The 106,645-nt window shown below is 44.6% G+C and overlaps 6 protein-coding genes across 13 annotated transcripts; 2 read left to right on the top strand and 4 right to left on the bottom strand.

Moving 5' to 3' along the window:
* The first annotated feature begins 4,898 nt into the window (after nucleotides 1-4,898).
* Nucleotides 4,899-6,288, top strand: LOC109867795 (C-C motif chemokine 4 homolog). The gene is made up of 3 exons (XM_020457087.1): nucleotides 4,899-5,287; nucleotides 5,510-5,630; nucleotides 5,821-6,288. The coding sequence occupies exons 1-3, from the start codon at nucleotides 5,224-5,226 to the stop codon at nucleotides 5,900-5,902; spliced, it is 267 nt and encodes an 88-aa protein (XP_020312676.1). The 5' UTR covers nucleotides 4,899-5,223; the 3' UTR covers nucleotides 5,903-6,288.
* Nucleotide 6,289: 1 nt separating this feature from the next.
* LOC109867794 (septin-7) lies at nucleotides 6,290-36,989 on the bottom strand. 7 transcript variants are annotated; one of them, XM_020457085.2, is made up of 14 exons: nucleotides 36,417-36,718; nucleotides 25,359-25,458; nucleotides 18,116-18,222; nucleotides 16,586-16,686; nucleotides 16,279-16,413; nucleotides 13,559-13,676; nucleotides 13,382-13,474; nucleotides 13,119-13,215; nucleotides 12,566-12,577; nucleotides 10,517-10,568; nucleotides 10,269-10,397; nucleotides 9,899-10,034; nucleotides 8,283-8,428; nucleotides 6,290-8,148 (listed from the first exon to the last, which is right to left on the bottom strand). In XM_020457085.2, the coding sequence occupies exons 1-14, from the start codon at nucleotides 36,453-36,455 to the stop codon at nucleotides 8,109-8,111; spliced, it is 1,305 nt and encodes a 434-aa protein (XP_020312674.1). In that variant the 5' UTR covers nucleotides 36,456-36,718; the 3' UTR covers nucleotides 6,290-8,108. The 7 variants fall into 7 exon arrangements, with proteins under 7 accessions (XP_020312674.1, XP_020312675.1, XP_020312672.1 ...); XM_020457086.2 differs by having other exon boundaries at nucleotides 25,359-25,455; XM_020457083.2 differs by lacking the exon at nucleotides 36,417-36,718 and adding an exon at nucleotides 25,726-25,872.
* A 669-nt stretch (nucleotides 36,990-37,658) lies between these two features.
* On the bottom strand, nucleotides 37,659-39,591 carry LOC109867251 (C-C motif chemokine 4). Its single transcript, XM_020456307.2, has 3 exons — nucleotides 39,418-39,591; nucleotides 39,010-39,130; nucleotides 37,659-38,263 (listed from the first exon to the last, which is right to left on the bottom strand). The coding sequence occupies exons 1-3, from the start codon at nucleotides 39,485-39,487 to the stop codon at nucleotides 38,149-38,151; spliced, it is 306 nt and encodes a 101-aa protein (XP_020311896.1). The 5' UTR covers nucleotides 39,488-39,591; the 3' UTR covers nucleotides 37,659-38,148.
* A 3,993-nt stretch (nucleotides 39,592-43,584) lies between these two features.
* On the bottom strand, nucleotides 43,585-78,315 carry smpd3 (sphingomyelin phosphodiesterase 3). 2 transcript variants are annotated; one of them, XM_020457101.2, is made up of 8 exons: nucleotides 78,132-78,315; nucleotides 61,004-62,709; nucleotides 53,420-53,495; nucleotides 48,762-48,920; nucleotides 48,510-48,599; nucleotides 47,557-47,620; nucleotides 46,228-46,387; nucleotides 43,585-45,713 (listed from the first exon to the last, which is right to left on the bottom strand). In XM_020457101.2, the coding sequence occupies exons 2-8, from the start codon at nucleotides 62,372-62,374 to the stop codon at nucleotides 45,612-45,614; spliced, it is 2,022 nt and encodes a 673-aa protein (XP_020312690.1). In that variant the 5' UTR covers nucleotides 62,375-62,709; nucleotides 78,132-78,315; the 3' UTR covers nucleotides 43,585-45,611. The 2 variants fall into 2 exon arrangements, with proteins under 2 accessions (XP_020312690.1, XP_020312689.1); XM_020457100.2 differs by lacking the exon at nucleotides 78,132-78,315 and adding an exon at nucleotides 66,449-66,681.
* Nucleotides 78,316-78,622: 307 nt separating this feature from the next.
* Nucleotides 78,623-94,710, top strand: si:dkeyp-50b9.1 (uncharacterized). The gene is made up of 14 exons (XM_020456153.1): nucleotides 78,623-78,683; nucleotides 78,789-78,954; nucleotides 80,196-80,331; nucleotides 87,465-87,657; nucleotides 90,704-90,868; nucleotides 92,246-92,333; nucleotides 92,889-93,013; nucleotides 93,095-93,156; nucleotides 93,242-93,308; nucleotides 93,526-93,610; nucleotides 93,846-93,921; nucleotides 94,057-94,128; nucleotides 94,307-94,438; nucleotides 94,529-94,710. The coding sequence occupies exons 2-13, from the start codon at nucleotides 78,811-78,813 to the stop codon at nucleotides 94,396-94,398; spliced, it is 1,305 nt and encodes a 434-aa protein (XP_020311742.1). The 5' UTR covers nucleotides 78,623-78,683; nucleotides 78,789-78,810; the 3' UTR covers nucleotides 94,399-94,438; nucleotides 94,529-94,710.
* si:ch211-194m7.8 (olfactomedin-4) lies at nucleotides 93,809-97,283 on the bottom strand. The gene is made up of 5 exons (XM_020456152.2): nucleotides 97,028-97,283; nucleotides 96,606-96,764; nucleotides 96,236-96,448; nucleotides 95,886-96,018; nucleotides 93,809-95,724 (listed from the first exon to the last, which is right to left on the bottom strand). The coding sequence occupies exons 1-5, from the start codon at nucleotides 97,058-97,060 to the stop codon at nucleotides 94,886-94,888; spliced, it is 1,377 nt and encodes a 458-aa protein (XP_020311741.1). The 5' UTR covers nucleotides 97,061-97,283; the 3' UTR covers nucleotides 93,809-94,885.
* Nucleotides 97,284-106,645: the final 9,362 nt, after the last annotated feature.

Here is a 106,645-nt window from a genome sequence, read left to right as displayed (position 1 = left end):
ATTGTTAATATTGTAAATTATGATTGTAGCTGGAAACTGCTGATTTTTTATGAAATATCTACATATGCGTACAGAGGCCCATTATCAGCAACCATCACTCCTGTGTTCCAATGGCACGTTGTGTTAGTTAATCCAAGTTTGTCATTTTAAAAGGCGAACTGATCATTAGAAAACCCTTTTGCAATTATGTTAGCACAGCTGAAAACTGTTGCTGTGATAAAAGAAGCAATAAAACTGGCCATCTTTAGACTCATTGAGTATCTGGAGCATCAGCATTCATGGGTTCGATTACAGGCTCTAAATAGCCAGAAACAAGGAACTTTCTTTTCAAACTCATCAGTCTATTCTTGTTCTGAGAAATGAAGGCTATTCCATGCGAGAAATTGCAAAGAAACTGAAGATCTCGTACAACGCTGTTTACTACTCCCTTCACAGAATAGCACAAACTGGCCCTAACCAGAATAGAAAGAGGAATGGGAGGCCCCGGTGCACAACTGAGCAAGAGGACAAATACATAAGAGTGTCTGGTTTGAGGAACAGACACCTCACACGTCCTCAACTGGCAGCTTCATTAAATAGTACCCGCAAAACACCAGTCTCAACGTAAACAGTGAAGAGTCAACTCCGGGATGCTGGCCTTCTAGGCGGACTTGCAAAGAAAAAGCCATATCTCAGACTGGCCAATAACAAAAAAAGATTAAGATGGGCAAAAGAACACAGACACTGGACAGAGGAACTCTGCCTAGAAGGCCAGCATCCCAGAGTCACCTCTTCACTGTTGACGTTGAGATCTCCAGTTTCTTGGCAATTTCTCGCATGGAATAGCCTTCATTTCTCAGAACAAGAATAGACTGAAGAGTTTCAGAAGAAGGTTCTTTGTGAAAAGACCCATTGTGAAAAGTGATAACCTTCTATTTGTAATAATAACAATAATTTGATGAGTTGGACTATTAGGCATAGGCAACAGATCTTAATGAGTGCTATTTTAAAAGATTGGAGTACCCGCCAGGATCGCTCAATTACGTTAAATTAGTTGCATTGTGTAGCTTACACTACACCAGTGGCGGGTATGCATGGATGCCAAGGGAAGCCAATAATATACAGTTGAAGTCGGAAGTTTACATACACCTTAGCCAAATAGATTTAAACTCAGTTTTTCACAATTCCTGACATTTAATCCTAGTAAAAATTCCCTGTCTTAGGTCAGTTAGGATCACCACTTTATTTTAAGAATGTGAAATGTCAGAATAATATTAGAGATAATTATTTATTTTATTTCTTTCATCACATTCCCAGTGGGTCAGAAGTTTACATACACTCAATTAGTATTTGGTAGTATTGTTGAACTTGGGTCAAACGTTTCAAGTAGCCTTTAACAATCTTCCCACAATATGTTCGGTGACTTTTGGCTCATTCTTCCTGACAGAGCTGGTGTAACTGGGCCAGGTTTGTAGGCCTCCTTGCTCGCACACACTTTTTCAGTTCTGCCCACAAATTTTCTATAGGATTGAGGTCAGGGCTTTGTGATGGCCACTCCAATACCTTGACTTTGTTGTCCTTAAGCCATTTAGCCACAACTTTGGAAGTGTGCTTGGGGTCATTGTCCATTTGGAAGACCCATTTGCAACCAAGCTTTAACTTCCTCACTGATGTCTTGATATGTTGCTTCAATATATCCACATAATTTCCCCCCTCATGATGCCATCTATTTTGTGAAGTGCACCAGTCCCTCCTGCAGCAAAGCACCCCCACAACATGATGCTGCCACCCCCGTGCTTCATGGTTGGGGTGGTGTTCTTCTGCTTGCAAGCATCCCCCTTTTTCCTCCAAACATAACGATGGTCATTATGGCCAAACAGTTATATTTTTGTTTCATCAGACCAGAGGACATTTCTCCAAAAAGTACGATCTTTGCTTCCCTTGACAAAAAAGTATTTTTAAAATCAATCAGCGTTGAGCTAAACTCAGCGAACTCAACTGTGAATGGTCCTGAAAGTGTAAAGGGAAGCCAGCTTGGATTTGGCATCACTCCTATCAAATCCCATTGAGAGCATATACCATTGACAGAAAAACTTGAATTGTTGCATCTTGTTGTTGTCCTCCGGTAGCTAGCTAGCCAGCTAGCTAAAATAGTTCCTTTCCTAAATTAGCCATGGATGGAGATAGGGCTTGTGGTTTTACTTAATTCTCCATACTGGCCAATGTTTATGACGACGATTCTGTTCCAATCATTAATTCATACATTGTGCCCCTGGCCTGAGAAGATGGTAGTTCAACATGTAGCTAGATGTAGAAGGCTAATGTTAAGTAGCTAACGTTGCCCATGAATGGAAGTTTGGCGAGCAAGCATTGTAGACTAGGACAACAAAATATAAATGCTTTTACTGTATGAAAACCATGGACAGCCACATCATGTATCTTACATTGATTGGACTAAATTGTTTTTGGTATCTTTAAGTTGTCGCTGTGTTAGACTAAGCAGAGGTGATTTGATGATGTTGAAGTGGAAATGGTGCTGGAATAGTGGAGGCAGCTCCTGTTTTCTTTGTGACTTATAGTGGACTGGGCAGTAGCCTAGCGGTTTAGAGGTTGGGCTAGTAACTGAAGATTGCTGATTCTAATCTCTGAGCTGACTAGGTGAAATTTGTCGATGTGCCCTTGAGCAAGGCACTTAACCCCAATTGTTGCTGTGGGTAAGACTGTCTGCTAAATGACTCAAATGTAAATGTAACACCGTGGTTCTAAATCAACAGTTGTCTTGTGGTCTGAAACTGTTGGAAACATGAACTTGCTTGACTATGCTGTAGGTCATGTTACTGTACATGCAATATACTTTACTGGACAGAGGTTGCTATCTGGTTTTGTGATAAAACAAAGGCTTGGTTGAATTTATTCTGCCACTGTGTCTTTTTATTGTCTCAGCCTTTAAGCAAATACAGTATATCATGGTAGCAAGGCATATGAATTAAGGGAGGGGGGGGGGGGGCTTGGCTGCCCCAGTGATTTTTTACCCACGCACCACTACTGCACACTGCACTACACTGTATCATAAATACACTTTCATTTAATTAGCTTTAACACATGGCTACAATATACCCTATTAAAGAATAATATAAAATAGAGAGGTGAACTATCAATTCATATAGTGTATTTTCATAGATGAAACCATCATTTACCTACCTCTAGGCTGCTATAGCCTACATATTTATTTGGTCTGTCATTAAATGTTTTTTCATGGTAATTTAATATAATTAATCAGAATACATCTTCCAGAAATAGTTTTACCAGCTCCGTGTATTCTCAAATTAAAAAAGGTGGGGGAGTGCTCCTGAAGCATTACCTACACCACTGATACTCAGTTTTCTCCTATCACAGCCGTAACTGTTTTAAAATCCCCATTGGCCTCATGCTGAAATCCCTAAGCGGTTTCCTTCCTCTCTGGCAACTGAGTTAGGAAGGACACCAGTATCTTTGTAGTGACTGGCTGTATTGATACACCATCCAAAGTGTAATTCATAACTTCACCATGCTCAAAGGGATATTCAATAGCGTTTTTTTTACCCATCTACCAATAGGTGCCTTTTTTTGTGAGGAATTGGAAAACCTCCCTGGTCTTTGTGGTTGAATCTGTGTTTGAAATTCACTGCTCAACTGAGGGCCCTTACAGCTAATTGTATGTGTTGACTTATTGTTACAAGACATTTCAGCTTTTAATTTGTATTAATTTGTAAAAATTTCAAAAAACACAATTCCACTTTGACATTATGGGGTATTGTATGTAGGCCAGTGACAAGAAAACGACATTTAATTTATTTTAAATGCTGTAACACAACAAAATGTGGAAAAAGTCAAGGGGTGTGAATACTTTGTTTACATTAATTCAGTTAAAGGGGAAATCTGTAGTTACTACATCCATTTTTGGACTTATGTATGTGAGTTTATTTTTATTTTATTTTTATTTTTACAGGGACAGTGCACATTAATCAACATTTCAGTAAAAGTGCCGGTTTTAGCCAACCGGCTAATTTTCAACCGCAGTCCCTGGGCAGGTTATTAAAAACAATTACAATATAGACAATAGCAACATAGAACAATCAAGACATAGCAACATAGGACAAGCAAGACATAGCATACAGACAGAGCAACATAGGACAAAAAGCAGCAAGACAAAATTCATAAAAGCAACAAAGTGTTTCCACACCTCACAAGCTACAGACAACAGACAACATGGAGAGTGGCAACACACAGCTAGGGACCATGTTCACAAATCTGATTGACCTTTAGCCATGTCTTCAAGCATTTTGTGAAAGTGTGATATGTGGTGCAGTTATGTGTGTCTGATGGCAGTGTATTCCAGACATGGGAAGCTCTCACAGAGAATGCAGATTTACTAAAGGTGCTTTTCCTTAGGGGAACTATACAGTCACCTCTCATGGCAGACCTTGTGGATCTGCTGCCACATGTAGCTTAGTTCAACTGTCTTTCACCATCAGAACTCAAAATATAAGTGTGTTTTACTCCAATGTTTTACATAGCTCTATGAATTTGAGAGTGGTTACATTTCTCCAATACTATCCATGTTATTGCTTTAACTGCTGATTGCCGCTTTAAGGCTTGCAGTAATTGTGATTGTATACCCATCTAATACAACTAAATAATGCAGGAGGACAACATACAAAGTCACACATCTGAAGATTCAGCTTCTTCCAGGACTGCTGATGTTGTTTGATGATGTCATGTTTTCAAATAGCTGATGAAATACAGTAAGAGGAAAAAATATTTTTAGCAAAATTTTGTCATACACTCTGACCCCTTCCTGCTTGATCCACTTCTTGTGAAGATTCGTCATCAGCTTTCCACTGACAGAGGGTTGCTGGAGAGAAGTTGTAAGCACTGTGGTGGCACTGCATTGAATCTTATCTTCACACCATCATGTTTACAGAGTCCCCTACCTCTCAAAAAGGAAGTGAATATAAAGACTACAGCCATTGATCAGTAGTGGTTAACTTGGCAAGCTATGGGGGCGTAGGGACATTTTGAGATTATAATGGTAGTGTGTAATGCCACCTACTCTTCGACAAAATACTAATATAACTCTGGAAGTTCCATTATGCATCTGGACAGTATTTATATGGGGAGATGTAACTCTTACGGACTCAGACTAAAGAGGAACCAAGACAACAACAGGGCAAAAGCCAGACCTTCGACATATCTTAAACCATCATGAAGACTACCTGCTTGGCTCTTGGGTTATTGCTGCTGACAGTGTTCCACTCCTATGCTACCCGTAAGTTCATTACATTTTCATAAGGATTGTGCATTAACAGAAGGATGTAACCCATGTGTGTGCTTATGTGCCCTCTTGATAGGGGCACTTAGATAAGTTATCCTTTTATGATCTTGATTATATATCTGTAAGATTGTCATGCTTATCTTGGGCTGATTGCCTCATGGCTTATAGTCAATAGTCACAAGGATGTTCTAATTGACTCATCTTATCCCCCCACAGCTCTTGGACTGCAGACATCACCAGAAAGCTGCTGTTTCCACTTCCTCAAAGTGAGTGTCCCCCACAAAAAGATTGTCTCAATCCAGAAGACTCACAGTGGCTGCCCCCTACCAGCATTTGTGTAAGTGTTTGTTCCTCTTCCAGTGATGCCAGAGTCCAACAGCACAAACGCTTAGGTTGAGGCCATTGCATTGTCTCAATTATGGAAGACTAAAGAACTAGTGACTTTCACTGACTTGCAACAGTCATTTAAGGAATAGTACCCATCTGAATAGTACCCTTTTCTTTGTACCATTATTTTTCTACTACAGGGTCAAAACTGTCAAGGGGAAATTGATTTGCTTCCAGTCGAGTGAGCGGTGGGTACAGAAAGCCTTCAACCGGCTCAAATAGCCAGCAGCTGTGGCCACATGTAGAGGCATTGAGAGTTCCAGTCATCCTTGACAACCTCCTCATCATGACTCAAGCCTCACCAGCTCCATGAAGAATACTCTATCCTCGACATACAAGTAGAGACAGAGTTTTAATGTAGCTCACTGGATGGCACCAAACGGTTGGTTATCATCTTACCCCATGTTTTACTGTATATGTTCACCTTACTATATTTCCTATAACACTTAACAGTAAGAAAGTGACATGTTTATCACTTTGAAATGCAGCAATAACTATTTTGCAATATATGGAATTGATATGAGTTAAGATGCACATGCACGTTATTGTGTTTTAATGTACTGTATGTGAGAATCCACTGCTTTAATAAAAGGAGAGGAAACATTTCACTTAAGCATAACCTTCTCATCTTTAATATTAATAATGTACAATTAGAGAGAACAGATAATAAAATGAAGAACAGAATAAAGCTGAAGAGTGTATATATATATAAAAAAAAAAAAAAAAAAAACAACTCCTAAAGTTATGGCTACCTTCAACATTATTAGATAGGGCAGTGGTTAAAGAATGATTTAGGAAAAGTTTGTCTCAGACCTTAGCTCAAATGAGCCTTTAAGACTTCTCAGACCACGGACTAACTTCTGACTATTACAACTCAGAGACCTGCAACAAGAGACTGGTCCTGAGAAAGCATACAGTTGGCATAGAGTATTATTGTGTGTGTGTGGCTTGTGAAGGCAGTGTAGGTTGGGTCAGAGGTTGTCTTCTGGGATTTGGGGCTTGTGTTCAGTTGTGAAGTATATAACAATTTACAGTCAATTCCATTATGTATGTGAACCAGAAGAAAATTACAGGGGTTTTATGTGTGTTGTATTTATCTGTGCATTTTCTGTGTCCCTTTTGCATGTCTTCAAGTGCATCTTAAGATTTCTAGAGGTTTGTCAAATCAAGACTACACTAAAATAATAATTGTTGAACCACTTAAATGATCCTACTGGATTCAAGGGATTGTTGTCCAACAATACATACATAATATATTCAAATAAAACTTGACCGACCTCAGAGAGGTAAGGGTTTAGAGGTGTCACACAATGTGTCTCAGTGTCAGAGTCTCACCATGCGTTTGGGACAAACCCATGCATTTATAGCTCTCGGTACAGTCTTCAGAACAGGGGACAAGGGATAGATAGGGCTTTAGGTTTAGGGCTTTGACAAAATCCATCACTTCACAATATAAGACATTGCCACAATCACGGTTATCATTGTTTTAGACACCCATATGATTTGTGTAACATTATCTATATAATTAGGGACATAATTATCTGCTTCAGTATCCAGAGAATGTTATGACACTGACAATGTTACTCTTTATACCGTTAAGTGTGTCTTCTATTAGTAAAATAGAAGACACAAAACACATGGTTTACAGGCACGTGCACACACACACACAGGCACCCACACACAAGTACACACACATTTAAGATAGGTCACCCCCTTTCCTGAACCTGGCTTTTTCATCTCGACTTGGCTTTTGACTGTCATAATTCAAAACAATTATTTTCCTGTTTCTTGTACACTCACACCTGACTCGAACCCTTAATAACCACCTACAAGTGTGTGTTTAACATGCACATGTCCCAGGAGTTCAGGGAATGTCCGAGCGTACGTAATTGTGTTTACACAAGTCACAATGGAGTGTGCTTGTGAATGGTCTTGAGCTGCCTCTGCTGGAAGAAACAGGTGAGCTAGCTAGAGAACAGATTGTAGTACACTAGTATAAAGGATGGCTATGCATGATGCCTGCCATGTGTAAAACTCCAAAGATCAGAGGGACATAATTTCCTCCTTGTCAGGAATAGAAATAAAAGGTTTTGGCAGACCCCCAAAAGAGGGATGTGGCTGTGTGTGTGTATGTGTGTATAGTGGTGTATGAGTGTGACATTGGGGCATGTTGTTGTATGTACTGAATGAGATGCATGTGTGAGGTCCATGTATGACCTAAATAGTACAATAGGGTCAGCTAGCCCACTTTATAATGTGCAAGTGTAAACACCCTCGTAGCCCTGAGCTAAGTGCAGTGTGAACGCGGCTTATTAGCGTGCGCGTGTGTGTGTGTGTATATATATGGTTTGAGGGTCATAGATTGTGTGAACATCAAAAAGGATGTAAAAACAAGTTTGCAATATTTAATTGGAGGAATAGGTTCAACTTAAAATATTTTTCCCTTCTTTTTGTTCTTTTCCATGGTCCTGTAAAAAAAAAAAAAATAGAGAAAAAGGGAATTATTTAATATCTCAAAATTCCATTTAATTGAGAAAAATAGACAAAACATGCTTGTCTGAGAGAATAAGAGGAAGGACGATTAAATATGTCAGCCACTCACTTAGAAGCGTCAAGTTTCTGCTGCTCCAGTATACGTTGCTGTGCCTCCCAGTTTGACTTCTCTTCCTCATGGTGACGCCGCTTCTCCTCCAGTTCCTTATACTGAACCTCCAAGTTCTTTTTCATCTGCTCGTGGCGTCGCTCCAGCTGAGATGGGAGGCAAATGTGTTACTTGTGAATAAAACAGACAGATACACACATCCAAATTGACTTGAGGCTCTACCTCGCCTGTCCTTATTAGAAGTCGACCGACTATGATTTTTCAACGCCGATACCGATTATTGGAGGACCAAAAAAAGCCGATACCGATTAATCGACCGATTTTTTACATTATTTGTAATAATGACAATTACAACAATACTGAATGAACACATATTTGAACTTAATATAATACATCAATAAAATCCATTTAGCCTCAAATGAATAATGAAACATGGTCAATTTGGTTTAAATAATGCAAAAACTAAGTGTTGGAGAAGAAAGTAAAAGTGCAATATTTGCCATGTAAGAAAGCTAACGTTTAAGTTCCTTGCTCAGAACATATGAAAGCTGGTGGTTCATTTTAACATGAGTCTTCAATATTCCCAGGTAAGAAGTTTTAGGTTGTAGTTATTATAGGAATTATAGGACTATTTCTCTCTATACCATTTTGTATTTCATTAACCTTTGACTATTGGATGTTCTGATAGGCACTTTAGTATTGCCAGTGTAACAGTATAGCTTCCGTCCCTCTCCTCGCTCCTCCTTGGGCTCGAACCAGGAACACAACAGCCACCCTCGAAGCAGCGTTACCCATGCAGAGCAAGGGGAACAACTACTAGAAGGCTCAGAGCGAGTGAGGTTTGAAACGCTATTAGCGCGTGCTAACTAGCTAGCCATTTCACTTCGGTTATACCAGCCTCATCTCGGGAGTTGATATGCTTGAAGTCATAAACAGCGCAATACTTGACGCACAACAAAGAGCTGCTGGCAAAATGCACAAAAGTGCTGTTTGAATGAATATTTACGCGCCTGCTTCTGCCTACCACCGCTCAGTCAGTTACTTAGATACTTGTATGCTCAGTCAGTTTATATGCAACGCAGGACATGCTAGATAATATCTAGTAATATCATCAACCATGTGTAGTTAACTAGTGATTATGATTGATTGATTTTTATAAGATAAGTTTAATGCTAGCTAGCAATTTACCTTGGCTGACTGCATTCGCGTAACAGGCAGTCTCCTTGTGGAGTGCAATGAGAGACAGGTCGTTATTGCCTTGGACTAGTTAACTGTAAAGTTGTAAGATTGCATCCCCCGAGCTGACAAGGTGAAAATCTGTCGTTCCGCCTGTCCCTGAACGAGGCAGTTAACCCACCGTTCCTAGGCTGTCATTGAAAATAAGAATGTGTTCTTAACTGACTTGCCTAGTTAAATAAAGATTAAAGGTGTAAAAAAATACACGCAAAAAAATTGCAAAATCGGTGTCCAAAAATACAGATTTCTGATTGTTATGAAAACTTGAAATCGGCCCTAATTAAAACGGCCATTCCGATTACTCGGGCGACTTCTAGTCCTTATGTCTCCCAATTGGTGTACACACACACACACACACACACACACACACACACACACACCTCAGCCTCAGAGTCCTTCAGTTTCTGTTTCTTCTCCTTGACCTTCATCTCAAACACCTGCTCCATCTCTGTTTCCATCTTCTTCATCTTCATGACATGTTCCCTCCGCTCCTCCTCCATCTGGGCCAGGGGGCTCCTACAGGTCAAAGGTGAGGGACCAAACATCAAGAATCACTAACAGTGACCAGTGATTAACGAAGCACATCCCAACCAATACAGTCTGGTCACCGTCACATTATGACTCAAACGTCAGGTTGATCTATGAAATAAGCTTTACAGCATATTTTAGATTCTTTCTCAGCCTGTCTGATTACTATTGAACATATCAGATCGATGGTATTTCCTCTGATGATTAAGGTCTCTCTCCTACCTGGTCATTTGGTTCTTGGTCTTGCTGGTGTCCACTCCTCCATTGCAGGTTACGGCAGCAAGCTTTTTGCTGCGATAGTTCTCATAGTGGACGTTGTTGGTCACATCCTTCAGATCTTGCATATGGGTCCTACAGGAGAGAATTGGGGAAGTTGGGTCTCAAATAATTATATCACTGTAAATACCGTGTTATAATCACTGACAATAATGGATGAATAAAAGGGTTGACATGCATCCTCTGTCTCTCACCTGATCAGCATGTTCCGTAACACAGTGAAGTCACAGTGCTCCCCGTTCTCCACTAAAACAGGAAGAGAGAGAGATAGAGAGAGATGTCAGAGACCCACAGAGATTGTTCTCTTCACATCGCCATCAATCATTATTGGGTACTGGTAGAATACACATCAGTTCCCAGAATTCCCGGTAACATTACAAAGGCTCTCGGATCAAAAGGGACAATTTCTACTCTCGGAGCCAAAAATCACTGGGTCGCTCAGCTAGTCTACATTCTTATTACAGGTAATTACCCGATGAGACTGTTAGGTAGTCAAACACACAGACAACACACAAAGTCATTGGCCAAAAGGACCCGTGCTCAGACTGTAAAGAAGAATGTGTCTGCTCAGTGAACACACAGACATGGTTAAAACTATCACTAAGGACAGAGACACATTTCACTGGACCACTGCTCAAACACACACATTCAGTAGTATACAGTACATAGAGTAGTCAACAGACAGACATGTCACAGACCAGACAGACCACTGCTCTAAGACATACATTTCAGCTGATTAAACACACACATGGTTAAAAGATCACATGGGATTCTGGAAAAGGACCGCAGAGACACTGCTGCTGCTGCTGAGGATGTGGATTTCTCCTCTTTCCTGATCAAAACATCTCCTTTACTCCATAGCTCCTCTCCCCAGGCCCCATCTTATCTGGGGCTAAGCCTAACGTGCATCACGCTGTCAGCTGTGGACCTCAGGAAGAGAAGGAGGACACCTTACCCGTGAGGTGCATGCATAGAGCCCCTGCTGTCACCTACCTGAGTGACTTCTGATGGGAGGGAGGAGAGGGCACACGGGAACCCAGGTCCTGCCCAGGTGACCCCTGTAACCCGTGTCTGTCCACCCTGACTGTCTACTGAACGAGGGGTTACATGAGGGGAGATGAGGGCTGGCAGGGCAGGCCAGCCTCAGTGATGGGATGGGAGGGGAGGGGGGTTTGGTTGAGGTGGGGTCACAGGGTCATAACAAAGCATGGTTGTAGCTCTAATGGAAAGATACACCCTCGGCCGATTGGCTGAAAACTCCTGATGTACGCTGGACTGAATGGTTGTTGCCTCCTCACTGTTGTTTTCAGTGCTCTGCCGTTAAAACAGAGCAACACTGAGAGCAAGATCACTGCTATCGCATGGGGTCAGCTGCCCATCAGGAGTTTTAAGCCCGAGTGCTTTAGCTACTAATGGTCGTTAGATTATGATACCTGCATGGAGGTTTCCATTGAATGAGCCAAGAACAGGGAAAAATGTCTTATCCCATGACAAAGAACTTATTGTAAAATGTTCTATGAATCAATATGCAACGGAGTATGTGTGATGGACCCCCTGTGGGAACTACAGGGAGTGTCAGCAAACAGCATCACAGTGCAAGGATTTAGCGCAACAGAGTATATATAGATAAGTGACTGTTCTTAGATAATGCATGCAAAATATGTATACATTCACATACTATGTATACAATAAGTTTGTGCATTTTCAACTCTTAACAGTGCTACAATTGAGTGTTGACGAGTGGCCAAATGATGACTAAAACGAATAAAGGTAGATCATGCAGTTCTGGAAAAGGTATGACTTAATATAAAAAGGTATACTTCAGGATTATGGCAATGAGGCCCTTCATCTAGCGTGTTAGTCGATACCCATAGACTCCCAGCCATTGTGCTAACGCTAGTTAGCATTGGCTCACAAAACTACCTCTAAATTCCTTCATACTGGACACAGACGCATTAAAAAATGGAATCCACAAGGTCATCTGACTCTGGGGAAGTAGATAAAGGGCCTCATTGCCCACATCCTAAAGTATCCCTCGACGATAATCAGGTACCTATTAACATGAGTTAGAGGGTGATGTTGCTCTATTCTAGGAGAAGTGTTAGCGCTGAACAGCCTATAGGTTTCTCAATTAGTAAGAGCTCCACTTTGACCATCAACCTAATGTCGCAGCAACAAAAAGTGAAAAGGGGAGGAAGGCCTGAGGGAGAGGGGTATCAAATGTGAGAGATGGTTTTGTTTACCAAAAATGCCCTCTGTCAGTCATGGAAAAGAATAGACAGAAAGAAAAAAGAGAAAAGAATGAAAAAGTGAAAGACTGATACGGTCAACCACTGATACGGTCAACGGTCAACCACAGAGCAACACTTGAAAATGAAAAACTAAATGTATTTCAGGGAACTTAAAACAAAAGAAAATCAAGTGGAGAACAACAACGATTCATTGTGGCCAATGGTGAAAAAAAGGGGTGACAAGGTCTCTCTCTCTGACGTCCCTGGGGTGGTACAGTACAGTGTTCACTGCCAGAGAGACCATGATATCCTAGTAGAAGAACCCTGTCCCCCTTTTCCAGAATCCCTGTCAGAAACACTCTCTGGGGGGAGGGGGGGATTTCCTGGGAGGCCATGCAGTTTCCCTACACTAGGTCTCCACACTTCCGTGCTTCATCCACTTGCATGGCACAATGAGTGACATTAATAAAGAACATTCTCCAGAACAACAACCCACAGACAATACCATGCCACTGTCTCATCTCAGACAGAACAGAGAACCCAGCCAGGCCCATACTGAACCTACCTTCTGCCACGCCCCAGGGGTACTGACGACCTCTGACCTTCTTGCCGTTCACTTCAATCACCACGTTGCTGCCAACCACTGCCAGAGGCATCCGCTCCTGCCGCACAGGGAGACAGAGGGAGAAGTGACAGTTAATCAGTGAGCCTGTACAGTATCGACAACCTATTAGATAACCAAACTGACAGGGACAAAACAAAATGGCAGATGGGGACTAGTGTGGACTGATACCAATGACCGTATCAGTCTCTCTCATTGGACACTACCTTGATCTTCCGGATGAGCTTGCTGTCCTCATCGTCCTCGGTGTCAGGAAACTCATAGATTCTGATCTTGTGTTCTTGGATTTCCTTCATGATCTGAGTTGAAGGTAAAAATGACATGAGTAATTGCCATACACATGTTGTGTTTGTGCAAACACGAAAATGAACACATACACACACCTGTTTCTTGAACAGCTGGCATTCTTCAGGTGTCAGAGTGTCTGCCTTGGCGATTAGAGGGATCACGTTGACCTTGTCATGGAGACGCTTCATGAACTCAATGTCCAGGGGCTTCAGCCTTCAACGCATTTTACACAGTTAAAAAATATATGTCCTGAGGCTCTGTTGTTGCACAGTCAAAACAGATACACGGTCAGTCAGACAAACACAGGCAGGCAAGGCAGGGAAGGCTGACTTATGCGTTGATGTGACACATGTCACATGTCTCTGTAGTAGTTAGTACACGTTCTGCTCAAACTGACGCAGTGCATTATGCCACCAGTGGCAAGAAAACACTGGAGGAACCAAAGAAACACTGACTGTCTTATTTACACTACATGACCCAAAGTATGTGGACACATGGTCAAACATCTCATTCCAAAATCATGAGCATTAACATAGAGTTGGTCCCCCCTTTGCTGCTATAACAGCCTCCACTCTTCTGGGAAGGCTTTTCACTAGAATATTGGAACATTGCTGCTGGGACTTGCTTCCATTCAGCCACAACAGCATTAGTGAGGTCGGGCACTGATGTTGGGTGATTATGCATGGCTCACAGTCGGCATTCCAATTCATCCCAAAGGTGTTCAATGGGCTTGAGGTCAGGGCTCTGTACAGGCCAGTCAAGTGCTTCCCCAAACTGTTGCCACAAAGTTGGAAGCACAGAATCGTCTAGAATGTCATTCTATGCTGTAGCATTAACATTTCCCTAAGGGGCCTAGTCCAAACCATGAAAAACAGCCCCAGACCATTATTCCTCCTCCACCAAACTTGACAGTTGGCACGATGCATCAGGGCAGGTAGCGTTCTCCAGGCATCCGCCAAACACAGATTCGTCCGTCGGACTGCCAGATGGTGAAGCGTGATTCATCATTCCAGAAAACACATTTCCACTGCTCCAGAGTCCAATGGCAGTGAGCTTTACACCACTCCAGCTGACGCTTGGCATTGCCCATGGTGATCTTAGGCTTGTGTGTGGTCACTCGGCCATGAAAACCCATTTCATGAAGCTCCAGACAAACAGTTATTTTGCTGACATTGCTTCCAGAGGCAGTTTGGAACTCGGTAGTGAGTGTTGCAAACGAGGGCAGATGATTTTCACACGATAAGCACTTGATCGGTCCCGTTCTGTGAGCTTGTGTGGCCTAACACTTTGCGGCTGAGCCGTTGTTGCTCTTAAGACTTTCCACTTCACAATAACATCACTTAAAGTCGACAGGGGCAGCTCAGCAGGGTAGAAATTTGACAAACTGACTTGTTGGAAAGGTGGCATCTTATGGTGGTGCCACATTGAAAGTCACTGAGCTTTTCAATATGGCCAATGTTTGTCTATGGAGATTGCATGTCTGTGTGCTCGATTTTATTATCCTGTCAGCAACGGGTGTGGCTGAAATAGCCAAATTCCCTAATTTGAAGGGGTGTCCAAATACTTTTGTATATACTGTATAGTGTATTTTCATGTCTTTTCTTTTTTCCCAGTCAGTGACCACTAATAATTATGTCATGGTGGGATCTTGAGGGATTCTCTTTGTTATTCTCTCTGTGATGTTCTCACTCTGGCTGATGAGGGAGTAGGTGGACAAAGGGGCTCTTCTTCTCTGTGGCCTGAGAGAGTGAGTTCTGTCCAGGGACTGGAGGGGAGAGCTGGAGGGGGCAAAGCAGTAAGGGTGATAGGGGGGGGGGCTGTGGATTCCAGGAATATACAGACACAGAGCAACAGACCCGCTGTTACAGGTCAGAGGACTAAAGGGGGCATATGAAGTGTGGGGACAGCAACAGGGACAGACCTGGCAGAGGAGGGTCACATTCTGCATTTGTCTCCACATTAGCAGAGGCAAGGACTGACATGATTTCTGATCTCTTAATGCATTACCTTGTGTCGGTCTAACAACTGACATTTTCATGATCTTATATAATGTCACAACCACGTCAGTGTCCATAGTCCTCCTTATATGGCTACATATAATTACAGCAACCATTTGACTGGTTAAAATATGTAGGATTGGATAGATCCTAACACAAAAAGTGGGCCTAGCTGATTTGCTACGGAGGCTATCTACGGAGGCGTTTTTCTAAGCTGAAAATAAAGCATCCTATTCCCAGGGATTCTGAGCTCAGGGGCTCCTCAGTGAGCTGCCTCCTCCTGATTGGCTGGCTCAGTGATGGTGAGAGCGCTTCCATCTCATCCTCAGTCTAGTGGGTGTTATGCAACCTTGTAGGTCACAACATTGGCAGCCTACATCTCTCTCGGTCTTGCTTCCCACTCACATATGTGAACTCACGCATGCGCCTATTCTCCACTCATACATTCCTGTTCACGTTCGGGCTCACATACATAGGCAAGCAGAGATAATCGATAAAGGCACACACACACGCAATCAAAAGCATAATGTCATGACTTCTACAACACAGAGTTAATGCACATGGAAATACATGGCTACTTAGCAGCAGTGTTCATAGAGAACACTTTATAATTACAGTACACATGCGGTATAACATTTGTTATAATTTTAAATGTGTTTCAGCTCATACGAGTCTCTTTATCAGACAAGGAAAGGTGGGTAGCATAGGCTTCATATATTTAGCCATCAAAGAGTATATACTATACATCCTATGACATCAATGTAGTACTGGTACATGATCACAAAAGGACTGTTCTCCCAAGGTCTGTCAGTACTCACCCGTGGCCAGAGGGGGCGATGAAGTACAGGCAGCAGTGAACTCTGTTGTCTGGCATCAGTCGTCGGTTCACCCTGGACTCTGCATTCAGGAAGTCCTCACACTTACTGTCAATGAAGTTAATGACAGGCTGCCAGCTGAGAGGGGGGATGAAAGAGGTGAGAAAGAGTAAAATAGGAAAATGTTGTTCACCTCTACATTTAGGCTCTCATTGACACAGAGAGAATATTGCATATAGTCACACTCCTACACAACAAACAAACTCCACCATATCTTTCATACATGCTCACATTCACTCCCAATACTCACCAGTTACTATTGTCCACTGCATCTCCAAACCCTGGCGTATCGACGATGGTGAGAGTGAGCTGGACACCCCCTTCCTTCACCAGAACCTTGGACTGCTCCACCTGCAAAACAGTAACTTTAAGACATAACTCCATAGCTCCCATTTCATCTCTCAGCTCTCCCATACACTACGGCTCATCTATAGCTTAAATCATGTTAGTCCTGGGGGGGAAAAATGGCAGCTGTGACAGTGATATGGTGCTGGTAGATTTTTCACGGTTTTAGGAGACAAATGCATAATTCGTTTCCCACTACGGTTTGTTTCAGTTGCTCTCTGTTCGGCTGGTGCATACTTTCACAAGGGTAGTTATTTTGGGGCGACCTCTTTCATTCTCTCTAAACACGCAAAAACACATTCTTTGCCTTTGCAAAACACTTTAGTTTAGATGCACATTCTTTTCTAGCAGGGCATATATCAAGCACTCAAAATACTTTCGGAAGAGAGTGTGTGCGCGCGCGCCTGCATATCTGCTTTTAAATCAATTTCTGTGAAAGAGAAACAAAATACCCCAAAAATGTGCACCCATCAATTGCGTGAAATCTGAGTAGACAGAATGTGACCATTTGACAGACATAAGAGATTGTTCTGGAATATAAATACTCCCCCCCCCCCCCCCCGTCTCTCCCCCTCAGCCCACAGCAGCCGCAGCAGACAGCCGCACACAGCACACTGGGCCCAAGTCTACCCCTCTACATTTACACTGTGGCTTTGGTCTACCCCAACAGCTCCATTTCTAAACATTGGACGCACTCTTCAATGGAGGATCAAACACATCAGCAGGAACCACGGGGACCCCAGAGACACAACCAGAAATCTTAGGCCTCAACAAATCTGAAAAACAACTTACGTCGGTCTACATTCAAAATGAAGTCACACGGTAATTTCTTAAAAACAGCTTTGCAAAAGTGTGGTTCTAATTCAGGAAATGATGACTCACAAAGGTTACTAACTCCCACCTCAGTGCTCGCCGTGTGATGGAGATAAAACCCAAATATAGCAGCCAAACACTGCCCTAGTGTGTGTGCCTTTGCATATACATCACAAAGACAGAAAGCCGATGCCAAGGATGCCTCCGAGATGGGAGTCTTGGGTTTGGTGGGAAAGTCACCACATGGGAACATTCCTAACCTCCTACTGACCCCTTCAGGTCCCAAGAGGAACCAGAGCCCCAGAGTCCAACTCTCCTCCTTTTTGTCCCCATCACAAAGAGAGGCCACATAAATCTCCCCAAACACCCTTAACTAAAAAAAACAAAAATGTGCACCCATCAATTGAGTGAACTAGCCCCCCCCCCCAGTCTCGTCATCTGTCCCTCTTCTGTTTATCAAGGACATATAAGGACAAAACCATCGGCCGCTGTGACCATCCAGTGGTTATTGGGTTTGTTTGTATTGGCCTGAGAGCTTTGTGCTCTTTGCTCGTGTTGCACTTCCACATGTGGAGGAAGTGTGTGTGTGTGTGTGTGTGGGGGGGGGGGGGGTGTAGGCTACCTGCACAGTCTTCTTGATCCGTAGGGATGGGCCAGGGTAATCCTTGGAGTACAGGTCAGTCAGGAAGAGGGAGTTGATGAGCGTGGATTTCCCCAATCCAGACTCACCTATGGGAGGAGATCTGACGTCAGTTACATCATTGTCACAGTGAGGAATTCAGCATATAGCTTTTATCTGGCTATGCAGTATGCTTGGGAGTGACTGCTCTAGTGCTCTGGGAGGGTCAAGGGCGGGTTGCCTGGCATGCTCCAGCAGGACCACCACACCAGCAGCAGAGCAACAGCAGCATTACCCCCACTGTCCCAGCAGGGGGCACCCCGACCGCCTTGCTTTCCACCATTCCCAACACTCCCACATCAACCCATACTCATGTCAAATTTCCATCAGAATCACCCAAAAGGCTCATATTGCTTTGACTTGGGGCCAATACCAGGCAATGGCTAACTTTAAACACGGGCTCCCAAGTGGCACAGCGGTCTAAGGCACTGCATGTTAGAATGCGTCACTACAGAGCCTGGTTCGTTTCCAGGCTGTAGCACAACCGGCAGTGATTGTGAGTCCCATAGGACAGCGCACAATTGGCCCAGCATCGCCCGGGCTTGGCCGTCATTGTAAATAACAATGTGTTCTTAACTGACTTGCCCAGTTAAATAAAGGTTCCATAAAAACACCTCACAAAGCAACTGTCAACAATTGATGATGCAGAGGTTGTTGATTCCATTTGCCCCAAGTCTTTAGTGTTACACTCCTGATGGAAACACACATTTCCTGATAATGACTGACAGTTGATTTGTGCGGTTGCATGTGCTCTGCTCTGCATATAATACTGCAATGCAACCAAACCAGTCATTATGATGACTCCGTTGCCAGTTGTGAAATCCTCAGATAGTGTCTCTCAACCTTCACCCCTCACACAGACCCTCTCTTTGAGGTGTAGACTCTGGGCAGTTCACATCTGGCTGACAAACAGCACAAGGTCACAGGATCCCCCCCTGCCCCCTTCAAAACACACTGTTTAAGCAGGAGATAAGACACACCAAACCCACCCGCTGTCTGCTGGGTACACCTGTCAGCACCCGGCCTATGCTGGAGGAGGTCACCCAAACCAGGAGGGGGAGAGGATAGAGGGGCAGGCAAGCACATCCTACGCTACTCTGGGGGAATAGGTAGAGGGCAACAGAGGGTCAGGGGCATGTATCTAAAGCAGAGCAGACAGAGTGCCTGCAGATTACATTACTCTGGAGCTTGATAGCAGTTATGAAGGCATTTTAATGGAAGCCAGTCATACCCATCATCCTCCTGCCCCTCTCTGTGGCCCTGAAACCTGGTACTGGGATCTCCTGTTTCGCTCTGCCTCTCATGCATGCAAAATGGATCTACAAGTCCCAGATAGAGAGAGGCCCTGTTCTGAGTCTGGCTCCTGGGACACTAATCTGCGTTTTGGGTTGAACGAGACACTGGGGAGGACAGAATTAGGATCGGAGTTCACTGGATTAGAAAAAGAAAAGAAAACACAGGACACTTTAAATAACTATCTTGCAGAAATGCAGTATGAACTCTATTGTAATCCTGGTATAAAATATAGCCGAAGAGTTTTTATCTCTGGTCCCTAGACTAGAGCCTCCTCGTCCTTTGTTAGCTTGAGGGCGACTGCTGATGTTGGCTAGAAAAACAAATGAAGGGAAATGAATAACACGTGGACGAGAAAGGACATCAATCACAACGTGTTAACAGCCCATATATCTATTATCCTTTATACAGTAGGCCCATTATTACCACAAAGAACCAGACCCATTTTAGGTGACTCAAGGTCACCGTATCTACCATCTAAAATCCAACCCCCAGCTCATCTCCTCTCCATCCCCCCTCCTGCTGTGGACCTGGATCAATTACACCCCCTGGCCCCTCTTTCTCACCAAACATACCACACCTCAGCTGCACAACAGCCAGAACACAGGGAACTAACCAAATACCATAGAGCTGCTCCAAAGAGGACGCAAGCCAAATTACAGCTAATGTCCTGCGCAGTGTACTCCACTTATAACAACCACTGACCTTGGAGTTCATGGTAACTCATCGTGGTCAAAATCACAGGACAGCAACAGTCGACATACCACATACAGTTATTTAGGATCAGTGGCAGTTCTGTGGTGCAAACTAGCCGACAGTTTCGCCAATGATCGTCTCTCTGCAGTAGTTACCCCACCCCCGGAGGGCAAGTCCAACCCAATTAGCCTTCCTCTCAGTTTTAATTAAATATTGGTCCGCATGATCTCTGAAAACGCACTCTCCATAAATAGACCCTGTCCCTGACGACCAAAAGCTGCATGGATGGCTGGCTGGGTGACCCGCCCCTTACTTCCCCTCTTTCATAATGGGAACATTATGAGGGGGACAGAGAGGGAGAGACCAAGAGGCAGGTGAAGAGAAAACAACTGACAGGGAGGGAATGGAAGTACAGTACCTGCAGTTAGAGAGCGAGACAGATTGACAGGGGTATGGGGACAGACATACAGATGGACACACAGGACACGTTTCCCAGGAGATTCCTAACATTCCAGACTTTTATCTCTCCTCCCTCTTCCTGTCAACATACTAATGCCCAACCAAAAATGACCCCTGGGGTAGCAGCTGGCCCCAGACATCCTGACAGGCCCCTTTTACACTCCCCTGCTTAGCCCAGCCAGACCAGACCCCTTGCTCCTCTCCTCATCACCCCACATAAAGGGGCTCCTGGTGCTTCTGGTCTACGCCTGTAGCTCTTTTCCACTGACAAACACAGAGCTCTCCTCCCCTAACTAACAGACATGTGGGCCTGAATCACAGAGTGTAAAATGAGACATCTGGTCCACATGTACTAATGTCTATATGAGGAGAGAGAGAGGGGGAAGGAAGGGAAGAAGGGAGGAGAAAGAGTGTGTGTGTGTGTGTGTGTGTGTGTGTGTGTGTGTGTGTGTGTGTGTGTGTGTGTGGAGAGAGGAAATGTGAGAAGGGATGTTTAAGTGGGTCAGATAAGCTCTATCAATCAGGAGATGGGATGGCTGCAGTAGGGTCAAAAGGTAATCTGATCAAGATCTGCAACACACAAACACACCTCAACTACTATACAGCGGAAGACAAAGAGGATGATATACCAGATATACTATGCTATAAGGCAGTCTATATGAGATACTCTGGTAGGCTTACAGATGGACTAGCTACTCCACTGTCTATTAAAAGATCAGGTCTGTGCAGTCAATGGGAGTCAGTTTCCCAAGATTTTTGTGAGAGAGCGGGTAATCTATAAAAGATTCACTTTGAACCCCTGAGTCTAAACAGAAACTGACACAATCAGCACGAGTGAGGTCATACAGGACATGTGCACACTGCATTATACAGCTGCAGCAGCAGCCCCCCCCCCCTCCCTCACACAGAGTCACTCACACACCCTGAAGCAGTCCAACTGATCTCACACAAACAAAGGCGCTCCTGCTGTGTCTCATGCACATGGGCCATAGTAAGTCATTGTGAAATACATTTCCTTTTCTTAGTGGCTCATCTTGTTGCAATGTGATGACATGTCCTTCACCTGGAAAATCTGTGTCTGAAAACATCCTTTCTTTTCGTGGTTCTACGCTTTTGAGGTAGTGCCATCTTTTTAGTCAGTGAACAAGAGTCAGTAGATGACAGTAAGAAGACGAACCAGAGGAAAAAAATAGGTGGAAATAAACTGCCATAGAACAGGGCAGGGATCATCAACTAGATTCAGGCGCCGGACGAGTTTTTCTTGAGTGGAAGGTTGGGGGGCCAGAACATAATTAGAAATAATTTGTAGACTACAAATTTACCGCAAAAAGCACAAACGGATATAATATTTGACTAAAACAGAATATTTTTAAACCTTGCTTATATACAATCACGTCTCTCTTTTGCGCTGGAATACTCAAGAACAGATTCCCAAATCTAAAATGACCTGGAGCTGATTTCCTGGTGTTTTTACAGTCTTTAATGTCCTCAAAAATCTTGAGGGGCCAAATACAGACACCCGTGGGCCGCCAGTTGGGAAATTCTGGAATAGGGATGGGATAGTGGGAGGGGAGTATGAATGGGTAGTAGGTAGGGCTGAAATAGGGATGGGATAGTGGGAGGGGAGTATGAATGGGTAGTAGGTAGGGCTGGAATAGGGATGGGATAGTGGGAGGGGAGTATGAATGGGTAGTAGGTAGGGCTGAAATAGGGATGGGATAGTGGGAGGGGAGTATGAATGGGTAGTAGGTAGGGCTGGAATAGGGATGGGATAGTGGGAGAGGAGTATGAATGGGTAGTAGGTAGGGCTAGAATAGGGATGGGATAGTGGGAGGGGAGTATGAATGGGTAGTAGGTAGGGCTGGAATAGGGATGGGATAGTGGGAGGGGAGTATGAATGGGTAGTAGGTAGGGCTGGAATAGGGATGGGATAGTGGGAGGGGAGTATGAATGGGTAGTAGGTAGGGCTGGAATAGGGATGGGATAGTGGGGGTGGAGTATGAATGGGTAGTGGGTAGTAGGTAGGGCTGGTATAGGGATGGGATAGTGGGAGGGGAGTATGAATGGGTAGTAGGTAGGGCTGCAAGATATGGGCAATAAATGTAATTGCAATTTTTTTTGACCAAATATTGCGATTGTACTTGCGCTTTAAACTGAGTGTACAAAACATTAGGAACATGACAAACTGAACAGGTGAAAGCTATTCTCCCCTGATTCAGAGGGGTTGGGTTAAATGCAGAAGACACATTTCAGTTGAAGGCATTCAGTTGTACAACTGACTCGGTATCCCCCCCTTTTAAATAATGATTTTTAAGCCGTGAGACAATTACGACATGGATTGTGTATGTGTGCCATTCAGAGGGTGAATGGGCAAGGCAAAAGACTGAAGTGCCTTTGAACGGGGTCTGGTAGAAGGCGCAACAGTTTCCTGTGTGTATAAAGAATGTGTCACCACCCAAAGAACATCCAGCCAACTTGAAACAACTGTGGGAAGCATTGGAGTCAACAAAGGCCAGCATCCCTGTGGAACACTTGACACCTTGCAGAGAGTCCATGCCTTGACAAATGGAGGCTGTTCTGAGGGCAAAAGGGAGGGCAAGTCAATATTAGGAAGGTGTTCTTAATGTTTTGTACACTCCGTGTCGATCAAAAAACTTGGGTGAACTGAATCATAGAAAAAGAATGATAAGAAGCAAAGCATTTGACCGAACAGAACAAGCTTATAGTGAATCTAACAGATGAGGAACTGCGCTGTTTAAGGGCTCCCGAGTGGCGCAGCGGTCGAAGGCACTGCATCTCAGTGCAAGAGGTGTCACTACAGTCCCTGGTTCAAATCCAGCTCATATCACATCGTGATTGGGAGTACCATAGGGTGGTGCTCAATTGGCTCAGCGTCATCCAAGTTCGGCCGGTATAGGCCGTCATTGTAAACAGAGACTGGGATCTACTATTGGCACCGTGAGTAAAGAGAAGCTCAAGCTCCAAGTGTTGTAAGTTCTTAAGTCTTGTGAGGTGAACTGTAACAGTAGTCTATTTAGCCTCTACTTTGTTCCTATAGCATATCATGGATTTAGACAACCTGCTTTGTAGAGCAGCCCGGCTCTCTCAGATCTTTCCCAGGTTCAGTACAGAAATTCTGCCAGCTGGCCCAAAGGCCAGGAAACAGGTTTTTTCCATTCCAGAATTTTGGAGGGAAAAAATTGTCCCAAGCCAAAGTCCTGTGGCGTCAGTCTCACAGAGTGACATTGGAACAGTGGAGACACTTCCAAGTGACCGGGCTCTAACAGACGAGCGGATTCCCAAAAAGAGCCCCAGTCTGTCAAAACAGTGAACCCAGCTGGCTTCCATTACAGGCCAATCTTCTCACGACTACAGCTACAGCTCGCTCTACTGGCCCTGAGCCTGGGTGTGCGTTCTCTAACACTCTCACAGAGAGAGGGTGCCTGTCTGTCTGTCAGAGCTGGAATGGATGAGATTGCTCCAGAAGTCTTAACTGGTAGAGTTTCACAATAGTAGTGTCTTAAAGTGTAAATGTTATAATGTGAAAGTTAAACCGTGTGAGTGTGTGTCAGTGTGAGTGTCTCATCTTTGTGTTCGAGGCACTGTTGTGTTTGTTCTCTCTGCCACACTTCACATTAGTTATGTGTAATGTTTGGCTCAGCTGGGGTATGCAGTGGTTGGAGATAAAAGGAAGGAAAGGCCCATATGTAACAAGGCTGAAATCCAATCCTGTTGACATTGAATTCTGCCACTCTCCCTCTGGCACATGCAGCCCTTTCACAGTGTTACTTTACCAAACAGGAAACCCAAACCAGAGGGAGATATTCTGTATGTGGGACATGTCATGCTGGTTGGCTGTGAGAGAAAGAAAGTGTGTGTGTGTGTGTGTGTGTGTCTCGCAAGGAAGCGCAAGAGCGCACAGCTGGCATACATAAGACAAAAACCAAAATATCCAGTCTTGATTCCCATGGAAGGCAGCCCTTACATCAGTGAAGTATGATCAATAGTGTATTTCCTCACATCAATCGCCTCATGCAGAGTAACAATTCAATAAACATGTGATTGTGGTCTGTGAATGTGTGTGTGCGCGTGTGCATGTATAACCAACCAGCTCTCACAGTCACTGAAGAATCAGAAGTTTGTCCATTAATGTCAAATTTCAAAGGATACGTTTAGGCAGGTTAAGTTATATACATCAAAAACAAGTGCTTAGCACTGGGATAGAACACACGACCCTCAGAACAGTCCACAAAGCAAAACCCAGGCCTACATGATTCTAATAGCATTCACAGTTGCCCCTAGTGGTCGGTTTTGAAGTAATCTCCTGACGTCCTGTTTACCTGGATGGATGTCTACTTTCGCAGTGGATCTTGAGCAACCTGGCTGGTATAACCAATCACTCCTCCACTCTCATCTAATCTCCTCCGCCACCAGATTCCATTCCAAGTTCATTGGAATTCTGTGGTTCAATAATTCTTAAATGCACTCAGTTGACCAATTCACAGAGCTAGAGTTAAACGTTTTCGGTGACATTTTTACTTCAATTCCATGCAGAGAAATAGGAAACACACATTGATCTATACAATGCATTCAAAACAAATATGGGACCTCAAATGACATGCTTCATGTTCCTTTTTCACAAACAGACAGACTCACAAGCAGACACACATAGACAGACAAAAATTTACCCGACCAGGGAGACCCACACATAAAAAGAGAAGCAGACAAAGTGACTCACCAACAACCATTAGTGTGAACTCAAAGCCCCTCTTCACTGACTTCCTGTACACTTGGTTGGGGAGGTTGGCGAACCCCACATACCCCTCCAGATTCCTCTGCTGGAAGAAAACACACAGAGTTACTCTGGAATCTCCTGGGGTGAGAAAAGCACTTCTGCGTACACAGACACACAGAGAGACAAAGAGCTGGTTTTAGAGGCCATGATTAGTATCTCTGGCCCAGAGTGACAAAGCACCTTTGAAAGAATGGGGTGAAACGGAAACAGGGTTATGGGTTTGAGGTGAGTAAAATTACTACAAAAAAATAGGTACAAAAGGAGAGGAAGGAGGTAAGGTACTCTAACTGATCCTCCTGTGTTTATTTACAAGTCGTATCATATCCATCATATCCATCATCTGAGAGACGTCGTCATGGAGACAGTGGATCTCACACCAGATGACAGCCAACGCGTTCCCAAGTTGTGTGTTCTCCTTCTCTTGAGTACCGTATTTCTCCATTCCTCCCTCTGCCTGCTCTAATCTCATCCTCTCTCTCTCCCAGCGCGTTGTCACTCACGCTACACAAGGCAAACACAATTGATCACTGCTCACCCCTGTTCACAGGACCTCTCATGCGTGTCCCAATGGACAACACAGGGGTAGAAAAGGGAGAGGGGCCACACTAGTCACTCCCACACAACAGCCCAGTCAGACACTACCACCCTGAAAACGTGTCCTCTCACTCCTATAGTAACAAGGAGAGTCAGGAGACACACAACAGGGCTGCTTTGGGAGCAAACGCATTGTTGTGGTATGTCGGAGGTGTGCAGGCAATTACCCTAAATGCTTCCATTTGAGAAAAGGAGTTAGTGGAGTATTAAGCCAAAAAGCTCTACGACAATCTTCGTGTGTATCCTTTTCCACATCTCAAGCTTCATTAACACCACACCGATCAGAAGCTGGTCGATTTGAGGGGATTTAAGCCTTAACCCTGATTGAAGATGTAATAACAGTTGTGTTATTGTTATAAGCTGTGATAACAAATGTGTCCTAAGACTCCTTGCCCCGAAATAGACCAAGGGGCAGATGGGAAACCTTCCTCACCATCCCCTTCCGTATTTGAACAGATTCAGTGTAACAGTAAAATCACTGTGCAAAAAAAAAAAAAATGATAACAGGTCAATGGAGAAAATCAGGGCACATCCCGTCAAAGAGAAGTGGCTTATAAAACCAGATAATCCGTAGTAGCAGGGACAAAAACACCTAGGCTATTTTGACCATCAAATAGGCCCTATAGCTAAGCCCAGATCCATCTCTGCCTACCTACAGTGGCAAAACAAAGTATGTGAATCCTTTGGAATTAACTGGATTTCAGCATACATTAGTCATCAAATTTGATCTGATCTTCATCTAAGTCACAACAGACAAACAGTGTGCTTAGACTAATAACACACAAATGATTGTATTTTTCTTGTCTATATTGAATAGATCATTTAAACATTCACAGTGCAGGTTGGGAAATGTACGTGAACCCCTAGGCTACTGACTTCTCCGAAAGCTAATTGGAGTCAGGAGCCAGCTAACCTGGAGTCCAATCAATGAGATGAGATATGTTGGTTAGAGCTGCCTTGCCCTATAAAATACTCGCCAAATTTGAGTTTGCTATTCACAAGAATCATTGCCTGACGTGAACCATTCCTCAAACAAAAGAGATATCAGAAGACCTAAGATTAAGAATCGCTGACTTGCATAAAGCTGGAAAGGGTTACAAAAGTATCTCTAAAAGCCTTGATGTTCATCAGTCCACAGGAAGACAAATTGTCTATAAATGGAAAAAGTTCAGCACTGTTGCTACTCTCCCTAGGAGTGGTCGTCCTGCAAAGATGACTGCAAGAGCACAGTGCAGAATGCTCAATGAGGTTAAGAAGAGTCCTAGAGTGTCAGCTAAAGACTTACAGAAATCTCTGGAACATGCCAACGTCTGTTTACGAGTCTACGATACATAAAACACTGAACAAGAATGGTGTTCATGGGAGGACACCACGGAAGAAGGCACTGCTGTCCCAAAAAAAACATTGCTGCATGTCTGAAGTTGGCAAAAGAGCACCTGGATGTTCCACAGCGCTACTGGCAAAATATTCTGTGGACAGATGAAACTACAGTTGAGTTGTTTGGAAGGAACACACAACACTATGTGTGGAGAAAAAAAAAGGCACAGCACACCAACATCAAATCCTCATCCCAACAATTTTGTAAAGAGGAATGGTCCAAAATTCCTACTGACCGTTGCGCAGGACTGATAACAAAATGATTTCTGCAGTTGCGTGAGGTTATTGCTGCCAAAGGAGGGTCAACCAGTTATTAAATCCAAGGGTTCACATACTTTTCCCACCCTGCACTGTGAATGTTTACACAGTGTGTTCAATAAAGACATGAAAATGTGTAATTGTTTGTGTGTTATTAGTTTAAGCAGACTGTTTGTTTATTGTTGTGACCTAGAAGAGGATCAGATCAAATTTGATGACCAATTGATGCAGAAATGCAGGTATTTCCAAAGGATTCACATGCTATACAGTGGTAAGAAAAAGTATGTTCCTCCAGGGAAAATGGAACATTCATGTAATCAGGTCTGTGCATCAGCATGTGACAGTGGTGTAATCACCCACAGCACCCTACATCTAAATGATGCGATCTGTATCGATTGTGGCAATTAGGGTTGCACATTTTGGGAAACTTTTCATGGGAATTAACGGGAATATATGGGATTTAACAGGAATATATGCAAAAGAATCCTAATACCATTTAAATGTAGATGTTTTTTGCATTGGTTATATTTACCATATCATATGGAGACAGAAACAGAAACCGTTTACCTTATCATAAGTAGACATTATTGCAAATGATTCAATCGCACAATTCCTTGCATCTTGAGTAAACGTAACTTCTGGCACCGAAAGAAATGGCCGCCTCGCTTCACGTTCCTAGGAAACTATGCAGTAATGGATCGGATCCCAGCCGGCGATCCAAAACAACGATGCCGTAAAAGGGGCAAATGAAGCGGTCTTCTGGTCAGGCTCCGGAGACGGGCACATCGCGCACCACTCCCTAGCATACTACTCGCCAATGTCCAGTCTCTTGACAACAAGGTTGATGAAATCCGAGCTTGTGTAGCATTCCAGAGAGACATCAGAGACTGTAACGTTCTTTGCTTCACAGAAACATGGCTCACTCGAGAGACGCTAACGGAGTCGGTGCAGCAGCCTGGTGTCTTCACGCATCGCGCCAACTGAAACAAGCATCTTTCTGGTAAGAAGAGGGGCGGGGGGGTATGCCTTATGATTAACGAGACGTGGTGTGATCATAACAACATACAGGAACTCAAGTCCTTCTGTTCACCTGACTTAGAATTCCTCACAATCAAATGTCGACCGCATTATCTACCAAGGGAATTCTCTTCGATTATAATCACAGCCGTATATATTCCCCCCCAAGCCGACACATCGATGGCCCTAAACAAACTTTATTTGACTCTATGTAAACTGGAAACCCATATCCTGAGGCTGCATTCATTGTAGCTGGGGTTTTTAACAAGGCTAATCTGAAAACAATAGTCCTTAAATTCTATCAGCATATCGATTGTGCTACCAGGGCTGGTAAAACCCTGGATCATTGTTATTCTAACTTCCGCGACGCATATAAGGCCCTCCCCCGCCCTCCTTTCGGAAAAGCTGACCACGACTCCATTTTGTTGCTTTCAGCTTACAGACAGAGACTAAAACAAGAAGCTCCTGCGCTCAGGTCTGTTCAATGCTGGTCCGACCAATCTGATTCCACGCTTCAAGACTGCTTCAATCACGTGGATTGGGATATGTTCCGCATTGCATTCAACAACAACATTGACGAATACGCTGATTCGGTGAGCGAGTTCATTAGAAAGTGTTTTGGCGATGTTATACCCACAGCAACGATTAAAACATTCCCAAACCAGAAACCGTGTATTGATGGCAGAATTCGCGCGACACTGAAAGCGAACCACTGCTTTTAACCAGGGCAAGGTGACCGGAAACATGACCGAATACAAACAGTGTAGCTATTCCCTATGCAAGGCAATCAAACAAGCTAAGTGTCAGTATAGAGACAAAGTAGAGTCGCAATTCAATGGCTCAGACACGAGAGGTATGTGGCAGGGTCTACAGTCAATCGCGGATTACAAAATGAAAAACAGCCTAGTCGCGGACCAGGATGTCTTGCTCCTAGACAGACTAAATAACTGTTTTGCTCGCTTTGAGGACAATACAGTGTCACGGCCCCCAAAACATGCAGGCTCTCTTTCACTGCAGCCGACATGAGTAGAACATTTAAACCTCGCAAGGTTGCAGGCCCAGACGGCATCCCCAGCCGCGTCCTCAGAGCATGCGCAGACCAGCTGGCTGGTGTGTTTACGGACATATTCAATCAAGCCTTATCCCAGTCTGCTGTTCCCACATGCTTCAAGAGGGCCACCATTGTTCCTGTTCCCAAGAAAGCTAAGGTAACTGAGCTAAACGACTACCGCCCTGTAGCACTCACTTCCGTCATCATGAAGTGCTTTGAGAGACTAGTCAAGGACCATATCACCTCCACCCTACCTGACACCCTAGACCCACTTCAATTTGCTTACCGCCCCAATAGGTCCACAGACGACGCAATCACAACCACACTGCCCTAACCCATCTGGACAAGAGGAATACCTATGTGAGAATGCTGTTCATCGTCTACAGTTCAGCATTTAACACCATTGTACCCTCCAAACTCGTCATCAAGCTCGAGACCCTGGGTCTCGACCCCGCCCTGTGCAACTGGGTACTGGACTTCCTGACAGGCCGCCCACAGGTGGTGAGGGTAGGCAACAACATCTCCACCCCATTGATCCTCAACACTGGGGCCCCACAAGGGTGCGTTCTGAGCCCTCTCCTGTACTCCCTGTTCACCCACGACTGCGTGGCCATGCACGCCTCCAACTCAATCATCAAGTTTGAGGACGACACTACAGTGGTAGGCTTGATTACCAACAACGACGAGATGGCCTACAGGGAGGAGGTGAGGGCCCTCGTAGTGTGGTGTCAGGAAAATAACCTCACACTCAACGTCAACAAAACAAAGGAGATGACTGTGGACTTCAGGAAACAGCAGAGGGAGCATCCCCCTATCGACATCGACAGGACAGTAGTGAAGAGGGTAGTAAGTTAAGTTCCTCAGCGTACACATCACAGACAAACTGAATTGGTCCACCCACACAGACAGCGTTGTGAAGAAGGCGCAGCAGTGCCTCTTCAACCTCAGGAGGCTGAAGAAATTTGGCTTGTCACCAAAAGCACTCACAAACTTCTGCAGATGCACAATCGAGAGCATCCTGTCGGGCTGTATCACCGCCTGGTACGGCAACTGCTCCGCCCACAACAGTAAGGCTCTCCAGAGGGTAGTGAGGTCTGCACAACGCATCATGGGGGGCAACCTACCTGCCCTCCAGGACACCTACACCAACCAATGTCACAGGAAGGCCATAAAGATCATCAAGGACAACAACCACCCGAGCCACTGCCTGTTCACCCCGCCTATCATCCAGAAGGCGAGGTCAGTACAGGTGCATCAAAGCAGGGACCGAAAGACTGAAAAACAGCTTCTATTTCAAGGCCATCAGACTGTTAAACAGCCACCACTAACATTGAGTGGCTGCTGCCAACACACTGACTCAACTCCAGCCACTTTAATAATGGAAATTGATGGAAAAAATGTATCACTTGCCACTCAATGCTATGTCGGGTATGTAATGTAGGGTATCTAATCATTATATTAAGTGGCATTGTGTGGCAATGCCATTTAATATAATGATTACATACCCTACATTACTCATCTCATATGTATATGTATATGTATATACTGTACTCTATATCATCTACTGCATCTTGCCTATGCCGTTCTGTACCATCACTCATTCATATATCTTTATGTGCATATTCTTTATCCCTTTACACTTGTGTGTATAAGGTAGTAGTTGTGGAATTGTTCGATTACTCGTTGGTTATTACTGCATTGTCGGAACTAGAAGCACAAGCATTTCGCTACACACGCATTAACATCTGCTAACCATGTGTATGTGACAAATACAATTTGAACTAGTAGCAGGGTAAAGGTTCAATGTGAACCCAAAGGACAAGATAGACTATACAGTTTAAGTCAGAAGTTTACATACACTTAGGTTGGAGTCATTAAAAACTTGTTTTTCAACCACTCCACAAATGTATTGTTAACAAACTATAGTTTTGGCAAGTCGGTTAGGACATCTACTTTGTGCATGACAAGTCATTTTTCCAACAATTGTTAACAGACAGATTATTTCACTGTATCACAATTCCAGTGGGTCAGAAGTTTACATACACTAAGTTGACTGTGCCTTTATACAGAAAATTGTCATGGCTTTAGAAGCTTTTGATAGGCTAATTGACATCATTTGAGTCAATTGTAGGTGTACCTGTGGATGTATTTCAAGGCCTACCTCTAAACTCAGTGCCTCTTTGCTTGACATGATGGGAAAACAAAAGAAATCAACCAAGACCTCAAAAATAATTTGTAGACCTCCACAAGTCTGGTTCATCCTTGGGACCAATTTCCAAATGCCTGAAGGTACCACGTTCATCTGTACAAACAATAGTACTTAAGTATAAATACCATGGGACCATGCAGCCTTCATTGCGCTCAGGAAGGAGACGCGTTGTCTCCTAGAGATGAATGTACTTTGGTGCCAAAAGTACAAATCAATCCCAGAACAACAGCAAAGGACCTTGTGAAGATGCTGGAGGAAACGTGTATAAAAGTATCTATATCCACAGTAAAACGGGTCCTATATCGACATAACCTGAAAGGCCGCTCAGCAAGAAAGAAGCCACTGCTCCAAAACCGCCATAAAAAAGCCAGACTACGGTTTACACCTCACATGGGGACAAAGATCTTACTTTTTGGAGAAATGTCCTCTGGTCTGATGAAACAAAAATAGAACTGTTTGGCCTTAATGACCATCGTTATGTTTGGAGGAAAAAGGGGGAGGCTTGCAAGCCGAAGAACACCACCCCAACCGTGAAGCACAGGGGTGGCAGCATCATGTTGTGGGGGGTGCTTTGCTGCAATAGGGATGGTGTATTTCACAAAATAGATGGCATCATGAGGAAAGAAAATTATGTGGATATATTGAAGCAACATCTCAAGGAAGGAAGTTAAAGTTTAGTCACAAATGGGTCTTCCAAATGGACAATGACCACAAGCATACTTCCAAAGTTGCGACAAAATGTGATGAAAGAAATAAACGCTGAAATAAATCACTCTTCTATTATTCTGAGATTTCACGTTCTGAAAATAAAAAGTGGTGATTCTAACTGACCTAAGACAGGGAATTTTTACTAGGATTAAAATGTCAGGAATTGTGAAAAACTGAGTTTAAATGTATTTGGCTAAGGTTTATGTAAACTTCCGACTTCAACTGTAATTGTTACGAATTGAACTTTAATTAAATGAGTCGACTCTTCATATGGGAAATTTCATTGAACAACAAAAGGGAATATTGAATGACCCATCGCATATCCCCAAAAAGTTTTCAACATTCATCTGTAAAATGATAGTCTAGAAACTAAAGCATTGGTTGTCTTCCTCTCAGGTGTTCATGTCTTGAACATCAGACTGAGGCCTCATCTTCACTGTCACTTTCCAACCTTATTGAGGATGGCTCGTCGTCAGGCTCAAAAAGCCTCAAATTTGCCCGGATGGCCATACATTTTTCGACCCTTGTAATTGGTCAGCTTGTTTCGTGCTTTGGAGTGTGTGTTCCCAAACAAGGACCAGTTGCACTCAGAGGAGGCTGATGTTGGTGGGATTTGGAGGATGGAGGCAACAGGGGAAAGAGCCTCAGATCCTCAAATTCCCTTCCATCAGGTGGCTGATGAGATATGTTGGCACGACTGCCATATTACATTTCCATCCCAAAGCCCTTGCTTGGAAGTATATTTTGCCAGACTGCCAAGAACCTTGCCCTCCTCCAGGCCAACGTGGCGAGACACGGTAGTGATTACACCATAGGCCTTGTTGATCTCTACATCAGACAGGATGCTCTTGCCAGCATACTTGGGGTCGACATGTAGTGCTGCGACATTTGTATGGGCTTCAGGCAGAAGTCTTCACGCTTTTTGATGTATTTCAGAACTGCAGTTTCCTCTGCTTTGATCAACAGTGAAGTGGGCAGGACAGTACGGATTTATTCTCTTACATCTGCAAGCAGTCTGAACATCAGACAGGATGGCATGGACTCCCTCAATCCGTGCAATGGCTACTGCTATAGGTTTCAGGAGTTTCAGGCTGCTTACCACTCTCTCCCAAATACATCATCCAGGAGGATGCTCTTGGTAGGGCTGTCTATATCGGCAGACTGCGATATGGCCATTTCTTGGAGAGACTCCTTCCCCTACAGGAGACTGTCAAAAAATTATGACAACACCACCCCAATGGGTGTTGCTGGGCAGCTTCAATGTGGTGCTCTTATTCTTCTCACTTTGCTTGGTGAGGTAGATTGTTGCTATAACTTGATGGCCCTTCACATACCTAACCATTTCCTTAGCTCTCTTGTAGAGTGTATCCATTGTTTTCAGTGTCATGATGTCTGTGAGGAGCAGATTCGATGCATGAGCAGCACAGCCAATGGGTGTAATGTGAGGGTAGGGCACCTCCACTTTAGACCAAGCAGCCTTCATGTTTGCAGCATTGTCTGTCACCAGTGCAAATACCTTCTGTGGTCCAAGGTCATTGATGACTGCCTTCAGCTCATCTGCAATGTAGAGACCGGTGTGTCTGTTGTCCCTTGTGTCTGTGCTCTTGTAGAATACTGGTTGAGTAGATAAATGAGTAGATAAGCAAATGAGTAGATAAATGAGTAGATAAAGCATGTCTGGTTGGAGGGGTGGCTAGGCGAAGAACATTCAAAAATCTCTTCCAATACACATTGCCTGTGTGCATCAGAGGTGAACCAGTCACATACACAGCTCGAGCAAGTATTCATCAGCATTTCTCTGACTAAGTTCCTCCATTGAGTCAAAAAATAATAATATTCCAGGAAGATCATGAGCTGTTGCTATCGATAAGGTGTATGATTCATCATTTTCACCTCGAATAGAAGTAGAGGGACTTTTGTCAGAGTTGTTTGTTGTGAGGGCTGAGGAGACTTTATGCACTTGGTCAGATGATTCTGCATCTTTGTTGCATTCTTCACATATGATTTGGCACAGTATTTGCAAATGTACACAGCTTTTCCTTCTACATTAGCTGTAGTAAAATGTCTTCACACATCAGATAGAGCCCGTGGCATTTTCCTGTAGAAAAAAACAAGTAAAAAAACTAAAACAATTCCATGTACAGATAAATAGTTAAGCAGTTAAATTAAACAACTCCTTTGTTAGATAAATGTTTTAAAATGAAACATGTATGGAAACAGGTGAATTAACACTCATCAGTTAACACGCTCAAGCAAGCTAAAACCCACATGGTAGCAAAAACTAACTAGCAGAAATGGTTAACAAGTTAGAAATGATTTAAACACATTTTGCTGTAGGCTACTATTTACTAGTTAACAAAACATAATGTATGTCATATAAAATATATTTACCCCACCCAGTATTGTAATTAAAACTTACCTGAAAGCTTGTAGTCCTTGGCCCAGACAGTGTAGTAGTGTGGGCTCAATAGCATCTCATTAGTGTGCAAGATCTTGAGAATCAGCTGTACATGTGATGGGAGAGTGCACTGTGCATGCAGAGGATTGCAATTCCATTGAATTGGGGATAGTTTAACCAAAATATGCCACAATACCTAGAATTAACTTATGTGTATCCCACAAAAAAAGGTTCACTGTTATAAGCTAACTTTTTAAAATAAATTTAAGCAAAATTCCCAGGCTTAACTTCTCATGGAAAATTTCTGGGAAAATGCCTGAAATTTACCGGAAAGTTTCTGACCCTTTGCAACCCTAGTGGCAATCAAGAGTTTTTCAATTTACACATGTACATTATTGGTGGAAAATAACAGGTCCAAGCAAAAGGTCACATACATAAAGGGTTCATGACCGTCAATCCAATATTGATATCTTGCTGTTGTTTACAGTTCACTATGTGTACAGGCACATAGTGATTTTAAATGGCCCCAAAGCAATTTCCATACTCCCTCCCTACCCATGCTGGATTATATAACTTTGCTGTGATGTAATCTCAGCTCTCTCATCACCTGGAGTTAACACTAACAGACGGTAGAAACTAGAATTATTGGGGACCTTTTGAAGAGGGACTGACGTAGGTATAAATACATGAGTATGAGACAGAAAGAGAGAGAGAGAGAGAGAGAATGAGAAGAGAGAGATCCGAGGACTGTGAATAAAGATGTGTGTGGTGCAGAATGAAAAGCACACCAGGGTTAGCTGGATGACAGCAACTGCATTCGGATTCTGTTAGTCAATGCAAATGTGTCAAATGATCACGTTTTTCTGCATTCTAATACAATAATGAACTGAACATGTTCAATCAATATTTGACTAAGACCACTTTTTATAGCCTAGGCCTATAATGACATCATCAAAGACTACATAATAGCCTTCATCACGGACGCAAATTTTAAAAAATGGCCTAGGCGTGGAAACAAAAAAATGAATGGAAACATCATCTTATAAATTCCCTTGTGGATTCTTAAACGCGCATAAGTATGCATGGCCATTCCTCTACACGACCGGGCGCGGAACCCTTCTCTTCTTGTCAATTATAAGCGAGAATGGAGTCGAATAAACCCGTACTCTGGCCGAGAGCTATATGGAATAGGAATTGTCTATGTGAAATCAGCATTTTCGGTCACATTCCTCTTATAGTATTGCCATGGACCATAATGGAGTTCTAACGTTGGAGACAACGTCGGTTGCATAAAGTCATTGGTTTCAATTCATTCATGGAAATGTTTAAATCCAGTTCACGCGAGACAGAATATCAACATTGATTTAATGTGATCAGAATAACACTTACTGCAATGCTGGCAACTGTAGATTCTGGTCGTTCGATCATTGTAGTACTAGTGTGACACCACCCACCCAGGAGCCGAAGAAATCAGGCATACAAAAATAAGAAAACTACGAAACAAAAGCGTTAGAGACGCTGCTTTCAAAAGACACGTCCTATTCAGGCAATTTAACGTTTAAAAAAAATGTAGCAACAGAACCCTAATGCCTCTAAACGGGCCCAAAATAATGGAATTGGGTAGGTGGTATCGACATACCACTAGTAAAGCATCATGAACAGCAGAAGGGATTTTTTTTCTCCAAGCTACAAATCTCAAAAGGCGATTGTGTCCTCCTTTGGAACTGCATGCCTATTGGCTAAAGACATCTAAAATTGTGATGTCAGACAAGATCCGCCAGCCTACCGAATTCTATTGGTTCTAAAGGTGAACTGTCTGCATTGTGGCCAGCCGAGCCTTTTACCTCGAATCTTTTACGAATGCCTTGGACTTAAATACCAAAAATGCGCAGTTTGATTTGTATATTTCACAGGTCAAGTATCGCATACATGTGTGCTTCTTCTTCGGATTCTCAACAGGATAATCAAGAAACAGAAACGTAAATGAATTCATCCCACATTGTCTTTTGACATCCGCCGTATACGGTCTAGTTGCGCTCTCTTGTGGCTGTGCAGTTGAAGTAGCTGAATTAGGCCTATTAGTTATGTTCTGTTAGAATGCACGTTTGTTGAGTGTAAAATTGTGTTTTTTTTGGCCAACGCACATTTTTGGAATGTGACACACACACACACACACACTCTTCCTCTGGGTATCTGACGCTCAGCAAAGGTAAAGCAGCACTTCTCCTGCCACATGACATTCGAAGACCTACACAACACACACGTATGGGTCAGTTTGGGTCACACACACACACACACACACACACACACACACACACACACACACACACACACACACACACACACACACACACACACGCACAAGTTAGAAATCCACCACTAGAGGTCAGTTGCAGATAGCAGATGAGCATCAGAATTAGCTGGCCACTTCGTGGTTCTTTGTAGCTCAGTTGGTAGAGCATGACAATTGTAACTCCAGGGTAGTGGTTTTGATTCCTGGGCCCAGCCATATGTAAAATGTATGCATGCATGACTGTTGCTTTGGATAAAAGTGTCTGCTAAATGGCATATAACATGTGTTTCATGCTGAAAGGTTTAGACACAGACACAATTAAGTAGCCTACAACTGAATGTGGTTTAGATATATTTTTACAGTCCTGTTTCATCAGGTAAGCATTAAAACATAGAGAGATGCATTAAAACCAACAAATGGTTTATCCACATGCATTTTAATTCATTGAAGGCAATCAAACAGAATGGGACTATAGAAGGTTGTTCCATGGGACATTCTATGGAACTACATTCTAATTTAATCTAATCATCACTATGCACAACTCATTCAGAACATATATGTGTTTTACGGATTCAAAAAATAAATATTGACTATTGATCACAGGCATGAAATGGTAAAGAGAGAGGTATACACAGCATTACAGTTATATGAAGATCATTTAGCTTATCTATTTGCCCAGATAGACCCGGGTGGTGTTTTGGCTCAGGACCTTGACTGCTCTCTCTGAGGCAGAGTTCTAGCCATGTCCTTCTTGTGTAACCGAGTAATAAAATAGGTTTTGAAGGATTTGCTTTGACGTTGACATAGATGAGGGTCACATCACCATGGTTACAGGAGTGGCGTCTGCTTCCCAAAGTTCTTGCCGTCCAGGATGTTGATGTAGTCCTTCACCCATCTGTCTGAGGGCCTGGCACACACCTGTCTCCCCTTCTGGGTCTTAAACCTGAACATAGAAATGCACTGTTATCAGCACAGCATAACAGTATGAACCCCATAGGGAAATGCACATACAAGATACCGTTGATACTGACACCATCCTTTTTTAGATTATGATGTGACTTGTGGTGCAGCGGTCTAAGGCACTACAGCTCAGTGCTTAAGGTGTCACTACAGACCATGGTTCAATTCCACGCTGGGCACAATTGGCCCAGTGTCATCCAGGTTTGGCTGTCATTGTAAATAAGAATTTGTTCTTAACTGACTTGCATAGTTAAATAAATCAAATCAAATGATCTTATTTGAGAAGAAAATGCCCAATGTGAAAGTGAAGTAGTGAAAATCAATCACATGAAGGAGGAATATAGCACATTCTGCATTTTACAACAGGGGTAAACTCACAACAACATTGAATTTGACCCCTGGATGATAAGAGGTTGTTGTGTCTCTCCTTGTGGATTGATCTCTAACACAGATTGCTTTGAGGATTCGGCCACTAATGGGTAACCCTAACCCCCTGTAACTGTCCCAGTCACAGCATGATTGAATCAATGACTATGTCTGTCTGACACCTGTTTCACACTACTTTTACAACATATCACCGTTTCTTTGACATTTCATTCATTTGAATTCCTACATACGGTACGGCATCTTGAGTGTTTGAATCAAATTGTGATAAGCCTAACTCTCATCGCCACACACATATCCACTTACACACACATCAATAGTATAAGTACAATAGGGTTTACTCACATAACTGCCGGGTTAGAGCACTGCTGGCTGGTCTTTGTGTAACCCACCACTCTTCCTCTGGGTATCTGACGCTCAGCAAAGGTAAAGCAGCACTTCTCCGGCCCGCTTGACATTCGAAGACCTACACAACACACACTTATGGGTCAGTTTGGGTCTCTCACACACACACACACACACACACACACACACACACACACACACACACACACACACACACACACACACACACACACACACACACACACACACACACATGCACACACACACACACACACACACACACACACACACACACACACACACACACACACACACACACACACACACACACACACACATATCTGGCCCCCACAAATATAGTTAAACACTTCCACACTCAAACATACAAACATTCCAGTTGTCACTTACCTTCGCTAAATGTGATGGCACTCAGTACAAGAACAAGCACAGACAGCATAGCAAGACGAGGGGTGAACATGCTGGCTCAGGTGGGTTGGAGATTAGATGAGGAGAAGTCTGCTGTGAATACTGGTCTCAAGCTTTCTTGTCTGCTGTGTGGTGGAGGGAACAGAGGACCAATATTTATAGTCTGGTGAGAGTGTTAGGGGAATATCCAGAAAGTGATAGCCTCAGTCACCTTTGATTTTTATTTATTTATTTACATCTGATTGACATTTAATATGTGTACATGTGGGTGGGTTTCATCCCATGCATCAGTGTGTTGCCTTCTCCCGTTATGACATGCCTGTATTTCACTTCCCTTTTTCGCCATTGGTTTTTACACCAGAAGTACATCATTTGTGGGACTTTTATTTCTATAGCCTGTTGATCTGTTGATCAGCAAAACTATTCTTAGAGTTAGATAATGAAAGAAAAACCTCAAAGTAGCCTATATAAATTGCACAAGAAGTATATACATTTATGGACTTTTTAAGGTATTGTTTCTCTTTATTCACTATTGAATCAACACTAGAAATGCTACACTGATAAACAACACTAGTTACTGTTGACGCACCCGTGTGCCATCAAAATCCCCATCAAAATCTGTCAGTTTAAACTAGAGATATGTTTTTTTTTGCATGGGCTGGTCTCAATCTACCACTTCCACCTATGTTGACCTTCCGCATTTGTAGTGGAACCTGCCCGAGCTCTACGAAGTCATATGACCACTCTATGGAAAGATGAGACTTCACGAACACAATGGCAAAAACATGTTTTTTATATACCTATAGAAGTCCTAAAACTAGAAGTCAAATAACTAAAGGCTTAGACTTTAAGAGGTTAAATCTGACCAATATGCTGTGTGGTATGAAAGGGTTACCATACATTTCAAGAACCTTTTAGAATTCTGAAGAACCGTAGATGCTATGTCAAGAAACCCACACTTAACTCAAAGGTTCTTTATCAGGCAAGAGTTGTCCAAGGAATCTTAAGAGCTGAGGAAGAACCATTAAGAACATTCCTTTTTTTGTCAGATCTCATGTACTGTAATGCTCAAATAAATGAATACATAATTCTGTGCCAGGTTATATTTAGGCTATCTGGTATAAGTGCATAAACCTAAACTTTAGGGCTTAACTGTACACGTGCCAAATAGCCTACACAGCCAATCGCCAAATAATTATTCGGGGGAACGGGCAGAAAATTGAATGTCAATCCACGGAGGCAAAAAATACGTTGTCGAAGTTGAATTCAATAAGACCAAAGCTGTGAAAGGAGAGTTGAAAATAAAGAGAAATGAGGGCCAGAAAAGCAATGTTTGGGAAATATTTAAGTTGTAAAAGAGGATGATAGCAGTGCTGGTGGCTGTTATGTGTGATGATTGTGAGGCGTTATACAATTTGACTGTAACAGGTACTGTAGCCTATTATACTGTTTAGATGGGTTAAATTGAAATTGAAATCTGGACACTGACTGTAGGTCTATAACCTCTCACATAGCCTTAATAAAAACTCCTGCAGAATGTAGCCTTTCTTGCAGGAAAATTATACACCAAATGTAGGCAACTTTTTTATGGGAACAGGAGTGGAGAAATATTATTTATTTCTGCAGCTTGAGAGAATGCAATGCACAGTTAGATACCATCTGTAGAGGTGCTGTCTTCCTAAGAAAAGCATGGTAAAAGCTGATTGTATTTCAACTACATAAAATATACCTCGAAGCTGAACTGAAATCTGATCAGAAACAGCTTGGGTCGTTTTTACAGCTTTCTTTTTCCTTACAACCGTTCAAACTGATGTCATTTGGACATTTTGCACAGAAAATCATCCCGTTTGTTTTTATTGCATTATTGTATTTCCTCCTAAGTCCCTAAACATTTTTTCTCCTTGAAAGATGACAGAGACAACTTTACTGATGTCAACCAGATTGAAGCATTAATTATATTGTCACGCCCTGACCTTAGTTATATTTGTTTTCTTTAATATTTTGGTACAGTCAGGGTGTGACAAGGGCGGTTTGTTTAGTTTTTGTATTGTCTAGGGCTTTTTGTTTTCCCTAGTCTAGGTGTTTATATGTCTATGGTTGCCGAGATTGGTTCTCAATCAGAGGCAGCTGTTTATCGTTGTCTCTGATTGGGGACCATATTTAGGTAGCCATATTCATTGGATATTTTGTGGGTTGTTATTCTATGTTTAGTTTCCTGTTTGCACCAGTCATATAGCGTCACGGTTCAGTTTGTATAGTGTTGTTCAGTGTTCGTTCTTTCATTAAAAGAGTATGTACACTTACCGCGCTGTGCCTTTGTCTCCTCCATATGACGACCGTGACATATATTGATCTATGACATGATTCTGTTGAGCAAGGATTTATTTAGTTTTCTAGGGCAACATTTAATGACAGAAGAGAAGCTACATGAATTTAATTATAGATAAATAGACAGCCTACCAAAATGTTGGAAATTATAAGCAGAAACATCAGGCAAAAACAAAACCTGCACCCCCTTTCAGAAAATCGTTCTGCAGTCTTTGACTGTAGCCTATAGCACATTTTCTGTGTTTATGGTTAGGGTTGGGTGCAGGCCTCAGATTTTCACTTCATCACATATAGTCAGGAGGTTGTGGAGGGGTTATTAGCAATTGCAGACGGTTGTGGGTGAACAAACAGATGACCCACTAACATTGTAGCGCCCTGGCCATAGAGAGGCTTTTATTCTCTATTTTGGGTAGGCCAGGGTGTGACGGGTGGGCATTCTAGTTTCTTTATTTCTATGTTTTCTGTTTCTATGTCTTGGCCAGGTATGCTTCTCACTCAGGGACAGCTGTCTATCGTTGTCTCTGATTGGGAATCATACTTAGGCAGCCTTTTTTCCTTTGTATTTTGTGGGTAGTTATCTTTGTTAGTGGTACTATAGTCTAGTAAGCTTCACGGTCGTTACTTTGTTTGTTGTTTTGTTGGTGACATTGATATAAATAAAGGAAAATGTACGCTCACCACGCTGCACCTTGGTCCGCTCATTTCCACCACGACGTCCGTGTCAAACGTATATTGTATGTAAAGTTTTACACAAGCAGGTGATTTCCCCTCTTTATTGAAAGTCCTCCAATTACAGTGTTTTTGCATGTGTTTCTAGTCATGCATGTAGAAGGCTTTAGTATATAATTGCCGTTGGCACAGATTCACTGTATTTATACCTGAATGTTGTCATTATAAATGAGAGTTGCTTTTTATTAGCAACAAATGTATTTGGTTGACTGGACACGCAATCTGCAGAACTCATTAGCATATAGGGCATATCATCAAGCTCAAATAAACAATAATAACCTCGTAATTAGATACAAATTATAAGGCATGTGTTATTGGTTTGGAGGAATGCAATTATTATGGACCCTTCTGGTTGGCAAAAGATGCCAAAATGGCCAAATGTTTATCTCACATTTGGTCTTGTGTCTCTGTTTGTTTTATGTTCACAGGGACTCCCCTCCTTGGGGTTTTCAAAAAAGCTAATTCAAGGGCATGCTGTCACAGCGAAGAGTGCTTTGTTGTTTGTCAAGTGTAACATAGAACTCCCCTCTCCCCTGATATTAAAAAGCAGAAGTCCACGTCATACGAGGAAAGTACACACAAGGTTTTACTTCCTTGTCACTTTTCTCTCTTTCTATGCACAAGTTGTTCATTTCCTTTCTGTGTCCTATACAATGTGGCACTAAGCACAATTACCCTGTGTGACACTAAGCTTTCATAGACAGTGAAGCTCAGAAAATAGCTGTGAGCTGTGGAATGTTCATGGACATGACTTACACAACTTGAGGTAGTGAAAACAAATTCACACACAGGTACGCTCGCACCTCTGGCTGGTCTTTTTGTGACCCACCACTCTTCCTCTGGGTATCTGATGCTCAGCAAAGGTAAAGCAACATTTATTCGGCACCGCTTGCTATACAAAGACCTACACAACACACACTTATGGGTCAGTTTGGGTCACGAATGCACACACACACAGTCCCTAAGTCCCTGTGAGACAGAAGGCTTCTGTGGTGTTTTCCACTGGAGGCTTGGCAAAGAATGACTGTTGGTGAATGAGACTCCTTCAGACATATACTCCACACTCAAATTAAAGACACAGAGAGCCAGTGATTCAAAGAGGGAAAATATATATTTTTTTAAAGCAGAAGAAAATTAGCTGTTGAATAAGCTTAAAAAAGAGAGCCAATTCCCTGCCACATCACTCAGATAACGAGGCTACCCCAAAGCAGCATTCACCACAAAATGATTTTACAAAACCATCAGTGACCATCAGTTATTATAGAGAACAAAATCAAAAGAATAGCAATGTGATGCATTATCTGTGGAGAGACTAGAAGCCATGGAGCATCATCATAACACTTTGCAAGCAGCTACAGCAGTCCCCCTGCCTGCCCCTTGACCCCCCCCCCCCCCCCCCCCCCCAGTCCCTGACTCAAAAACAGACCCAACCGCGGAGAGGCTGAGGGACTGGAGAGTCAGACCAGCACAAGGGAGATGTTATCTCTATGAGTTTGTGAACTAAACCAGGGAACTGCAGCATCCTAAATATGGAACAGATCAATGCAAGATGGGCCATGTACTGTATTAAAAAAGCACAAATATAAACCCTACCAATACTACTACTACTACTAATAATAATAAAGAGGCTTTAGAGCGTATAAAAGCAGCCAGGTGATAGTAGATGAATAGAAACGCCAGGTGGGCATACATACATACAGTACATACATACAGTACATACATATTAAAGTACAGAGATATTCTGACCGACCAGGATCCCTTCATGACCTGAAACAAGTAAACAGGTGTGTAAACGTTCACCTCTGCTGTGGCCACAACCAGGAATAAGATCTATAAATACTGCACCATGCTAAAGTGGGACATGGGGTCGTCACATATCCCAAAGCCAGCTCTGCACACATACGCACATCCCTTATCATCCTGTGATACAGCCAGCAATAGCAACAGTGTCAATAAGAACAGGTGAGAGAGTAAAAAGGTGTTGTCACAAATGAGGCAGGCATCAGTGCCAATGGTGTCTGTGTATGTAATGAGTGTGCAGGTGTGTGGGTTTTGGCAGGGTGGCATTTCATGCAGACTCATTGCATTGGCAGCATTTGAGATTGCATTGTCAGGGGAACATGCTTATCGCCCTGGAGACCAGGCTTTCAACCCAAACAGTTCTTATTGAGGGATTGCATCTGATATCCTCATTACCCTCCCCATGCAGAACCCCCCCCCCCCCCCGCTCCCCCACCCAGGCCCTCCTAACTAAGTTCCTCTTATCTAATCATATCACGTGTTCCTCACTGCTCAGCTCTGCATAACAACCAAACAACCACTGAAACATGAGATGCCAGTCAGATTGGCCCCGAAAAGATCCCTTTCAGATGTTATTTTTCATACAATACCTCATTATAAATTTAAAGTATTAAATGTGGGTGTTTCAACTCCCTACAAATATGGTACGTTGACCATAGAAACCATTAGAAAGAGTTAGAAAAAAATACATTATGCCGAGGTTCCATGAATTGGGGTTAAGGTAAGAGAGGAACAAACACACCAACACAGAGACACAGTAAGCCAGGCTACACTCTAAATTCCATGAGTCAAGAGAAGTCTCATGTCACCGTTTTAAATCAAATAAAGAACAAAGTTTAGACGCTTCCGAGCCCAAAAAGTAAAAACAGAAAAAGGTCAGACATAAATGAGGCCTAAAAACATAAAAGTATCTAAATACAGGAAATGAGTCATAGTAAGTCAATCATTGGGACTCCATCATCAGGGAGCTGATAGACCCCGAGGACCAGAGGTGATACATGGTACGGTGGAGACCTGTAGGTGTGTGAGTCAACCTCAGACTGTGTGTGTTTGTGTGAGTCTTTTGCTCAGTCCCTCAGGTCCGCATTGGGCCCGGTCCAGACCTCTGGCACACACAACAACCACTCTCTTATCTCTCTCCACCAGGTTCTCTCTGGATCACATGACTCCTCTGCATCCGCTCCTTTATTTCTTCTTCGTTATGTCCACCCGTTTCTTCTCCTTTTTCAAGCTCTGTCTTTCTCAGGCCTGAGTTCCTTGCCTTCCCTCTGCCTCTTCGGTCCCCGCTCTTCCTCCGTGGCAGTATAAAGGGTGTAGGCCTAAGGCTCCTCCTCTCCTGTGGACACAGCCAGACGCATGGCCACAGACAGGTGGTCAGTGAGGCCGGCCAGCTGGGTGATGAAGCTAAACTCTTCAATGTCCTGCAGGTGGCAACAGAGAGTAGGTACATGACATCATTATAATTTCATAATACAACATTATGGGATTACAGATGAATTATATCACGTTATCATAATACTAGATTACAACGCAGCATATTTTAAATCATAATCTTCTGAGCCATTGTGCATAATGTCCTTGAAAAGATGGTTTATCGGAAAATGTATGTCACTCAGAATTCTTGCCATAGCTACATTTAATCACAAGGTGGCAGTTCAGTGCCATGATTCATAATGAGAAAAGCGAGATGTTGTTGAGCACGGATTTGCAATCTATGCAAATAAAGTAATTTGGTTTTCTAATCCTCTTTGACCCATAAACAAAATGTGATGAAAACATTGTCCTAACCCTTCTTTCCCAATTGATTTGATCTGGTATTGATCAGCTGTGGTTCTGTTATGCTCAGTCTCCTTCTTTTGTGTGTTTCTACATCTCGACCTCCTTGGGATCTTGAGGGTATTTGGCCAGGGTTTCCATATTTGTCAATGAACGTACCATTTTCCAGTCCTGCTGCACCGCCTCACTGTAAAGGATGTAGTCGATCCTCCTCCCGTTGCCTTTCAGGGGGATCTTTCTGCCCTTCTGATTAGGACAGTGGTTTTTATTGGTGGGGAACACCAGGTATTCCTTCCTCCCCTCCTCATTCTCCATCACTCTGTCAATGGAAACAATCAACCACTTACTTAAAAACACCTTAAAATTGCAGCCCAAATAAATGCTTCACAGAGTTCAAGTAACACACACACATCTCAACATCAACTGTTCAGGGGAGACTATGTGAATCAGGCATTGATGGTCAAATTGTTGCAAAGAAACCACTACTAAAGGACACCAATAAGAAGAAGAGACTTGCTTGGGCCAAGAAACATGAGCAATGGACATTAGACTGGTGGAAATTGGTTGTTTGGTCTGGAGTCCAAATTGGAGATTTTTGGTTCCAACCGCCTTGTCTTTGTGAGACGTAGTGTGGGTGAACTGATAATCTCCACATGTGTATTTCCCACCATAAAGCATGGAGGAGGAGGTGTGGTGGTGTGGGGATGCTTTGCTTGTGACAATGTCAGTGATTTATTTAGAATTCAAGGCACACTTAACCAGCATGGCTACCATAGCATTCTGCAGCGATACGCCATCCCATCTGGTTTGGGCTTAGTGGGACTACAGTATCTTTTGTTTTTCAACAGGAAAATGTCCTAACACACCTTCAGGCTGTGTAAGAGCTATATGACCAAGAAGGAGAGTGACATAGAGCTGCATCAGATAACCTGGCCTCCACAATCCCTCGAACTCAACCGAATTGAGATGGCTTGGAACGAGTTGGACCGTAGAATGAAAGGAAAGCAGCCAACAAGTACTCAGCATGTGGGGGAACTCCTTCAATACTGCATTCTAGGTGAAGCCTACAGAATGCCAACAGTGTGCAAAGCTGTCATCAAGGCAAAGGGTGGCTATTTGGTTACTACACTTGTTTGGTTACTACATGATTCCATATGTGTTATTTCATAGTTTTGATGTCTTCACTAATATTCTACAATGTAGAAAAAAGTCAAATAAAGAGAAACCTAAAACTTTTGATGGGTAGTATATAACCATAACGAAACTTTGACAACATTTAGAGAATGTTCTCAGAATGTTTCAAAAACATTTTTTTTTACCAGTCAGGAAACATGTGGCTTCGTTCCGATAACCAATGTGAAACCAAAAACACATGCTCCCACAATTTCCAAGGAACCAAAAGGTGCGAGCTGGGTGATATGTATTCTATGTACTATGTGTTATTATTATTATGTCTTTGTGTGAGTTGATACCGGTTGTTTTACTTACTTTTGTAAACTCTCTGGTGAACTGACCTCCTCGTCATAAAGCCCACTGGTGTCCAGTAGTGTTCCTGTTAACGCACACACACACACACACACACACACACACACACACACACACAACACACACACACACACACACACACACACACACACACACACACACACACACACACACACACACACACACACACACACACACACACACACACACACACACACACACACACCTGGGTTAGAGAACAGCTGACAGGGAGGAATTTGAGTTCACCTGACCAATTTCGTAATCAGACAATGGATGGCAGCTCATAGAAGCCTGTAGTTCTGAAGCCTGTTTTTCTCTATAATTTCTCGAAAACTCAACAATAACACAAATGGATGAACTGTAGTTGGGCAAAAAAAAGAACACTCCAGTATCTGCCTCCTCTGTGACATAACAGATCTCTCGCCGGACCTCGAAAATGTTCATTTAGAGAATTGTGCTCAGCAAACACATGTGTAGTAACAGTAATGAGGACCTCTGAGGACCTAGGCTTAGGCTAATGATGTCTCCCACAAGGAGGAGGGTGAGACAACATATAAATGAGCAGTAGATGGGAAGGAGAACATGGTGACTCACAGTGATTAACATAACTCCCATATACAGTATCTACACATTGACTCTAGTGCACAATAAACTTGACTTGGTTGAATATACGCCAACATCCATCCTACTATCTCCCTGCCATCACAGCACATATCACTTTCCAAACATCACTGTGTGTCCTAGAGAAGCATTTTGCTACACCCGCAAAACATCTGCTAAATATGTGTATGTGACCAATACAATTTGATTTGATTTGCTAATGTTCCTTCTCCTTTAGATTCAGTTCCAGACCATCATTCTCCAGGTTTATGCCAGTTCCCTGACACAAGCACACCCACTCCCACCAGTACCAGCCCAAACTCCTGTCCACTCACCCAGAGCCCATGGCTTGTCCTCCCCTGGCCCCAGGCGACACGGGTCCTTGTACTGCGTGAATAGGGAATGCTGCTGCTCCAGTTTATCCTCTGAAATGGAGGGATAAGATGAGAAACAAAGAGGGGCTTGTCTGTCCAGATCCCCCAGTCATTAGTCCAGATACATGGAATGATAGGTACAACACCCAAACATACAATTTCTGCAGGATGTCAGAGAATAGAAGCTTTTCACACAGTCAGAGAACTAGCTACCTGAAGAGCAATTGTCGAAATTGAGGTCGCCGAGGACAACATCAAAGGCCACCTGGTCCTCCAGACCCTTCTCCTCTGAGGGGCGGGACGTTGCCTTGCGGAAATCCGTCCCCCACTCCAAAAGTAGATCCAACTGCTCACAACGCACAGCTGCATCTCCTAAAGGACGTAGATAGAGAGACAGAGAGAGAGAGAAATAGGGGAGAGAGAGAGAGAGAGAGAGAGAGAGAGAGAGAGAGAGAGAGAGAGAGAGAGAGAGAGAGAGAGAGAGAGAGAGAGAGAGAGAGAGAGAGAGAAAGAGAAAGAGAGAGAGAGAGGAGGGTGGTTAGGAGGATGGAAATACAAAATGTGAGTGGCTTAGCTTTGGATGAGATTTTGGCTGAAGCACAAGGAAAGAGGGAGAAAAAATACATAGAGTGTACTCAAACAGTATTTACAGCACACTGCATACTGGTCACTATGGGCTGCTGGCTGGGGAATGGGGAGTCTCCCTGTGGCCAGCAAGAACGACCAAGCTACTAAACAGATCTGTGTGTGGGGAGAGCAGGGGTGGTCTGGAACCCTTGACAACATCTATTCAATGCTGATCATTTATGAGTCAACAAGACAATGAAAACATGGGTAATAAGCAGCAACGGCCAAAATAAACAGAAGTAGAAGCAGAAATCACACACACACACACACACACACACACACACACACACACACACACACACACACACACACACACACACACACACACACACACACACACACACACACACACACACACACACACACAGAGAGAGAACAAGCAGTAAGAGGGAGGGGAAAATGGGACATGAAAAACAAGCAGCAATAGGAATGTGCCTCGTTGTAAAGATCAGTTTTGTACTGTGTAAAGCATCACCTAGAACATAATAAGGCCTCTCTTGTTCTCTCTTCCCTATATTTCATTTGTCTTTAGAAATAGCCCTTGTTCTATAGTTAGCCCAGTGAGCAGACTCTCAGAGGTGTAGGATGCTCCAAAAATAGCAGGGAGATATGTCTTCAAAAAAACGAGACCCAGAGACCAGAGGCTTTAAATAGGCCTGACTCTTAAAACAGTTTGAGCCCATCGCCATGGGAACAGAGCATGTGTGCAGAGCAAGTGTGTGGGTTTGATGCATCCATTTATCTGCTCTAAGGTAGAAAGCAGAGTAGGCTACTACAAACACACTATCCATCTTACACCATCTGTCTACTACTATTGTGTTCACAGACTCGTGTACAATCACTCAGATCTCTCCCTATCTCAGTCTGTCGTCTCACTTGCTTCAATATCAAATCAAACTTTATTTGTCACATGCACCGAATACAACAAGTGTAGACCTTACCGTGAAATGCTTACTTACAAGCTCTTAACTAACAGTGCAGTTCAAGAAAGAGTTAAGAAAATATTGACCAAATAAAGTAAAAAACACATTTTAAAAAGTAACAATAACGAGGCTATATACAGGGGTTACTGGTACAGAGTCAGTGTGCGGGGGTACGGGTTAGCCGAGGTAATTTGAACATAGCGGTAGGGGTGAAGTGGCTATGCATAGATAATAAACAGTGAGTAGCAGCAGTGTACAAAACAAATGTAGGGGAGGGGTGTCAATGTAAATAGTGCGGTGGCCATGTGATTCATTGTCAATAAAACAAAGGAGTTGATTGTGGGTTACAGGAGACAGCAGAGAGAGCACGTCCCCATCCACATCGACAGGGCCGCAGTGGAGAGGGTCAAAAGCTTCAAGTTCCTTGGCGTGCACATCACCAAGGACCTGAAATTGTTCCACCGACTCTGTGGTGAAGAAGGCGCAACAGTGCCTCTTCAATCTCAGGAGGCTGAAGAAATTCGTCAAGGCCCCTAAAACCCTCACAAACTTCTATCGATGCACCATTAAGAGCTTTCTTTCAGGCTGCATTACCGCCTGGTACGGCAACAGCACCACCCTCAACTGCATGGCTCTCCAGAAGGTGGTGCGTTCAGCCCAACTCATCACTTGGGGCACACTGCCTGCCTGCCTTCCAGGACATCGACAGCACCCGGTGTCATAGGAAGGCCAAGAAGATCATCAAGGACCTCAGCCATCCGAGCAACAGCCTGTTCACCCTGCTCATCGAGCAGACGGCGACGGGTGTATCAAAGACGGGGACTGAGAGACTGAAAAACAGCTTCTATCTCCAGACCATCACACATTTGAACAGCCATCACCAGCAGGCCACTGCCCGGAACTCTGCCCGGCACCTTAGAGACTGCTGCCCCATGTATATAGAGACATTGAACACTGGTCACTTGAACAATGTTTACATACTATTTGACTTTATATGTATACAGTGCAGTGAAAAAGTATTTGACCCTTTTCTGATTACTGAATGTTATCCGATCTTCAACCAAAACCTAATATTAGATCAAGGGAACCTGAGTTTACAAATAACAACAAAATAATTATACTTATTTTATTATTTACTTTTAACAAAGTTAATGATGAATAAGTTGACTGTTTATAGATGTGATAAGTAGAGTTTAATTCGGGAGATGGTAACTCTTTAAAGAACCGCTCTCGTGGTGCCCCATATGAGTTCATTGTTACATGATTAATTTAATCAGGTAACAATTAAATATAGTTAGTTGATTAGATAAATAACAGTCTTCAGATTAATGTCAAAGTCAAGTCACGCCAATACACAACATTATATACAGACCTTTTATATTCATATCCTGTCCATACCGTCTATACACACCATTATAATTATACAGGTGAAGTCAGAAGTTTAAACTCAGTTTTTCACAATTCCTGACATTTAATCAGACTAAAAATTCCCTAGTCTTAGGTCAGTTAGGATCACCAATTTATTTTAAGAATGTGAAATGTCAGAATAATAGTAGAGAGAATTATTTATTTCAGCTTTTATTTCTTTCATCACACATTCCCAGCGGGGCAGAAGTTTACATACACTCAATTAGATTGCCTTTACATTGTTGAACTTGGGTCAAACGTTTCGGGTAGCCTTCCACAAGCTTCCCACAATAAGTTGGGTGAATTTTGGCCCATTCCTCCTGACAGAGCCGGTGTAACTGAGTCAGGTTTGTAGGCCTCCTTGCTCGCACACGCTTTCTCAGTTCTGCCCACAAATGTTCATTAGGATTGAGGTCAGGGCTTTGTGATGGCCACTCCAATACCTTGACTTTGTTGGTCTGAAGCCATTTTGCCACAACTTTGGAAGTATGCTTGGGGTCATTGTCCACTTGGAAGACCCATTTGCGACCAAGCTTTAACTGATGTCTTGAGATGTTGCTTCAATATGTCCACATAATTCCCCCCCTCATGACGCCATCTATTTTGTGAAGTGCACCAGTCCCTCCTGCAGCAAAGCACCCCCACAACATGATGCTGCCACCCCCATGCTTCACGGTTGGGATGGTGTTCTTTGGCTTGCAAGCCTCCCTCTATTTCCTCCGAACATAACGATGGTCAATTCTTTTTTTGTTTCATCAGACCAGAGGACATTTCTCCAAAAAGTACGATCTTTGTCTCCATGTGCAGTTGCAAACCGTAGTCTGGCTTTTATATGCCGGTTTTGGAGCAGTGGCTTCTTCCTTTCTGAGAGGCCTTTCAGGTTATGTCGATATAGGACTCGTTTTACTGTGGATAAAGATAATTTGTGCCTGTTTCCTCCAGCATCTTCACAAGGTCCTTTACTGTTGTTCTGGGATTGATTTGCACTTTTCGCACCAAAGTACATTCATCTCTAGGAGACAGAGTGTGTCTCCTTCCTGAGTGGTATGACGGCTGTGTGGTCCAATGGTGTTTATACTTGCGTACTATTGTTTGTACAGATGAACGTGGTACCTTCAGGCATTTGGAAATTGCTCCCAAGGATGAACCAGACTTGTGGAGGTATACAATTTTCTTTATGAGGTCTTGGCTGATTTCTTTTGATTTTCCCATGATGTCAAGCAAAGAGGTGCTGAGTTTAAAGGTAGGCCTTGAAATACATCCACAGGTACACCTCCAATTGACTCAAATGATGTCAATTAGCCTATCAAAAGCTTCTAAAGCCATGACATCGTTTTCTGGAATTTTCCAAGCTGTTTAAAAGCACAGTCAACTTAGTGTATGTAAGTCAGTTATAAGTGAAATAATCTGTAAACAATTGTTGGAAAAATTACTTGTCATGCACAAAGTAGATGTCCTAACCTACTTTCCAAAACTATAGTTTATTAACAAGGCATTTGTGGAGTGGTTGAAAAACGAGTTTTAATAACTCAAACCTAAGTGGATGTAAACTTCTCACTTCAACTGTATGTATATTCAGGACTCTGACATTGCTGGTTTTGATATTTCAGATGTTTTAAAAGTGTTTGGATAATATGTGTATTGTTGTTTTATTGCTGTGTGTATATTACTGTATTATTGTATCTGCAAATCTGTGTACTCGACCAATCAACTTTGATTTGATTTGACTCTCAAACCCTTTTATATTTCCAAACATTTGTTCCATTTACCTCTGATATTCATATAAGACTACAGTGCCAGCATAGACCTATTCAGACAGTAGGGAGGAGAAGCTAAGATCTAATCAGCAAAGAAGCTCAAAAATGTTTTGTGTGTGAGCATGTACTGTACTGTATACTGTAAACATAAAAATACCTTCAATGGCGTGTAGATGAGTGCAGGTGAGGTATCCCACAACTCTCTGCTCCTGATGGGAGGTTCCCACCTGCACCTGTAGAGAATAGGGAGAGAAAAATAGGAAGTTAAATATCTCTGACAACAAGCAGATTGGACAGTGAATTAGAAAATATTTAATACCACATAATATCATATATTAATGTAACCTGTACATCTGCAGACCTACTTCTGTCTCGATACTTGTTGGATCAAATCCCTGAGCTGACAATGTAAAAATCTGTTGTTCTGCCCCAGAACAAGGCAGTTCTAGCCTCCTTTCTGCTCCTCACATCCTCTGTCATTGGCCCAATCCAAAACCGATCACCCTCCCTCCCTCCCTCCCTCCCTCCCTCCCTCCCTCCCTCCCTCCCTCCCTCCCTCCCTCCCTCCCTCCCTCCCTCCCTCCCTCCCTCCCTCCCTCCCTCCCTCCCTCCCTCCCTCCCTCCCTCCCTCCCTCCCTCCCTCGTTACTCTGACATTGTCCCTGTTTGAAATCCCCTCAGTGGAGATAGTCTGTTCGTCACTGTTTCGATTTACAGGCCCGAATTGGCCATAGAAACACTGATGATCCTGGAATGAATGGAGAGGCTTTTACTGCAGATTACACTGGGCCTGTGAGCCCGGGCCAAAAATTGTTATACTGAATGGATAGACTGGTGCTTTTGAGTGTCAGAGGCGGGTGGACCACACAGTTGGGTGCAGGTAATAGGGATGGACTACAATATTCGATTGAGTGGGTTGGAAATGTGCAGTGTTTTGAAGTGTTACCTAGTGTCAGAAAAGATCCATCTAAAGACCTTTCAGGACTTGTTCAATATATCTCCTCTGTCATCAGGGCGATTGCAGGTTTGATTAGATTTGATTACAGTGTGTTCAAGCTCTCTGTTCAGTCACTGTGCAGTCATCCAATCACTGTATCGCAGTCTTGGCTTGGGTCTCACCGACAAGGGCCTCATAGAAAACGCATAGGACCACAATAAAGCCTTAGCCAAATTAGCGAGACTTTAAAATGAAATGCAAGGGTTATGTTTTAGACAACAACATAATACATTCTGTGAATTTTTTCCCTCCACAGAGATTTGGAGCCATCCTCTGCCCACTTGGCCTGACACATGCACTGTACATTCCCTGACCCAGTCTGTAGAGCAGCTCCCTTTCCAAGTCTCTTACCCTCTGTTCCTGTTCCCTATTCTCTCTCTCTCTCCTTTCACTTCTCTCTCTTTTTCTGCCTGTGTCCCTGTGTATGAATATTTCAGAGGCTTATCCATGCTTGGGTAGCTGTGTGCTCTAAAACTGACAACAGGCCTGAAGGGAATCATGGTCATGTGTCTAGGTCCGCTTGGGTGTGGGTGCATGTGCGGGTGTGTGCACGCTGTTTGTGTTTGTGCTTTACATAGGCTACATGTTAGAAAATAAATAAATGATAATGATGATTTTGAAAATCAGAATTCCTTGCATCTTGTGTAAACTAGTAGCAGGGTAAAAGTTCAATGTGAACCCAAAGGACAAGTTACACTATACAGTTGAAGTCAGAAGTTTACATACACTTAGGTTGGAGTCATTAAAACTCATTTTTCAACCACTCCACAAATTTCTTGTTTACAAACTATAGCTTTGGCAAGTCGGTTAGGACATCTACTTTGTGCATGACACAAGTCATTTTTCCAACAATGTTTTACAGACAGATTATTTCACTTATAATTCACTGTATCACAATTCCAGTGGGTCAGAAGTTTACATGCACTAAGTTGACTGTGCCTTTAAACAGCTTGGAAAATTCCAGAAAATGATGTCATGGCTTTAGAAGCTTCTGATAGGCTAATTGACATCAGTTGAGTCAATTGGAGGTGTACCTGTGGATGTATTTCAAGGTCTATCTTCAAACTCAGTGCCTCTTTGCTTGACATCATGGGAAAATCAAAATAAATCAGCCAAGACCTCATAAAAATAATTGTAGACCTTCTCAAGTCTGGTTCATCCTTGGGAGCAATTTCCAAACGCGTGAAGGTACCACTTTTATCTGTACAAACAATAGTACGTATAGAAAGTATAAACACCATGGGACCACGCAGCCGTTATACTGCTCACGAAGGAGACACGTTCTGTCTCCTAGAGATGAACGAACTTTGGTCCCAGAACAACAGTAAAGGACCTTGTGAAGATGCTGGAGGAAACGTGTACGAAAGTATCTATATCCACAGTAAAACGAGTTCTATATCGACATAACCTGAAAGGCCGCTCAGCAAGAAAGAAGCCACTGCTCCAAAACCGGCATAAAAAAGCCAGACTACGGTTTACACCTCACATGGGGACAAAGATCTTACTTTTTGGAGAAATGTCCTCTGGTCTGATGAAAGAAAAATAGAACTGTTTGGCCTTAATGACCATCGTTATGTTTGGAGGAAAAAGGGGGAGGCTTGCAAGCCGAAGAACACCACCCCAACCGTGAAGCACGGGAGTGTTGTGTGCTGAAGCACGTAGCGTGTAAAAATTGTCTGTCCTCGGTTGCAACACTCACTACCGAGTTCCAAACTACCTCTGGAAGCAACATCAGCACAATAACTGTTTGTCGGGAGCTTCATAAATGGGTTTCAATGGCCGAGCAGACACACACCAGCCTAAGATCACCATGCGAGCAGTGGAAAGGAATTCTCTGGAGTGAGGAATCACGCTTCCCTATCTGTCAGTCCGAAGGTCTAATCTGGGTTTGGCGGATGCCAGGAGAACTCTACCTGCATCAATACATAGTGGCAACTGTAATGTTTGGTGGAGGAAGAATAATGGTCTGGGGCTGTTTTTCATGGTTCAGGCCCCTTAGTTCCAGTAAAGGGAAATCTTAACGCTACAGTATACAATGACATTCTAGACAATTCTGTGTTTCTAACTTTGTGGCAACAGTTTGGGGAAGGCCCTTTCCTGTTTCACCATGGCAATGCCCCTGTGCACAAAACGAGTTCCATACAGAAATGGTTTGTTGAGAACAGTGTGGAAGAACTTGACTGGCCTGCTCAAAGTCCTGACCTCAACCCCATCGAACACCTTTGGGATGAATTGGAACGCCGACTGCGAGTCAGGCTTAATTGCCTAACATCAGTGCTCGACCTCACTAATGCTCTTGTGGCTGAATCGAAAGAAAGTCCCCACAGCAAAGTTCCAACCTCTAGTGGAAAGCCTTCCCAGAAGAGCAGAGGCTGTTATAGCAGCAAACAGGGGAACCAACTCCATATTAAATGCCCATGATTTTGGAATGAGATGTTCGACGAGTAGGTGTCCAGATACCTTTGGTCATGTAGTTTATGTGACCCACTTTAAATTCTCCTGCAACCAGACCTTTTTCTCTCTCAGCATGGAGGCTAGAGAGAGGAGCCAAGACCTCTACTGTACCCCATTACTGTGTCCAATGCTTAAATAGACTTCCACGTCAACACAGGCAGAGTAAAAGCAAGTCCCTTTATCCCCAGGAAGGAAGGTAATTTATATCAACAAATGGAGTCGACCTCAGCACTGAAAGGAGTTCTTGGTCATTAAAAGCAAAGGGAGAAGCTAAGGTTTATTTCTTTCATTGATTTCCATTCAATGTGTACTTTGAGTGGGTCTGCTTTAAGGTTCTCTCTGTAATGTATTCAGACTCCACACAAACAGGCACAAGCATGCACAAAGATGCACGCTCTCTCGCACGCATGCACACACACTCACTCACACACTCCTCCTTCAACCTTGCACTTTGTGGTTTTAAATAATAATAAGAGGGATAAATGTTGAGACCGAAAGGCTTTAATTACTGGGTTGCTCTTCAGGGAGACATTTTTAATTAATTGTGTATCTCTACACACCCACCACCCTCCCTCCCTTCCTGTATCTCCCTCCCTCCCTCCCACCCTCCCTACCTTCCTGTAACTCCCTCCCTCCCTCCCTGTATCTCTTCCTCCCTTTCACCCTTCTTCCCTTTTCCTCCGGAGCTCATGTCTTTGTAATGTCTGAGTTTGTCACTTCATGTAGGTCTGCTAAGAACGTACATTGTTAGAGAAAAATTACCATGTGGTTTGATAATGTTTGTTTGGTCACAAGACTCCCAATCTTGCAGAGAAAGACCCCTTGGATACATCATTCTTTTTAAAGACTACTAGTCTGTGGGGTCAAGCTGCACGAGGACCCTGAAGCTAAGGGTCAGTCCTACAAGAGCTCTGGAGAGAGTGAGATGATGACCCAGAATGACCCTACGGAGGAGGGAGGCACATAGAGGCAAAGCCATAGGAGCTTGTTATCTGAATCAATAAGCAGCAGGGGGAGGTATGGTTGTCAGAGTGGTGGAACTAAAAGGTGCATACAGAACTTAGCAGGGTTGTTGTCAGCCAGAATCTCCCAGACCCATCATCACCTTCAGGCTGAGAACTGCTGAGCTGCCCCAGCAGGACCTGGAGCCCAGCCAGAACCAGGGATGCATCCCAAATGGCACCAAGTGAATAGGCTGCCATTTGGGACACAACCCCGGACACAGCCCCAGCCAGACAGCCCCAGCTACACAACTACAGCCACACAGCCCTAGCCCCAGTCACACAGCCCTAGTCCCATCCACACAGCCCTAGCTCCAGCCACACAGCCCTAGACCTAGCCCCAGCCACATAGCCCTAACCCTATCCCCAGCCACACAGTCCTAGCCCCATCCCCAGCCACACAGCCCTAGCCCCAGCCACGCAGCCATAGCCCTAGCCCCAGACACCCAGCCCTAGCCCCAGCCACACAGCCCTAGCCCCAGCCACACAGCCCTAGCCCCAGCTACACAGCCCTAGCCCCAGCCACACAGCCCCAGCCACACAGCCCTAGCCCCAGCCATACAGCCCTAGCCCCAGCAACACAGCCCTAGCCCTAACCCCATCCACACAGCCCTAGCCCCAGCCACACAGCCCTAGCCCCAGCCCTAGCCCCAGCCCTAGCCCCAGCCCCAGCCACAGCCCCACACACACACACTCACTCACACACTCCTACACACCCACCACCCTCCCTCCCTTCCTGTATCTCCCTCCCTCCCACCCTCCCTCCCTGTTGCTGGGGCTAGGGCTGTATCGCTGGGGCTAGGGCTGTGTGGCTGGGGCTGTGTGGCTGGGGCTAGGGCTGTGTAGCTGGGGCTAGGGCTGTGTGGCTGGGGCTAGGGCTCTGTGGCTGGGGATAGGGCTGGGGCTGGGGCCCTAGCCCCAGCCGCACAGCCCTAGCCCCAGCCCCAGCCCTAGCTCCAGCCACACAGCCCTAGCCCCAGCCATGTAGCCCTAACCTCGCAGGTTAGTGATCAATGAACCCAAACTCTGCTTTGCTCTGCCTGTCATCAGTCTCCCCAATGGAGCCTCGTCAATCACCTGCAGCTCACGGCATGGCGCTGCCACACTAGAAAACGACTGAAGCTCACTGATGAAAATGGGTTAGACTAGCTAAATATGACTTAATTCATGTTCTGAAATAGCAGAGGTCTGTAGTTCTGGAGCAACTCGAAAGCCCGAAAACAGCTATAACAGAAGATTATCCTTAAAAATATGAAATATTCTACAATTTGTTCCTGTTGCCCTGTGCTAATTCACATTTGAACTCCTTGTTTTAGTACTTAATAAATACGGTCACAGTATAAATAGACAGCACACAAAATTATAATCAAAGACATGCTGTAGGCTAGATATGGGAATAGCATCATAGAATAATAGTGAAGACATCAAAACTATGAAATAACACATATGGAATCATGTAGTAACCAAAATATATATATTTTATATTTGAGATTCTTCAAAGTAGCCACCCTTTGCCTTGATGACAGCTTTGCACACTTTTGGCATTCTCTAAACCAGCTTCACCTGGAATATTTTTCCAACAGTCTTGAAGGAGTTCCCACATATGCTAAGCACTTGCTGGCTGCTTTTCCTTCACTCTGCAGGCCAACTCATCCCAAACCATCTCAATTGGGTTGAGATCGGGTGATTGTGGAGGCCAGGTCATCTGATGCAGCACTCCATCACTCTCCTTCTTGGTCAAATAGCAATTACACAGCCTGGAGGTGTGTTTTGGGTCATTATCCTGTTGAAAAACAAATTAGACTGTAGTCCCACTAAGCCCAAACCAGATGGGATGGCGTATCGCTGCAGAATGCTGTGGTAGCCATGCTGGTTAAGTGTGCCTTGAATTCTAAATAAATCACTGACAGTGTCACCAGCAAAGCACCCCCACATCATCACCCCTCCTCCTCCATGCCTCACGGTGGGAACAACACATGCAGAGATAATCCGTTCACCTACTCTGCGTCTCACAAAGACACAGCGGTTGGAACTAAAAATCTCCAATGTGGACTCATGTTTCTTGGCCCAAGCAAGTCTCTTCTTCTTATTGGTGTCCTTTCACACTGGTTACTTTGCAGCAATTTGACCATGAAGGCAATTATTCACGCAGTCTTCTCTGGTGAGTTGGTGTTGAGATGTGTCTGTTACTTGAACTCTGTGAAGCATTTATTTGGGCTGCAATTTCTGAGGCTGGTAACTCTAATGAACTTATCCTCTGCAGCAGAGGTAACTCTGGGTCTTCCTTTCCTGTGGCGGTCCTCATCAGAGCCAGTTTCCTCAGAGGGCTTGATGGATTTTGCAACTGCACTTGAAGAAACTTTCAAAGTTCTTGAAATTTTCCCGCATTGACTGACCTTCATGTCTTAAAGTAATGATGGACTGTTGTTTCTCTTTGCTCATTTTAACTGTTCTTGCCATAATATGGATTTGGTCTTTTGCCAAATCTTCTGTATACCACCCCTACCTTGTCACAACAAAACTGATTGGCTCAAACGCATTCAGAAGGAAAGATATTCCACAAATTAACTTTTAACAAGGCACAACTGTTAATTGAAATGCATTCCAGGTGGCTACCCCATGAAGCTGGTTGAGAGAATGCCAAGAGTGTGCAAAGCTGTCATCAAGGCAAAGGGTGGCTACTTTGAAGAATCTCAAATATAAAATATATTTTGATTTGTTTAACACTTTTTTGGTTACTACATGATTCCATGTGTTATTTCCTAGTTTTGATGTCTTCACTATCATTCTACAATGTAGAAAATAGTACAAATATAGAAAAACCCTTTGAGTGGGTGTGTCCAAACTTTTGACTGGTCCTGTATCTGCAACCCTCAAATAAAAAATAAGGTCTACAGTTATGTATTATTTAATTATTATTATTTAAAAATGGCATTTATTTTTTCCTGGTCTCTGCAAAAAAATTGCTAGAGAGATTTTCAACTTTCAATTACCCCCAAGCCAAGGGTACAGGGAACTATGCCTAAATAATTCAACTTCGTTGTGTTCACAAAGTTTCTGCAACAGTAAGATGGAATATATCTGTCTAACAACAGTGGAAACACATCCAACCCCAAAAAGCAGCCAGATGTGAGGATGCAGCCTGGAGGAAATGTAGCTCCTTTACCAAAGTTCTGGTCCAATAAGAGGCAGTAACTTATTGTTAACACTCAAAGTGATTCCTTCAGCCTTTTACAAATTTACAGCACTTGCCTATGCTATCATTAGGAGAGAGAGAAAAAACACCTAACCTTGACAAAGAGAGCTCCTTTGGCTGCTAGGGCATCTTCCCCTCGCCCGTTAGGGTAGCACTCATAGTGGGCGTCCAGGATGGGGTAGCGGCTGACCAGCATAACGCCACTGTTGAGGAACTTGAAGCGGGAGCAGCAGCCCTTCCAGGCGTAGCGGCCCACATCACTCAGGATGTAGGGGAAGTAGTGTTGCAGCTGCCGCCTCAGCCTGGACGTGGCCCGGTGGTCAAACACTTCCTGCAGACACAGGAAGTCCAGGTTGGCAGGGAAGAAGGCAGAGATCTCGTGGTCGATGCCGTCGTCGCCTTGGCGCCGCTTGCGGCCGCTGTGCTTCTTGAACATGGAGGTGCGGTGGGACAGGGTGTTGTTAGAAGGCACCCCCCCTGTCAGGCTCTCCGCGTCACCCTCACCTTGGTGGTTTCCTGTCTCGGCCTCTGGGGGGTCTGGCTCTGGGGCACTGATACTGATCTGGACCTCAGAGGCGTGCATGGGGCAGTCTGAGGAGTTCTGGGCCACTGTGGTGTGAACAGGGCAGTCAGAGCTGTTATGGGCACCAGCAGTGTGAAGCGGGCACTCTGGTGTGTTCTCTCCACCAGCTACGTGGACGGGACAATCTGAGGAGCTCTGGTTCCCTGTTGGGTGTATGGGGCAGTCGTCACCAGTGGTGGGTATGGGGCAGTCTGCACCGGCAGTGTGTATTGGGCAGTCTGCACTAGAATTGTGTACAGGGCACCCAGTGAGGGGTTCGGCCTCGGCTGTGTTGTCAGGCCGCTGGTCCAGTGAGGAGGTGCGTGGGAACCCCGTGACCAGGCTGCTGAAGGAGACGGCGCTGATGGAGGTGTTGGTGGGGGAGTCGATGTATATCTTGATCTGCGGCCGGCTGGCCCCGTTACGGATGCGCTTTCCCACCTCGCGGGCACGGCGCTGGGTCTCAGACAGGTTGTTGAAGCGTGCCAGGGAGTCTGGCAGTAGGCACACGTTGGCACTGCCGAAGCAGAAGCTGCGGCCTTGCGGCCTCCAGTCGGCCAGTGATGCCGCGCCCCCCTGCTCAGCCTGGTGCTTGTTCGGGCTGCGGTGGGTGTAGAGATAGGGATGGCGGACCGCCTGCAGGGGAGCCCACAGCAGGAAGCCCAGCAGAGCGAAGGGCAGCGAGGCCAGGAGGAGCAGCAGGTAGAGCGGAGTGGACACCAGCACATACAGCGTCACAAAGGAGCAGGGGTCCTGGGAGCGCCGGCGCTTTTCCAGAGAGGTGGCCACACAGGAGGCTAGTAGGCGGTCCAGCAGCCAGTAGCAGGGGAAGATAAAGCCCCATGACAGGCTAGTGAGGCACCGCAGGAAGGCACTGGAGTAGGGAGAGGTGTGGAGCACCATCTCCTGCTCACATAAAACACTCTCACACTAAAATCAATGGAAAACAAACTTGACTCAAATCTACCCTCCCCCTGGGTGGAGAAATGAACACTACATGGTTCCCTTCGCTTTCACCAGTAGGCTCTGCAGCTATTTGCCTGATGGCAGGAGGCTCCTTCACCCTCCCCCTCCCCTCACCACAGTGGTCCTCCAATGGAGGAATGAGGAACTAGAGTCTCTGGGTGGAGGTCATCTTGATGATGTAGAACTAGCTGATGTAGTCAGAAGGAACCCATGGACACCAGGAAGGCGGATCTATGAAGAAGTGAATCTCAGTACCATCTCAGCTTCAGAACCTGCCAAGAGGAGAGGGAGGACAGAAGGATAGAGGGAGAGAGAGTCGAAGGGAGAGAGGGAGAAAAAAGGGAAGGGGCATCAGCTGTGCAATGACTCACTGTGATGAAAATGTGTGGTCAGCTAAATGGGCCTTGTTCATTTCCCTAATGTCCCCCAATGGTTAGAAATACTGCATCACAGGTGATACACAGTTCCTGTTCGTTTCTCCGTGTGTTTAAACAGTCAAAATCAGACTTGTTTTTAACATAACACAACAAAAACACCAAAGGGTTTTAGTGCCAAAACATGGTTTATAAATTGGCAGAATTCCTAGCAAATAACACTGCTGTAAACGATGATCAGACACAGGACGCACTCAGTGGGGTAACCTTATATAAATATAGGGTTGAGTGGAAAGTGAAGCAATCCACACAATATAAATAAATCATGAATTGTTAATTCATGAATTGAAACACTGAAGGGCCACTGGCCTTACCCTAACCCCAGAGCCACCAAACCATATTCAGCACAGCAACAGCAATATGACTCTGGACAGTGTGCCACCGCGACCCTGGGGCAGGACCGTGTCACAAACACTGTATAAACGACCATTATGTATGCTGCTCTGAATCGATCAGGATCCTATGAAAATGTCATTGTTTTACGAAACAGAATGAATAGTGCAGCTGCTGTCAATGAATTATGTAGTCCCTGTCAATGGACTATGCAGTCCCTGTCAATGGACTATGCAGTCCCTGTCAATGGACTTTTTAGGATAACAAAGCAGTTAGTGAGTCCTTTTAGGACTGATGCCAAAAAAACTTTCAATGGATCAGAAATATATTGATGCTACTAGCTCTCTTAATAAGATCACCTCATCATCCATCTCGTACATCAAAGCCTGTTACAAGATTATAGACCATCTCTGGTTACATAGTGTCTCCTCATGTGTAACGTCACTGTTTGTCACCACTATGATTAATGTCAAACCTTCTATCATGTTGTGGAACGTCACGCTCTATGTCATCAGGGACAGATAGTGCCCAGAGCAGGCCCTGTCTGTGTCTCAAATCACACAAGTAGTGCACTACTTTTGACCAGGGCCCTTATCTGTCCCTGATGACATACAGCATGACGTGGTGCGCTATATAGGGAAAAGGGTGCCATTTGGGATGCAGACCCTGTGTCTGTCTGTCTATCTGCTAAATGAGGAGTATGCCCTGGGATGAGGCTGGCTGCACACTAACTGCATCTGTCTCTGGACCTCTGACCATGGCTATGTTGAAGTGGAGTTCAGGCAGCACCCGGGGCTGTTTGTGACCTTCTCCTCTGGGCTGAAATGGCAGTGGGGACAACTGTGAGTAGGTTTTGCTCCGATGATAAGCCATTTCAATGTGAACTCTTCTTAGCTGTCTTGACACGCTCATTTCCTTTCCAATGTGAAACTGTCAGTGCTTGTTGGAATGAAGCCATAATAATGGGGATCTATTCTATCTTCAATATAGAGTATGTGCCACTTCATTTAACAAGATAATGATGTGTACGCAACGCTATACAACAATATGAGCAATTTCTATCCGGAAGATACTGTATTTTGTAAAACTGTACAGGTTTTGTTGGCTAGATAGATCATCTTGGTATCTTGATGTCCGGATGACAGCAAGACAGCTACAATGCTACACCGTATGTCTGTAATATAATGCACCATCACAACTGTAATTACTACTATTCATATTGAGGCCTCGGACTTGGCTTCCAAAAATCTCTTGCGTTGGCACGGATCCTTTTTATAGGGCTTTGGCTACTGTTTTGAATCAGCTAGCGTACTACATTTTGATCATATGCAATATTCTTAATGCATCTCGCTGTTCAGGGTGCCAGGTTAAAGCGGTGTCATGGTGATTAACACAGAGTACAACAACACTGGACCCTTTTATGGAATTAGACTAAGCAAATCTGCGTGCACGAGCGGAGGCACCATGCACCTACTGGTTCGGAGCATGAGAGATGAGAAAAGAGGAGGAGGAGAGAGAAAAGAGGCGGAGAGACAGAGATGTCGAGGAGAGATGGAGATGGAGAGAAAGCAGAGGAGAGATAGAGATGGAGAGATATAGTGAAGAGAAGAGCGGAGGAGAGAAGAAGTGAGGAGAGATGGGGAGGAGAGAAAGAGCAGGTGCAGAGCCGGTTCCTGTCCTCATCATCATTTATCTCCCTTTGCACCTCTGCATCATAGGGGTGGGTGACAGACAGGGTTGAGTAGATTACATTTGAAATGTTATCCGTTACAGTTACTAGTTACCTGTCCAAAACTGTTATCTGTAATGTCACTTTGGATCTGTAACGTAACCTGGTTACTTTGGATAAAGTGAGAGAAAAATGACATATTTACCTGATTTATTTGATATTAATGGTTAACAATAAATATTGAACTTATAGTAAGACATGTCTGTGTTTGTATGGTCTCCACTCTAGTTCCCTGCAGCTAATCTGGGCGTATGGTCTCCACTCTAGTTCCCTGCAGCTAATCTGGGCGTATGGTCTCCACTCTAGTTCCCTGCAGCTAATCTGGGCGTATGGTCTCCACTCTAGTTCCCTGCAGCTAATCTGGGCGTATGGTCACCACTCTAGTTCCCTGCAGCTAATCTGGGCGTATGGTCACCACTCTAGTTCCCTGCAGCTAATCTGGGCGTATGGTCACCAGAGATGGCTTGAGCTGACAAATGAGTTAAAGACGACATTACATAGACAAAAATGTGTTTTACTTGGGATAGTTTAGGAGTAGAACAATCCCTCATTGTCTCAAAATCATCCTTGCATCTGGGAAACTAAACCAGGGTGGGTTTAAGACAACAACCCCGTGCAGAAAACGACCGGATGAACCCAGAGTGGCTTATGATGCCCCAATCTGCATGGGATGGGTGGAACCAACCATGACTAAGCATTTTTAATGTCAGCTATATATAGTACTCTGCATTTGTGTAAAGATTAGGTTATTCGGTCCAACATTCAAGGGTGGGGGATCGACCAGCCTCATTTTAGCAATAATTAATCGATATTGAATAAAGATGATTGTTTGAAGAAATGACAGTCTCTCACTTGATTAGAATATTCCACCACAATTACTTTCCCCTTAAGAGGCATTAGAAGGAGACAAAAAGGATCCATCAAATGCACATAGAGGTGTCATAATGTGTTGTTTTTCTCTCAAACATCCTTTTCTGAATTTCAAAGTAATCCAAGAAGTAACCATCTAGTTTTTCAAAAGTATCTGTAATCTGATTAACAAAATTTTTGCTGGTAACGTAACCGATTAGTTACAATTTTGTTGTAATCAGATTACATGTAACTGATTGCATGTAATATGTTATTCCCCAACCCTGGTGACGGATGGCTGGATCAATAGGGAGACATGGAGAGAAAAACACCAGTTGTTTTATCAAACAGTCACCCTATGTCTTATCCAGACTCAACTAACCATACTTCTCCACAGTGAGGATAGAGAAAATATCACTGGGTTGTGTAAGAGCCGACACATAATTTCTGTCCCTCTCTGTCTCTAAACCCACACATAAAAAGGACACACAGACACGCATACCACAGTGCCACATTGCAAAAACGGTATGAATAGTATCCTATCTACTTTCAGTTTCATAGACATATAATTGCACATACGCACACATAAAACATTCATACACAAACAGCAGTTCTCTCAGAGACACAGATGCACAGTGATACAACCAAACACAGAGGAACACTTACAGAGAGGGTGTTTGCTGTCAGAAACAATCTGCTATTTTGTTGCAGTGTTTGCTCTGCTGGGTCCACTCCTGCTGAAGACAGGCCAGTGCATCACTGTAGCCCACCCCTGGTGGTGCTAGACGGCAGGATGCTGAACCTACAGTATGACCAGGCCTGAATGTGACGATCTCTGCCTGAACACACTACTTGTGCTCGGGCAGAACATAAAAAGTGAAATAATGCTGTAGTCAGGGTTTGAGCACAGGAAGAGATAGAAATCTCGACAGCTTCTAATGCTTCTGCAGTCTGTAGCCACACAAGACCACGCGCACACACACCCGCTCACACACACCCGCGCACACACACACACTCACACACACACACACACACACACACACACACACACACACACACACACACACACACACACACACACACACACATACACATACACATACACATACACATACACATACACATACACACACACACACACACACACACACACACACACACACACACACACACACACACACACACACACACACACACACACACACACAGGTGCAAACACACATACCCACAGAGTGCACAGCAGTGTCCTGACCTCCATCTAGTACTGACATTGAGAGAGCCTTGTTGTCTGACTGCCTGAGTAGCTAACACAGTAGTCAGCTCTCTGGTATTTACTGTGTTTACATGACTAACAACTGTTATCTGTTTGCTGGAAGGAATCTAGGAATATATCCCCCGCTGAGAGGGGTGGTATCTGTTTAATCTAGCTAGCCAACCATGTGTTTGTTTTGGAATTAAAATGACTTGGATAATAATCGTGACGTATATCTCCAAGCAATGTTTTGGCATCTTTCATAAGTTACCCAAGGGGTCTTCCTGCCTGAAAAATTCACACTCAACTGAAGCATAACCAACCCAGAGAGACTCATCAGCAAGCTTCAATGGGGGCGAGCATGACAAATGAATGGGGTCCGGGTGCCTCAACCGCTCCCCATGGATTTGTTTTACGAAATGTCCTCCTCCATTGGATCAATACTGATAATGACAAAGGGAGAAAGCTCCTGCTGAATCCTGGGTAAATACGTGTGCATGTGCGCGTGTGCGTGCGTGTGTGTGTGTGTGTGTGAGAGAGTGTATGTTGTGTGTGTGCTTGTGTGTGGAGGCTCTGTTTGTGTCAATACGTTTTAGAGTGGGCAAATGAGTGATGTACTGCTAAGTATCCGGTGACCACAGAGATCGATGTAGCCCATCTAGCCGGCTGTGGTGGTTTCCTTCTGTTTCATTATTAATGGTGCAGAATTGTGGAGCGTTTATAAGTGTACGATGCTGCTACATCGTGAGTAATGACGACCAGAGACACCGGCAGATGTCTGTGTTCAGAGCATAGCACTAAAACAGACCAGTAGGATCCAAAACGATCAGAACAGAGTTGGAGCAGACCCACTGCTGTTTCCCCCTCCCCTAAGGATGATCCTTCTCTGGATCTCTTTCTCTTCCCCGTAAGCTTTGAAAGTTGCCTCCCGCTCTTCCTCCACTTCCAGAGCCAGCGGTGATGCTACTCCGAGTATGCTTAAGGGATTTCGGTTGTCATGGTGACCTAGTCACATGCACTCAGGTACTAGCGAGGCCTGTTGGTGTGTGGTGGGGAATGTTGCCCACCTCCAACTCCCCTGCCACACACATGTTTGTGTCTAACCGTAACTCTACACTACACTCTACACAACTGCACTTTGGATCAAATGCACACACACACACTCTGGCAAACACACATGCCTGGTCAAGGACACAAGTACCTTTTAAAATTTGAACAAGCAATCTAATAACAGTGAGCCTGAGACACAGGTAGAGCATTCAGGTGTAATTCAGATCCACACTTCAACAGGCAGATCGACACCCTAACTCAGTAGTCTGTAACAGACCCCTGGCCCTGTCTAGTCTGTCCACGTGGGGTATAAATAAGCATTTGTCATTCTTAAATGTCATAAGATTGGCTTCTACTATTGACTAAGTCCCTATGAGAAAGGCAGGCTGAAAACAATACCTCCCAAAGCCTCATTAGACAATCAATCCATCATCATTACGCCTTTCCAAACCCAGAAAGCATATTGGCCAGATGAGCATCTTTGCCAAATGCTCTGAATATTCTATGGTATCAGGGTCAGTCTATTATTGTTTTGTTGCTGTTGGATTGGCTGTGTCCGGACAAACAGTCTCAAGGGTTTTGCTCAGCAGCACTGGTTGTCTTTGGCATGCTGGTAGAAGACTGGGTTAGAACAGCCCATTGGATCATTTTATTAGTTTCTCTCTCTCTTTCATCACCCTTTCTATGCCGGACAGGACAGTTAAATTCTTTAAATATTTTTTTTAACCTTTATTTAACTAGGCAAGTCAGTTAAGAATAATTTCTTATTTACAATGACAGCCTACCCCTGCCAAACTCGGACAACACTGGGCCAATTGTGCATCGCCCTATGGGACTCCCAATCACGGCTGGATGTGATGCAGCCTGGATTCGAACCAGGTACTGCAGTGACACCTCTTGCACTGAGACAGAAGCCCATGTGGGAGCCACAGTGTGCTCTGGGCTGGGTGTAATTGGGAATGTAATACTGTTAGAGGAAATGGATAATGCCATCACTATTACCCACAATGCAATCATCACTATAACTCAATCAGCCCCTCCTGCCACCTGCTTTTTAGTAAGGAACAATCATTCCTCAAGCTTCCCTCTAAGGGCTTGCACAGGGAAATTGGTCTCTGTTTCGTGTATGTTTGTGTTATTTAGTGATTAAACAGATTTACTCATTTATTATGTAACAACTTGTTAATTAAGGTTGTTGGTGAGTAACTAAAGAGTTATTACTGTGCACAGGTATAAGAGCAGGGTTGGGGTGTAACCGATTACATGTAATCTGATGATAAAATACTATAACTGTAATCAGATACATTACCAGCTAAAATATTGTAATCAGATTACAGATACTTTCGAAAAACTAGATGATTAGGCCTACTTCTTAGATTACTTTTAAATTCAGAAAGGATGTTTGTGAAAACCTTTCTGTTTTCTCAATGACAGTCAAATCAGCATTGAAAAAAGGCGCACGTTTAAGTTTGCTCCACCTGAGCGAGTCAGAGACCACTATTATGACACAACATGCATTTGATGGATTATTTTTGTCTTCTACTAATGCCTCTTAAGGGGAAAGTCATCCAAAACTAACTGAAAGTAATCAGATTACGTTACTGAGTTTGGGTAACCAAAAGTTACATTACTGATTACATTTATAGACAGGATTACATTTAGAATGTAACCTACCCAACCCTGTATAAGAGACATTTACTGTACTTTAAAGGGGTACCAAGAAGAAAACAGATGTGTGAGAGAAAGAGAAAGAGAAAGAGAGAACTGGAATAGTATACAGTAGTGCTGTGGAGTATTACTGCTGGGCTATGTATACAGAGACCTCCTTGGCTTGGCGTCTGCTGACATGGGGGATTACGATGATGATTCAGAATTACCCAGCATGCCTCTGGGCTGTGGCCTATATGGGCTCACACTGCCATTGGGCAGCTGCACTAAATATACTTTCAAATCTAGATCATGCTGGATCAATAAGAATGAGCTGATGTGCCATCATACAATTCATGCAATGTACTGTGCCCCTCCCCCCACCGTGCCTCGACTATACACTAACCTCTGCACCATGCCTGTCCCCTGTTTCTCTGTCACCGACTTATGAACTCTGACTCCAACCTTCCCTCAGTCACACATCTGGACCCCACCTCCCTCCTCACCCCCGGTCATGAGTGCTGTAACACCCATGGCCACTAAAAATACTCCAACTTCCTCTTTCTGTAAACGTGGAGCCTACTCCCCTGCCCTTGAAAAACATTCACAGACAGACATATGGGCTGACATCATGCCTTCTCACATTCGTTACAGTAACATAGCAAATCCTGCATGCATGTGTGCTCACATACACTATATGTATAAAAGTATGTGGACAGCCCTTCAAATTAGTGGATTTGGCTATTCCAGCCACACCTGTGTGTATAAAATTGAGCACACAGCCAAGAGACACACATTGGCAGTAGAATGGCCTTACTGAAGAGCTCAGTGACTACCGAGTTCCAAACTGACTCTGGGAGGAACGTCAGCACAAGAACTGTTCGTCGGGAGCTTCATGAAGGGAGGTTTCCATGGCCAAGCAGCCGCACACAAGCCTAAGATCACCATGCGCAATTCCAAGCGTCGGCTAGAGTGGTGTAAAGCTCGCCGCCATTGGACTCTGGAGCAGTGGAAATGCGTTCTCTGGAGTGATGAATCACGCTTCACCCTCTGGCAAGCTGACGGACCAATCTGGGTTTGGCGGACGCCAGGAGAACGCTACCTGCCCAGATGCATAGTGCCATGGAGGACGATTAATGGTTTGGGGATGTTTTTCATGGTTCGGGCTAGGCCCCTTAGTTCCAGTGAAGGGACATCTTAACGCAACAACATTCAATGGGATTTTATGCTTCCAACTTTGTGACAATAGTTTGGGAAGGCCCTTTCATGTTTCCCTATGCCAATTTCCCAGTGCACACAGCGAGGTCCATACAGAAATGGTTTGTTGAGGTTAGTGTGGAAGAACTTGACTGGCCTCCACACAGCCCTGACCTCAAGCCCATTGAACACCTTTGTGGTGAATTGGAACACCGACTGTGAGCCAGGCCTAATTGCCCAACATCAGTAATGCTCTTGTGGCTGAATGGAAGCAAGTCCCCGCAGAAATGTTCCAACATCTAGTGGAAAGCCTTCCCAAAAGAGTGGAGGCTGTTATAGCAGCAAAGGCGGAACCTACTCCATGATTTTGGAATGAGATGTTCGATGAGCAGGTGTCCACATACATTTGGTCATGTAGTGTACATACACGCACAGACAAACAGTAAGTGATCCATCACTAGCTCAAACCCTGCCCTGGTTTTCTACAGACAGATATGGATTGGTTGTTCCATTGATTTGTTCCACATTTGTCATGTTAAAGGCTATGGCAACACTGATCTGAAATGTCAAAACTGTTCGTTTCAGTCTGATAACTTGCAGACAGTGAAAACAAAGACATTCATATTCAAAATACGGATAGAGAAAACATATATAAGCCATGCCATGAATTGAAAGCCAGCCTTGGACTGAAAATCTCTGGCATGAACTGTTACGTTGCACCCTTCCTGCAAGGTTGAAGGCCATACAGTTAAAATGCCCCTCGTCATTTAGGTGTGGAACTTGAGAGTGTGATATTTTCTAGGGTTCTTCAACCAGGTAATAGTAGATATAAGTCATTTTAAAGAAGCTCCACAAAGAGCTGCACACTGAGAGACCATATTTCCATTTATATGGTCTTTAGAAACTAAACCAACTGCCACTTGAAGGAACTGCCACTTTTTGAATAAGCTGCTTAGCTTCAAAGCAAAGGCCTGGCATAATAAACATGGCAATCCCTTTAGCAGTGGGATAACGCAATATCAGCACGTAAAATGATGTAATGGTAACAACACACATAGCTACTCATAACAGGAGTAACAAAATGTGAAAAGCAAGACAGATTGAGAAAGAACAGACAAAGAGAGAGATCACAGGTATTCCCTGAAGTGTGAGGTGAAGGTTGCCACGGAAACCACTCAAAGTTCAGGCAACGGCAAACACAGGTGAGTACAAGAACATCTAGGAGCGGAGAGAGAGAGACAGGAGAGAAGAGGGAGAGAGATGGAGAGAGAGAAAACGAGTGTCCGTACCTTTGCCCGTCACAACAAGCACCACCGCGTGAACAGGTTCTGAAGAACGCACCACATCCTACATGTTGTACAGCAGCCCTCCTATAGCTGCTCTCCAGGTCTGTGTGTAGCTGAGGCAGCAAGCAGTCTGCTAAATGTTCCACCGCGCCAGTCCATCCCATCTCCAATCACAGTATACAAGCCAACAGAGTGTAGTAGGCTAATGACACAGAAGCATTGCTCCACATGCTCACACACACATGTACAGGACATGCAAACCAAATGCACAACACAACACAAATGTACACACACACACAAACAAAACCACACACAATCACACACAAAACCACACACACACACACACACACACACACACACACACACACACACACACACACACACACACACACACACACACACACACACACACACACACACACACACACACACACACACACACACACACACACACACTTTTTGAGGTCAGAGCATGGCCTCTAGATAATGAAAGACCATCTGATAGGTTCCAGAAGGATAGGCAGGGTGTGTTGGTATGGGGGAGTGAACCCCACCCAGACCCAGGTCCCACACTGACTTCTCCCCCTGTGATCAGCCTGTAGCCAAGACCTTGAAGAGGAAACCTCTCCAGACCCAGAGTTGGAAGCGCCTGTCTCCACATGATCCACCGTCTGGGGCAAGACTATAGCACCACCCTGAGCACCCATACAGCACCATAATTACACACTCACCCAGACCAGCAACCGGCAGCATACTGTACCTAATGACACAGCTCTGCTCTGGCTTTGTAGGAGAGAGGATGGCATGGGTCAAGCCTGGCAGTGTGGGTGGCTGAGTGCATTGATGAGTGGACGGCAAAGACAGACAGGACAAGTTGAGGGCTGCTGGTCACACAAACACGCACATGTGCACATACATAGGCTAAAACAAAACCCTGGCTTAGTGAACAAAACCCAAATCCTCCCCCTCTTGTGTCGGTCATATTTTCCCCTCTACCGGTGGAGAACACATCATCTCTCCATGTTCACAAAGTCTGTTCACACAACACTGCCAATATCACCCAGGTCTCCCCCTCCCTCCTTCCCTACCACATACTATGAACACACATACTATGAACTGGCTTAAACACATGATCAGTGAGAGGTCATTAAATAAAACTAAATCCCACCATGGCACTCTACTAGACTAATTGTAGGCTGCTCTGTCCTATACTTTGAGTGATATTTTTAGCATATGAAAATCCACCAGCAAATGTTGTTTTTTCCCCTAATCCGTCCAATGAAAATCTCACTTTTAAAAGTTCATATTCTATTAGCTCATTCCCAAATAATGTTGTTTACTCATCCTATACTTGTATTTGTGGCATAAGCATACATTGGAGAAAAAAAAACACTTCAAAAACCCCACCTTAAACTTGTATCTCAAACAGACATGAAAAGAAAATGCTTGCTATTTCCTCACAGAGGATGATGTCATCCTGAGTAGGATGATCTGGCCAATCAGCGGTGTACTCGCATTAATATTTGTAATGACAGGTATACACCCACACCATTTGGTTGTTGGGGTACGCCCACACCATTCCAACACAGATAAGCTGCACTTTAACATACTTAATTAGCAACTATTTCACTCATATTGTAATTCATTATAGGTCATATTTCAGAGAAATCTGTAAACACTGTATAGTGACTTTCATCTGAAGAAATCCGATTTTAGAGCACACAAATCAAATATGCTGTACCGTTTGGGATCATCAATTGAACCTTGTTATATTGTTCCTTCCCTGTGTGTTCTTTGAGTGCTCACTCTGAATGACGTCTGAGATGTCGGTAATCTTTTCTAAATGCCATAGAATCAGAGGGGTCATGTGCAGCTAATAAACCTGCAGTAAATCATCTGTCCTTAGGCTTGAGTGTTTAAAGTGGGGTTCATAGTTTGTGTAACTATTCGGATATATGAAGAATCATTATATCAGTGTTAAAATACATCTTACTGAAATATTTTTGCATGATGTTTGTTGTCCCGAGCCAACATTATGCTGAAAAGTGGAGGCATTGAGAGAAGTCTTTTCCGGTAATCGTACGGGATGTATTTATGTGATTCAGTTTGCTGTGTCAATACTGTGACGTGGGTTAGACTAAATTGAGCCAGCTTCGCTGAGTTTTGGACCATTTTGCTTTGTATAATAATACATCCGCGGGAACATCAGGCTACACAACACTGACAACCTAACCCGGGCACTGTGAATGGAAACAAACAGATGGAGAGGAAAGGGATATGGCAGAGACAGACAGAGAGGGACAGGGTTGTGTGAGAGAGGAGAGAGTGAACGACAAGTAGACTTGGATGGAAATATGATGTATGTTGAAAATAAGGCAGATGGTCAGAACGGAGTAAATGAAAGAAAGAAGGAAGAAGGCACACTCTTAAGAAAAAAAGGTTCCAAAAGGGTTCTTCAGCTGTCCCCATAAGGAGAACACTTTTTGGCTCCAGGTAAAACCCTTTTTGTTTCCAGGTAGAACTCTCTTGGGTTCCACGTGAAACCCTCTGTGGAAAGGGTTCTACATGGAACCAAATAGGGTTCTTCAAAGTGTTCTCCTTTGGGGACAGCCAAAGAACCCTTTTTGGTCCTAGATAGCGCCTTTTTTCTAAGTGTATGGGCCTAAATGGAGAGAGAGCCTTGTCAACTTGCTCAGTGTCACAAAGAGTGAAAGCAGTGTAGGCCTAGAATGGCAGAGGGCCCCATCTCCTCTTGAAGCTCAGGAACGACTTTTTGGCACCAAGACTGTAGATGTTCACAGTGGGACCAGTATTGTATTGCTGCTATTTTGCTAAAAGCATTCAACAATGCATTTGATTAGTGATTGCATCCTCTAGCTGAGAAAATTGCCTGCTTGCAGGATACACAACAGAGCATTTCCATGTACCGAGTCGTGTATTCAGCCTCACTTGATAGCACTTAAAGGAGCCCATTTGTCCACTGTTGATATATGATACATGATGACGTAGGAGGTGACAATTTGCTTATAAGTCCTATATCTTGAAAACTTGATTCCTAACACTAATGAAAAAAAATACCAAAATGTATTGTTTGGGTGGATTTTTCCTTTATGGGCCCTACTCCATCTGGAACTGCATGGACAAAAACACAGGCTTATGTATTGAAGACTATAATGACAGTGACACATGAATGTTTTTCTGTCACCACTGTCACTGGCCTCTTATTTACATTTGGCTGTCACTTACTCATGAGACTGTAATGTAGGTTACACATAAAAGAAACCGAATCCTGAAGTATCCTGTATCACCTGTGCAAGGCCCATCAACCCCCATCTGGCCTGACCACCTGGTTCATTATTGAACAGTGGTTAGATGGGTGTTTGATAGGCAAGCCAGACATACACCGGGCAGGTCTGTGATGAAGTGAAAGTAGACCCACTCAATTCTATCCAATTATAGGCTACTTTGAAGATTGAATGCCTATATTTTCTTTACCCACATTTTGAAGATAGCCTATCACACTTGGCCACGAGTTGCAGGTTGTGTTTTAATTAATGGGACACACTTAGGCCTATCAGCTACCAGCATCCTCATGCTCCCTCCCTTGTCACCTCAGCTTTCAGCATCTATCCACGAGAAGGGAGGAGTTTTATAGCACCTGACTCTTTCTCACCACGTCAGCCAAAAAGTGGATCAGAGATGGACACCGACTGAGAGAGCAGCCTGTGCACACCGGCTGTGCCACACCTATCATTGGAATATCATCACCATCCGCAATCAAAGATTTAGTTTCCACTGAATCTACAGCAACATGGGGGCTAAATCAATAGTCATGTTCAGTCAATAACACTAGCCTATTTCAATACTCTTAGAAAAAAATATATAGTATAACCATATAGGGTTCTTCAGCTTATCTCCTAGGGGAATCATTTTTGGTTCTAGGGAGGACCCTTTCCAGAGGGTTCTACCTAGAACCCTCTATGAAGGGTAATTCATAAAACCTTCTGTAAATTGTTCTACCTAGAACCCTCTATGATGGGTTATTCTTATAAAATCCTCTATAAATGGCTCCACCATGAACCCTTTTATCATCTAAAAGTTATTCCTAGAACCCTCTATGAACAGTTCCACCAGTCGTAATAGCCTTTAAAAAAACGATTTATTACAATACATTACATATATCATTAGGCCTTTTGTTGAGGGCTTACTTATACATTAAAACAGTGCTCTGAAACTCCTGGTTTACAGACCACATCAGGTCTTCACGTCACATTATGCTGGCTTGCAAAGTGATGTGTAATTCCTATTGGAATCCAGCCAGAGTGAGGATATCCAACAATTGGTACTTTTAATCACCCACAACATGCATACAGAACACATGTCAGGGTAGGGAAGATTAATTAATGAGAGTACGTAAATGATCTAAACTGGAACATCAATCTCAGTAATGGGTGCAATAAGTCCAACAACTAACAGTTTGGTTTAATTTAGAAAAATGTATATTATTTATCTGTGCATAGCATAAGATTAATGAACCAATCAATCTACATGCAAAAACACAGATATTGAAACAAACAATTCTGAAAATCAACCTGCAATAGACCCTGCTGGGAAATATCATAATGATGGGTGTGGTTTTGAGTCTTTTACTCTACACTCAACTCTGGTTGTAGGTTATTTCATGCCACTGAGTGTTAAGTTAACTTAACTCCTGAATCAACACTAGAAATGTTACACTGAATAATCAACATGAGGTCAGTCAAACTGGCCAATTTACTGTGTACCACACATACTCCCTTCTATTATCCTACAATGCTCAATAAAATCACAGAAAATACTCATTTTAAAGATAGAAACCATGGCAAAGATATCAACTATGTCAGTACAGTATATATAAAATGAATAAGAGAATACCAGATACATTTAGCCTACAAATATTCCTTTATTGGTACAGTTTAAAACATGCTCACACCTATCTTTTTAAGACTACTCAAACTCCTGATGTTCAAGTTTAAACACTGAGGTAAAATAAATTAAAAGTATTCATATTCAAAGTGTTCAATATATGTAGAACCTTTCTTACTTTCCAAAGAATCCTTATTTCCTTCCAAATAATCATAAAATAACCCTTTCTTCTAAAAACGGCTATTGGGATGAAAAAGGTTCTCGATAGAACCCTTTGCCTTTCAAAGAACCCACGGCTTCCAAAAAGGGCTCTTCAGATAAAAACGCTTCTTGGTAGAACCCTATCTCCGCAAAGAACCCTTTTGGAAAGAGTGTAGGCTACAATTCTGATTTCATTCATTCAATTCTACAATACTGATTTCATGCAAACTGTTATTACGACTTCTCATAAAAGGGTATATTTTTCAAACTATGTCCAAGTGACTTCTCCTAGCCACCATGTCCAAGTAACTTCACCTAGCCGCCCGTTGAAGAAGAATATAATATGTAGAGAGACAATTAATTACGAGGAGTAGGCTACATGAAATGTGCGCGCATAATGTTTTTTTTAATTCCATGGGTTTGATTTACTAGACTAGTCTATGTGAAACGAACTACGTCTCCCTTTCTCGCTCTCCCTCGTCTTTTACACACAAACACACACTCGATGTGCCTTGAACATTCGATCCTTGGGACTTATGCAAATACCAGTCAAATCATCCCATTGTGTATGCAATAGTCATTGAGGTGAAAGGAGCGGATTACAAAGACAAAAACGCACCAATAAAGCTATTATAGGCAAGAGGTAACCCGAAGTAACCAATCAGGACCGTTTGTGTATGGTTGAAAATTCACAAGGGCAAAGAAAAATTTCTACTATCGCAACGTGCTCAAGATGTTCTAAAAGCCACATTTCTTCATGAACCCAACCCTTATTCCCTCGCAAATCATGCGATTCAGAATAGCTACTCACTTCTTTCAGATCTCGCTGATTTATTCAAACAGGTGGAACACTATTTCTCTTCGGTATTCTCCCCCTCTGAACCGTGATAATAGCCTTTGATGCTCTCAAATCCAGTCCACTTTATGGCCGCGGAGCCTGTGCTGATGAACTGCGTGAGATTCCTTCCAGCACCACCACACTTTGAACAGCTCCATTGACGTCATAGCTCACCGGCTACGATGCCACTCCCTTTTCATAACGACCACCGCCAATCGAAAGGCAGAGACAATCCCTGAAGCCTCTCATGACGACCACTCTGGTGCTCGTTCGGGCAGTTGGGTTGGTTTTAACTCCATTAAATGCACTATTTGAATTAAGTAGAAATGCAAACGTGAGATTACATGGCCCACTCACACACGCGTCCTGAAACCACTGGTCACTTCTCAGTGAGGTTCTAGTTCGCTTCTTCTGCGCTGTAACATTTCTTAGACTTCAATTCCCAGAATGCACAGTCGGCCACAGTGTTTCCATAGTTACCATAACATAACGTTGGCGTTTTTGTAGGCTACCAGCAGCAGGCAAGTAAGTGGCATAGCTCGTATTAGACACTAGTTAGCTAATTAGCTGTTAGCTTCGACTTGAATGAAAACATGACAAGTATTTGTGTTGTTGTTGTCATTACTGCAGGGTAAATAAAGAGCCTGTGAATATGGATGGTTGTGTGGTCCGTCTCCACACAGTGAAATTCAAGCCCAAAATAGATGGCAGCAGAGGTGACTTTACTGCACAGCCCATCAAAGTTCACTTCTACGAGCTGCTGGGAATCAGTGATGCCAATGAGCTCGTTCCACAGGTACTCGCAACTCCTGCCACTCCCCTGCATCCGTTTGCCTTCTTATCTAGACATACTACCTCGCTCACATTGAATAACTTGTGTGCATCTGTCCATCCCCTCCCTACCATAGCACCCCTTTTCCGCTGAAAACAGCACAAGTGTCATCATACCCACCGACTCTATGATGAATTCCTCTCACAGGCAATCAGATTAATTATAGAGTGCAGTCCAAATGCATCCACTCTTCTGGAACCACTAAAAATAAACGACTGTAATGCCTGGCTCTGCCAAAGGGGTTAGGGAGTGTTGCTGTGTAGCCAAGATGCAACATATAGAACAAATGCCCTTATGCTTGTTTGATCATTAGAAGATACTGTATAGTAGTGCAGCCAAGTCTGTATTCTCATGCGCATTTGTGTGGGTTGTGTGCATGTGTTGCTGCTTGCGGTTTACCCTCATCCTATTCATAGACACACACTGAACCTAGCTTTGGTTGTGAAGTTCATTTGTTTTGCGAAACCACTGTAGATGACTAAACAAATGATTGCAATAGCTACAGTAGAATAGGAGAGAGAGAGGGAGGGTAGAGAGAGAGAGAAAGGGAGAGAAAAATAGCAAGTGCACACATACAGGTGTTGGATCTTAATTTGACCAGTATTGTCGCGGCAAAATAATCCTGCAGCAACAGGATTTGAACGCTTAGTCCATAATGTTGCTTGACTGACTGGTGGTTAGGCTATTAGCTGGACAAAATGAGGATATATGAAAAGTGCAATACTGTTAATATAACCAAGTTCAGGTCATCAGTAAATTTATGTGAATCATGAATCTCGTCTGCATTTAATTCTAAGCAACAAGAGTGTTCAAATTAAGATCTTACAACTGTACACACACACAAAACACACACCTTTTCCCATGATCTCTTTCTCGTCACCCATCTCATTTCCTCTCGTTCATACTTTCATTATGATATTCTTTCCACCCCTTCGACTTCTCTGCCTCCCATTTCCTGGCTCTCTGCCTCCCATTTCCTGGCTCTCTGCCTCCCACGAGCCTGTCTGTACAGATGCGTATTTTATGCATATAGGTCATATTATCATCAATAGTATTCCTCCTGCCGCAGGCCTTTAATTGTCCCATAACTCTAATTATGAATTGATTACACTTTCAAATCCTGCTAAATCCCAGTGTCTTGGAAGAGTAGGATATGAAAGGGTTGTGTGTGTGTGTGTGTTCATGAGTGTGTGTGTTTTCCACAGGTAGAAAATAAGGACATCCTGAGTTCAGTGGTTGCTCTGTTTGATGTGTCTCTCCCTGATGTTGGCCCTCGAGATGTCCATGACACGGTACACAGCCATGGAACGCACACTATTATCCTGCTCAGGCAACCCTCAGGTATACTTCACTTTCTAAAGTATGGTTATTATTCACACAGTTAGAGTGGGCCTTTTTGGAGATAGACATCAGACATCAAACATGTTCTGTAATGTCCTGCTCCATCTTTGTCTCAGCAACCCTCTCTTTCCACCCGCTCCTCTCTCTCTTTCCCCCTGCTCTTCTATCTCTTTCCCCCTGCTCCTCTCTCTCTACCCCATGCTCATCTCTCTCTTTCTCCCCACTGCTCCTCTCTCTTCCCCCTGTTTCTCTCCCCCTGCTCCTCTCTCTCCCCACTGATCCTCTCTCTTTCCCCCTGCTCCCCTCTCTCTCTTTCTCCCCCTGCTCCTCTTTCTCTTTCTCCCCCCGCTCCTCTCTCTCTTTCCCCACTGCTCCTCTCTCTTCCCCCTGTTTCTCTCCCCCTGCTCCTCTCTCTCTTTCCCCCCGCTCTTCTATCTCTTTCCCCCTGCTCCTCTCTCTCTACCCCATGCTCATCTCTCTCTTTCTCCCCACTGCTCCTCTCTCTTCCCCCTGTTTCTCTCCCCCTGCTCCTCTCTCTCCCCACTGATCCTCTCTCTTTCCCCCTGCTCCCCTCTCTCTCTTTCCCCCCGCTCATCTCTCTCTTTCTCCCCACTGCTCCTCTCTCTTCCCCCTGTTTCTCTCCCCCTGCTCCTCTCTCTCCCCACTGATCCTCTCTCTTTCCCCCTGCTCCCCTCTCTCTCTTTCTCCCCCTGCTCCTCTTTCTCTTTCTCCCCCTGCTCCTCTCTCTCTTTCTCCCCCTGCTCCTCTCTCTCTCTCTTTCTCCCCTGCTCCTCACTCTCTTTCCCCCTGCTCCTCTCTCTCTCTTTCTCCCCTGCTCCTCTCTCTCTTTCTCCACCTGTATCTCTCTCTCTTTACCGCTGCTCTTCTCTCTCTTTCCCCCTGCTCCTCTCTCTCTCTTTCTCCCCTGCTCCTCTCTCTCTTTCCCCCTGCTCCTCTCTGTCTTTCTCCCCCTGCTCCTCTCTCTCTTTCTCCCCCCGCTCCTCTCTCTCTTTCTCCCCCTGCTCCTCTCTCTCTCTTTCTCCCCTGCTCCTCACTCTCTTTCCCCCTGCTCCTCTCTCTCTCTTTCTCCCCCTGCTCCTCTCTCTCTTTCTCCACCTGTATCTCTCTCTCTTTCTCCCCTGCTCCTCTCTCTCTCTTTCTCCCCTGCTCCTCACTCTCTTTCCCCCTGCTCCTCTCTCTCTTTCCCCCTGGTCCTCTCTCTCTTTCCCCCTGCTCCTCTCTCTCTTTCCCCCTGCTCCTCGGTCTTTCTCCCCCTGCTCCTCTCTCTCTTTCCCCCTGTTCCCCTCTCTCTTTCCCCCTGCGCCTCTCTCTCTTTTCCCCTGCTCCTCTCTCTCTTTCTCCACCTGTATCTCTCTCTCTTTACCGCTGCTCCTCTCTCTCTTTCCCCCTGCTCCTCTCTCTCTTTCCCCCTGCTCTTCTCTCTCTTTCTCCCCCTGCTCCTCTCTCTCTTTCCCCCTGCTCCTCTCTCTCTTTCCCCCTGTTCCCCTCTCTCTTTCCCCCTGCGCCTCTCTCTCTTTTCCCCTGCTCCTCTCTCTCTTTCTCCACCTGTATCTCTCTCTCTTTACCGCTGCTCCTCTCTCTCTTTCCCCCTGCTCCTCTCTCTCTTTCCCCCTGCTCTTCTCTCTCTTTCTCCCCCTGCTCCTCTCTCTCTTTCCCCCTGCTCCTCTCTCTCTTTCTCCCCCTGCTCCTCTCTCTCTTCCCCTGCTCCTCTCTCTCTCTTTCTCCCCTGCTCCTCTCTCTCTTTCTCCACCTGTATCTCTCTCTCTTTACCGCTGCTCCTCTCTCTCTTTCCCCCTGCTCCTCTCTCTCTTTCCCCCTGCTCCTCTCTCGCTTTCCCCCTGCTCCTCTCTGTCTTTCCCCCTGCTCCTCTCTCTCTTTCCCCCTGCTCCTCTCTCTCTTTCCCCCTGCTCCTCTTTCCCCCCTGCTCCTCTCTCTCTCTTTCTTCCCCTGCTACTCACTCTCTTTCCCCCTGCTCCCCTCTCTCTCTTTCTCCCCTGCTCCTCTCTCTCTTTCTCCCCACTGCTCATCTCTCTTCCCCTCCTGTTCCTCTCTCTCTTTCCCCTGCTCCTCTCTCTCTTTCCCCCTGCTCCTCTCTCTCTTTCCCCATGCTCCTCTCTGTCTTTCTCCCCCTGCTCCTCTCTCTCTTTCTCCCCACTGCTCATCTCTCTTCCCCTCCTGTTCCTCTCTCTCCCCTGCTCCTCTCTCTCTTTCCCCCTGCTCCTCTCTCTCTTTCCCCCTGCTCCTCTCTGTCTTTCTCCCCCTGCTCCTCTCTCTCTTTCCCCCTGCTCCTCTCTCTCTTTCCCCCTGCTGCTCTCTCTCTTCCCCTGCTCCTCTCTCTCTTTCTCCCCTGCTCCTCTCTCTCTTTCTCCACCTGTATCTCTCTCTCTTTACCGCTGCTCCTCTCTCTCTTTCCCCCTGCTCCTCTCTCTCTCTTTCTCCCCTGCTCCTCACTCTCTTTCCCCCTGCTCCCCTCTCTCTCTTTCTCCCCTGCTCCTCTCTCTCTTTCTCCCCCTGCTCCTCTCTCTCTTTCCGCCTGCTCCTCTACCTCTACCCCATGCTCCTCTCTCTCTTTCCCCCTGCTCCTCTCTCTTTCTCCCCCTGCTCCTCTCTCTCTTTCCCCCTGCTCCTCTCTCTCTCTTCCCCTGCTCCTCTCTCTCTTCCCCTGCTCCTCTCTCTCTTTCTCCCCTGCTCCTCTCTCTCTTTCTCCACCTGTATATCTCTCTTTCCCCCTGCTCCTCTCTGTCTTTCTCCTCCTGCTCCTCTCTCTCTTTCTCCACCTGTATCTCTCGCTCTTTACCTCTGCTCCTCTCTCTCTTTCCCCCTGCTCCTATCTCTCTTTCCCCCTGCTCCTCTCTCTTTCCCCCTGCTCCTCTCTGTCTTTCTCCCCCTGCTCCTCTCTTTCCCCCTGCTCCTCTCTCTCTTTCCCCCTGCTGCTCTCTCTTTCCCCATGCTCCTCTCTCTCTCTTTCTCCCCCCTGCTCCTCTCTCTCTTTCTCCCCCTGCTCCTCTCTCTCTTTCTCCCCCTGCTCCTCTCTCTCTCTCTTTCTCCCCTGCTCCTCACTCTCTTTCCCCCTGCTCCCCTCTCTCTCTTTCTCCCCCCTGCTCCTCTTTCTCTTTCTCCCCCTGCTCCTCTCTCTCTTTCTCCCCCTGCTCCTCTCTCTCTCTCTTTCTCCCCTGCTCCTCACTCTCTTTCCCCCTGCTCCTCTCTCTCTCTTTCTCCCCTGCTCCTCTCTCTCTTTCTCCACCTGTATCTCTCTCTCTTTACCGTTGCTCTTCTCTCTCTTTCCCCCTGCTCCTCTCTCTCTCTTTCTCCCCTGCTCCTCTCTCTCTTTCCCCCTGCTCCTCTCTGTCTTTCTCCCCCTGCTCCTCTCTTCTCTTTCTCCCCCCGCTCCTCTCTCTCTTTCTCCCCCTGCTCCTCTCTCTCTCTTTCTCCCCTGCTCCTCACTCTCTTTCCCCCTGCTCCTCTCTCTCTCTTTCTCCCCCTGCCTCCTCTCTCTCTTTCTCCACCTGTATCTCTCTCTCTTTCTCCCCTGCTCCTCTCTCTCTCTTTCTCCCCTGCTCCTCACTCTCTTTCCCCCTGCTCCTCTCTCTCTTTCCCCCTGGTCCTCTCTCTCTTTCCCCCTGCTCCTCTCTCTCTTTCCCCCTGCTCCTCGGTCTTTCTCCCCCTGCTCCTCTCTCTCTTTCCCCCTGTTCCCCTCTCTCTTTCCCCCTGCGCCTCTCTCTCTTTTCCCCTGCTCCTCTCTCTCTTTCTCCACCTGTATCTCTCTCTCTTTACCGCTGCTCCTCTCTCTCTTTCCCCCTGCTCCTCTCTCTCTTTCCCCCTGCTCTTCTCTCTCTTTCTCCCCCTGCTCCTCTCTCTCTTTCCCCCTGCTCCTCTCTCTCTTCCCCCCTGTTCCCCTCTCTCTTCCCCCTGCGCCTCTCTCTCTTTTCCCCTGCTCCTCTCTCTCTTTCTCCACCTGTATCTCTCTCTCTTTACCGCTGCTCCTCTCTCTCTTTCCCCCTGCTCCTCTCTCTCTTTCCCCCTGCTCTTCTCTCTCTTTCTCCCCCTGCTCCTCTCTCTCTTTCCCCCTGCTCCTCTCTCTCTTTCTCCCCCTGCTCCTCTCTCTCTTCCCCTGCTCCTCTCTCTCTCTTTCTCCCCTGCTCCTCTCTCTCTTTCTCCACCTGTATCTCTCTCTCTTTACCGCTGCTCCTCTCTCTCTTTCCCCCTGCTCCTCTCTCTCTTTCCCCCTGCTCCTCTCTCGCTTTCCCCCTGCTCCTCTCTGTCTTTCCCCCTGCTCCTCTCTCTCTTTCCCCCTGCTCCTCTCTCTCTTTCCCCCTGCTCCTCTTTCCCCCTGCTCCTCTCTCTCTCTTTCTCCCCTGCTACTCACTCTCTTTCCCCCTGCTCCCCTCTCTCTCTTTCTCCCCTGCTCCTCTCTCTCTTTCTCCCCACTGCTCATCTCTCTTCCCCTCCTGTTCCTCTCTCTCTTTCCCCTGCTCCTCTCTCTCTTTCCCCCTGCTCCTCTCTCTCTTTCCCCATGCTCCTCTCTGTCTTTCTCCCCCTGCTCCTCTCTCTCTTTCTCCCCACTGCTCATCTCTCTTCCCCTCCTGTTCCTCTCTCTCCCCTGCTCCTCTCTCTCTTTCCCCCTGCTCCTCTCTCTCTTTCCCCCTGCTCCTCTCTGTCTTTCTCCCCCTGCTCCTCTCTCTCTTTCCCCCTGCTCCTCTCTCTCTTTCCCCCTGCTGCTCTCTCTCTTCCCCTGCTCCTCTCTCTCTTTCTCCCCTGCTCCTCTCTCTCTTTCTCCACCTGTATCTCTCTCTCTTTACCGCTGCTCCTCTCTCTCTTTCCCCCTGCTCCTCTCTCTCTCTTTCTCCCCTGCTCCTCACTCTCTTTCCCCCTGCTCCCCTCTCTCTCTTTCTCCCCTGCTCCTCTCTCTCTTTCTCCCCCTGCTCCTCTCTCTCTTTCCGCCTGCTCCTCTACCTCTACCCCATGCTCCTCTCTCTCTTTCCCCCTGCTCCTCTCTCTTTCTCCCCCTGCTCCTCTCTCTCTTCCCCCCTGCTCCTCTCTCTCTTCCCCTGCTCCTCTCTCTCTTCCCCTGCTCCTCTCTCTCTTTCTCCCCTGCTCCTCTCTCTCTTTCTCCACCTGTATATCTCTCTTTCCCCTGCTCCTCTCTGTCTTTCTCCTCCTGCTCCTCTCTCTCTTTCTCCACCTGTATCTCTCGCTCTTTACCTCTGCTCCTCTCTCTCTTTCCCCCTGCTCCTATCTCTCTTTCCCCCTGCTCCTCTCTCTTTCCCCCTGCTCCTCTCTGTCTTTCTCCCCCTGCTCCTCTCTTTCCCCCTGCTCCTCTCTCTCTTTCCCCCTGCTGCTCTCTCTTTCCCCATGCTCCTCTCTCTCTCTTTCTCCCCCTGCTCCTCTCTCTCTTTCTCCCCCTGCTCCTCTCTCTCTTTCTCCCCTGCTCACTCTCTTTCCCCCTGCTCCCCTCTCTCTCTTTCTCCCCTGCTCCTCTCTCTCTTTCTCCCCCTGCTCCTCTCTCTCTTTCCGCCTGCTCCTCTACCTCTACCCCATGCTCATCTCTCTTTCTCCCCACTGCTCATCTCTCTTCCCCTCCTGTTCCTCTCTCTCCCCTGCTCCTCTCTCTCTCCCCACTGCCTCTCTCTCTTTCCCCCTGCTACTCTCTCTCTCCCCCTGCTCCTCTCTCTCTTTCTCCCCCCTGCTCCTCTCTCTCTTTCCCCTGCTCCTCTCTCTCTTTCTATCTCCATGCCCCTCTCTCTCTCTCTTTCCCCCTGCGCCTCTCTCTCTTTCTCCCTGCTCCTCTCTCTCTTTCCCCCTGCTCCTCTCTCTCTTTCCCCCTGTGCCTCTCTCCCCCTGCTCTTCTCTCTCTTTCCCCCCGCTCATCTCTCTCTTTCTCCCCACTGCTCCTCTCTCTTCCCCCTGTTTCTCTCCCCCTGCTCCTCTCTCTCCCCACTGCTCCTCTCTCTCTTTCTCCCCCTGCTCCTCTCTCTCTCTCTCTCTCTCTCTCTCTCTCTCTTCCCTGCTCCTCTCTCTCTTTCTCCCCCTGTTCCTCTCTCTCTCTCTCTCTCTCTGTCTCTCTCTCTCCCCTGCTCCTCTCTCTCTCTCCCCTGCTCCTCTCCCATCTTTCTCCCCCTGCTCCTCTCTCTCTCTCTCTCTCCCCTGCATCTCTCTCTTTACCGCTGCACCTCTCTCTCTTCCCCCTGCTCCTCTCTCTCTTTCCCCCCGCTCTTCTATCTCTTTCCCCCTGCTCCTCTCTCTTCCCCCCTATACCTCTCTCTCCCCCTGCCCCTCTCTCTTTCCTCCTGCTCCTCTCTCCCCCGCTCCTCTCTCTCTTTCCCTCTGCTCCACTCTCTTCCCCCCCTGTTCCTCTCTCTCTTTACCACTGCTTCTCTCTCTCTCCCCACTGCTTCTCTCTCTCTCCCCACTGCTCCTCTGTCTCTCCCCCTGCTCCTCTCTCTCTTTCTCCCCCCTGCTCCTCTCTCTCTTTCTATCTCCATGCCCCTCTCTCTCTCTTTCCTCCTGCTCCTTTCCCCCCGCTCCTCTCTCTCTTTCCCCCTGCTCCTCTCTCTCTTTCCCCCTGCGCCTCTCTCTCTTTCTCCCTGCTCCTTGCTCTCTTTTCCCCTGCTCCTCTCTCTCTCCTCACTGCTCCTCTCTCTCTCTTTCCCCCTGCTCCTCTCTCTCTTTCTTTCTCCCTGCCCTTCTCTCTCTTTCCTCCTCTCACCCCGCACCTCTCTTTCTTTCCCCCTGCTCCTCTCTCGCTTTCCCCCTGCTCTTCTCTCTCTTTCTCCCCCCTGCTCCTCTCTCTCTTTCCCCACTGCTCCTCTCTCGCTTTCCCCCTGCTCCTCTCTCTTCCCCCTGCTCCTCACTCTCTTTCCCCCTGCTCTTCTCTCTCTTTCTCCCCCTCTGCTCCTCTCTCTCTTTCCCCCTCTGCTCCTCTCTCTCTTTCCCCCCTGCTCCTCTCTCTCTTTCCCCACTGCTCCTCTCTCGCTTTCCCCCTGCTCCTCTCTCTTCCCCCTGCTCCTCGCTCTCTTTCCCCCTGCTCTTCTCTCTCTATCTCCCCCTCTGCTCCTCTCTCTCTTTCCCCACTGCTCCTCTCTCGCTTTCCCCCTGTTTCTTTCTCTCTCCAGATGTTTTAGAAGAGTACAGAAGCAGACCACTGCCCATTCCTCGACGGGAACCGGTGAGGTCCCCTGTACCTGCAGTGGTAAATGGGGATAGAGAATCAGAGGGACGATACCTCCAAGTGTTCAGCGAATCAGAAGACAGTTCAGATGACAGCTCTGATGAGAATGAAAATGGCGAGGAGGGCACAGAGCCCAGGTACAGTGCTACAGTAACTCACGCATCACATTTTGCTGCCTCTGACCCACTGTTACATTGGCTCATAGTACTGTAACACTCCTGATTTCAAAAATCTCTTCTTGGTATTGGCAGGTGTGTTGATCCATGAGCTCACACTAATACATGATGGATCTATATAGCACTGACTTAGAATGCCAACATCAGTCTCACTAATCCGTAAACAATTCAAGCATTTAAGACAAACGAATGAATGAACAAACAAACGAATGAATGAATGAAATAAGGGATTTACGCACATTGAAGTCATTTCCAAATGCATTGCCGTAGTGAGTGCCATGGAAATTATATTTATTGGTCTGAATACTGGGTTGAAGATGAATATAAAGGTAGATCCTCAGGGGAACCATAAAGCTGATAGGATTGTTTGGTGCTTAAATAGGATGGGCTGAAAGACACGAACAGAAGAGGGGCTACCAGAATCCCTGCTCTGGAATAACAGGGCAGATCCAACTTTGACCCTAAATCCAATGAGATTGTGTTTTTGTTGTTGTTGATTTTACTTTGAATTCACGTTAGTTGACAAGCTTCCTGCCATCCAGGACCTATATACTAGGCGGTGTCAGAGGAAAGCCCAGAAAATAGTCAGAGACTCCAGTCAGCCAAGTTATAGACTGTTTTCTCTGCTACCTCACTGCAAGCATACCGGAGTGCCAAGTCTAGGACCAAAAGGCTCCTTAACAGCTTCTACCCCCAAGCCATTAGACTGCTGAACAATTCATAAATATCGCCACCGGACAATTTACATTGACCCCCCCCCCCCTCTTGCACACTGCTACTTGCTGTTTGTTTGTTATCTATTCATGGTCGCTTCGCACCCACCTACATGTACAGATTACCTCAACTAGCTTGTACCCCCTGCACACTGACTCGGTACCGATGCCCCCTGTATATAGCCTCGTTATTCTTACTATTTATTTTTATTTTAGCCTACTTGGTAAATATTTTCTTCTTACTGAACGGCACGGTTAACATAACCTTTTGCAGCCAAACGCCCTTGTGGCATTCTTTCTACGATGGAAATCAAAGTAGTGTTGGGAAAGTTCTTCCCAACACTGTTGCAGAAGTTCCCACAAATGTGTTGCACTTTGTAGGTTGCTTTGCGTTCACCCTTTCTGCCCAGTTCATCTCAAACCAGCTCCATGGGGTTTAAGGCTGGAGACTGTGCTGGCCATTCACACGTTTTGAAGCCTACTGTCTTGTTCTTTTCTTCTAAAGTAGTTCTGACATAGCCTGGAGGTATGTTTTGGGTCATTATCTTGCTGTACGATGAACCTCTGCAAAAGGCTGTGATCGCCGTTTTGGTTCAGCGTGCCACTCACTCTGTGCAAGTCGCCAACTCTGGATCCAGCAAAAGTGCACCAGACCATCACGCTGCCTCCTCCATGTTTGACAGTTGCTGTCACACACTGAGGAACCATCCTTCCGCCTACTTGACGGCGTACAAAAACCCTGCACGATGAACCGAAGAGTTCATATTTGGATTTATCGGTCCAGAAGACCTCCTTTAGGTCTTCAGTTGTCTGCTGGCAGTGCTTCGTGGCCCAGGCAAGCCTCTTTCTTATTTTGTTATCTTAGCAATGGCTTTCTTACTGCCACTCGACGGCTCAAACCTACAGCTCAAAGTCTTCTCTTCACAGTTGAAACAGACTTGCTTACGTTGACCAGTGTCAAGCTGTGTCTGAAGCGGTTGTCCTGTGAGCCACCTGTCACGCAAGCTGTTGACTCTCAGAGACGCCCGATTCTGTTGTGGCTTTGGGTCTGCCAGACGTCTTCCCGTCAGAGTCTCCAAGTGCCTTTTGATGGTGTAGGAAACTGTACTCACTGACACCTTGGCTTTCTTTGCAATTTCGCTAAAGGAAAGAACTACACTTTTAAGGGTTATAGTGGTCTGTCTGTCTTCCTTTGTTAATAGCTTCCCCCCCTCACCATTATGATAGCAATATACTACTTCCTGCCGTACAACACCGTCCAAATAATGCTTAAGGTCTTGTAAGTCAGCATTTCACGGTAAAGTCTACAGTCGGCTCGTTTGATTTGATTTTGATTTCAAATCAATCCAATGTAAATCAAAAGTAAACCTTGGACTGACTTCTGTGCCCAGTGAGTAGTGTCCGACTGTGTTTTGAGTGTATTACATACATTGTGACGTGGTCTCAGGACTGTGAGTTGTCCGCTTGTTGTGTCAATATCCTCCAGGTGTGTGTGTTCATGTGCGCACGTATGCGGGTGTGCGTGTGAGAGTGCATGTGTGAGCGTAAGTGTGTTGATAGCTGTAAGGTTGTGTCTCTGCATTTTGATGTGATGCTAATGGACATGAATGACAAATGAGGGCAAAGTAAACCCAAGGCGAGACCGGGCTAACAAGAGCGACTCTATTAAAGATAATGAGATTACGGGACTATGAGGATATATCCACTCCCAAGGCTGACACTGCTGTCAGCCAAGTGCTCTCACTTGTCCAACTAGAGCTTAGCTTCCCTGCAGCAGAGCAGAGCAGAGTAGAGCAGGGCAGGCCCAACTAACATTAGCACTGATGCTCTGGAGATGACATTTCCTGGAAGGGAGAGTCCATGTAAAAACACCCACTACTCAGTTCCTGCCTGCAGTACAGCTTTATCACAGGGGAAGAAACAAACCTATACCGAACAGTATGAGGTTACTCTATTACAGAGCACTGAAGCACCCCAAAGTACAAGGCGATGTGGTAGAGAGCTGAAACACTACCGCTCAGAGCTTTTAGAGCATGGAAACATTATGATATGTAACTTGTGTGCCGACACCGTTTTGCAGATTGATTATCAGACAGCAGAGGCATGGCTAAATATCTTCTTGTGATTTGTTGTGAAAAACCTTGTAGTGTTTGTTTACTAGCTTGTGTGCCTCGGTGTGCCTCATCAGCTTGTGTAGCAGTCGCCATACCTCTAGTCGTCTTATAGTAGGAGGACTGTTTGGCCCAGTCAGTCCATCTCTGTGTGTCTAACTGTGCAGGGATCCATCCCTGTAGGTCTGCGTGGGAGACCTTCTGTACAGGGCTGGAGGAGTTCCTGGCCAGGGCACGGGAGCGGAGGGCACAGAGAGACACTCCAGGAGACGACCAGCCACTCCTGCCCACAGCTGTGGGAGCTGAGTCACTCATCGTAGGGGCTGCAGCGTACGAGTTAAAGACATTGTGAGTAGCCGTATGAGGCCAGGCGTAAGACATCAGGTACACAGGGATATGTGGTACTGTGGTAAAATGAACAAAGATTACAGTCAAAATGTAACACAGGAAAATGATCCTAGGTGAGGTGATGGGGCTTTCGGTGAAAACTTGGGACAGGTTACACCCTGAAAGAGTTACTATACTTTTTGCTGAGCTCTAGCCCAGGGTTTGCCACAGGAACATCATTTCCTTGTCTGTCTTCATCTACATTTCTCTCCCAAAATCGGTTTCCTGTTATTTATCCTTTTTCAGTCCTCTGTCAACAGCATAGGAATTCCTGAGCACCTGTCTCTGTTTTTGCACAGAAGAAAATGCATTTACATCAGGGTGTGGAACCATGTTTCCAACATTCTATTTGAACCCACATTTTTATGTATCTGGTAGGACATATTAAAATGGAATGTTTTAGCCCCAAGGCCGTCCGGGAAGTGCCCTTAAACACAATGACCCAGTCAGTATAGGGAATAGACTGGGTACAGTGTCGAGCAGGCATTACCATTTCCATCCATCCTCTCCTCTTGGACTGGGTGGATTCCTTCCAGGTTTTTTAAAGAGTTTACAAAAAAATGTATATCTTCAAGCTGAAAGAGGCCTTGTCATTATAAGTCCCCTTCTGGAAGTCAAGTCTGGGTCCCACCCTTTGTGGCCTGCATCCCTCCCACACCCTCTCGGCTTGCCTGCCTCTATTTCCAGAAGATGGCTGAACTGAACACTGCGCTGAGCTGTGAGGGAGGTAGTGTGTAATTACCTCCCAATGAGAGAGCAGCAGCAGCGTTCTGCTTCCCTTCCTACTGCTGCCCCCACCTCTCCCCTCTCCTCTCCCTGCCAATGGCTTCCACCTCTCCCCTCTGCCAACCCGAGCCTCCACACTTTCACAGTTTGTCCAGTGAAGTGGATGGTGGTGGCAGAGTGAGAAACTGTGCTTAAGAGTCTGCAGCTCAACAGTGTTTCAGATCTTCTGCTTTAGAGGCACACCAGTCCATTGAACGTGGTCCTTAAAATAGGAACTGTATTATTAATCACATTTGGAAGTATTACCCCTAGTGGTTACTTATGGACATAACAAGCAGTATTAACAGAGATGGTAATGGCCATAAGGAGAGGGATCAACTCAGGCATAGATGCTTGCTAGCTAATCGTCATAACTGGTGGGATCATCACTAATGCATGCAATGCAGGAGTATAAGAGCATCACTGGTAATGGGGATGATAGTAGTGTGGCCATCATGTGCATTACCGCTATAGTAATGGCTATTGGCGGAAATATGGACATGCCATTGAGCGAAAGCAAACAACAACACTACTGGGAAACGCAAAGGTCTGACCTCTCTTTCACCCTACCAGGTCAACAGGAGAGAAGGTGCTACAGTTATCTCTGATGGCTACCAGGAAGCGCTATCGGAACTGTGGAGTGGGTCGCTACATCATAGAGGTAGGGTGGGGCTGGGGCATGTGTTTGTCAGCTCAGTGGGAATATACAGTAGAGGTTCCCAGTAGCTATGTGAACCGTGCTTTAGTGAGAACCTGAAATCAGAAGAAATTCCCTCTGTAATGTTGGGCTATACTGGTTTGAAAAATAGTAACTGGGAAATCCAGTTAAAAATAATATTACTAACTAAAAGTTGTACATGATGAAAGGTCAAAATGCTGTAACCACAGAGCCTTAACTATACAGAATGTACATTTTCTTTAACTATGAACCAGCGGTCTGTTATTATGTCAGGAGTTTGGGTGTGTCAGTCAAATCAAGGCAGCGCTCTTCTCTGTCTGCTGCGCAGTCATACAGCATCTCTGATTCTCTCTCTGTCTCTGTGCGGTTAGAGGGCCCCCTGCTTGCCATGAGAGGATTTGCAGATCTTTACAGTGAACTACTACTGTATGGTTCTGCAGTACCTGTCAGTTCCAAATCTACCAGCATCTGTGTTTGATGATGATATACTATTATAAAAGCTTAGCGTTGTTTTCGTTATTCCTCTGTGGTGGTCAGCTGCTGAAGACCCAATCAGTGTGTGGGGCCTACGATGCGTTCCTCGCTCACGCTGACACAGACGCGGTGGACTTCTTCTCACGCTGTGGCCTCACTGACGACGCCCTGCTCAACGACAAGTTCAGGTACTGAAACACATCCTCACCGGCAGCAGTCTGCATGTTCACCATGTTGTTTACATCTTGCCTCTGTCTATCTTTCATCAGAGAAGTGAGGGATGAGTGGACCAACACCACTCTAATGAGTTATCTACCTCCCTTCACCACAGGTGAGCCACCTGACATTTACCACATAGGGAGCTCCATACTGGTCATATCAATAAATCCAGCCTTTACCATCCTCTCTTCCTCTAGAGTCAGAGAGCCGGAACCCTGGGTTTTCCTTGATGCTGCCGGAGCTCAAGCTGGAGGTGGAGATGGCGTGAGTTAATTAGGCACACAACGTGACACTCCCCAGCTGTGGCCATAGAGACCACCCCTGTTTATTAGAGCAGAGACTATATAAAGTAGCACATAGGCTGCACAGCAATGTCTCAGTGTTATTACATGGTGGAACATCATACATAGAAAGTGAGATCACACACTATGATTGTTGTGCCCTGTCAGAAGGTAATTGTTGTCTCCTCTATCTCTGTCAGGAGGACAAAGGCCCTGGCAGCCTATCAGCAGCAGGCCGTGTGTGTGACAAGGCTAGTCAGAGAGGTCAAGACCCTTAGAGAACAGGTGAGACTAATCAGCCACTCCTCCTTTGAGGATATCCTATGGAATATATAGCCTGGATAGATAACTGTACATCAAATCAAATTGTATTTGTCACAACAGGTGTAGACTTTACTGTGAAATATTGTCTTACGGGTCCTTTCCCAACAAGCCAGAGTTAAAAAGTCAGAAAATTAACAAAATAAAAATAGGTACACAATAAAATATACATCATGTGTATTTGTGTTAATGCATTCAGCTGGAGTTACAGAGGAGAGATGTGGACAACCTGAACAATGAGCTGGACAAGGAGAGAGAGCGACGGCACAGAGTAGGTCCGTTTCACATGGGTTTATATACTCATATAATATACTCAGAAATAGGCCCTACTCCGTTTTGATCAGACATATCCACAATGCTGTACAGAATTTAGATCATGAAGCATTGTTGTGCGTTGATTGTGTGTACAGAGCAGCAGTTCTTGGAGTACAAACTAAGGAAGACACGACAGCTCCTAGAGAGGCAGGTGATTTACGACTCAGGTCAGTGTGGCTAGCTTTGCCAACATGTTCTGATTGCATTGCTAGTCCTTCTAGCACCCTGCACTGGCCATACCAAGTTACTGATATCTCCATGAAGCTATGTTTTTATATTTATATCTATGTTTGAATGTGAACATTAAACAGTATTCATTTGCTTTAAGGATGTTCTGCTTTTCAGATGATCCCAACCAGAATGACCCGGAATCTCCCAGTGAACCCATCAGCTCACCTCCCAGTCCTTTGGACCTGTCGCTAGATGCAGAGATGTAGGAGAGAGGCTGAAAATGAAATCAAGCTGAAAAAGATTCCGGTACAATTTGCAGGACAAGAGAAACAATACTTTCTATTTTGGAAAAAAAGGGCTCATAACTAATGGAATTTTCTATGTATTTCTTTTCAGGGCACAAGAGCACTATTATGGATACAACAAGACTACACTGACAGATCATATCATCTGTGTGTGTGTGTTACATGTCTACCTTAGTAGCTTTGGGGAAAGGAAAGTGAAATGCCCCCATTGAGAAAAAAGATTGACTGAATAAAGTAATTTAGAGCTCAGTTCAGTCTGTTAATTGTGTTTTATAGCACCTCAACACAGTTAAAACCCACTCTTATTAAAATCAAAATAATTGAGGCTCATTGCTGTGGTTTTATTTTTTAGGAAGAAGTCAAGTTTAGAAAGACCATCAGAAAAACAGCAATATGTGGGATTTGTCACACAGTATACACTGTTTCTACCTCATGTACAAGGTTGACTTTAAAAGATAGCTTGGTAAGACAGAAGGTAACCATCATTGTACATGTAGAGCTGCCTGTCAATGGGGTTGTAGCTCAGACTGGCCACACCGTTCTCAATCTTCTCCAGGGGAAGAGCCAGGGTGTTGTCGTCTTTACCTGTCGCTGTGTCAAACGCATAGAACACCTCCTCATGGAACCGGTCAATGTAACGGGTGGCATACAGTATTCCGCACACCATGAAGGCGTTAGTCACTGACTTCTTGAAGAGGCGCGTGGTCCAAGTGTGTGTCACGTTGAACGCCTCGCTGTCTAGCCGGCTCAGCACCAGGTTCCCATGGTTACCCCGTGTGCTGTAGATCACCCACAGGCCAGTTTCATCAGCAGCAAAGTCGATGTCTGTCCAGTCTTTACAGTTGTAGTAGCAGTAGGGAAACTCGTTGTTGGTACCGATGTCTGGGATCTTCAGACGAGTTGTGACCTTGGTTTGTAGGTCATAGCGGCACAGCTCAGGGGAGTAGTAGCAGTTATAAAACACTGCCTCACCATACACCACCGTGCCGGAGCCCTGGATGGCATTAGCATGGCTGTAGGACGGTGCCACGGACACATCCTCGTGGTTCTTGGAGGCCATGAAGTCGTCGTAGGAGCGGTAGCGTCGAACGATGTTCCCCAGTCTGTGGCTGCTCACGAGGGGCTGAACCCAGTAGAACACCCCACTGCCCTCCTGGTCTTCCATGACCTGCTTGGCCTGGCGACCCCAGGACCCAGATGTATAGCTTTTGCCATACGGGCTGATCTTTGTGATCACAGGGGTACTGATGTTGGACATGATGCGTTGAGAGCAAACACCTTGCTTGCCTGAGAAAAGAGACAATGGAGTCAATCAGATGGTCATATAGTCAGGGCAGGATTGATTTTCTACATCAATAAAAGTCCAAATGATGGCAATTAATCAACAACAAAAAATCCATAACATATTTTAGCTATCTCACAGAAACATACATAAACACAACACTCACTTATGAACTCCTCTGGGATTGTCCTGCAGGACTCCACGCCATTCTTCAGCGAGCGGAGTTTTTCCTTCACCGTCTTCATGTTAAAGGTGTTTGACAAATGCATCTTATCTACCTCCTTACGTACCTTACCTATCTGGGAGAAGTGACAAAATTAGCATATTACACATTAGACTACCCAGAGAAAGACCTTGGCAAGCTCTCATTTCTTCCCCATTTGAGATGCATGTATAACCACCTTGGCCACATGTTGTAATTCATCTATATATCCGTAGGTTGAGAGGGTTGTTGTTGTGATAGCATGTAAGATTGTCCAAAAAGACATGTACTAAAGCGAGCTACACTGTATGTACCTCTTGGGTCAGTTTCTGAGTCTGATCACTTGGCTTGTCTTGGTGTATGGAACTGATGTCTTCCTCCAGCTCCCTCAGTTCCTTAGCTAGTTGACGCAGGTGCAGGGCGGTGTACAGACCCTGGTCGTTCAGGTACTGGTACGGCTCCAGGCGAGCTGTCACATTCTTAATGGTGGCCTGGATCTCAGGAAGCCTCTCGTTGGACAGCTTCACCTAAACAATCAGTTGAGAATATCAGCTATCAATCAACTTAAAACACACTAGTATTACCCTAAGAGATCATTTTTATATCCCATATCCAGGGTCATGTTGTTTGTGGAACAGGAAAACATTTCAGAACATAATCATAGCCCACTGTAACACGCCTTACCTGTGCCTGGAGGCTTTGCAGGTTGTCGCCACAGTCCTGCACCAGCTGCAGCGCCCCCTCAAACTTCCTGGCAGGGAACGCCCAGACACTACTGTTGACCTGACATGAACATGAGTCATCCTTCTTCAAGCCAGGAATGCGCTGGGCATCACCATTACTCTGTGTATGCACAACATGCAGAGAAAAGCATGTTAAATTGTTCACACACACCAAAATAAAAACATCTACTTGAACAGAAATATATTATAATATAATATATATAATATTCTATCATTCCTTAAAAAAAAAAAAGATATGAACAATTCAGGTGTGCTGTAATTACAATGAACATAAACCTGTGGAGGTTTAAAAAAGATATTAGATGTATGATATAGGTCATGTAAAATAGTACACAGGCAGTGTGGACAAAGAGTAGCACTCACAGTGGATGTCAGGAGCAACAGGAGCAACAGCATGGTCAGTGTTAGAGTACCCACGGTACACTGAAACGAAAAGGAACGACTTTGGCTTTTAAGCACACAGACACACAGATGTACACAGCCACAGATGTTACTACTTTTGCTGTAGAAGGCAGGTTTTTCTATGTAAATGCAGAGGTTGAGAAAGGTCTAGCTCATCACTAGGATATGAAACCATTAAACCAAAATATGGACATGTACTGTGGTTGTGGCGGAATCAGTGACAGGAAGTGTGTTCCATATTTCTACCTCTTTGTGCAATTCATGATTCCCTTACTGCGCAACCCACTTTGCTGAGGTCTTCACATTTCACAAAAAAATATGTTATGAAACATGTGTGCACTGTGGACACATTTACATACCTGCATATCTACGCTGAGTGTACAAAACAATAAGAACACCTTCCTAATAGTGACTTGTTTCAGGAAAATAGGTGTATGTTGCGGGTCGTTACTTCACAGCAGAGCCATTTTAATCTAAATGCATTTTTGGGGAGAAATGCCTTCTGGAACATTTGAACTTTCATGTGCCTTAATAACAGACTTGTATGCCATCTGTAAATACAAATATATGTGTTAAATTACAAGTCTAGCTGGTTTAGCCACATAAAAAGAAAGCAACCTTCCAATAATGCATAATTGGCTGAGATAATGAATGGGCTGGACACACCGAGAGATGAGTTCGGATTGGTCTGCCATATAGCACGCTTCTGTCAATTTGAGCTGGTCAGAATGTGTAGGTAATCCTGTCTATCGTGGCTTTTTTTAAATGCATTGTAGTAGAACTGTATACATGTTGCTCTCCACGTTCGGGAGGACCAAGTTCTGAAATCAGTGGAATTGAATTAGAGCATGATTGCTAAAGAGATGGAGAAAACAGATTACAGATTACATCTTCAAACTAAGTGCAACCATGTCATCCGTGACGATGTATACGGTTAAAATGGTCTAGCTAGCTACATTTTCAGATATTACAAGTTTCTAATTTTGACAAAGTCATTTTAATTTCAAATGAAAGTGTACTGTTAGCTAGCTAGCTAATGTTAGCTGGCTGGCTCGCTAGCTAACGATACGTGTATATGATCTTATTATTCCTATCTCAGAGCCATTTGCTTGGCTAGTTCGTCTAATGTTAGCTTGCTAACATTGAACCTGGTTGGTTAGCTACCTGCATATTCATGCAGGGTAGTGATCACATGAGTTGGGATTATGGTTTATTGTGTACCTAGCTAGCTACATGTCTTATTAACAAAAGACTCCTCCACTATGCAAGTAACCATTTCAATAGAATGTCACTGCAACAACTGTTGATAGACGTAGCTGGTAAATTCGTTCTGGCTATCTGCTCCGATATCAGAACACGGATAAGAGTCTAGCTAGCCACATTTTCAGATGTTACACATTTCTAATTTTGACAAAGTCGTTTTCATTTTAAGTTAAAGTGTACTGTTAGCTAGCTAACGATATGTGTATGATCTTATTATTCGTATTGCAGAACCATTTGCTTTGCTAGTTATAACCTAATATTAGCTGGGTCATTCCAGAATTGGAGGACAAATGAGTCACTTTTGAAAAATGAACCCTTTATTTGATCATTTTGTTATGGAAAAAAAAACTGGTAATAAACCGTCAAATTATTTGATTCCTCCAGCTCAGGCATCAAAAGTACACTTTTTATGATGTTTTGTGTGCTATGCTTGGCGCAAACCTGATACAAATACTCAGGAACCTGAAAAAATTATATTTTAAATGATTGTTTAATAAATCATTTACAATTATGTAAAGAAAGTCGCATTCAATTTCAGATAAGACTTGACTTATGAAATCTTGCCCAACCATTCAATAGTCACGTTTTTTAAAACTAATTTCAGTATTTTCAAATATGTTACGCATATAATCATTCAAACTATTAGAAGGACAATAGGTTAAACCCTTGTGAGTTTAGAAAATTATTTAAGATGATTTTAATAAAACTGATATGGTAACAGGGTTGAAATGAAAGTTACAGGGTTGCACAAAGTAACATGACATAAATCATGACATAAATGTGACAAATAAATACCCAGGACCACAGGAACGTTGTTTAATAATATTTACTATATCTTTTCAAATGAGGATCAACAGGATGAGTATGAATGATAAAAAATAAACATGTCAACAAGACCACAAACTGGATCTGATCAAATATTAAAATGGACAAATGTAAAAAATAAATTGTCATATTACAGTAGGGTGACATTAAATGAGCATATCAAAAATAGTCATGCACTGATCAATATTTTAGAAAGCTGATGTTCTCTTCAGATAATTTTAGTGGCTGGCCAGAGTATCCCATACCTCACTTGCGATGGCCATGTGGTGTGAGGTAATGTTCTCTGGGGGAGGAATGAGGGCCAGCAGATCCTCAAAGGGATACCAAAGGTTTTTTTCTGGCCATTGCGGGACAGTTTACCCCCACTCTCTGCATACATTTCACCTGGCAGTGGGTCTTATTCACCTCTTGGATGATCCCTGAGTAGATGGTGTGGTGGTACACCAGGGCACACCATTTCCCCACAACCTCTGGACATTGCCACTGCACTTCTTCTGGTGTGCTGTGTATGGGGTCTTCTGTGTGGTCATCTGTGAGATTAAAGCTGAAGCACTTTGTTTTTTTGGCAATCATACTCCAGATTCCCTGCTGCAGAACACAGGCAGCGAACGTCGCGGTAGAGAATGATCCCAGGTGAAAGAGTGACCACCTGGTGGAGCCTCATTGTGGGCGGTACGGCTGGAAGGTCAGCTGGCATTTCTTTCACTGCATCCTCCACAGTTTGCTCCTGGATGTAAAACAATTTCACCTTTGATTGTCCCTCACTCAGAGCTTGGTACAGGGATAATGCCGTGGGGATATCAACTCTGTGGGGATATCCTCTTCAATGTGCCACCCACACCACCTGGGGCACCTTTGCCACGACTGGGTTCGAAGTAGTTCCAGGTTCCTCTTGTAAACCCCTTCTTGAAAAGTGTCAGTACAAAAGAGGTACAAATTACCACACGGCCTGTACTGTGTGCAGGGATCATTGCTAAAATATATATATATATATATATATATATTTTTTTTAAATAGACGGTTGTCACATCCGGGCATCTCTCTTGGATTTCCCTCATGATGGGCTCCAGGTGTTGCTATATGGCAGGTGGTCCCTTCAGTCTGGATCATTTTTGTGCACTTTGTCCACACTGGCCTACTGAAGGTAGGAGATGCTCTGTAGTGGCTTTTGAGGGGATAGATATTAATTGCTGCATTGCTCATATTCCCCATACATACATTGCTTGTTTGTGGGGTCACGTTATGTCATGTGTCAGGCTCTCCACATCGGATGAGTCGATGATGTGCATCTGGTGAAGCTTTTTGGCAATAAAACCTAGATTTTCATGTTGTTTGCACATGCATGTGTTGGACGCACAACCCAGTAGGGCCGAAGTGTGCAGAGCGGTGAATATGATAGACAGAGGTTGGTAATGCTCATCCAGGAACTTCAAATTGAGGTTCTTCATTGAATCCACCAGTAATCTTTTCTGCATTTTCTTGTCACCGTTTGCTTTTCCCCCCAGTTGTGATCCTGCTGATATCATCAAATAAAAATAATAATCTCACCGTTGATCTCATCGTGGCAGCAATACCCTCGGGCTTCTTCCTCTGGTACCTGTAGACATTTTCATTTGCCAGTTTTGTCCACCTCCTTGAAAATCCAAAAACCTCCTCTGCCAATCTCTGCAACCTGTACTTTTTCAGGATTCTGCTGGTGACTATTCCTGCAATGACTTGTCTGTCACGCTCCCTCTTTGAATGTGCGTACTTGTTACATATTTCCTCAGCTACTGCTGTATGAAACAACAGGGTTCTCCTTAAGGATGTGCCCGAGATTTGCGGAACAGACTTGTTGACTTTGGATCTTGGAGACGGGTGGTCCCATTTCGATTGTTGGAGCCGCTTTCTGTATTTTTCTGCTCGCTGTTCGACTTTCCTCAACTGATCTTGTAGTTTCTGCAGCTCATGGTTGAATTTCTTTGGCAGCCCTCCTTTTTCTTATCCGAAGATCACGTTGCCTAAAAGAAACAAATATATTGTCACCTCACTATTTCACCTGCAGAGTGAACTGAAGGAGATTCAACCCTAATACTGTAGTGCAATCTATGCTAATGTACGCTTTTTCTCAGGAATAGATGCTAGCTGTGGAATGTAGCGTTACTGTCAAGGTCAAGGACAAACTTAGTTTTACATAAATAAAAACAGAACTTTGAAATGAATTTGCCTTATTCTGATAATGAGTAACAGGGTTGTGCTGGTTAGAGTGACACTCAATTAAGGCTGAAAAGATTGGAGGAATATAAAAGAGAGGACATACCTTTGGTCTACCCATGGTGTTAGCAAATGGCTTGATGATATTTCCTCTGTCATGTGACTCAGTTTTTTTTTAGGTCCTCTGCCAGGCTAAATTATCATGACACAAGGGCGAGACCCAGATGCAGACACAGGAGGCATATGGTTGGAGTTTTACAATGTTTAATAATCCAAAAGGAGGAGGCAAGAGAATAGTAGTGGACAGGCAAAAGGTCAAAACCAGATCAGAGTTCAGGAGGTGCAGAGTAGCAGAAAGGCTCATGGTCAAGGCAGGCAGAATGGTCAGGCAGGTGGGTACAGAGTCCAGAACAGGCAAGGGTCAAAACCAGGAGGACTAGAAAAAAAGAGAAAAGGCATGAGTATGGGAAACCCATTGGTTGACTTGGAACATACAAGATGAACTGGCACAGAGAGACAGGAAACACAGAGATAAATACACTGGGGAAAACAAGCGACACCTGGAGGGGGTGGAGACAATAATGAGGACAGGTGAAGAGATCAGGGTGTGACATTAATAGGTTTCTGGTAACAGGGCTGCATGCATGTTGTGGGACACAACTTCAGTGCATAATTGATGTCATTTAAAATATGTTGATGATTAAACAAATTGTTTTAACAATTACAAGATACCTATAACAAAATAATACCAAAACAAGTAGATTTAAAACTTATTTTAACTGTTATATTTGGTCATCAAGAAGGTGGGACAAGAGAAATGCCATTTTAGGGGGTGCTCGAGAGCTATTTGGTATTTTAAATAATTTTGGAACCACTTTTCTACAACTATATATACATTTTGTCTCATGACAAGTATCATTTACACAAGTGCATGTTTTAGCATTTTGGGCCTGGATTATTAGACATTTCCAGGGTGGGACAGAAAATATCCTCCAATTGTAGAAAGACTCAGCTACCTAACAGTGAACCTGGTTGGTTAGCTACCTGCAGATTCATGCAGGGTACGAACGTCATGAGAGGGGATTATGGTTCATTGTTTACATAGCTAGCTATTTGTCTGAACAAAAGACTCCACTATGCAAGTAACCGTTTCAATAGAATGTCACTGCGACAACTGTTGATAGACGTAGCTGGTAAATTCGCTCTGGCTATCTGCTCCGATATCAGAGCACTCTCGTCTGAGTGCCAGAGCGCAGAATAATTGATTACTTTATGAACGCCCAACACCTGTTGATTTTGGCCGGTGTCAGTAAACGTTGGCAAAAATCGTCAATTGTTGCCTGCAGCACAGTTGCAGTAACCAACGCACTGGATAACATAACAGCCTAACCAGCGCTGTTAGGGCGAATTAAATGGTCAGTGAGCTGTTCACTCATTTGTGTCTGGAAGTAGCTAGTAAATTACAGTAGCCAACGCTCGGACCAACCAAAAAGGTGAACTAGGATTTAGAACGCCGGCCAGCTGTTAGTCGCCATTTTGGCATTGTTGCGTCACTGGCAGGAGAGAACATGTTGGAACTCCCAAAAATGTATGAATTTACCAAGAGTAGCTCCGAGTATGAGAATTAGTTAATAACAGAGGATGAAATAAAGTCAGTTGGGGAGCCAATCAACCTACTGAAGCCGTTCATGTTTGAGCTGATCGATGCCCCAGATCAAAGAGTTTGTTCTCGTAGCAGTGACACAGATACGCCGCCTGAAACACCTCAGTGTAGCTGTGCCACAATTGGGTGAGTGCGGATGCTGCCAGATAATGGCTAGAGAGTGTGTGTGTTGTAGCGAGATGGTAGCAATATAGCACAAAATCCCAGCGGATGATGGCTATATTACATCCAGTCAGAGGTTCCTCTCAGTCTGTCTGGATGGCGATGTTTTTGACATGTCACTCATCCTTATGAAGGACATTCGGAAAGAATAGATACTCAACCAGTCAGCAGCCAGTTAAATAATTGCTTAAATTTAGCTTTATTATAAATAGCCTGTAACGATGTTTATCACAAGCGCTGTTTGGCGCGATGGTAACGCATTCACCGTCTGTTGAATCGCAGACAGCATCATGATTTCTGAAATCTCATTCTAACCAATAGTGGGGCGTGCTCATAATAAATACATTGTGATTTAGTTTTGGTATCAGACTAACTGTTTTTTTAATTATTATTTTATTTTAAAGAGCATACAGGCTGCCAGCTGAATCACCAGTCCACCCTATGGGCACAAGGGTGTATTGGACGAGGTGTTCTGCGTGAAAAACCCAGCAGGGTTGCAGTTCTTGACAGGTGCCCCTGGCACCTACTACTGTACCCCGTTCAAAGGCACTTACATTTTTTTGTCTTGTCCAATGTTGGTTTGTCTCAAGGCTTCAAAATCCTTCTTTAACCTGTCTCCTCCCCTGCATCTACACTGATTGGAAGTGGATTTAAACAAGTCACATCAATAAAGGATCATAGCTTTCCCCTGGGTTCACTTGGTCAGCCTATGTCACGGAAAGAGCCGATGCTCTTAATGTTTTGTACATTCATTCTGAGCTGGAGGTATAGTTTGAGTCACCATTCTTAAGTAAGACAAGCACCCAAGCATTGCCATGTGAAATGCCTATAGCCCCAGATGTTTTTCTAGATGACAGATAGAGGATCAGATAAGCTAACCCCACTACTACTTGATATTTTAAAATTTGAACTCCTTTAAACACCACACTAGCTCTAAAATGTTAAATGAAGATCCATCTCGGTGTGGCTTGTATGGCCCTACATCTCTACTGAACGTACAGTAGACTTGAAGCTGCTCACTAAAGTGTATAGCTAAAGTCTGGCATTGCCATAGATCAGACATGCTTGACGAAGAACAGACATTCTTTTACGGGGGCAACTTTTCAATATAATTTAATTGCACAAACCAATCGTGACAAAGAGTGGAACTGAGAGCGAGTTAGAATAAGCTCTTGCACAATCCGATATCTTTTCTCATCTATCGTGTTGCCTTGTGAACAGAAGTAGAACATGTTTCTGTTCCTAATATTTTTTTCCCTACCACACATATTTGGTCATATTTCATTTGCAAACCCACAAACTATAAAAATTAACTTCCCATCTTTTTTCTTTCACATTTTTCTTTTCTTACCGTTATTCTTATCAGCATTAATGCCTTATGTCTTTTTTCACAAGAGGGAGTCGCATATCCCTTTCATATTTACATGGGTCTTAGAGCAATTGGTCTAACATCCATTCTGTACTCTGGCCAAACATGAAGTCCTCTCTGGTGTTTACATTGATGATCACTGGGACGGTCTCCATCCTCACCACTGTCCTGCTCAGCTGATAACACATTTTGTCTACATGAATCTTTGACAATTCAATGTTAAAAAAAGGTCTTGCAGGTGTGTATTATAATATTGTATGCTTTCTCTGCACATTTCTCCCACTGTTCTTTGCAGGCCTGGTTGTCGCTGAATGATTGTGTGTGTGTGTGTGACCTGAGCGCCCCTTCCCTAATGAGAGCATGTTCCGGATGACTGTGTGATCAAGTTCTCTGTAGCCGATGTAAGACCTTTTAAACAGGTTAAATTCACAAGGCCAGATGGATTACCAGGACGTGTACTCAGAGTCTGCGCTGACCAGATGGCAAGTGTCTTCACTGACATTTTCAACCTCTCCCTGACCAAATCTGTAATACCTACACATTACAAGCAGACCACCGTAGTGCCTGTGTGGTGTGTGCTTAGTCCTGTACTCCCTGTTCACCCACAACTGCGTAGCCGCGGTTGTGGGTCTCATCGTCATTGGTGATCCGGCCTACCATTGTCCAACACCATGACGTTGGTAGGCCTGATCACCAACGATGATGATACAGCCTATAGGGAGGAGGTCAGAGACCTGGCAGTGTGGCCCCGGAACAACAACCTCTTCCTCAATGTGAGCAAGACAAAGGGAGCTGATTGTGGACTACAGGAAACGGAGGGCTGAGCACGCCCCCATTCAAATCGACGAAGAAAGGGGCTGTAGTGGAGCGGGTCGAGAGTTTCAAGTTCCTCGGTATCCACATTCCGAAGGATCTATCATGGTCCACACACACCAACAGAGTCGTGAAGAGGGCACGACAAAGCCTCTTCCACCTCAGGAGACTGAAAAGATTTGGCATGGGCCCTCAGATCCTCAAAAAGTTTGACAGCTTCCCCATTGAGCACATCTTGACTGGTTGCATCACTGCTTGGTATGGCAACTGCTTGGCATCTCACCGCAAGGCATTACAAAGGGTAGTTCGTACAGCCCAGTACATCACTGGGGCCGAGCTCCCTGCCATCCAGGAACTCTATGCCAGGCAGTGTCAGAGGAAGACTTCAGCCACCCAAGTCATAGACTGTTCTCTCTGCTACCGTACAGCAAGCGGTACTGATACACCAAGCCATGTAGTTAGTTAAATAGAATAGTTACCCGGACTATTTGCATTGACCCTTTTGGCACAAACTTTTTTTTGTCTCATCACATAGGCTGCTACTGTTTATCTGTCACTTTATTCCTAGTTATATGTACATATCTACCTCGATTACCCTATACCCCTGCACATCGATTCTGTACTGGTACCCATGTGAACACTATATATGCAAAAGTATGTGGACACCACTTCAAATGTGTGGATTCGTGCACAAAGCGAGGTCCATACAGAAATGGTTTGTCGAGATCGGTGTGGAAGAACTTGACTGGCCAGCACAAAGTCCTGACCTCAACCCCATCGAACACCGTTGGGATGAATTGGAACGCCGACTGCGACAGGCCTAATCGCCCAACATCAGTGCCCAACCTCACTAATGCTCTTGTGGCTGAATGGAAGCAAATCCCCACAGCAATGTTCCAACATCTAGTGGAAAGCCTTCCCAGGAGAGTGGAGGCTGTTGTAGCAGCAAACGGGGGAAGTCCATGATTTTGGAATGAGATGTTCGATGAGCAGATGTCCACATACTTTTGTCATGTAGTGTATATAGCCAAGTTATTGTTACTCATGATGTATTTATTATTACTTTTATTATTCTATTATTTCTGTATTTTCTTTCTCTGCATTGTTGGGAAGGGCCCCTAAGTAAGCATTTCACTGTTAGTCTAGACCTGTTGATACAAAGCATGTGCGAACACAATTTGATTTTGATTTGATACTGTAAAGGACAGTGCCTCAAAGTGCAGCAATTACCTATAGTGAGAAACGGATCTCTGATATTTTACATGATTTCATTGTGTAATGCAGTATTAAC

This window comes from Oncorhynchus kisutch, linkage group LG22 (genome assembly GCF_002021735.2).
Source record: "Oncorhynchus kisutch isolate 150728-3 linkage group LG22, Okis_V2, whole genome shotgun sequence".
Lineage (NCBI taxonomy): Eukaryota > Metazoa > Chordata > Actinopteri > Salmoniformes > Salmonidae > Oncorhynchus > Oncorhynchus kisutch.
This window is presented reverse-complemented; position numbering and strand designations above follow the sequence as displayed.

Excerpts from the sequence above, each read along its gene's own strand:
- si:ch211-194m7.8 (XM_020456152.2), bottom strand. The coding sequence starts at position 97,060 with ATGCTGTTGCTCCTGTTGCTCCTGACATCCACT. Across the intron at positions 96,019-96,235 it reads CTCAGAAACTGACCCAAGAG|ATAGGTAAGGTACGTAAGGA; the intron begins GTACATACAGTG and ends CACTTCTCCCAG. Across the intron at positions 95,725-95,885 it reads AATCCCAGAGGAGTTCATAA|GCAAGCAAGGTGTTTGCTCT; the intron begins GTGAGTGTTGTG and ends CTCTTTTCTCAG.
- LOC109867794 (XM_020457084.2), bottom strand. The coding sequence starts at position 25,884 with ATGAGATTAGAGCAGGCAGAGGGAGGAATGGAGAAATACGGTACTCAA. Across the intron at positions 8,429-9,898 it reads TGAAGGACTCTGAGGCTGAG|CTGGAGCGACGCCACGAGCA; the intron begins GTGTGTGTGTGT and ends CTCCCATCTCAG. Across the intron at positions 8,149-8,282 it reads CAGAAACTTGACGCTTCTAA|GACCATGGAAAAGAACAAAA; the intron begins GTGAGTGGCTGA and ends TTTTTTTTACAG.
- LOC109867795 (XM_020457087.1), top strand. The coding sequence starts at position 5,224 with ATGAAGACTACCTGCTTGGCTCTTGGGTTATTGCTGCTGACAGTGTTC. Across the intron at positions 5,288-5,509 it reads GTTCCACTCCTATGCTACCC|CTCTTGGACTGCAGACATCA; the intron begins GTAAGTTCATTA and ends ATCCCCCCACAG. Across the intron at positions 5,631-5,820 it reads TGCCCCCTACCAGCATTTGT|GGTCAAAACTGTCAAGGGGA; the intron begins GTAAGTGTTTGT and ends TTTCTACTACAG.
- smpd3 (XM_020457101.2), bottom strand. The coding sequence starts at position 62,374 with ATGGTGCTCCACACCTCTCCCTACTCCAGTGCCTTCCTGCGGTGCCTC. Across the intron at positions 53,496-61,003 it reads AAGGAGCTCTCTTTGTCAAG|GTGCAGGTGGGAACCTCCCA; the intron begins GTTAGGTGTTTT and ends TATTCTCTACAG. Across the intron at positions 48,921-53,419 it reads TCATCTACACGCCATTGAAG|GAGATGCAGCTGTGCGTTGT; the intron begins GTATTTTTATGT and ends TACGTCCTTTAG.
- si:dkeyp-50b9.1 (XM_020456153.1), top strand. The coding sequence starts at position 78,811 with ATGGATGGTTGTGTGGTCCGTCTCCACACAGTGAAATTCAAGCCCAAA. Across the intron at positions 78,955-80,195 it reads CCAATGAGCTCGTTCCACAG|GTAGAAAATAAGGACATCCT; the intron begins GTACTCGCAACT and ends TGTTTTCCACAG. Across the intron at positions 92,334-92,888 it reads TGGGTCGCTACATCATAGAG|CTGCTGAAGACCCAATCAGT; the intron begins GTAGGGTGGGGC and ends TGTGGTGGTCAG.
- LOC109867251 (XM_020456307.2), bottom strand. The coding sequence starts at position 39,487 with ATGTTCACCCCTCGTCTTGCTATGCTGTCTGTGCTTGTTCTTGTACTG. Across the intron at positions 39,131-39,417 it reads TGCCATCACATTTAGCGAAG|GTCTTCGAATGTCAAGCGGG; the intron begins GTAAGTGACAAC and ends TGTGTTGTGTAG. Across the intron at positions 38,264-39,009 it reads TGCTCTAACCCGGCAGTTAT|GTTTAAGACCCAGAAGGGGA; the intron begins GTGAGTAAACCC and ends TTCTATGTTCAG.